This window comes from Lepisma saccharinum, chromosome 14 (genome assembly GCF_977018435.1).
Source record: "Lepisma saccharinum chromosome 14, izLepSacc3.1, whole genome shotgun sequence".
In the NCBI taxonomy this organism is placed as follows: domain Eukaryota; kingdom Metazoa; phylum Arthropoda; class Insecta; order Zygentoma; family Lepismatidae; genus Lepisma; species Lepisma saccharinum.
In genome coordinates, this window is record NC_139242.1 from 67,299,437 (window position 1) to 67,431,691 (window position 132,255).

The 132,255-nt window shown below is 37.0% G+C and overlaps 1 protein-coding gene and 1 long non-coding RNA gene across 2 annotated transcripts in view; one reads left to right on the forward strand and one right to left on the reverse strand.

Annotated features, from left to right (window-relative positions):
* Positions 1-63,688: 63,688 nt before the first annotated feature.
* rdgBbeta (cytoplasmic phosphatidylinositol transfer protein 1) lies at positions 63,689-119,192 on the forward strand. Its single transcript, XM_083135829.1, has 8 exons — positions 63,689-63,925; positions 66,353-66,501; positions 75,001-75,089; positions 89,737-89,744; positions 91,436-91,507; positions 105,681-105,779; positions 109,397-109,552; positions 117,729-119,192. The coding sequence occupies exons 1-8, from the start codon at positions 63,878-63,880 to the stop codon at positions 117,975-117,977; spliced, it is 870 nt and encodes a 289-aa protein (XP_082991955.1). The 5' UTR covers positions 63,689-63,877; the 3' UTR covers positions 117,978-119,192.
* A 10,574-nt stretch (positions 119,193-129,766) lies between these two features.
* Positions 129,767-132,255, reverse strand: part of LOC145998594 (uncharacterized) — a 14,037-nt gene continuing 11,548 nt past the window's right edge. Inside the window, exon 3 of the long non-coding RNA XR_014443331.1 lies at positions 129,767-129,817. This is a non-coding gene — a long non-coding RNA (uncharacterized LOC145998594). The remainder of the gene's footprint in view (positions 129,818-132,255) is intronic.

The following is a 132,255-nucleotide window of genomic DNA, read 5'->3' on the forward strand; positions in this document are numbered from 1 at the left end:
GGTAGACAATCGTGATGTTTCTCGTAATTTAAATGCATGTTCTTCAGCATAATATTTTCATCGTATGAGTTTTTACTGAAAGAGTTCTCTTACTCTTTGGGGGTCACTTTTCTTAGCTTACAAGGTTTGTACAACTGACAATCTATCTGAATGTTTGCAGTAGAGGCGATTGGGTTCCAACATTTGAGGGGCAAGGGCAATATACTTTATTTTGGTAGAAAAGGCTTAGCATAAAGAGGTCATAGTGCGGGGGCAAAATGTGGGAAGGGGATGTACTTCCCCTCCCGCTCTCCCTAATCGCCGCCACTGAATGTTTCGATTAAAATGAACGTGTTATTAGGAATGATTTAAAACACAGACGGAAAACCAATTCTTTGTTCATTGTCCATGAAGTATTCCTAGGGTAATGAAAGGCTATATTGACAAAATATCACTAATAAGTAATAAACAAGTAAGATTGAAAACTCTGTTCAGAATTGAAGAGATTATTAGCTAAGTTGATATTCGTTTTCTGAACTAAGTCAGAATAAAACTTTAATTTAATTTAAAAAGAGAGGTGCATATTATTACATAAGATGAATTATATTAAATTAAATTATAATTAGGAACAATATGACGAAAATTTTCCCCCAATAATCTTTCCTTATATATATATGTGTGTTAAAAAGAATTGTTTATTATATTTTTCTTTTTATGTTTAACTAGAAATACTGGAAATAATACACAGGAAAGTCATGTAGATTTTATAAATATTGATATTGTTAGGCAGGCATTAATAGTTTGTATAATTAGTATATTTCCTATAGATAGAGGATGTTTCATTTGTAACAATGTTACTCATGCGGGAGAAGCAATACATGTATGGTTACATGAATATATTTTTTGAGGTAACAAAATTATTTAGGACACAAGGAATTCATCGAAGTTGATCACCGTACCAGGAATAATTCATCTAACTTATATTTCATAGATGACTTGGGTTGTATGGCATGACCATTTTGAACACACTATAATGTCAACCTCTGTCCTGTGTATAGCATACCCTGCAAACTTTATTCTTGCAGCTCAACGAGTCCCTGGCGCCTGGAACCACAGTCGAAGAAATAATTTATGGGGATTTGTATTTTGAGTGTCCGCGTGTGTTTGTTTTCGCCCCTTCGTTACTTTCATCTTATCACCATTGAACCTTTTCGTCGTCATTATCCAAATTAACAGAAAAATGACTTAAATTAGGACAAATCATCCACAACTTACTCTTCCAAAAATGTAGTTTCATTAGTACATACCACTTCGAAAGTTGAGGTGGTCGTTTCTACTAATGAAACACATTCCACAGTGTTCATTAGTAGATGAAGGCAGCTATTTCCGTGAACAATGACGTTGTTTTCCAAAAGTCTCAAATATTTGTCTCGGGCAATACACTTTCTTAAAATGGACGTATCTTCTGTGGTGGTAAAATGACATGTTGACATAATGACATAAAATGTTGCGAGTTCTATCTGTATATTTTTTTCTCCAATGGCATAGCGCTATCGCATTATAATGAAGAGAATCCCCCCTCCTCTGGTGGAAGCACGTTGCACGCTGGTTCGGACTACACGTTAAACTGTAGATTTAGTCCCGATTAGCCTATCTGAGCATAAAAGTGGGCTTAAAAACAAACTCACAAAAACGTCTTCTGGATACTTCGTGACATAACTTTTTTCTTTACTTCAGCTGCATATACAGATTCTGTCGACATTTTCGGCTGATTCATGTGGCAAAATTTATGTGGAACGAAGATTTCTAAATATGATAAGTCACTCGTTAGCAATTGAATAATTCTGTAGTTTTTTCCATACATAACTGTTTATCAAAATTTATTCAGTTCGGTATTGTTGTGATTATTGTAATTATTTCTCTTTAGTAGAACGAATATAAAGTTGACATTTCACATACCATATTGGTATTTGAAGATGACAGGTATATAAAAATTGTAATGAAATAAAGAAAGGGACACTTCTGAAATTTCAATGCGGAGCTAATTAAAACTATACTACACTGCGTAGAATACTTAAACCCGAAGGTTTATGACTGCAGCAACACAAGCCTTCCATCGGTCCCTATCCGGAGCAAGATCAATCAAATTTTTCATATCCTTACCGATTTCCTTTAGGTCCATCTTAACGTTATCCCTCCATCTTCGTCTTGGCCTTCCCACTGGTCTCTTACCATCAGGTTTCCCAACAAGAATCCTGTAAACTATTCTTTCCTCTGCCATTCGTGTCGCATGGCTTTCCAATCTAAGTCTTCTTGATTAAATTATTCTAATAATAATTAAAATGTCGAAATAATTTTTAGTACTGCTGGAGGAAGTAACGCTAAGATGTTTTAATTTGCTTATTTGGAGATTATTTTAACCATAACCAGGCCGGGATTTATATACCGTATCAATCCATAAGATTGTAGATTTATTTTTATTAAAGTCTCTCTGAACGCTTCACGTTGACCAGGGCATTCACTTGTTTTTCTCAGTTGTCTCAACCTCTGAGGCATGTTTACAATGCACAGTGTTGTGCCATGCAAACCTCCTGAGCATTCAGGAAACAGGTAATTCTTCTGGTTATAGAGTCAGCGGTTTGCATGGTGGCAATTAAATAACACGATTCGGCATAGAGGAAGAGCTCGATGGCCTAGTGATATAGAGGTGAGACAAGCTGAGAGGGGACTGACTTTTGGAATTGAGTTGAGAGAGAGAAGGTGGTCAGCAAGGCAGTAGGTCAGAAGTGGAACGACGCTCTGGTCGACGAATTGCAAAAGCTTACAGAGGACTTCGCTTATTTTGATTCAGCTAAAGACTTCAGATAGACAGGTAATTATCCTACACCCAGCCATGATTCAGGTTCAACGGTTCATAAAACCCAACGAGTGACCATTGTCTTTTCTGTAGTCTAGTTCCTTAGTGTGATTTTGTACCTTTCGCATTGCCAAGCGTTAACTCGTCATGCCAATGACGAATGCTCTCATCAGAGGATGAATGATGAGTTATTTACATCACCCAGCAATTAATTGCACAAGGACTGGTTCAGATCCCCTCATTCTTTAGAATGACACGTGGTGGATTTGCAGGGGCTTGTCATGCATTTTTTTCGGAAATGCGATGAGAAAATAGCTCATTACGTAATGGAATTGCAGTTAATTGTTAAGCAGTTTAAATCAATCCCACCCCTAAGCTTGACACGTGGTCGAGGTGCTGGGATTTTCATTTATTTCTTCATGAACTAAATGAAAATTGAAAGATTAGTTTTTATAACCAGTTTAGAATTCAATCCCACCCCTAAGCTCGTTACGTGGTGGAGATTAGCGGGTCTTTTCATTTTTTCAGAAATGAAAAGAAAATTGTTAACCAGTTTTCAATTTAACCCCACCCCAAATATTGACACGTGGTGGAGTGCTTGAGGCCTTATCATTTTTTTTTAGAACATGAAAGGAGTTGCAGTTAAATTTTAACCAGTTTTCAATTCAACCCCACCCCAAAATTTTGCTCATTTGTTTAGTTTTTTTAGTATGTCCTTGCCATATTTTATTTTGAAAATACATAGGGCTTAAAGGTTTTAAAATTAATGGGGGGAGAAGAATTTACTTGTGCCATGATAGATGTCGAGCTTTCACCTTGCTGATGAACTCGATGAAACATTAGATCAATTATTAGATATAGCACGAGGGACTACAAGTTTTAATTTAGATGTCAGCGGTCCAACTGCAAGTTCCACCCCCAAATTTAAACGTAGCCCAATCTTAAGTAGACGCCTTCAGCGACAATTATTAGAAAAACAGAAATGTGAACAGCAATTAGAGCAACAAGATCAGGATATTAGAGATTTAGGCCCAACACAATTTGCAACTATGGCTCAGTCTCAGTTTGTTCCCCCAACTATTTTAGAGGGTATCCCATTTCAGGGGATAGCCGGGGAAGATGTATCAAAATTCTTAGATAAAGTGGATAGCCTTGCCATACTAAATGGAAGGAACAGTACCCGTAAGCAGGAATTATTCCCAGCCCTTCTGGCCGGGCCAGCGTTACGATGGTACCAGACTTGGAAAGATGGTACAGAAAATCAAGACGTTTCTTACGAGGAGATACGGCAAAAATTTAAGGATGAATTTACAGGGTCCTTGGATCAACTCCAGATCGAGGAACAAATTCGATATAGATTACACAAGGAAACTGAGCCAGTTACGAATTATGTTCGGGACAAACAATTACTTTTACTTAAGGCAGACCCCAAAATGAGCGTTCAACAAGAGATCAAACAGATCATTTTAGGATTACAGGTGGATTACATGAAAGATATCCACCATAAAGAGTATGAGTCCGTGCATGGGTTACTTAAGGATTTAAAATCCTTTGAAAAACTTCAGTTCTTGATGAGGCAGCGCAAGCTAAAAGAACTGAGGTACGAAGATAGCTTATTCTCTCCTTTGCATCATGCACCAACACTTTCGCAACAGCAGCAGATTTTACTGCAGAGTAACAATCTGGCTACTGCTGAGTCTGCGCAATCGCGACCTACTTGGGAGATTGAGACAAGATTCAATGCCTTGCAAAAGGAGGTTGAGCAATTAAAATTATCTAATAATCCTCAAAATATCAAAGCTCAAGTCCAGGCTCAGGAAACTGGTTTGGAAGCGAGATTAGCCAGTCTCACTTTCAGATTGGATAGCATGGAGGATCAAAAACAGAACCCTGGCACCGACTCATCTACTCCAAAACAATTTAGAGAACCTTATTATAGGGATAGCTATCAGTCAGGTAATAATTATAGAGGTGAGACAAGCTGAGGGGGGGGGTGACTTTTGGGGATTGACTGGAGAGAGACGAGGTGGTCAGCAAGGCAGGAGGTCAGTAGTGGAAGCACGCTTTGGTCAGCATAAGAGAGAAGCTTACAGAGGACTTCGATTATTTCCATTCAGCTAAAGACTTCAGATAGACAGGTAACTATCCTACACCCAGCCATGATTCAGGTTCAACGGTTCGCAAAACCCAACGAGTGACCATTGTCTTTTCTGTAGTCTAGTTCCTTAGTGTGATTTTGTACCTTTCGCATTGCCAAGCGTTAACTCGTCATGCCAATGACGAGTGGTCTCATCAAGAGGATGAATGATGAGTTATTTACATCACCCAGCAATTAATTGCATAAACAACTGATTCAGATCACCTCATTCTTTAAAATGACACGATACGTATGTGGAGGCCTGGAACTTACAGCACCAAGACCTCGCTCCAATCCCCTCTACACAGATTCTGTTAACTTCTCGCCAAGTTGCATGGTGTAGTTTGTTATTATATTTTTTACCAAATTCGAAATACCTAATATTTTGATTGTGTGGTACTTTTCAAAGCAGTCTCTCCCAGTGAAGGCCTGGAGCTGCAGTCCTCACGTTCACTCGAAAGTCTGATCTAATCTTGATCATACCCTGCATAATTTTATCCTCCTAAGCGTACTAGCTGCTTTTAATCATAGAAGTATTAATTTGATCACAGTTTTTTTCAATACCTCTATTAATTACTTTCACTTTCTAATGACAAAATTAGCTTTTTATGGGTTGATAATATGTGAACATTTCTAGCATAGATAATATTCACAAGTAAAATATACATGTTATGAACACCAGAATACACTTATTTATTGAGTGATTTACATATCCCCAAGCATATGTACTTATTGAATTTGATTGGGTGGGCAATCGGGTGGGCACAGAAATTTTTGGGTGGGCGCTTGCCCACCCGTGCCCACCCCTGTCGCCGTCCCTAGGTACTATTTCGATCACCCGTTCTAAAAAGTCTAATATTTTGCTTCCTGTTACTGGCAACGCTGATTTGAGGAGTGAGAGTTGTTGCGTGGGGTATCAGGTGTGTTGTGCAGAAGCATCGAGAAATTCTACGTAAAACCCGGAGAAACAGACGTAATTTTGTATGGCAAGGTGAGTACGTTGGAGATAGAATAGGTGCTTTGTATATAATCTGCCTGTCATTTTGCGTGCCCCGTCTTTATGCTTGTTGAACGTAGGACAGCGAAATTCAGGTCAAACGTGGACAAGCATGTGGTGGCTGTAGCATGTGACATCTGTGGCTATCTGGTGAGTGATAAGGGAACTACAGAAATATTTGTTTCCATGAACAAAGTGGTATATATTCGATCGGCGGAAATGGTACAATTTCGATCAGCGAGGTACACAGTTTGAGTTCCATTACCGTAACGCGTGCAACACATTACTTCACAAAGTAAATGCATTGTTCAATTTATTGTTACAGATGCCTCGCAAAAGAACACCGAAGAAGGTATATCAACAGTATTACTCCAGAGTTCTCGAAAATTCCGCGCAGAGTATTCTAGAGGGTCACTTATCTATACGTGGAGCATCGCAACTTTATCATGTTCCATTCGCCACCCTCCAAAACAAAGTAACGATGGCACGTCAAGAAGCAGCGGATGTTCCTCCCCCTTCCAGGATTGATGTTGGCCATCCAACAGTTTTCTCCAAGCAGATGGAAGATGCAATTGTGGAGAGGAGAGGATTGGGATTGACACCGAAGGAAGTGCGGGTAGCTGCGTAACGATGTAGTCAAACAGAACATGCAGTTTGTTTTCATTTTGCTCCTGTAGGCCTACGCCATAGAAGCAGCTGCACTTGTAGTATATATTAAGGATACTGTTTCTTCACTCAATGTTTATCCAAATTGTACAGCACGGTGATCACATTTGTACCTGCCTAGGTACAATACTAATCAAATTTTATCCGACCGAAATTTTGTTCTGTCTACAGTAGCAGAACTAAAAGTGTCATGTTATGCCAGCGTCTAGTAAAAGGTAAGCATTTCATTGGCACAAAACTGTAATTTTGCTGCCTATTTTTTTTTCAAGTTATATTGAATTTAATTTTTTGTGATCGAATATGTACCACTTTACCGTACTCTCCATATGTGTTCTGTATATCGTACATGCTTGATTTCCAAGTTACTGTAGTTGAGCTAATAGCACTTATTTTTTCTTTTATGGTAAGGTGAGTGAGGTTCCCTTTTCTCACCTCTACAAAAATAGCTGTGTTGTATTGTTCTATATGACTGCAATTTTATTGCGTCATTTTTCAAGAGGTATGTAAAGAAATTCAACATGAGAAGTGAGCATAAACTTACCTCAAAACAACATTTTCGCTTCGTTGCAATAAAAATACGTCTATAGTAAGATCTATCAGTATTCATCATTAATAGACGAAATATACGAATACGTAAAGAAAAAACTCTAGAAAGTATTACACATTTTTAATAAATGTAACATGCTGCCATCCAGTGCTAAAAAATGATTTAAAAAGATGTGATAGTGTTAATCCACACACACACACGTGTATGTACAATTTGTACATATGTATGTATGTATGTGTGTGTGTGTGTGTGTGTGTGTGTGTGTGTGTGTGTGTGTGTGTATACAGTGGCGGCGATTAGGGAGCGAGGAAGGGGCAGTTGCCCTCCCACACTTTTTGCCACTTTTACTCCCACACTTTGCTAAACCTTATCTACCAAGGTAAGTCCTTGCTCCCCCCCAATTTTGACACCTTGCCCCACCCCCGTTTTGGAACCCAATCGCAGCCACTGTATGTAATGTATACATACATACATAAACAATTATATGATATATATTTATATAGATATTAAATATAAAATTGCTAAATATTTGAAAATACATTACGTATTATTAAATAATACGCTACTTACGTAAAGTAACAGTTACGTAATAAGTTTAATAACTGTACGGAGCTGTCACAAGACATTTTTTGTTATTTGAAAAGTTTGATTTCAGTTTGTTTTTATATTCTTTTATATATTTTTCATACTTTTATAGTTTATATCCGAGTAAATACTGCTGCATGATGTTTCGTTTATAAAAAATTACTGCGTAAATAATATACATACATATAATAATAATAAATATTGCAGTTTCTAACAGCAGTAAAAAGGAAAGCATTTGTTACTCCAATCCCTATTACGAAGGAGCTCTGATCTGTGACAAGTTAAAATACGGTACGTTTGCCTGCTTCACAAGAAAGGGAAAAAGAGTGTTTTCTTCCAGCAACTGCATTGGCTGAAATCTTTTATTGCCTTTCTATAATTAACATTCCCTAGAGAGGATTAACAACTTCTATTCTAATAGAAAACCTTTTCGAGTTGGCAGCCGCAAAATTGCTTCTCATTCAGGATTATTATTTTATAATTTCCTAGTTTGTTTTTAAGCATTAATAATCTTGAATGAGATATACAAATTCAGATTGCTGTACATAGAAGTAATACAAATTAAATATAAATTTGATGACACCTATGAACACTCCGAACTACGTAACCTAATAATATTTTCTGAATGGAGACAACCATATAATTAGTTATACAGGGTGACTGGTAATTAGATGTATTCCCTGAAAGGGGTTAAAGTAGAGACAATTTGCAATAAATTTGACCATATGATACCCCGTCCGAAAATTAGTAGTTTTCGAGATAATCGAATTTATTTTGTTTCTTTAAAAAATGACAATTTTCCACATAAAAAGATGAATTGAGAAAAAACTGCTCATTGTATGGAACTTATTTCAGCATTTTCTGATAGCTAACAAATAAGTGGTTCGTTGAAAAAAAAAGTTTTCCCAAATAAGAATCACATGTAAGTAATGGGTGGGTCTAAACTTACAAGTGATGATAAAAAAAATGCACTCTTAGTTTACTTGGCAACGTATTAATAACAAAAATGGTATGACACGAAGCGTACAAATTACTTAAATTACTTCCTTGTGACATCTGTCATCCAACAAGCTACAAGTGTTGCTAACATTCACATTTGTGTACAAGAAATAATACTTCATTCATCTTCATGTGAATGGAATCAATGAACAATACAATTAAAGAACATTACACGTCTTGATCAAAGTGGGCACCTTCGTTAGGAATGCAGGCACGCAGGTGTTTACGGACATTTGGTCTCTTAACTCGTGATGTGATGGTGTCCTTGATGTGTTGACCAGCTGTTAAGATCCTCTCCTTGAATTCTCCTTGCAAGTTTACCGGTGTCTTGTCATGTGGCTCCAAATGTTAAAGTCGCAAGGCGTCAAATCGATCGGGGGATCGAGCTGGGCAGTCATCATGCTGATAAATCATGTCACGTCTTGTAACTAGAGGCACATCATCCAACAACATTGCCATCCCGTTCCTCAAAAAATGTTCATAAGTGATGCCATTTAAGATTTGGGGCAGGAAAAATGGTTCGATCAAATGATTGTTGATTACGAACATCCATACTTCTGCCTGGGCGTGCGACAGTGGCTGGATGAAAATTACCCAAAGAAATGGATTGCCGAGGCGGCCCGATTCCCTGGCCGGCTCGATCCCCCGATTTGACGCCTTGCGACTTTTACATTTGGAGCCACATGACAAGACACCGGTAAACTCGCAAGAAGAGCTCAGGGAGAGGATCTTAACAGCTGGTCAACACATCAAGGACACCATCACATCACGAGTTAAGAGACCAAATGTCCGTAAACACCTGCGTGCCCGCATTCGTAAAAGAGGTGCCCACTTTGAGCAAGACGTGTAATGTTCATTAATTGTATTGTTCATTGATTCCATTCACATGAAGATAAATGAAGTATTATTTCTTGTACACAAATGTGAATGTTAGCAACATTTGTAGCTTGTTTGATAGCAGACGTCACAAGGAAGTAATTTAAGTAATTTGTACGCTTCGTGTCATACCATTTTTGTTATTAATACGTTGCCAAGTAAACTAAGAGTGCATTTTTTTATCATCACTTGTAAGTTTAGACCCACCCATTACTTACATGTGATTGTTATTTGGGAAAACTTTTTTTTCAACGAACCACTTATTTGTTAGCTATCAGAAAATGCTGAAATAAGTTCCATACAATGAGCAGTTTTTTTCTCAATTCATCTTTTTATGTGGAAAATTGTCATTTTTTAAAGAAACAAAATAAATTCGATTATCTCGAAAACTACTAATTTTCGGACGGGGTATCATATGGTCAAATTTATTGCAAATTGCCTTTACTTTAACCCCTTTCAGGGAATACATCTAATTACCAGTCACCCTGCATATCCTCAAATCTTTCCTTGTTTCTTAAAGAGAATAATATTTTCTTATTTCTCTGTCAATTTCAATTAACTGTACCCTAGCCACAGAATAAGTCTCATGAGAAGCTTTATTAAGGAAAATTAAAGTTGAAGCAAACTGCAAAATATGTAAATTATGAGAAAAAGTTAAACGTATATTAGAGGCTAGATTATTTTGAAAATAAAAATCATTATAGCCCTATCGTTATTTACTACCATCAATTTCTGAATAAAATTATGAATTTATTGGGATAAATTAGTGTGTATTATTATCTGTTATGAATGTGTGAGAATTTGTACATTTTAAGTGTTCATTTAACTTGTCGCCACCAGGTGGCAGGACTGTACAGACTCTCTTCTTCAGACTGTTCAGGGCGTGGACGTACAGTTTCAACGGCAAAAAACATGGTAGAAAATTTGCAATACGTACAGACCGAATGGACATGGCAATGGCCAATTCGGCTACAGTTTTTTTCTTGCCGTAGGGTGTACATATCGGGGAATACCGGACTAAAAGAGGGAAAACTTGATATATTGATGTAGCTATTCTCCTTAACGTAGCAGTAGCGTATTTAATTACTGGTCATCTCCTTAACGTAGCAGTGGCGTATTTAATTACTGGTCATCTCCTTAACGTAGCAGTAGCGTATTTAATTACTGGTCATCTCCTTAACGTAGCAGTAGCGTATTTAATTACTGGTCATCTCCTTAACGTAGCAGTAGCGTATTTAATTACTGGTCATCTCCTTAACGTAGCAGTAGCGTATTTAATTACTGGTCATCTCCTTAACGTAGCAGTAGCGTATTTAATTACTGGTCATCTCCTTAACGTAGCCGTAGCGTATTTAATTACTGGTCATCTCCTTAACGTAGCAGTAGCGTATTTAATTACTGGTCATCTCCTTAACGTAGCAGTAGCGTATTTAATTACTGGTCATCTCCTTAGCGTAGCAGTAACGTATTTAATTACTGGTCATCTCCTTAACGTAGCAGTAGCGTATTTAATTACTGGTCATCTCCTTAACGTAGCAGTAACGTATTTAATTACTGGTCATCTCCTTAACGTAGCAGTAACGTATTTAATTACTGGTCATCTCCTTAACGTAGCAGTAGCGTGTTTAATTATTGGTCATCTCCTTAACGTAGCAGTAGCGTATTTAATTACTGGTCATCTCCTTAGCGTAGCAGTAACGTATTTAATTACTGGTCATCTCCTTAACGTAGCAGTAGCGTATTTAATTACTGGTCATCTCCTTAACGTAGCAGTAACGTATTTAATTACTGGTCATCTCCTTAACGTAGCAGTAACGTATTTAATTACTGGTCATCTCCTTAACGTAGCAGTAGCGTGTTTAATTACTGGTCATCTCCTTAACGTAGCAGTAGCGTATTTAATTACTGGTCAGGCGATTGATAAAAAAATTTAAATAGTAAAAATAATAGTAATAATATTAATTTTGTGATTGTTATTTTCAATAATAACTATTGTAAACTAATAGAAATAATCCAATTTTACTTCAAATTTATTATCATTATTATTATATTCTTGGTAAGAGTTTTACTCGATTCACCAAATGAGTGAATATCTAGCCCAAGTGTTTTTCATATTTTTAAAAAAATATTTCATGCAGTTAGTGCACATAAATACATAGTTATTCTATTATCTTACTAACTTTCATATACGAAACTAAGGAGGAATTTTTTATCATAAAGTTTATATTGTGTGACCTATCAGGTAAAACTCTAATTATTGGAATTTTGAAAACAGTAGAACCATTTATTCTTTGGATAAAATAGTAGAATACTATGAAAATTTAACCTGGTTCCTGTGCTTTGCGCTAAAGTTTTTCAATCTATTGCAGTTTTTCCATTGGTTATTCTTTTCCAGTACTACCTGAAATTTATTTATCTCATTAGTAATATATATATATATATATATATATATATTCTTTATCTTCTCGATCCCCGGTGGAGGCACAAGTGGTTCGGATTCCACTTTAAACTGTAGGTCCAGTCCTGATTAGCCTTACTGTGCATAAAGTGGACTTAAAACGCCAACCCAAACCAAACTCTTTATCTTCTTTCTAACTTGAATTGAACCATGTCACGGACACATTTGACCCCGCCCCCCTCTCTTCCGACGCCAATGTATTCCATTGAATATTGACCATTGGTGAATTTAAATGAATATGTGAGAAGTTTCTGTACGGGAAAAATTTCCATACAATCAGTGCTCTTTTCTTGTGTTTTGAGTCGATATATGTATGTATGTGTGTGTGTACATATACATCATATATATATGGTAGATATCATAAAGACAAGTAACTTTTCCCTATAAAGTTTACCTCGAAAGCGCTTTGTTTCTGCGCTACAAGCGCTTAAAATCTATCCTGCACGTATGCAACCCAACACAGCAAACGCTTGCTCTGACATAACTACCAGGGGCGCGTGGCAGGGTTGCCACTAGCGTTCCTCGTTAAGAGAGACGAATTGAAAACAAAAACGTGGGAGTCTTGCCTGAGCAAAATCCAAAACAATAATGATACTTGCGATGTTGTAAGAAGCATTGACAGTATTTATAAACTGACCAAGACAAATAATGGGCAGACTGAATTTCAAGATTACTCATTCTAAAATATCTCCATAATTGATTGATTGATATGGTTTATTTTAATTCGCTTTTCTGCCACCTTTGGCTAATCGCGAAAATGCGGATGATATGATGAAATAACAAATTACACCAATGTCTAGACCAGGATTTAAACCCGAGACACCTGGCGCCGTAACGAGCTGTGCTAACCAAATCACCACGGATTGTTTCGTGTATCATGCAATATCAACAATTGCAAGGGACACGTGAGATAGGGGAAATCCACGAACGAACGAATGTAAATAATACGCAAATGTGCAATACGAGTGCCCTTTACAGTTCAGCGTTTGATATAAGTATGCATTTCTTGGTTTTGGTTTTTAATAAGCACTAGTTTTAATGTGTGAATTTATTCATGTCTAAAAGACGTTTTTCATTAAATTGAAAGTCAGCCCCCGTGGCGGAGTGGTTTGAATATCGCGCTACGATGGCAGGGGTCTTGGATTCGAATCCCGGCTTGGGTATGGATGTTTATGAGTGTCAATTCATCAATTTCATCATATCATCACTCATCCCCATCTTCGCAAATTAGGCAAAAGTGGCGCAAAAGGCGAAGTAATATAAAGCAAATCAATGTATCAATGAATCAATCAATCATTAAATTAAAAGAGCCTCGCAATTATTTCCTTATGAGATGAACACGATTAGCAATAACGCTAGCACAGATAGGAATAATTTTCAAATAAATTGTAATAACATTACAGTGTGCGTGTTCGAAACGAGGCATCAAACACATCATGTTTACATTTGTACGTTCGTGGATTTCCTATATCTCACGAGTCCCTTGCAATTGTTGATATTGCATGATGCACGAAACACTCCGTGGTGATGTGGTTAGCACAGCTCGTTACGGCGCCAGGTGTCTCGGGTTTAAATCCTGGTCTAGACATTGGTGTAATTTGTTATTTCATCATATCATCCTCATCTTCGCGATTAGCAAAAAGTTGTCAGGAAAGCGAATTAAAATAAACCAAATCAATCAATCATGGAGATATTTTAGAATGAGTAAACTTGAATTTCAGTCTGCCCATTATTTGTCTTGGTCAGTTTATAAATACTGTCAATGCTTCTTACAACATCGCAAGTATCATTATTGTTTTGGATTTTGCTCAGGCAAGACTCCCACGTTTTTGTTTTCAATTCGTCTCTCTTAACGAGGAACGCTAGTGGCAACCCTGCCACGCGCCCCTGGTAGTCATGTCAGAGCAAGCGTTTGCTGTGTTGGGTTGCATACGTACAGGATAGATTTTAAGCGCTTATAGTGCAGAAACCAAGCGCTTTCGAGGTAAACTTTATAGGGAAAAGCTACTTGTTTTATGATATCTACCAGCACTCAAGTGTTATTGAAAGAGCTTTGCGACACCCTGTATATATATAGACACACACACACACACATCACTAGTCAGTTTTGATTTTGGCATCCTTTCCTGACTTTGACTTTTTTTTTTGTTTAGGAATACTGGGCCAACCCCCCTTGGACACGTCACTGTTATATTTTTATTTGATATTGACACTAGCGTTATTGTTTTTATACAGCTGCGCAGCAGCACTAGTTATTTCCTTACAAAATGTGTTCAACATAAGAATTAAATTTATGGAACATTGATCCTTATTTATATACATGTTCTGCTTTCTAATGCATATTTGCATTCATATTTTACATTTTTTAGTACATATAAAGCCGCCTCCTGTTGAGACGAGTGAAAGATAGATTGCACAGCACTGGTAGTAAGTAGCGACGCACAGCGGTGCCTTTAGCAACTACTTTGAAGTAGATTGATTAGCAATGCCATCTACTGGAGTCAGCATGAGGTGCGTTACCAAATGATCCTGTGGAAATTAAGAGCTGCGCCAGATGGCTTTTCTCCTTGCTTTGTGCAAAGGAACGTTTTCGCAAAACGTTAGATTTAATTCAGCGCATTGAGAAGCAGAGAGCATTGAAAAGCTGCCACACCCTTCTGCCAACTTCAATCAGCAAATGGACAGGCATAGTTCGGCAGGAAGCCGTTTCTTTTCGGAGAGGCGCTGCAATCAATGGCACTGAAACAATTGAAGGACCCTACTGCGATTTTGCGGAAGGCAGCCGCGTGGATAAGTCACACGGTCTTTCCGAAATCGACCGATTGGTGGGGGGGGGAGGTCACTAACACAAACATGTGTGAATTGGGTCCTTCTTTTATTTCTTGCAACGGGGGTGAGGAAGAAGAAAAGAGAAAAATCTTGTTTACAGCGAGTGTTTCACGGTGGCCAATTTTCCCTTCGTTCAAATTTAATTTGTTAAATGACGTCAGGGCTCAGAAGACACATTTGGCACTTTCCTGGCAGGGCCACGGAATAAATAAAGTGTTGACGTTCCCGTACGTGTTAGCAACCTAGAGCAAAGTGACCAGATTTTTAAAACAAGACGAGACATTTTTTATGTTATCATGGAGGAAAAACGAGACGACAAAATGTACACATTTTAAAATAAATCTGCTCCGTCATAAATACTAATTTCTGAAAACTAAATAAATATATAAATACTGTATAAGTAATTTACATAATATGGTGATATGCACTACAGTACCGCCAAGCAGTTCCTCAGAATTAGAAATAATTCATCATCAAAGGGGGAGTCATAGAAAATTTTATTATTATTATTACTACTAATTTACAAAACATCGTTATATACACGTTCAGACTCGAGTTTACTACTATTTAGATAGAAACTGGATTGGCTTTGCTTCCTTTCAATAAACATTATCACTTTTTTGATGAACAGTTCTTTGTCTTCTTGTACTTTTTCACAATGCACAGATATCTATCAAAGTCAGAGACCACTTCATTTAATGTCCTTTATGGTACCTCTGATCCATGTTTTACATGCCGAACTGTAAAATAATAATAATAATAATAATAGTTGTAACCTACGGCCTGTAAGTCACAGAAAATATTATTTGTTATAAAATATCCCTACAATTTCACCATTCGAATTATATAAACTCTTTCCAGAAATCTCAGAGTGGGCAAGTGCCCCCCACCCCCCTGCTGGCAGCCTTGTTCATCATAGTAATAGTAAAGAAGGCGTTTTGTAACAGTAATTCTACGCCAGTAAGTCATTGTCACAACCCGGTGGAAGCACGTTACACAGTGGTTCGGACGCACTTTAAACTGTAGGTCCAGTCCAAATTAGCCCATCTGCAAACTCGTTGTCACAAAAAACAAACATATGGTGACGTGTGACGTGAGGGTTATTTATATCCAGTGCCGTCTCTGGCCAAAATATTGTTAGTTTGAGTTTGTTTTTTAAGTCCACTTTATGCACAGAAACGCTAATAGGGACTGGACCTACAGTTTAAAGTGGAATCCTAACCATTACGATTACATTGATGATGAAGTTTGTTTTAAGTAGGTAGCGTAATAGGGAGTGGACCTACAGTTTATTTTAAAGTGGATTCCGAAACACTATGTGCAGCCAATGGATATCAAATCCGACCCCTTGATTACAAAGCGACGATGTTACCACTACGTCATCGGGAAGGCAATATTAATATTAATATATTCATTACGAGATGATTTGAAAACGAGCAACAAATGTAACCCTCATCTCTTGGTCTTTCATCTACAGGGTGGGAAATAAACTTTTGCTAGGGTTCTGCAGGAAAAAGTAACAACAATTAAGAAATTATGGTAATACCAAATGTTTACTACGACAAACGTGGTTACAAAAACAAAATTAAAAGTTAGTTCACGACAAACCACCTTGCTTCAAGGCAAATGCTAAAACCAAAACCTTCTTCGGCGAAGTGGCATTGACTTCTTCAGCAGGTCTGAATGGCCGGGTGCATCACCGAACCTGAATGCAGCGGAGCACTTTGGGGCTATTCTGAAGGATGCAGTTGAGTCCTTGATGATAGTGGAACGCGGACCGGACCGCTATTCCCGGCCAACACTCCTTGCACATCTGGAACAAGTCCTCCGTGACATGGAATGGAATACGGACTGTTTGCGAATCTTCTGAGCTCCTACCCTGATCGTCTTCGTGCTGTGAGAGAAGCAAACGGTGGACATACTAACTTTTAATTTTGTTTTTGTAATCACAATTGTCGTAGTAAACATTTGGTATTACCATAATTTCTTAATTGTTGTTACTTTTTACTGTGGACCCCTAGCAAAAGGTTATTTCCCACCCTGTAATCATTTTTTTCTCGATGTTGCTCGTAAGGAGATAGAAGAGCGAAATCAAATTGCATGAAACACAAGATAGCATTCAAAATGCTATAGATAACATTTTTCAAGTTCAAGTGATACCGATAAATGTAACACCACAGATAAATATATAAGCAGATCTTCATCTAAGGCAGGAAAACCGGTGCACTGACCTCCTGCTGATAATCCCCATTCGGAAGAAGTTTTGTAATAATCCGCTTAGAGGCGCTGAGAGGCACTACTCGCAATCTTGCTTCCACTTATTCTAACAAACTGAACAAGAGATGGCACTGCTAAATTTCAACAGCTGTCAAGCCTAACTTCACCGGAACCATTGCCCTGAAGCGATGGATTCCGAGAAGACCTTTATCTGTGGTAACACTTGCATGACTAATTGAAATCCAGAATGCATCCACTACTGAGTAATGGACGGTTGACATTTAAATTGGTACCTCACGGTAGCGTTAAATTTTCATGCGCCATCCCAAGACAGAATCAACGGAAACTTCTCTTCTCACGACCAAAAGGCACTGACCAAGAACAAAAGCCTACGCGTAGGAGGGAACCAGCAAGGTCAAGCAGATTCCGAAATCTTAAATCTAATATTCTTACTCGAAGGGAGGGAATTTCTTCTCCCTCCCGCGAAGACAAAAACGAACCATCCGAAAAGTACGTGATGGAATTATCCACTGAAAAGGCAGGGCCAACTGGGGTGCAATAATTTCTTCAAACAATGTGAAAGAAGTTCGCAGCTTATTTCAAAATCCGATAAAAGTCACCCTCCATATTTTTCGTAAGTCATGCGCCACTTTGTCCTGAAGAAGTTGGACCCTTCCGCCCTTCTCTTCCGTTAGCATCTTCTTCTTTTCTTATTTTGGGAACCGGACAGAACTTTCCACGTGTTAGCACCTTTTCCCCAGACTTTCAATGTTTCTTCTGGGTCTACACCTCACTGTCGCATGCACAATGTAATTTGAGGGCAGGGATATGGGGCAGACCACAATCTACGTCAACGTGTCACTGATTCTAACCATATATTATGTTGATTTGTACATGTGGCATTCCATTGTCACAAGACGGACGCACAGAGTACATTTTGACATTAAAGTAACTGTTCTACTGATAGTTAAACAATATTTTTCTTACAATTTCTGATCAATGAATTATTAAACTAAACACTGTTAATAACTACCATTGGCGTCGCCAGAAATTTTTGTAGGGGGGGTCGGGTAATGATAAAAGTTGAATAGTAGAAAAATTATAAGTATTAATACCACGGTTATAAATCTTATTATACAATAATAAATATTATAAACTAACCAAAATAAATTTTATTCGAAATTATAATAATAATAATAATAAATTAATATTATTATAATACAGTGCGTCCATTTCGATCTGCAGCCGAGAGATCGGGAGAAACGTGGCGGGCGGCGCTGACGGAGATGCCGACATTTGAGGCCTGTAATGCCCGCTTATTTTTGTGGACATCTTGCAAAACGAGCACTAACCTGTGTTATAACACGCAAAAGTTCTTCTGTAATTCTTCCAAGTTCCACCCTTATATACACAAATAAATACGCTTTAGAAATTATATTAAGAGCCACAGATAATACTCTGTAAAACATTTTAATCATAGTTTTGACCAGTAACGTCAGTTTTGTGTCGATGGGGATCGTTTGGAGGTTTCGAATGTGCAACACTGTATCAAGATTACGCTGCAGACGAACCGTTAAAAGCTAATGGTGTTCGTGAGCTTCCTTGCAATCCGAAATCTCCTAGCTCAAGTTTCTTGTTCCTTCGCGACTACAGAGCTGTGAATATAGTGGCAGGCAGATGTAAACCAAGAGCGTGTTAATTTCGTACTGTGCGTAAGAGTGTTATTCTTGGTTACTTGCCGTTACTTGTTTGTGTTATTGCAGTGTGTATGTGTGTTGTGTCAGTCAGACGATTGGAATGCCAGCCGCAAGGTTCACGTTAGAACAAAGAATTTTTATGTATGACACTGACGTAAAAACAGACTCGTGTCGAGACGTGTATAGGCAATTTGTACAGAAATTCCCAGGCGTTTCACCTCCACATAGAGATACGGTTAGACGTCTTGTCCTTAAATTACGAGAAACTGGATCGTTAAATTTTAAAACACCTAAGCAAAAACGACGGATTCTAACCGAAGCAAAACTCGATGAAATTGGTGCAGCGTTAGAACGTTCTCCAAACAAACCTCTACGCCGTGTTTCACAGGAGATGGGCGTGTCAAAATCATCAGCACATACAGCCACTAAGCTACTAAAATTAAAACCGTACAGAGTTTCTATAGTGCAAGAATTACGGCCCCCTGACAACGTAAGTAGAGTAAATTTCTGTAATTGGGTTTTGCAGAATATTGTAGATGGTATTGTTGATCCACAGTTAATATTTTTTTCGGATGAGGCATGGTTTCACTTGCGTGGTCATGTTTGTTCACAGAACAATAGATACTGGAGCACTGAAAATCCCCGAATAATACACGAAGTTCCGTTACACGATGCAAAAATTGGTGTGTGGTGTGCTGTAAGTGCCAAAAGAATAATAGAGCCTATATTTTTTGAAGACACAATAAATTCAGAGAGGTACCGCACACAAATACTCGCGCCGTTTTTTCAGTTGTTATCAGATAATGAGAGACAATATGGGTATTTTCAACAAGATTCGGCCACAGCCCATACCGCCGCTGATTCTTTGGACGCTATAAGGGAGGTGTTTGATGACAGAATAATTTCAAGAGGTTTATGGCCTTCACGTTCGCCAGATCTTACCGTATGTGACTATTATTTGTGGGGAACCTTGAAAAATAGAGTCTACCGAAATAACCCTCATAGCATCGACGAACTAAAAGACAATATAAGGGCAGAACTAGGAAGAATTACGGAAGAAGAACTTTTGCGTGTGAATCAAAATTTCATCAAACGATGCCAGGAATGTGTGAATGTAGGTGGACATCACTTTGAACAACTCTTATAACACAGGTTAGTGCTAGTTTTGCAATATTTATATAAATGTCTGCATATGTCCATAAAAATATGCGGGCATTACAGGCCGCAAATGTCGGCACCTCCGTCAGCGCCGCCCGCCACGTTTCTCCCGATCTCTCGGCTGCAGATCGAAATGGACGCACGGTATATATATAAATATAAATGTGGAGATTCGACCCACGAATTAAGTGATTACCAGCACAACTATTTTCAATTTTTTCTTTTGCATTTTATGCAGTTAGTATCTGCAATGCATTTTGATATTAACTTTTGCACGTCTCGTTCAAGAAAAGGCTTTAAATGTTATGGGGATTTTTTTTTCATAAAGTTCCTTGTGTGAACTCTCACCTACAACTGTAATTCTTAGAGTTTTGAAAACTGTAGAACCATTTGTTGTTTGCATGAAATGGTAGAATATAACCTTGATCGTGATTTTTTTACTCAATGTTTTCCATCCAATGCATTTTTACTTTGATTATTCTGTTTGTTCGAATACTAACTAAATGAACTTTATTTTTGTTCTTAGCAATAAGAATAACAAACTTTCGACTTTCTTCTATTTTTAAATGAAGAATGTCAATTTCCAGGGGGTACACCGACCCGTTCGACCCCACCCCCCTCCCGACGCCCATGATAACTACACTTAGAATGCATTTCCAGATTTATAGCTACAAGTGAACAATTTTGTGTCACAGGTTGGACAGATAAAACACTGTCTCTTTACTTAACAAGACATTTATTTTGAGAATTTTCAATATCAAAAATAAATTATTTAAGTAAAAGAAAGAAGGTAAAAATTTACCTTTGAATAATCTAGTGGAGTTGAAGAAGAAATTTGTTTATTAGTGTCACCGGTGGGACACAATACAAAACAAAAGTAAATTAAATAGATAAAATGAAGCAACAAAACGTAATATACTTTCTACTTTCTGAGTTAATGGCTATTACTTGAATTTTTATCCAAATAACAATCTTCGATTGTTCACTCACAAGATAGAATGAAATTACGGCATTGCATTCAATTTTAAAAATTGTAATGAAAGGGTACTTTGACATGGAATGCTCCAGGTTACGTAATAATTTAAATGGACAGTTTTTGAAGGAAGGTTCTATTTTCAGCAATGCCTGTCGTGCGTTTCGATTTTGGGGTGTATGGCTTTTTCTGACCCTTGAGATAGATTCAGGGAAACTCTTGCTCCCTTCCCGAATATTCACTGTCAGTTAACATTTTTTAGCTTCAATGAATGGGGAGAGATAGATGAATTCATTCTGTTCTGGTTTTAAGATTGAGTGATTGATTGATTTGATTTAGTTTGCATCGCTTTTCTCACTTTTGGCTAATCGCGACGATGAGGATGAGTGATGATATGATGAAATTGATGAAGGAACATTCACAAAGAACACCTATGCCCAGGAGTAGTATAAAATACAATATTATAAACTCAACTTATAAGTGTAGAAAAGAAGAGGTTATTTGATTGAACAATCCGATTTGCCTACACTTAAAACAATGCCAAGAGGGGCTTATACCCCAATTCTTCAAGTGTGATATGCTCTTAATTTTAAGAATTTTGAATCCTAGTGTAGAAAAGAAGAAGCCTCAACAGACAGATTTGCCTACACTTAAAACTATGCCAAGTTCCCATATGATCTTATTGTTTACAGTGTGTTTTTCTGTCAAAATCCCAGGAATCTTGAATTTTAGTGTAGAAATGATGAGCCCCCCCTCATATTGATTCCGCTATGTATATATTGATATAAAGCTCATAGCTCCTGGGTTCTGAGACCCAGTAGAGTGTGGTGCATAGCTCCATGGTTTTTATTGCCTTGTAATCAAGAGGCTTCTGGGTTTGAGTCCTGGTAAAATGTGAAGCCTCCCCTGATTGCAAAGTGTTAATATTGTTGCCTTGTAAACAAGAGGCTCGGGTTTGAGTTCTGATAAAATGTGTAAGATTGAAATACATGTGGCAAAATAATATCTCCACATGTGAGATTTTGAGAATAATTACTGCTAGTTGATATACAACTGATAGCTCCCAGATCTGAAACCTGGTAAAGTGTGTTGTACAACAGCATAAAAGAGCAAAACTGTTTTATATTGGGGATTACCAGAGCCTAGTTATTGCTGTTGTTTGGGTATAAAAGCACCAGCTCAGCCACTAGCTGCTGTTATAATTGTTTTGGCATATTGTCCATATATAAACAAACAACAAAAATGCCAAATCAAAAATATTGCAATCAGTGTAATAAAAATATATCTAGTTCTAATTGGTCTAGACACCGGCATATTTGTGACCCTAAGAAATGCAGAAAGGCCACAAAAATGTGTCCAAGATGCCATAAAATATTAAACAAGGCTTATTATTTATTTATTTATTTATTTATTCAAAGTTTCAGATACAGCACTTTTAAGGCCATTTTACACTGAAAACTCTAACAAATAACAAGAACAAGTCAAGGTGGTTTAAGGTAAAAACAAGAAAAGTTAAATATAAACATAAGGCATAAACAAGGAAACAAATGGCATAAGTGTAATTCTTATGTACAGTCATCAATATTGCCCCCTCAACCATCTACATCTGGTCTGAAAAGGAAGCATGAAACACCTGTTAATGCTGGACCGGCAAAGCAGCCGCGCTATGAACCCATCCATAGCAGTTTTAACGGCCAACTTAGAGATCACCGGTTTGTATCAGAGCCAAAATGTGACATTAAGAATTTTTTGAATAGTATAAATCCTGATGTGCAGGCAATTCTAAATGCACAAAATGGCTCTTATAAGCTGTCCCTCAAATTGTTTACACAATATAAGAAGCCAAATGGCACAAAATTTACACAGCCCCACATAACAGAAACTGTACCGGTATATTCAAATGCAAATTCAGGCAAAATAATAAGCAGTTTGATAGATCAATTGAATATTAAACACTCTGAATTTGCACCAAAAGAGTCTGGATGGAGCCTATGCGGATCTCCACACAAGCTCTATGTTAATATTTCTGAATTCAGCCCATTACAAGGATCTACATATCTGCCATTACCTGCCAATATTAAAAACAAAAGAGCCGTGGTTAATATAGAAAATAATGATGAGAAATGCTTTTTGTGGTGTATTTTAGCTGCTTTGTTTCCAGTTTCAAGGAATCCTGAGAGAATAACTTATTATAAACAATATGAACACAATTTTGATGAATCAATGGAGGGTTTAGAATATCCAATGTCTGTTCAGAATATTGATAAATTTGAAAAAAAGGCCCGGGATATTAATGGTAAACAATTATCTATTAATGTATTTACTTGTTCTACTGGCCGTGGCAATTGCTTGATAGAACCTCTCAGAATCAGTACATTTGATGATGATTCTGCTGTTCCGATTGATCTGCTCTTAATTGAAGGAGATGGCACATATCATTACACTCTGATACACAGTCTTGAAGCTTTAGTCAGAAAACAACAAGGCAAATCGAATACAATATTCAAGTTGTGCAGAAGATGTTTGTCTGTATTTGATGGTCAAAAAATAATAAATGGGGTTCGGGAAGTGAATGCAGAAATTGCTAAAAACAAGTTAATTGAGCATCTGAAATACTGTGGCAACCATAAACCTGTTCATATGGTGATGCCTAATCCAAGTGAAAATGCCAAATTCAAAAAATTTGAAGCCCTGTTGGAACACCCAGCATATATAGTCTGTGATTTTGAATCAAATCTAAAACCCCTTGCATTCTGTAGCCCAGATCCTGATGAACCTTCAATTACACCATACCAGTTACATGAACCTTCCAGTTTTTATTATGTGGTTGTACAGGATGGGGTTGTTAGTAAAGAATATTTATACATGGGAGCAGATGCCATCAAAGAATTTGCACTTACAATAGAAAATGAGTGCCGTGACATAGCATCTAATGTATTATTAAAATCAAAACCTATGTTGCCTTTAACAGAGAAACAGATTGAAGATTTCAACAATGCAGAAAAATGCCCGGTATGTGATTCTGAATTTTCAGATACAAATATAAAGGTACATCACCATTCCCATACAGATGGTAAATTCTTAATGGCCCTGTGTAATAGCTGTAATATTAAGATCCAGAGACCAAAATTTGTCCCCATATTTTGCCATGGTGCATCTAATTATGATTTTCATCATCTGATCAGGTACGAGGGGTTTGACAAGCAGAATTTAAATATTTTAGCTGAAAATAATGAGAAATATATTGCCATTAGCAAAATAATTAAAGTTAATGGTGTTCCTATTCACTTAAGATTTCTTGATTCATACAGAATTCTGTCTGCTAGCCTGGCTACACTGGCCACTCAATTATCTGATGATCAATTCAAAATCACATGTGCTTTGTTTCCAAATCAGGACCTGAAATTAATTAGGCGGAAGGGTGTATATCCATATGATTATGTTACAGATTTTTCTAAATTTGATGAGTGTTCTCTGCCACCACAACAAGAGTTTTACAGCAAAATCAGAGGATCTGGAATCACTGATGAAGATTATCACCATGCCCAGTTGATGTGGAACAATTTAAAATGCCAGACATTTGGTGATTATCACAAGGCATATTTAAAACTTGATGTGACCCTCTTAGCTGATATACTGCAGGCATTCAGAAAATCTTCCATGCAAAATTATAAGCTGGATCCAATGTATTTTTACAGTGCTCCGGGCCTAGCATGGTCTGCAATGTTTTTAAACACTAAAATGCAATTGGATCTGATCCAGGATCAAGATATGTATCTGTTTATGGAACAATGTATAAGAGGAGGCATGGTGCAATGTTCTCAGAGATATGCCAGAGCAAATAACAAATATATTCCTGATTATGATCCAGCATTGCCATCAAATTATATACTGTATGTAGATGCCAACAGCTTCTATGGTTATGCCATGATGAAATAACTGCCATATGCAGGGCTTGAGTGGGTTGAAGATTTCAATATTGAAGATCTTCATGATTTTGATGACAGTAACTATGGCCTGTTCTTAGAGGTTGATCTGACAATTCCAGATAATTTACACAACACATTTTCTGATCTGCCCCCAATTCCCGAGGTTAAGTGTTCACCTGGCTCTAAACAGAAGAAATTGATGATGACTCTAGAGCCGAAACAGGATTATGTCATATATTACAAAAACCTCCAGTTCCTGATGAATCATGGTGTTCAAGTGACCAAAGTTGGAAAAGTTTTGAGGTTCAGGCACTCAAGATGGTTGAAGCCATATATTGATACAAACAAAGAGCTTCGAACATCTGCATTGAGCCAATTAGATAAAACTTTGTTTAAATTGATGGTCAATTCAGTGTATGGCAAAACAATTGAAAATGTCAGAAAACATATTGATGTTAAAATAATTACTGACCCCAGCCGGAGCAAAAAATTGATTGCAAAGCCCAACTTCAATTACAGAAGAATTTATGATGAGAATATGGCACTTTTCAACATGAAAAAAACAAAGATTAAGTTTGATAAGCCTATTTATGTAGGGGCTGTGATATTGGAATTGGCCAAATTACACATGTTAAAATTGTTTTATGATGTGTTGAAGCCTTTTTATAAGGATCGTGTAAAACTGATGTACATGGACACAGATAGTTTTGTTCTTGATATTCAAACAGAAGATGTTTATCAAGATATAGCACAGCCTGAATTGTTTAAATATTTTGATACCACTGAACATTCAAAAATTAAACACCACAACAAAAAGGTGCCTGGCAAGTTAAAAGATGAGACACTTGGTGATGTTATTGTGGCATTTGCTGGGTTAAGGGCCAAGATGTACAGTTTTGAAACATGTAGTGGCGCTGTTGCCAAAAACGCCAAGGGCATTGGCAGAGTGACTGTAGACAAAGAGCTTGAATTTGAAGATTACAAAAATTGCCTCAAATCATGTAGCACAATCAGAACATCAGAATCCAGAATTCAGAGTGTGGATCACTTGTTGACTACAAATGTTGTAAGAAAAGTGGCTCTGGACCCACATGATGATAAGAGATGCATTTTATCATGTGGCATACATACTTTACCATGGGGTCATTGTGATTTGAAAAGTGGTAATCAATGCCCAATTACAGAGCATGATTTGAAATAAATAAACATGCCTATGAACTTATTTGGGTTCAAAAAACAGGCTATTATGGACCTGCCAACACCGCAACCCTCTTCTGATATAATATCTAAACTAAGTGCTTTGTTAATTATTCATCTGAACAGCATATTTACAGATGTTGATGATGAAACAGGTAAAACATTGTACATATTTAACAATAATTTAAATCATTACCAATTACCTGTAGGTGGTCAATTGCAATTTATTACAACCCCTGAGGGTAATGTCAAGATTTCAGTAGGGAGAAATATTTATAGAATTAAGCACTCAAACATGATTTCTGGCACTGTATATACTGTTTCTGCTGGTGACTGCTTATATATTGAGGTCCCGGGATCATATGACAAGCTTATACCTTTTTTATAGAATTAAGAATCAGATATTCAATAATAAATAACCACTAAAACAAAAATGCCTAATGATATATTTGGCCATACAAGGCATGAAGATCACAGTGATGAGATTCTGATGCTTGATGTCAGAGTCAAGAAATTAAGAAGTGATTTACAAGCTTTACAAACCACACTCAATGCCAGTCTTCAACTAGAAATTACAAATTTACAATCACAATGCATGGACCCTCTTCTTAAAATTGATTCTGAACTCAAATTGCTGCTTCAGAAATATACTGACTTGGCCACATTAGATAATTTTCAAAGCTTAGAAGAGGCTGTAGCAGCTCTTCAAGCCAAATTTAAGACCCAGGCCACCAACTCTGAGCAATTGAAACAACAATTGGAAGAGCAGATAAATAATGTCCAGACACAGCTCCAAACAATTGTCAAAAGCATAAAATCACAAGAAGATTTTGATCTAGTGATTTCCACTCTAAAAGAACAGATTCAATCATTACAGATACCTAATCTGGACCCCTTGAACAATGCCATAGCCGAGGTTAAAGAAAAAATTGAGACACTTGAAAATTTTATGAACAACTTGCCATCTTCTGATGCTTTGAGTGCAATAACTCGGAGTGTTGCCAACATTAAGCTGCAACTTGAAACATATGAAGATTTTGGAAAAATTCAAAGTACCATAACCCATCTTGAGGGTACAATATCAGCAGTGCAAAGTGATTTGACAAATGTACAAGAATCTCTAGAATCCCGCCTGCGTGGTATTGTAGACACACTTGTCAGTGTCCAGCAACAAATCACAAAGCTTGAAAACCTCAACACTGAATCTGAGCTATCTCATTTTCATCACTTGATCGATGATATCCAAACAAAGCTTGAAATTTTACAACAATCAACACCCACTCAGGCAGATATAGCCCTGCTCCAAAATGCTATGCAAAATGTGGCTGATGCATCTGAATTAAATAATGTAAAATTGGCACTTGAATCTTTGCAAAATACTGTATCAAATCTGCCTACATCACAGGAACTTAAAAATATTAAGAGAGCAGTGAATCGCATATTGAAATCAGAAGATATCAAGAATATCCAGACAGAGATCAAACAACTTACTCAGACAGTGGCCACTCTACCAACCAATCAACATATTAATGAACTGCATGCCCTGTTTGAGGATATCAGAAGACAGGTCCATGATCTTACTGCTCAAAATTCAAAATTGGCAGTTATTGAAAATTTGCAACAAATTGTAGCTAATATCAAGCAACAGCTAGGGACCATGGAATCCAATCAAGCAAATGCTCTGTCTGTTTTTGCCACCCAGCTTCAAGAGATTGTGCAACAATACAAGAAACTTATTGTGGACATAAAAATCAAGCCAGGCCATGATGATGTTGTTAGGACCATCAATGAGCACCTTCAATCTGTAACAAGCAGATTGCTTACAGCAGAAAAAGAAATAACCGGCATAATCGAGAATCCAAAACATACAGTAATTCTTGAATTGTACAGCATCCCCAACAAAGAATATGATTCACCATTTACACCAGGTGGCAAAATATATATGCTGTCCCCTGCACAATTTTATTACCAGTTTTTTGTTGGGGGCACACTGAGACCAATCAAGATCAAATATTGGCTACAACCACAGGCACACCACTACCCTACCTTATCAATAACAAATGCTGACAACAAACCAAAAATCACCAGTGTAGAGTTAGAAGAATTTACAGATCCCAATATATTAGAAACATCTTATGTTGAAGATGATGGATCTCTGGAATTTAATATACAAATAGGAGACAAACTGTATTTAGAAAATCCTGCAGTATCAGCTGCTGAACACCCCATAGTTGCAATATTCTTGTTTTCATATTATGTCTAGACAAATTATTGTTGATAAATTACACAGACAAGCCAGACATAATTATAAGAGACTGCCAGTAGTCACAAAAGGCATAGATGATTTATGGCAGTGCGACTTGATTGAGATGGCAAGTGGACAGCTGAAAAACTTAGACAAAATCAACAAGGGCTACAAGTATCTACTCACTGTCATAGATACATTTTCAAAATTTGCCTGGGCTGTGCCACTCAAATCCAAGACTGGAAAATATGTTACAGAAGCCATCAGGACAATCATCAATCAGAGTGGAAGATCACCGCGCTATTTGCAAACAGATAATGGCAAAGAATTTTATAATTCTGTGTTCCAACAATTTATTAAAAGCCAGTCAATACAACATTATTCGAGTTACAGTGATCTCAAAGCCTCAATTGTAGAGAGATTCAACAAAACTCTAAAAAATCTTATGTATAAACAATTTACACTTCAAGGTAATTATAAATGGCTTAATATTCTTCCAGAACTTCTACATAAATATAACAACTCGGTCCATTCCACAATCAACATGAAACCCTCTGAAGTAACTTCATCTGATGAGCAAAAATTGATCAGGACTGTTTATTATCCTAGATACCAGCCAACAACAAGAAAGGCCAAATACAAGGTGGGTGATCAAGTAAGAATCAGCAAATATAAGCACTTATTCAAAAGAGGCTTTACAAGAAACTGGAGCACTGAATTATTTACAGTGGTTCAAGTTAAACCTGGGACCCTTAACACATATATAATAAAAGATCACCGAGGAGAAATTCTCAAAGGCAGATTCTATGAAGAAGAACTCAACAAAACTAAACAGCCTGACACATATCTCATAGAAAAAATCATCCGCAGAAAAGGCAACAAGTTATTTGTCAAATGGCTAGGACTTCCAGAACACAGCTGGATCGATGCAGACAAAGTGATAATATGAGCACCTGGGATGTTATAAAGAGGCTGCCAGAACCTGAACAGCAGATTAAGAGAAATGGCAAGTTGCTGCCTGAAAATATTAGATGTCTTATTGTTGGGCCATCGGCTTGTGGTAAAACTACACTAATGATTGATAATTTTTTATTGGCACCCAACTGGTTAGACTGGAAAAATAGGCACTTGTATGTCTTCTCTAAGAGCTTGGAACAATTAAAATATCAGCAGCTGATGAAGCTATATGATTGATTGGATATTGCCACTTTTGAATCAGATGTTAAGCCACTTCATGAATGTCTCGATAATTCTGTTGTTGTGTTTGATGACATTATACTGGATAATCAAAACAAGGTTAGAAATTTTTTTACACAGGGCCGACACAAAAACATTGATTGCTTCTACCTGGCACAGACTTTTTCAAAAATTCCGAAGCAGCTGATCCGAGACAACAGCAATTTTATATGTGTGTTTCATCAAGATCATACCAACCTCAAACACATACATGATGAATATGTAGGTGGGGACTTGAGCTACAATGATTTTTCCAAGTTTTGCAGCAGGTGCTGGAACCAGGACAGTTATGGGTTTGTCACAATTGATATGACAAGAAAACCCAATAGTGGCAGATACAGAAATAAAATCAACAATTTTCTAGACATTGAAACATATATAAATAACCATGAAAAGGCCAATCATTGATGATCTTAAATTAAGAGATTATCTTGTAAAAAGATTTAAGGGATGGAAATCACAGAACCGAGGAATTTATGAACAACACAAACAAACAGAACAGCCTATTATTGATGCTATTAGTGAATTAGGTAAAAATATCAAAACTGTTACAGAGCAAAATCAAAATTTGATCACAGAGCTTATACCTGTAGCTGCTAGGAACATATTAGATTATCCAATCACCCCACTTTCTAGTATTCATACACCTAGTCCTGTTGCTCCTCGAAGAATTGAAGCTACTCTGGATCCTATTGAATTGGGTCTTCTTGCTCAAAAATATTTAAGCACACCTAAAGACAACAAAGATGAGGTCTTTGGCTTATATGCTGACACAGAGCGTGATGGTAGCATCATACATAGAATTGGCAATTTCAGAGTAACATTTATGGGAGATGATCTAATTGTATATTCAGAATCTCATCTTGGAGAAAAAGGTGGTTTTGTTAAATATCCCGGCACACCTGGGTTGTGGGAACTGATAACTAGGAAAGGCCTGGCAACTATACAGATCAAGACTATGAACACTACAAAGAAATATTGATAAAATCAGATGCTCTATACCAGAACAATGATCCCACACAAAAAAGAGTCAAGTCTAGCAGTGGAGCAAAATACAACAATTTAATCAAGCCCATATGGTCATAGATCAAGACTGGCAGTGGAATCAAACAATACAACACCCTACCTAAAGAATTTGTCTGGGTTGATGATGTCAGGAAACTTGTAGATAGGTTGCTGGTGATAGCTGGGGAGGAAAATGCTGGCAACCACAATTTTTACAATGAAAAGGTTGGAATTATGGACATGATAAGCACCAAATTGTCTAATTTTATAGTGAATGACACTAAGGGGATTGGATATCTTATAAAAATTATTAATACTCTACCACCTAAATTTTGGAATATTTCTGAGGGTCGGGGGTTGGTTAATGACATTATAAACAAGCTGCCATTTGAACTACATATTCCAGGCTATCAGTATTGTGGTCCAGGCACAAAATTGGACCATAGATTAAACAGATGTGATCCTGGTGTTAATCCCCTAGATGCTGCTTGCAGAGACCATGACATAGCATACAACACACATTCTGATCTTGACAGGAGACATGTTGCAGACAAGAAATTAGAAGAGGCTGCATTTGGTAGATTTGTAAGCAAAGATGCTTCTTTAAGTGAAAAAATAGCAGCATTGGGGACCACCATAGCTATGAACACCAAACAAAAACTGGGGTGGGGGCTGTGAATATGTATATAATAAACCTAGAATGAAGACCAAGGGTGTTATGTATCAAATACCTTATGCAGGTCTTAAATCTCTTAAAACTATTGATAGTCTTTTAACCAAAAAGCAGCGCAAGAAAAAAATTCTTGTCTTGCCAAGGGCCATGGTATGAAATTGTTGCTTAGTACCCCCCAATTAAAAAAATTACAACAATCTAGAAAAAAATCACATGTGGGGTGTTTCATATTTACTATCCCGGCCATCTTAGCTGCTCTCGGGGCTGTTGGAAGCTTGGCTGGGGGATCAGCTGCCATAGCAAAAACAGTAATAGATGCCAAGAAAAATAGGGCAGAATTAGATGAATTGAAGCGCCATAACCTGGCCATGGAGAAACAAGGCAAAGGTGTTAAGAGAGCCATGAATAAGTTTAAAAAAAACAAGAGCCGCTTACAAACCAAGATATTGAAGCTTTAATCAAGCCACTGGGCATCAAAAATTTTAGAGGAGTGTACATGTCTGATTCTTTACCAGAACAACCACTCAACAAAGAGTGTGGCATTGTTAATTTAGATAAGTACAAAAATCAGGGCACTCACTGGGTTTGTTATCTTAAATATTTAAAAGATGAGGCATTTGTGTTTGATTCATTTGGAGGTGTTCCACCTGAAAATTTAATAAAATATTTAAAATCAGTTAATCTTTATTACAATAATGCCCGTGTTCAAAACTTCAAAGATGTTAATTGTGGACATTTGTGTTTATCTGTTCTTAGATATATGTCTCAAATAAATAAACCATCAATTGAAAATTTTCAAAAAGCCTTGTGGTATTTAAAACATCATGGGGGTATTCCATCTCACCAGCCAAAATTCAATATTGAAACTCAAATTACATGATGATATAGTGTATCCCAAAACAATAGCTCTCAGAGCATTTTATGGCATGTACTTGATCCCTAATATTACACACCACAACAACAAAATTGCAGTAGGGGATCAAAAAATTGTCATCACTCCAGGGCAGTATAATCTGTCTACTCTAAATGCTCAATTACCCAGAGGTATAGTATTAACTCAAAATTCTGTCACTCACAGAGTAGAGATTGTATCTGCTACAGAAACAGTGGATCTGGGTACTATAGGAGAGCTGTTAGGATTTGAGAACAACACAAAACTTGAACCAGCCATCAAACACACTGCTATTAATATACCTAAATTCTTAGCCATAGAGACTCTGAATATCCACTGTAATGTGGCCGAGGGTATGATCACCAAATCAAATGGCATAGGCACTCACAAACAAACTGGGATCATTGCAACATTCAAACCTAATTCTGAATTTATGGAGCCAATCATCTACACTCCATCCCCAACATTATATTTTCCTGTGTGCCATAATAGAATAGATAATATTGAATTGATGGTCATTAATGAAAAAGAAGAATTAGTTGATTTTGCTGGAGCCACAACAACTGCAATCATAGAGATTAATATTTAAATAAAAATACATACAAAAAAAATGGAAAATATTGAGAGTTATGAGCTACAATCATTCCCTCCAAACAGGAGGACATTTGCAAATTTAAATCAACCCAACACAGAGATTGAGGTTGATCTTGATGTAGGGGATGGCTTTATACACCCCCACAGAGCAGATCTATACATCAAATTTGATGTTGTAAAGCTCGATGGAACAGATTATCCGGCAAATTCAAATATAAGATTGGTGGACAATTTTGTGCCGCATCTGTTCTCTGAAATTGAGATCAGAAAGCATGGTGTTTTTATAAACAGAGTGGATTATCCCGGCATTACCTCCACAGCTTTGGCCACACTAAAATTATCCAAAACCGAGGCTTCTTACTACAAAATAGGTGGATTTGAGGCTGGTTTTAAGATATTATCTAAAAGCCACACATTGCTGTTCCCTATGCGTCTGTTGCCAGGATTCTTCTCAGATTACAAAGATATTATGTGGAAGGGTGGTTTCAGAATCACATTTAGAAGAGCTGCCAATGATAATAATGCTTTGATGAGGTACAGCACATTAAACTCTACAGGGGAAGCTTTGTCTAATACCCTACCTGATGAAGGCAAATGCATTATTCAGACTATGGAGCTAAGAATCCCAGTTGTTGAATATGAAGCCAGTTATGCTCTTAAATACAAAGCAGATATAATAAAAAATCCACAGATTCCTTTACAATTTTATACATATCAATGTGTACAGAAGCCTGCCGCTGGTACTTATTATGAGTTTGATGCTACAAATTCATTCTCCTTTATACTATATGACATGCCGGATTTTGTGGTGGTATTGTTTCAGACTGGAAGACACAATAATCAGGAAAAAAATTCAAGTAGATTTGATAACTGCAACATCAAGAACATATATCTTAAAAATGGCAGAAATGAGGTATTTCCCAGAGAAAATTATAATTTAGACATGTCCAAGGATGATTTCCTTAAATTATATGAAGCATTTACAGCATACAAAAGGGTCACTACTGGCAATACTGACATGTATTACACACCAGATGAATTCAAAGCACAGAGACCCATGTTTGTCATCAACACTTCAAAAAAGGAAACAAGTTGTGGTTAATGACAGGACAAACATTAAAATTATCTGTGAATTCCACGATACACTCCCTGATGACACCACATGTAGTGTTATTCTAATAGGTGAAAAATCATATGTTTATGATGTAAGAAATGAGAGAGTCACAGAGCAATTCTAGAGGGCCGGCTCAAACACAGAGCTCTTGTTTTACAAGATAGCAATATTAATATTTTGCCATCAGGGAGTCCCATATACTCTACTAGGTTTGAAACCTGGGGGTCTTTTTATTATAAAACACATAAGCCATGGAACTATGTCTACAGCACTTCTGCTCGTGGCAGGGAAGCTCAAATACAGCACTTCTGCTCGTGGCAGGAAAGCTCAAATACAGCACTTCTGCTCGTGGCAGGGAAGCTTTTATATATATTACTTACCTAAATTTAACAGCACTTCTGCTCGTGGCAGGGAAGCTCAAATACAGCACTTCTGCTCGTGGCAGGAAAGCTCAAATACAGCACTTCTGCTCGTGGCAGGGAAGCTTTTATATATATTACTTACCTAAATTTAACAGCACTTCTGCTCGTGGCAGGGAAGCTCAAATACAGCACTTCTGCTCGTGGCAGGAAAGCTCAAATACAGCACTTCTGCTCGTGGCAGGAAAGCTCAAATACAGCACTTCTGCTCGTGGCAGGAAAGCTCAAATACAGCACTTCTGCTCGTGGCAGGGAAGCTCAAATACAGCACTTCTGCTCGTGGCAGGAAAGCTCAAATACAGCACTTCTGCTCGTGGCAGGGAAGCTCAAATACAGCACTTCTGCTCGTGGCAGGGAAGCTCAAATACAGCACTTCTGCTCGTGGCAGGAAAGCTCAAATACAGCACTTCTGCTCGTGGCAGGAAAGCTCAAATACAGCACTTCTGCTCGTGGCAGGGAAGCTCAAATACAGCACTTCTGCTCGTGGCAGGGAAGCTCAAATACAGCACTTCTGCTCGTGGCAGGAAAGCTCAAATACAGCACTTCTGCTCGTGGCAGGGAAGCTCAAATACAGCACTTCTGCTCGTGGCAGGAAAGCTCAAATACAGCACTTCTGCTCGTGGCAGGGAAGCTTTTATATATATTACTTACCTAAATTTAACAGCACTTCTGCTCGTGGCAGGGAAGCTCAAATACAGAAATATGCAATGAATAATCTGTAAGTCCCACTCGTGTTTATATTATCAGAACGAGACAAAACCTGAACCCAATTCAGGCTTATATGACATGACAACATGCAAAAGGCCAATGTTCTCTTTACTAAGAATTTCCCTTGGAGTTAATGACATGATGGATGGCATGCAATTTTCCCTGAAAGGGCACAGTGTAGATTATATTTCTTGCATGCCAGCAGATATAATCTCCCAGGCGTGCATAATTTATTGCTGGCCGGGACATGGAATTGATCAAAGATTAGAAAAAACATGAAACAGCCTGCCCTTGTCCTATTGTATTGATCGGGAAGTTTGTAGAGCAAAAGCTCTTATGAGCATTTTTCGCTTAATTTCAAGTGTAGCCAAAACAATATCAAGGGGGCATATTTTTGACAAGCTTATAGACAACAAACTGAGAGATTCAGCCTTTGTACACATGGCAGAATCAATCTGAGGGGGGGTCTACACTAGAATTCAAGATTCCTGGGATTTTGACAGAAAATCACACTGTAAACAATAAGAACATATGGGAACTTGGCATAGTTTTAAGTATAGGCAAATCTGTCTGTTGAGGCTTCTTCTTTTCTACACTAGGATTCAAAATTCTTAAAATTAAGAGCATATCACACTTGAAGAATTGGGGTATAAGCCCCTCTTGGCATTGTTTTAAGTGTAGGCAAATCGGATTGTTCAATCAAATAACCTCTTCTTTTCTACACTTATAAGTTGAGTTTATAATATTGTATTTTATACTACTACTCCCAGGTCGGCATTTAAACCCGGGACTTCTGATGTCGTAGCGCGCCGTACTAAATAATCCGGTCTGCGCTCAGAGAACTAAATGCATCATATCGATTGATGCACTAGAATGCATCGATTGATGCACTAAAGTATGTTTTATGGCTTCTTCAAGGAATCAGATTCACATTTGATGCATTTGGGTGCATTTTTGTATGTCGTGAAAGAAACACGAAAGTGCATAATTTGATTCAAAGGAGGACTTATTACAGTCGAGATGCACTTCAATGCATCATTTGATGCGTTTTGATGCACCTTGATGCATTTTGATGCACCAGAATACATATTTTTCGATGGTGCACTTAAACGTTTCGTCTGAGCTACAGAGTTTATGTTGCTCAGACCAAACGTTTAAGTGCATCATCCAAAAAGATGCTGGAAGGTGCATCAAGGAACATCAACTGATACATTCAAGTGCATCTCGACTGAAATAAATCCTCATTTGAATCAAATGATGCACTTTGGTGTTTCTTTCACGACATACAAAAATGCACCCAAATGCATCAAATGTGAATCTGATTCTTTGAAGAAGCCATAAAACAAACTTTAGTGCATCAATCGATGCATTCTGGAGCATCAATCGATATGATGCATTTAGTTTTCTGTGTGTAGTTTAAAGAGAGCCGTCTCTTTCAATACAATTCGGGAATGAATTAACATTAGAAGTTATTTCTCGCCTGAATTCCGAACAAAATGATTCTCGATTAATTCATGACTGCCTTTATTGCCGTCTGCTACTCCAGAACAGTTTCGTACTTACTTGTAGCGAGAAAAGTGGCGTATTCTTTACTTAAATTCTGGTTTAGAAGCTCGTTTTAATAGTTTGTATAATATACAGGGTGTTCCAAAAAGAACTTTACAACTTTGTTAAGTGTATAAAATTTTATTCGGAACGGTTACAGAACTGGTTGTGGTGTCATTTTGTAAGCAAATGCACCATTTTTACAATGTTGCTCTACTATAAATACTATTAACGATTCTCTGTATGCCATAATAATTATATTCAATATATAGTAAATTACCAACGGAACCGTGAAATATATAATTCCAAACGCGTGTTTCGAGAATGTCACAGGAAAATGTTATCCAAGTAAGTGAACCTTGCTGCAGTTACAAGTGTTTTGTTCTAGAGGAGGCAAATTCGATATTTTTGTATGGATTCCTTATGATGTTTAGCAGTGATCTTATCGCACGAATAGTAAGAAGTGTAAAGTGACAAGAACATTCCTTCAAGTAGAGAGGCTGCCAAATTCAATATTCGCCCCAGACTCAGATAACTACGGCCACTTGCGCACGCGGAATTCTTTTCCTTTTTTCGGAGAGCTGGAATTGTAAAATTGGATATCACATAGCTGCGATCTACGTAGGGGCGAGATACGACAGCATATTCTGCCCCTGACAAACTTCCAGTTTTTGGAGGGAAATTGTTTTTCGTGTGCTGCATAGTCTATCTTAGTCATGTTTCACATGTGACTGAAGTGTGAGGGGTGTAAGCATTCCAAAGAAGATGGAGAAAACTGTTATTTGTGCAGTCATCAAATATTTGCTGAAAAAAAAACTGTCACCAACGGACATTTATAACGATATAAGGAAGACAGTCCCCTCATATGACATGGTTAAAAACATCTCAAAAAATACCTCCGTGAGAAGAGTTTCAGCAGCGCTTCTGAAGTGATGGATGCTGTAAACGTATGGTTTCAGGAGCTGTCGGAAGATTTTTTCGTGCCGGAATTGAAGCCCTATAGCACCGATTGATAAAGTGCATTGAAGTTGCAGGGGACTATGTTGAAAAATAAGAGTAGTGAAATGGCCCTCTGGCAAAGCCTTCTAGGTCAGTGGCAGAGCATAATGATCAACCCTCGTACATTATAAAATATCTTATCATTTTCAACCTTTGTTTTAAAAGTTGTTCAAAGATAAATATGATAATAAGGTGTATTTTAAGGAGAGTTTGCATTTATAAATAAAATAGGTGTCTTTTGTCTGCTAACCACAAAGTCATAACTTGCACCCTGAAGTTCAGATATGAAGGCCGGTCATCATACGTAGAAGCATGGCATTCTCAAATCTGGGACTTTGGCGAACATGGTCAACTTCTCAGATCACTATTCTGACCTAAAATAGGACCAAACTGTTCGTTTCTTCGATACCTTTATTTTGATATATTTCACAACTATGTTTGGATAACTTTGAGGTTTGACCCTTCGGAGAAACAACGACCTTGAAATGACCTTCAAGGTCAAAATTTTTAGTGGCGTCCACCCTAGTAGCCTATTTCTGTCTGACCTATGACTGATAGAACTACAGTATATGCAGGTAAAAGTCACAATTTTCGTCTTTGGCTGGTCAACTATTACCACTTCGGCTTTTTTCGAGTTCTTAACTGCTTACATTCGAAAATTTCGATTTTCTCAAAATTTCGGGAGGGGTGCTATAGCCGCATCAGCTACCACCTGCGTACGCCAATACGCTCTGTTTGTAGTCGATGGTAGCACATTCTATTGAACTTGTTTCTACTTTAAACTCTATAAGAAAATGCATGATTCATGCATGGATTAAGGTGGGTGCTATTGATGCTGCAGCATTAGGCCCATTCCTGAGATAGGCCCAGATGAAAACACGAGAATTTTCCGAAAGCTGAACAGTTTTCTTTTGCTATATTAACCTGAAGAAAAATCTTAGAATGAAATTTCGAGCCCTAATTTCGGACGCCTAGACACAGCGTTACTTATTATACAGTTGCTATTATTCTTTGAGCGGTGACGTAATTATAACGTCGTTGTGTTTATTGTTCACCGAAAATTTCAAGCATCAGGCCCAATTCGGTCTTAATCCGGCCCTGTGCATGAACACGTCTCCATTAACACATAATATTTTGATTTGATTTGCTTTATTTTACTTCGCTCCTTGTGCCACTTTTGGCTAATTTGCGAAGATGGGGATGAGTGATGATATGATGAACTTGATGAATAGACATCACAAACGTCCATGCCCAGGCCAGGATTCGAACCCGGGACCCCTGGCTTTGTAGCGCGATGTGCTAACCACTCCGCCACGGGGCCGGGTAACACATAATATGTGTAATGAAAGATGTGTATGGTTTATTGGGAAGTAGCATTAATATTTGGCAGGAACATATTTAATGGGATTTCTGTTTGCGATCTTCCATATTAAATTGTCATTGTTCACCACTTGGAGGCTGATTTTACAAGGTTGTATATGACGATCTCGATTTGATCCCCGCTCTTATAACATTAAGAATAAAGACCAAAAAAGGGCGTCTTTTGCAAATGCAAAGTACATGGAAGTAGCAAGAGGTGAATGATTTACCTCGAAAAAACCTCAAAATGTTTTTCTCTGTGCCTTCAAGAAAAAAACCACGTAATGCTCTAAACTGGAGTAAATTATATCTAATTACGTCAAAACAAGAATATTTGAAGTGTACACACATTCTGTATGTTGAAAGCGAGGTCGTGGGAGGCATACATGAAGTAATTTACAATTTCGTAAGAAGCAAGCGAGGATCTCGCTATGTGAGTAAGTTTCCCTTGAAAGAATTTTTGGATTACTTTCTGAGAAATGGCACTCAAAGCTATGAAATAAACTTAAGAAATAAATTTTGATTGATTGATTTAGTTTATTTTACTTCGCGTGTTCTGCCTCTTGGCTAATTTGCGAAGATGGGGATGTAAAAAGTAAAGTAAAGTGTTCCCCTGTGCTTAGCACCACGCCATGAAGGCGTATAGGGGGTGTGGGGGTAACGCCCCACACTTTCTTGATCCGGTCGTGAGTGGGGGTGATGTGATCAGCAACACGCCCCTGACCGCCTTTACCCCCCAGGGTTTCCCCCAGGTACCCATGTTATTCGACGCTGGGTGGGCGCCGGGGCCGCTTCCACCGTTAGAAAAGTTCCCGGATTTGAACCGGCCGGGGATCAAACCCGGGACCTCGAGCATGGTAGTCAGACGCGTTACCGACTGAGCCACCGCGGCCTAAGATGGGGATGAGTGATGAAATTATGAATGGAGATTCACAAACAACCAAGCCCGAGCGGGATTCGAACCCGGAACCCTTGGCGTCGCAGTGCGATGTGCTAACCACTTTTTTTATTATTATTACTATTATTACAAATTACATTTTATATGAACATGGTTACAAATGAGATACCTTCTTTTCATTCATATACAACCTTTAGGAAATTTGCATAATTCTTTCTATTATAAACAATAGTGTTTTGCATTAATTCTTGTTGTAAGAAATCTTTAAAATTACATGCGTACTTAATATTTGTGCAGTTTAAAGTATAGTAAATAGAATTGCTAATAAGCTAATGACGTGTCACTGAATTGAAGTCGATGTGCCACTCGGCCACAGGGTCCGGCGAAATAAATTTTGAATCTTACTTGCTTTCTCATTTCGAACTATTAAAAATTACTTTTCCTTTGTAAAAAATGAATTGAATTGTTGTTTTCAAGTCCACTTTATGCACAGAAAGGCTAATCCGGACTGGACCTACAGCTTGAAGCGGGATCCGAACCACTACGGTGCCTCCACCGCGTATCGAACCCGGAACCCCTTGATTATAAGGCGACGACGTTATCACTGCGCCCTTTCTAAATTGGTTTCTTCGATGTTAGTGATTAGATTCTGAGATATCTGTTTCTATCATGTTCGGGCTTCCAGGTTCGTCTTTGTATAAGTCCTCGAAGTCTCTAGCAATTCACACTTGAGAGAGAACGGGATTGCGTGGAGGGGGAAGCGACTGCAGTTATCAGCCTTTGCAACAGCGTGTACTGCTTCGCTTTGTCCACTCGCTCCCCCTTCTCTGCCGCTATGCGTGGCCTTGCTCCACTGATTCCGGGGATAGAGTATAGAGATACAGTTTTTAGCTATAGTTAGGCAACGTTTCTAGTTCTCGTAGGATAGTTTAGATAGCATATTTTAAAATCCTCTCTACCTCAACATCTTGGTCAAGTTCCACTTCCCCTTTGGAGGTATATTGGACATCAAACAGACTTACTAATTTTACCTTGAATTCTTTGAGATGACGTAATGTCTGCCCTTGTAATGCCTCTTGAATTCTCCCACGGTAAGAATAAAGAAATATATATATTCTGAGGACGCGGCAACCAAATTACGACACAGAACAACATTGCCGAAGACAATTACTGTCATTTTTTTTTGTTGGAATGTTCATCTAGTCACGCAACCCACAAAGCATTGTGAAGTACAGAAGACATGATATGAGTACAAAGAAAGTTTTGCAAGAATGGAAAAAGATTTATAATCTGTCATGGGCGCCTGCGAAAAGAATATAAGGGGGTGTTTGGGGAGGTCACAATCAAAAAGTTGGGTTAATAAGTGGGAAATAATGACGTCATGTTTCTGTCATGGAAAGAGAGAGACGTTTTAAAGGATGGAGATAAAAAAGACGAGAAAACCTAAAGGAAGACAAAAGAGCGAGACAGACAAAGGAAAGAGAAGAAACATAAGCGAGACACAGAGAGAGAGGGGGGAGATATATATAAATAAACAAAACAGAGAGAGAGAGAAGGAAGAAAGAGAAACAATAGATCAATAGAGAAATTAAAGTGGTGAAAAATAAGCAAGAGTTAGATAGATAAAGAGAAAGAGAGAGAGAGAAAGTTTGTGTAAGACAGAGAAAGAGGAAAGAGAAAGGAAAAAAGGAAGTGAAACGACAGAATATTTAAAGATAAAAAGTGATATTAACGAAGAAATTGAGACAGAAAAAGGAAAGTGAAGAGAAATAATTGAGAGAGAGTGAGCGTGACAACGTGTAAGACACAGAAAGTAAAAGAGAGAAAGAAGAGAAATTACAGAAGATGGATAGAGAGAGAGAGAGAGAAATGAAAATGCGACAGGAAAAGTTAGAAACGTGGACAATAAACAATGATTTAACACTAAATATCAATAAATGCCATTTTGTAACATATACTCGAAAGAAAAACCCAGTTGAATTTCAATATCAAATATACAACCATACTCTAGCAAGACATTTTATAGTCATGGATTTAGGGCTTATTTTTTATTCAAATCTTACTTTTAATAAACACGTAGAACAAATAATTAGTGAAGCGTTCAAGAACCTTGGGTTTATTTTTAGAATGGGGAAGGATTTCAAGAGTATAGAAACACTAAAAGTTTTGTATTATTCATATGGAAGACCAAAACTCGAATATGCATCTGTTATATGGAATACAGACACAGCAAAGTACAGTGTAGCAATTGAAAGTGTCCAATTGAGATTTCTTAGATTTTTATAATAATTTTCAGAACGTTTACCCCACATTTGAACACTACGACAACCTAATATATGAAAGTCTGTTCACAAAGCTGTGTCATAGAAGAACGTTAGAGGAAATAGTATTCTTGTTGAAGTTGTTAAATCACGAAGTAGATGCTGAACATCTACTCTGCCAGATAAATTTTCGAATCCCGTCGTCGAAATGAATGAAGTTTTTCTTATAAAAAAGGCTAGATCGGAAATTAAAGAGAAATCTACATTGTGGAGAATGTGCAGCAGTTACAATATCTTGCTAATCAAGAATAATACCATTGACATCTTTTCTATGAACCTAAGGGACCTCAGTAAAGCCACTATTAACACAATGGCCTAAGCTTAAATACATAATTTCCTAATGAAATTATGTGATAAAGTGTGTATATACGTATATATAGAAAATAATTTTAAGTATATTTTATATATGTGTGTGTGTACCTCTTCATAAACTTTTGTCTTCTCGTTTAATATCTAAGAAACTAAAAGTTAAAATATACAAAACAGTAATTTTGCCTGTAGTATTATATGGGTGTGAAACTTGGTCCCTTACATTGAAAGAGGAACATAAATTGAGAGTATTTGAAAATAAGATCCTTAGGAAAATATTTGGACCTAAAAGGGATGAGGAGACAGGTGAGTGGAGAAGGTTACATAATTTAGAAGTACATAATTTGTATTCATGTCCAGATATTATTAGAATAATTAAATCAAAAAGACTTAGGTGGGCAGGCCATGTGGCACGAATGGGAGAGGAAAGAGGAGTTTACAGGATTCTTGTTGGGAAACCTGATGGTAAGAGACTTGTAGGAAGGCCAAGACGAAGATGGAGGGACAACGTTGAGATGGACCTAAGGGAAATCGGCAGGGATGGAAAAGAGTATATAGATCTTGCTCAGGATAGGGACAGATGGAAGACCTGTGTTGCTGCAGCCATGAACCTTCGGGTTTAAGAAGGCTAGAGAGTTAGTTAGTTAGTTAGTTAGTTAGTGTGTTTATATATATATATATATATATATATATATATATTACAGAAATATAAATAATTGTATTCACTATGTATCCTTCATAAGGGCTCTGTAATTAGGTATGTACCTACCTGTTGAGTTCAATAAATAAATAAAAAGAAAAGTGAAGAGATATAAGCGAGAGAGACAAAGTATAAGACAGAGAAAGGAAAGAGAGAGAGAGCAGGAAGATAAATAACAGAAGATCGACAGAGAGATAAAAAGGGAGAAAGAAAATTCGACATAGATGGGAAGGAAAACAAAGAAAAAATGATCAAGAAGGTAGGTAATAAGCACAAAGAAATACTATAACGGTGGCACTTGCCAGCTGAGACGAGACTGTAATCGCATGCGTATTGGAGTGCATTGATACAAATTCTAGTAATCAATTTCGAAAACAAGCTACAAGTAGGAGGATAGTAGTACATAGATACATTATTAGCGAGAAGCAAGTTGAGAATTAAAACACTCCCGAAGAGCACCGAACAATGTTTTGACGTGATTTTTGCACATGTTCCACCAAGCCCTTCTCCGACCGCGGATGACAAATTGTTCATAATAAACCGCCAAGGGTTCTCTTCAACAAAGCAACAAATGGTGGGAAGATACAGTCCCTGTGTTTGGCAGCGTTTAGCATTAATCTCTCCATCATAAATCACGATAACATGAGGTTGGCAAGCCTTGTTCGTCGAGGTTGTTTTGTCACCAAGAATCAGAGTTGGTTACAAAAAAAATGGACAGGCTCTGCTTGATGAATGACGCCATGACAGATTAAGCCTTCCAGTTCTCGACAACTCACGAGCTGTGCTTTTGATCTGCGCTTTATTAGCACGAGAATAAATAAATAGTAGCACTTGATTACACAGACGTGTTAGGATTTTAGTGTACAATATTGTGTTCAATGAGAGAATCAAACTTTTTTGCTTAAGGGGCTTGCCAGGAAATACACCCTGTTCTTGGGCAGGTAAATGCGCATTATTATTACCAGGGGGGATTTGCCACTAGGCTCCTTTAGCTAAAGCCTAGGGGACGCAAGTCCTGGGAGACCGCAGTAAAATGAGATGCTGAAGGGGAACAAGTGACAAAGACCATCGACTATTAAAATTTCTAAATATTGTGATAATTACAAAAAAAAAAAACATGCCAAGACCTTTTACTTGCTCAGAGAAGGTAAAAAGGAGTTCCTAAATAACTTCGTACGTCATATCCCTATTTTCAGCACAGTGTTTAAAACAGAGTTCAAGTCTAAAATCAAGTCAAATTTTTAATCAGATGTGTAGTATATAGCATGCAATTAATGTAAGTGAAGTACCATGATAACAAAACTGTTGATAATAATGATAATGGTAATAATATGGTGAAGTGACAACGTCGTCTCGTCGCATTGAAACTAAGGGGCCTCGGGTTCGATGGAGGTACATTTCATATTTGTTCGAATCAGGCCCATACCCAGGATCTTTTTTAGGGAGGGAGAGGAAGATCCGAATTGCTGTTGGCAGGATTGACAAACTTTTTGTCCTTAAAGAAACAAAAAAGCGTTTTATTATGTTTTTAACATAAAACATGTTTAAAAACATAAACCAATAAAACTTATTTTCTGAGAAGAATGGCTGATAAGGAATCTTTTGATAATCATTGACTAACGTCTTATAATAGTAGATATCAGGTGTGTCGGTTAATAATTCTTAATTTCGTCGCTGGATGGCGCTGGAAGCAAGGGTTGGTGCACAGTCTCAACTGTTACGACAGTGTGTTGCCAGGATAGTACCTGTCAAAACGCCGTGGATGTGCAACCGAGTGCGAGTGATCGTGATATTGGGTTTGTGTGGTAAACATCTCGACCTTCAAACCAAATAAGGAGCAGGTGCGGCACGTCCTGCTTTTCTTGTTCAATCAAAAGAAAACCGCGAGTGAAAGCCATCGTATCCTTGTGGAAACATACGGTGACAATGTGCTAACGCAAGACGCGTGTGTGCGTTGGTTTCGACGATTCAAAAGTGGTGATTTCGGCTTGAAAGACAAAGATCGCCCGGGCCACACGACAAAAATTCCAAGATGCCGAATTGCAAGCACTGTTGGACGAAGACGATACGCAAACGCAACAACAACTGGCAGAGAAGTTAAATGTTTGTCGCCAAACCATATCTGATCGTCTTCATGCCATGGGAAAGATCCATTCATTACCATTTCTGCACTTTGCTGGGAATTCTTGCCCCACCCGCCATACGCACCAGACTTAGCCTCTTCGGACTACCACTTGTTTTCATCGATGTCTCGCTCACTTTCCCAGCAACACTTCAACAATTAAGAAGATGTCGAACAATGGCTTGCTGACTGGATCACCTCAAAATGTGGACGATTTTTCTGGTAGGGCATCCACAATTTGACGGACAGATGGGCAAAATGTATAGCTAGCGATGGCGCATACTTTGAATAAAGCATTTGTTACCTTTCTCCCCAGATACACTTGTTTTCTTTCGGATCAATTAAGAATTATTAACCGGCATACCTGGTACATGTAGATCTCAAATGGCTGTTCGATTATTTCTCGCTTACTAGACCCTACTTTATCCTCGTGGTAGCTAATCTGTCTTCTCAAATATCACATTTTATTGTGAATGCAAAAAAATATATTTATATTAACAACAATGTACATTAAGTACGGAACAAAACTGTTTCTTCCGTTTAGAAGTGTTTTAAACGCTTGCAAAAAATATATGCATGTATTGTAAACATTTAAAATAAACACCTCGTATTTAAAAAAGCCAACGCTGGCTGTTGAAACATTAGTGAGTGAGTGAGTTTGTGTTTAAAGTCCACTTTATGCGCAGTAAGGCTAATCGGGACTGGTACGTATATGTATGTATAGAGAAAGCAAAATAATAAGAATTATCATTCAAACAACGCTGCCTCCCTGTTCCATCATTTAATAGTTATAATAATATAAATAAATGAAGATTTTCTAGAAACATAAATGAAACCCCTGAAAGTCTTCATGTATATATTTTATTACAATTAACAATAATAAGTTGTGTGCGATTTGTTTACACGAAAATGTCCAGCAAAAAGTAACTAAAAGTAACTCATAGTTACTTTTCATTACCAGTAACTGTATCTGAGTTACTTTTTGAACCAAGTAACTGTAACTCACTTACTTTTAACAAGTAACTTTGTGAACACTGCCAGATGTGCATTTGAATATAATGCAATGGTAGTGATGATTATGTTGAAAACGTACGACCCATTCGTTGATTACGGCAACAATTCCAGCGCTAAACCCTTCACCGCATGTGGCGGCAATTTCTGCTGAGAAGTCACGGTTTGAGCACGGACTGTGACCCATTTGCACAATACGAAGGAAACTCAAAATAATCAAGATATTACGTAAAGGAAGAGTGCCATAAAACCATCAAAACACATGTATTCAATCGGAGCCCCCACGTGACCATATTTCGACATTCCCAACAGCCAGCCACTGCATCTTATTCTTCCTACCAGGTCATGCAAATCGCGACCTTTACCAAGAAGTGTGATAATTTGGGCGAAGGCTTCTAATATCAATATGTATGCGTCAGAGGCCTTCTTGCTAATTCCGGCTTTACATAATCACGCTGTGAGAAAGAAAGAACAAAAAAGAGAATAGCAATAAAAAAGTGACCTTGGGAAATGAATCTCCCACAGTTCAAATTGCAAACGAATAAGCTTTAGGGAGAGGGCGGTGTTTGACTGAATGCAGTGAAAAGTACAAAGTTAATAAAAATCAGCCTTGCACAAAATTGCAAACTTCTTTTATTAGACGTTAATTAGACACAATTACTCAGCAGAAAACGTCACACAATTACAACTACCTTTACTTCAGACTTACTCTACGTCATGTTAAAGAACTTCTACCACCCTAACGAGAAAGTTAAAATCAGAAGCGTCTTACTTCAAATCAGAGATGGCGTTAAGAGGGGGCCAGGAGGAGCAGGTCCACGGAACTTGACTGTGGCAGCCTCAAAATTCTCCGTGGCTTAGAAGAAAAAAAATCAATTGTTTTTAGGAAGCTTTGCATGTAGCTTACAATCGCTTTCAGTTATCAGCTGGCCAGTGGTGGAGTGGTTAGCACATCGCGCTACAGCAGCAGGGGTCCTGGGTTCGAATCCCGGTCTGGGCATGAAGTGTCCATTCATCAATTTCATCTTGTCATCACACATCCCCATCTTAGCAAATTAGCTAAACGTGGCACAAAAGCGAAGTAACGTAAAGCAAATCAATCATTCATATTTTCAGTTATAGTACTTTTCGAGATATAGGCTAAATTAAATATAAAACTACTACTATATATGAATGAAAACGTATTATGTGACAGAAATTGTATGTGCATGCGGCGAATATATTATGTAATGAAAATTATTTATATGTAATTTATAAGCCATTATATATGCAAATGAAGTATACAATTTCGGACATAAAACAAGGGTGTGCTCAGAAACAGGGATCACTGATCAGTTTTACTTCTACTGGCTGAGATTTTCTGGAAGAACCAATGGCGCTTACTGACCATAATTTTTACTCCTGTCCTTGTCTTGACCTACAAGTGGCATTCCAAATGAACGCTAAACAACAACAATTGGATTCAATTAAATATATAGCCGAAAGCAGGAAAACGTTGCAAAATATAGGATTAACTGCTAAAAGAAAGAAAGGTACACAGTTACGACAGCAAAAAAATCGAGTAGGGAGGAGGGAGTTATTGGGCATCGCGTGAGGCGCGACCCACTGCTGGGTCCCGAGAGGGCGTTTGGTGGGTCACGAAGTCGGGCTCGAAAATATATTTACCTTGTCTTAAAAAACCTATTACATTTGAATTAAAATTAAGAGAAGAACTGTGTGATATCAGCTGTGATTCTGGCATTAAAACTAAATTGTGAGATTCAGACTTAAAAAAAGTTTTGGATATCTTTAAGAAGTGAGTACCCTGAACTTTCGGATGGCGGTCTCCACCTCATATTTGTGTAAAAAGGGATTTTCATCTCTGGTTCAAGTGAAAAGCAAGTACAGAAATAGACTTGACCGCATTTAGATTTACGGTTTAAGGTAACCACCATTGAACTCAACATACCCTAGCTTATGCGTTGAGTGAAAAATAGAAGTGTTTTCAATTTCAGCATGTGTGTTTAGTTAGATGTTGGACTAGAATAAATTAATATTTTAAATTACGTATCTACTTTTCTAAAATGACGTATGCGTAATTTGTTTAAGCAAGTGTAAAAGAGGGCTTCTTAATATACTCGATATTAGCAAAAATATGATTATAAACTGGGTGACACCCCTACAAGCAATTCTGCCGGCGGCCATGCTTATGGGTTCCATAATATCCTTCAAGGTGGGTCCAGGACTAAAAGAGGTTGAGAACCACTGGCTAGTATAGGGGGTTTAGAATATTTCACAAACCTCTAAATACAATAGAAAAATATATATCTGGGCTAAAGCAGCATATATTTCCTATTCTTTCTTCTTTCAGTGATGCCAACTCTAGCATAATGGTGTTAAATCTAGCACGTTTGCACGTAGCACCTTCCGTTTGGCACAATGGTAAAATCTAACAATCTGCAAAACACGCATCCCTGGGAAAGAGAAATTGATTTCAACGGAACATATTTTGAGGAAATAACAACCCGGGCACATATTTATTCCTACGTCAAAAATGGACATTATCTGACCCAGGGACAGATTTTCACAACCACGCCCCTGTCCATTCTCTTCTTTTAAACGTTTCTTCATCCTTCCCAATTTAGCTCCCGAGGAAAATTTAACAGGAAATGGGTAGAGAGTCGGGAACGCAAATAGAACAACAGGCCGCTGGTCGTAGTAGTCGAATTTTCTCAAACTTTTTTCATGTACAATATTGAACCCATTTTGTTTGCTGAACAATTTTAATTTATTATGTGGGAGAAATCCCCAATATTATCAATGAAGCAAGTTTAAAACTCGAAAAGTAGATACATAAATCGACCTTAAAACTACAGTCATCCGAAAGCTGCTATTAAGATCATAGAACAATTTAGCAGAATTCCGGAGCTTAAACGACACTTTTCTTATCGGGCTGTGGACCATATTGTTTCTTTGCTGGAGAAGGGAGGGGTAGGGAGCAGACCGGACAACTGGAGGATATCCCCCCTCCCGTGCTCCCTCTGAAGGAACAACCTCCGGCCTCCATTATGAAATTCCTGTTCACGCCACACACTGTGTGATTATTGATTGATTGATTGATTTAGTTTATTTTACTTCGCGTTTTGTGCCTCTTGGCTAATTTACGAAGATGGGGATGAGTGATGAAATGATGAAATTGATGAATGGACATTCACAAACAACCAAGGCCGAGCGGGATTCGAACCCGGGACTCTTGGCGTCGCAGCGCGATGTGCTAAACCACTCGGCCCCAGGGTCCGGCTCACTGTGTGATAAATCAGGTTATGAATTAAACAAAATATAACATAATCATTGCCTACAATTCTAATGGTAGCGTCTAATTGTAACGTGATACCAAGCCAGGGGTCATAGGTTCGCATCGTGTGTTAGGCATGAATATACCTTTATGTACATGCTTTATTCTCATCTTCGTTTTTCACCAAGAGGTAGAAATCGACGCAAAACACGACACGTCTTCTCTCTCTACCACGTTCAATTGTATGTAGTCTGGCTTTGATTTCGTCAATTTTTATTTATCCGTCGTTGAGTTTGATGTCCTCACAAACTTGGAACAATTACAATTCTAGATTTTTAAGATTAAGGCTGTAAACGGATAATTCAGCGCACGCGTACGTATATTTCAGTAATTAATCGCATAATTAGAATTATGACTATTATTATCCAGTAAATGGATATAATGGCTTCTGATTAATATCGGTGGATCACATCACGGTTATGCGGTCAACGTAGCTCAACTTGTTTTTCTTGGAAGAGAATTAACTTTTAAAACCAGAATTAGATGTAGATATTGCTAGGGGTGATTACTATTGTTTCTGGTGGGGGGAGAGCAAAGCTGGAAACGAATTAGAAATTAAGCATAGTGCATAAATTTAGAATGGTGAAAAGTGATACTTCAAAGAAGAAGTGCATGTTGTAAAGTTAGCATTTGAATGTAAAAAGAAAAGTGTCATTTGATTTCCTACGAATTTGGATTAGTTCACAAAAATTACTTCCCATAGCCTAAAAGGTATCGTATCGTGTACGTGCCAGTTAAGTCTGATGCTTATGTTTTAAAAAATGCACAAGAATGTTGAAAGGACTAAAGGACTCAAATTAAATGGTGTGACTCAGTTGTTAGTATATGCAAATGATGTAGACTTATTAGGGGATGATATAAATACAATTAAGAATAATGCTAAAATATTTTTCAAAGCAGCTAAAGAGATAGGTTTGGAAGTTAACAAAGAAAAAGCTAAATATATGCTTACAGGCCGAAACCAAGTGTTAGGTAATAATCAAAATCTAATTATTGATAACAACTCGTTTGAACCAGTTTTCAAATTCAAATACTTAGGAGTAATATTGACAAATGAAAATTATATTATAGAGGAAATAAAAAGTAGGCTTAATTCAGGAAATGCATGTTACTTATCTCTTCATAAACGTTTGTCTTCTCGTTTAATATCTAAGAAACTAAAAGTTAAAATATACAAAACAGTAATTTTTACCTGTAGTATTATATAGGTGTGAAACTTAGTCCCTTACATTGAAAGAGGAACATAAATTGAGAGTATTTGAAAATAAGATCGTTAGGAAAATCTTTGGAACTAAAAGGGATGAGGAGACAGGTGAGTGGAGAAGGTTACATAATTTAGAAGTACATAATTTGTATTCATGTCCAGATATTATTAGAATAATTAAATCAAGAAGACTTAGGTGGGCAGGCCATGTGGCACGAATGGGAGATGAAAGAGGAGTTTACAGGATTCTTGTTGGGAAACCTGATGGTAAGAGACCTGTAGGAAGGCCAAGACGAAGATGGAGGGACAACGTTGAGATGGACCTAAGGGAAATCGGTAGGGATGGAAAAGAGTATATAGAACTTGCTCAAGATAGGGACAGATGGAAGGCCTGTGTTGCTGCAGCCATGAACCTTCGGGTTTAAGAAGGCTAGAGAGTTAGTTAGTTAGTAACAAGAATGTTGAAAATGTTTCCAGTAGACAGTAAATAGATAATTGAAGACTAAAATTGGTAAACGCTGTTAATGCCAAAATAATTCAAACACCGTTTTCCACATTAAACTGTGAAATGTGCAATGCTTTATAATGTGGTAAACGTAAAAAGTGGCGTGTAAAGTGGTCACTAGTGTGAACGGGCTGATGTGTGGAACGAACACTTTCGCTTTTGGCACTTACAACGTTTACCACTTTTAGTCCTCAATTACTTTATTTTGGTATCTGAGGAGCCTGTTCTGATTGTGTTGTGAACTGATAATTTAAATTCGTATTTTCCGTCTGCATTAAAATATCGCTCGAACATGTCGTCCATCTCCTCTTCTCATATTACAACTGTCATCCGCATTCAAAAAGTACCAACATTAGCGAAATATCAAGGGTCACGGATGTTTCAGAGAATACCGAACTGTCATTACACGCACGTGTCATTTGAGGAGATATTTACAGATGGCCAGACATGATATTAAAATCTTGTTTAGGTCATACGTGTTGTTGATAAATGCATGAACAGCGTCAGCAGGAAAGGGTACATTAACAGCATTCCCGCTCCTCCCCTTCCCACAATGCCCCCGGCTACCTTGTTAGCATTATCAAATCCCAAGAGACATAAAAGTCCATTATCATCAGCATTTTAAAAACTTTAATTTCTGTGTTGCTGCGTTCCGGAAACCAGTATTTGCAAGCAAGGAGTTACTTACGCAAGTAACAATTACTTCTTTTTAAGTAAATGACACTTTAACCCGGGATTTAAATCGTTCACCTTTAGCGTTTTCTGATAACATAAAACAAATTTCTATATTTTGAAATCTAGAGAAAATATTTTAATCATATTTTCAGAGTTATTCACCGACGGTGTCCTCACACATCTTGATCGATGCATTTTTTATTCATGCATTTTGCATCATTCTAGATGCATTGTATTTGTGACTATAATATTTGAAATTAAGTTACATTTTCGCTCTTAACACGGATTTTATCACACTAACATTTAACAAATTACGAAAACTAGTATTTGTCATTACAAATAACTTGAAAAATTATTATACATTTGCAGGGGAGTGTCATTGTCTAAAATTTGTAATTGGGTCCGCCCGACCCTGTGGCCGAGTGGTTAGCACATCGCGCTGCGACGCCAAGGGTTCCGGGTTCGAATCCCGGTCGGACTTGGTTGTTTGTGAATGTCCATTCATCAATTTCATCATTTCATCACTCATTCCCATCTTCGCAAATTAGCCAAGAGGCACAAAACGCGAAGTAAAATAAACTAAATCAATCAAATCAATCAATGTAATTGGGTCCTCCTGTGGTACTCTTATGCAACGCTTACCACTTCTGACAATCCAGCCATTGACGGCGTTTAACTGACAAAACAACGTTGTGCAAATAGTTTTTTTTAATATATTTTCCCTGTATATGGCAGTAAAGACAAGCACCTTTGTGGTCAACTTGTAAAAAGAGTTTTAGTCTATGTCTACCGTCAATAGAGGTAAACCATGCAGCGAGCGTATGTACGTACAAGTCTACGTCGAACAAACATTAACACTTAATTCAGTGAACTTAAACGCGTACGTCTTAGAGGGTTAAATAAGTTTGTGTGGCTACACACTAAATTTGATGTTGTATACGTGTAGCGTATCAATAGTGTACAGAAAGATTCAGTTGCTGAACTACTCGATGCCTTAATGCTACACAATAAACAACTAAACTTGGTAATTCATGAACTTTGTTCACTATTATTAGTTTTACATATTGTGTTTAAAATGTAACCTCCCACTCACTGCGTTGAAGTAAAATAAAATATCTCCAATTTCTTCTTCCAGTTATTTATCAGAGATTCAGACCATCCTGGTGTAATTTCTAGAAACTACTGCACTGATATAGCTATATATAAGTCGATAACAAAAAAATTGGAATGCAGAGTATTTTGGGAAAAGGTTAATATCTTCTACAACTGAGGGGATGGGGTAAGATACCACAAACATAACGTAACAATATGTCAACTTCCTTTCACATCCATTTGCCATTCTTCCGTTGTCACAACTTTCAAAACCAATACCTTTTTATAAAAACACTACGAAAGCAATGCATAACACATAATTCCACAGATTTAGTTCCAGGGTGCGAAATCATTGAAGTCTGGTTGGATGGGGAGATCTTAATCTACACACACACACACACACACACACACACACACACACACACAAATATACAGGTGTGTGTGTGTATATATATATATAAAATATTCATATTTATAATATTATTAAATATAAACGTAAATTACAAAATAGTTAGAATTTTTTATGTATAAGTTTTTGTTTAGTTTTTGGTTTCTGTCAATATAAATCTATTCGATTTCATAGTTATATTTATCTTATGTTCTTGCTTTTCTTTTATTGTGTGTATATTGTTATTGGTGTAGATCTGTTAAGAATCATTTTTGCGAAAAGAGAAAGAGAAAAATCATGCAACACAACCACACTATTATGTGTGTGTGTTTTCGATTTATCATTTGTGAAGTACATGTATTTGAGGTCAAAACAAATTGTTTACCTTTTGTTTATATAACAAATACTCTCCTCCCAGGAAATTTCTGAGGACAAGGCTGTTGGTGAATGGAAATATTCCCTGCCCTCCCCCCACCCTACTCCCCCACACACAGTATTTCGTACCCTGTTTAGTTCGTAACCAGTGGCGTGCCCAGGGGGGGGGGGTTGGTGGGGGTTAAACCCCCCCCATTGGTTTCGTCATTTAAAAAAATTCAAAGCAGAAATACATTTTATTTCATAAATTGCCAATATTGTAAAATGTCTACATTTGGCAATGAGAAATGTATTGCTTCTTCAATTACTTTTGATAATATTGGAGTTGAGTTACAGCAATGCACAGGCATTCATTCATTCCTTAGTCACTGAAAAGGAAAGAGAATTTCCTTCTCAGTATGGTCAAGAAAAGAGCCGTACCCCTTGGAATGCGAACTGAAGGAATCCCTCCTCCCCTTTCTTTCACCCACGATGACCCTCTTAGGAGAATGACCCTCCCTTTCCTGTTACGACAGTGCTGCTAACTTCCCATTTCTTTCTTTCCCCTTCTTATACCATTTATACCAGCAGAGCAAAGTTCTGTGAGATTTGAATCACTACAATTAGTAGGCAAAGTAAGTCAAAATCTTATTTCGCACCTGGATGCATATTTATTTCAAAATATCAATAATTATAATAATAATAATAATTGTTGCAGGCAGTAGCGAGGCATGGTTTTACGAAGTAGGCAATCGATGTTTTGTACAATAGCATGCCGGGAGGAAGGGAGGGATGCGTTATATAGTGCAACTGGCCCAGTCAGTTTCATAAACAAAATAAAAGCAATTAATATGCCAAAATATTATACGTTTTACTCTTGTGCTCTTTACAAATTAGATATTTTTTTCGCAACCAATTTCCAGCCTTCAGTTTATTGAATTTTCTTGTAACATGTGTGAAAGATCTCGCTTGAATTTGTGCGTAAATAATTTAGCAGTTGCCAACACTACTGACACTGACACTACTGGTTGCTGTCAACACTGGTGACGTAATTTGAGCTGGACCAAGCTGGATGCATGGTTCAGACATTCGACCGCCCGGTATCTTTCTCCCAAGTCCTGGTGTTCACTGGGGTTGCAGCGAGTTGCAGTCTGCAAGGTAGCAAGTCGAAGTGGTCGTGTTGTGTGTTACGTTTCTGCATGTGTAATAGATTTTTGACGTGGAACTAAAGATGGATAGAAAAAAGAGGAGAAATACATTATTAGATTATTTCAAAAAGAAACAAAAAATGGAAGTTGAAGCTTCACCTTCCACAAATAGAACGTCAGAAAAGGTCGATTTAAGTTAAGAGGAATTCCATCCGAATTGCGAGAGTGAAACGTGCGAACTTTCAGACTCTTGATATTCAACAAGAAGGCATAACAGAAGATATTGCAAACCTTGTTGCAAAATTATGTCAAGGAACTGTCGAGGTAAGTGCCGTTCATTATTTGATAGCAGATATATCCATAGGCGGATTTAGAATTGTTTTTCTGGGAGGGCACAGCATGTGCTGTAAGCATACAATCGTGTGTGTGCAGGGGAGGGGTGTGCCCGCGTGTGTATGTCTGGAAGACGTGTGTAGGATGTCACCCTATATCACCAATAAACTTTCGCAGGGCGAGAGAACATTATGATGAACAAGTTTCCTCAATGATTTCAGGGGCCTCACCGATGGTGGTGTAATCAAAGAGGTCCTGGGTTTGATCCCCTGTGAAGGTGCATTGCACAGTGGTACGTATCCCGATTTAAACTTTAAGACCAGTCCCGATTAACGTATCTGAATATAAAATGGACTTTAAAATCATTTACTTTTTGTTTTGTTCACAAACCCTCGAAAAACGATATTACCTATCTTATAGATCCACCAAGGTATTTGAAACCCTGGCGTCGGAGCAGTGGCACTAATGTCTCTAGTGTATATGTATGCAACCACATTATAAAATCACGGTTGGCATGGACAGTTTTATTATTTTGTAGGAAAGGGATAAAGTTTGTATTACGACACGGGATAGACTAGATAGGCATCCTATTAACTGTAAATATTCCTTACAAATCTTCTGAATGTTTCTCTTGTACAAACGCAACAAATACAATAAGTAATATACGTGTGCAGTAATAAATTCATTTTCTGAAAGCATCTTTTCTGGCATCAGTGGTCGAAGTAGGGGAAGCTGCCTTCAGTTAAGAAAGTTTCACAAATCATACCCCCAATTAGAATAATTTTCATATTGAGCATCCTCCACCTACTGTATTGTCTCCATGTTGATCCATACAAGGATGTACCCCCTCGTATTTCCAAAATCGATCAAACATCCCCTCCCTTTTCGGCTACGAATTTGCATTTCGAGCACTGTCGGGCTCAGTGACAGATCCTGTGGTGCGGTACTGGGCTTCGGAGCGGAAGGGGGGAGTGGCCCCTTCAACAGTTGGTTTCGCAGTTCCATAACGTTAACATTATACAAAATTCCTCTCCATAGACCTAATATGAAAATGAATATGACACATTAATGACACTGTAGTAGAAAATGTTAATTACTGAAGCGGTTCGTATTTGTTTGTCGACTGTCAAACAAATGTTTTGACCAATAATATAATAATACAATGCCAAAAATGTACACAATATTTAGCAAAACCATCTCCACAACAAGTACAATGTTGATTGAATTGATATTTTAAATCCACTTTATGCACAGTAAGGCTAATCGGGACTGGGCCTAAAGTTTAAAGTGAGATCCGAACCACTATTAGCCTCCACCGGGTATTGAACCCGGGACACCTTGATTACAAGGCGACGACGCTCACACTGAAATGAAACTGTGGTATCGTCATCTTGCAGCAATGCAAAGACGTCTAGTAAATGCTCTTGAAGCAATTGATATGTGCAGTGAAGTAATATTTCCCTGGGTAAACACACGTTTGCTCATATTATGTACAATCCCGGTAACAACAACATCAAATGAGAAATCATTCTCAACTTTGAGGCACTTGAAGACCTATCTTCGAAATACCATTTGCGAAGAAAGATTAAATGGGTTAGCTGCTCTGAACATTCACCGGGATATAAAAGTTACTTGTGACGACATACTGTCAGAACTCGCACAGAAACCTCGATGCCTAAATTTCAGAATTTAAATTGTTGAACTGTGGTACCTTATTTATTACTGTCTTTAAGACATCAAGTAGTCTTAATCTCTTTAACGTTGTTACAATGTTGAGTGCACATACTTTTTGTTTAAAAATTATATTTGAGCAATTAAATATAAAATATTAATAATTTGGAAATATTCAAGCAGGTGCTTTTATATGATGCAATAAAAACATGAAGCATCCATAGCAAATACATTGATTGCGTTAATTGGGGGTAAAATCCAAGTATATTAATTATCTAATTTATTACAAGAAATTTGACCTGTGAACTGGAAAATGTGTTAGATTCATAACCCCCCCCCTTACGAAAATCCTGGGCACGCGCCTGTTCGTAACACAGGCAGTTGGCGACGAAAAAAATGACGTAATAAATAGTACCACCAAAAAACTGTCATTACTACTCTATAATACATCTGCGTGAGCTAAAAACAGCATAAATCGTTCGTCTGGACCATAATCTTCATAAATGACGCAACAATTTTCACTTTTTTGTGGGGATACGTAGGGTTATTGTACATACTAGGAGATGACCTACGTTTATGCTACGGGTAATTATCCAGTGAATCTACTAAATGTACTATTATTTAACTGACTTTTAAATCCTTTACCTACACTTTTCGAATGAATATATTAACTTGGGTAACTAAACAAACGCGGTGAAAACGTTTGTGTAGAAAAATGTTGTAAGATGAAATGCAATCATTGGAAAATGATATGTTAAATTGTGAGATTTCTTGCACAACCTACAAGCATGGGCTGTAATATAGGTTCTGTAAAATTACCAGATTACCTGTTCTATCCGCTATGCGCAGACTTGTTCGTAAAAATGTCTTCAGACTTATTTTGTTCTCATAAATTACAAGCGTATAGAACGGGATACGGATGGGAAAGAAATTAATTCCACACACCAGATGGGACTGCAAAGCAAATGTCTGCAATTTCGTGACAGTTTCGGAATTCCTCTGGAAAATACTCAGAAAATTCCTGACATTTCACAAATTATATAATGCCACATGTAATTTCTGCCCGAAGCAGCTGCTTATGAACTTATAGAGCGAACATTATAATTTCATAAGAAGTTCCCGATATAGTTTTGTTACCATTCAAGATTTAAGTATTCTTCAGGTTCTAATTTTTTGATAATTTGAAATTTGAAAACTGTCGAAAGTCGATAAACCATTTTCCAAACTTTAGATCGGAATGGGAAACTTGTCCCTATTGGAGATTATAACTGCATCTGGGTTAGTTTCAGCTATTAGTACTTCTACTCTCTCTGGGTTGAGTGCGTGTGGATTTAGAAAAAAAAATAGTTGGTGAAGAATATAATAGTGCTGATGTAATGGTTGGTAGAATTAAGGGGGTGAGATAGATTGATAATTTCAGAGAAGTGTCCAAAAGCAATTTTTGTACATTTTAATCCTGGCTATTGCCCATTTCTGTGGAATTTCTGCTATACTGACACTGTCAAATCAGTTATAATTTTTTCCCTCAAGTCTCCCCCCCTTCCCCCGTGGTAAGCACATCGTAGGTCCGGGTTCGAAACCCGAAATGGGCATGGGCATTTGTGGGTGTCCATTCATCAATTTCATCATGTCATCGCTCAATCCGATCTTCGAAAATTAGCCAAAAGTAGCACAAAAAGCGAAGTAAAATAATGCAAATAAATCAATCAATCTTCTCAAAGTAATTTGGTTGTAAAAAATGCAGTGCAAGATAGCTAGGGAAGTACTGTAACTTTCTCAAGTTGTTTGACACAAAATGGACAGAAATGTATCAATACTCGGTAGGGTGACTTGTGAAATCGTATACACTAATAATAGAAACTTTACTGGTGTCCATTTCTGGATCATTTTGTAGCAGAAATGAACCCAAGTTTTTATGAACACAGTCAACACATTGAAAAATTGCAGCTACTTATTCCAATATGAAATGCCTATTCCTCATTCATTGGAACAGTGTGTCAAAATGTTGGATGGCCTGGTTGGTCGGCCTCCTCGCTCGGGAAACCGGCTTGTCATCCGTATTCCACAGAAGCCTTACCGTCTAGAAGTCATCTCATTCATCACGCCGCCAAGAGCATCAACATCTCCAAGAGGATTACATCAAACATATCCGGCAAAGGTAAGTCGAGTGAAAAGTGTAAATGGAGAAGCTTCGTTCGCCCCGTCGTAACTATTAACGCCCAATGAACTCGCATATTTACGTATAAATTACTCATTAACATTGCTTATTACGGTGATCGGATCGTACCAGCGATAATTTTACCATGTAAATCAGAGTGCAACTTTCAGTCATTCAATTAGGCAAAGTACTTAACCTTCAGATTGTACGACACTATAAATTGTCGATGTAATTATATAAAGGTGATCAAATTTGACCTCAAAATAGCATCAATATAAAGGTAAACATAATAACATTCAATTATACCTGCATAAAGGAGTAGTGTTTTCGTCCATGCTTAAGCTCCTACCTGAACATAAGATATCCGGCAACGGAAAGGTGAATGTAAAAATAAGAAAAGATGTAATCAATGCTACTGTCTTTAAACATCACCCGAAACTAAATTTGTATTAGTTAATGATGTCTTTTGGAATGCCGAAGTATGCGTGAGAGAGTGAATGTAGGAATGAAAGGGGCATTAATGTAAGTGTTTTATGCATGTTCTCTTATCTAGCAATTATATTATATAAAGTATACTAACCCTGTGGTGTGTAATTTGCAACTGTAACATCTATTCTACCCTATACAATCTCTTGGGCTCCAGCTGATGGCACTTACCCTGGCACAAAAGGTAAATATGGTATTAATCATTACCTATTGTTTATTGGTTTCTTGTTTGTTTACATTACCCATGTAATGTACCGCCGGAGCGTCGTCAGGTACACTAAGGTAGACGCCGTTATACAGCTTTGAACTTCAAGTCTCAGGTGTGAAGTTTGCATGATAAATTATGCGCTGCTAATAATATTACGTACGTAGTATAAGTAAGGGTCATATTTAATGGGCAAAGGAAATTAATTTCGTAATTCATAATTATGTGCCATCGACGAAACTTGCAGTCTCTCGCGAGATACAAACCTTGGTGCATTTAAAATGTGAAAGGGGACATGCTATACAATATCAACTCATAACGGATAGCAAAGAAAAGTAGCTCTCTGAGCTAACACACACACACACCTGCGCCTACGCACTCAAGTATCGTCGGATGTGTGTTTATCTTGCTGACTCTTGACGATGAAAATGAATGGGAGATGTATGAAATAAATGAAAGAACAAACAAAATTTGTGCGTTATCCAGGGTTCGAGCTTAGGGCTCTTTCGAAGTACGTTCCACTAACCACTCTGCCACAAAAATGTGAATGTTTTGGCAAAGTATATCTTGTTTCTTGAAAGCTTGCGTTCCCATTATCAATACTTTGTACAAGGTCAGTTGATTGATTTAATTAATGGCACATATTGGTTAACCTCGACGGAGAGGTAAGAAATGGTGGAAAGAAAAGCATTCGCCTCGAGCAACTGAGTTTAACCACGAAAAGCCTGTCACGTACCAGAGAGAAATTATTCATTACGTAGTGGGTTAAGTAATATCGTGGTTCTAGTAGGGCTTCCCCGATGGCGCAGTGGTAGCGTCGCCGCCTTGTAATCAAGGGGTCCCGGGTTCGATACCCGGTGGAGGCACAAGTGGTTCGGATCCCACTTTAAACTGTACGTCCAGTCCAGATTAGCCTTACTGTGCATAAAGTGGACTTAAAATACCAACTCAACTCAACTCGTGGTTCTAGTATTTCCCCACTGTAAGAACCTTGGTTCGTATGACCGGATACTGGACCTCTTTTTTATAATTTAAAAAAATGATCAATCCGTAATTGTTAGATTAAGCATGTTAGATTACGTGCTGTTAGCAATTTTATGTCTTTTGTTTCGTTAGTCGTCTTAGATTTCGTTAGTTGATTTACGTTTCCATTAGGTATGTTACATTTGAGCTGCTAGTAATTTTAAGTTTTTCTTGGACAATGAGTTTCATGCCGTTGGCAATTTCCTCATACTCTGTATAGTTGAGTTGAGGTGTAACGAAACGCAAATACTATTAGTAACACGTTACTTCTTCGGTACCTGCAGCAAAATTACAAAAGTAATTGTAAAGGCACTTCGTTACTTTAACGTTACCTCGACAAATTCGAAATTGGAGGAATTATTTGCCACCAAGAGAGATGGTGATTATCAATGTGGATTTAAACGTAACAGATCAACTACAGATCAAATTTTTCACATCAGACAGACACTTGAGAAAAAGTGGAAATATAATCAAAATGTCCATCAGCTATTCATTGATTTCAAAAAAGCATATGATTCGGTCAAAAGAGAGAAATTATATAATATATTAGTCGAGTTTGGAATACCTAAGAAGCTTGTTAATATGATGAAAGTATGCACCAGTGAAACAGAAAGTAAAATTCGAGTGGGTATTAATGTGTCTGACAAATTTACAATTCATGATGGGTTAAGGACTAAAATTAAACGGCGTGACTCAGTTGTCAGCATATACAGATGATGTAGACTTATTAGGGGATGATAAAAATATAATTAAGAATAATGGCAAACTATTTTTCAAAACTGCTAGAGAGATAGGTTTGGAAGTTAGCAAAGAGAAAACTAAATATATGCTTACAGGGCGAAACCAAGTGTTAGGTAATAATCAGTGGCATGTCCAGGGGTGGGGGTTGGTGGAGGTTATAACTCTCCCTTTGGTCCTGCATTCCTAAAAAAAGAACGTCAAAGGCAGGAAAAGATGGCAAAATAAGGGCTGACTACTCAAAAATGTATGCGTAACGCCCTTCTTTCGAAAACCCTGGACACGCCACTGGTAATAATCAAAATCTAATTATTGGTAACAACTCGTTTGAACCAGTTTCCAAATTCAAATACTTAGGAATAATATTAACAAATGAAAATGATATTAAAGAGGAAATAAAAAGTAGGCTTAATTCAGGAAATGCATGTTACTTCTCTCTTCATAAACTTTTGTCTTCTCGTTCAATATCTAAGAAACTAAAACTTAAAATATACAAAACAGTAATTTTGCCTGTAGTATTATATGGGTATGAAACTTGGTCCCTTACATTGAAAGAGGAACATAAATTTAGAGTATTTGAAAAAAAGATCCTTAGAAAAATCTTTGGACCTAAAAGGGATGAGGAGACAGGTGAGTGGAGAAGGTTACATAATTTAGAACGACATAATTTGTATTCATGTCAAGATATTATTAGAATAATTAAATCAAGAAGACTTAGGTGGGCAGGCCATTTGGCACAAATGGGAGATGAAAGAGGAGTTTACAGGATTCTTGTTGGGAAACCTGATGGTAAGAGACCTGTAGGAAGGCCAAGACGAAGGAGGGACAACGTTGAGATGGACCTAAAGGAAATCGGTAGGGATGGAAAAGAGTATTAGATCTTGCTCAGGATAGGGACAGATGGAAGGCCTGTGTTGCTGCAGCCATGAACCTTCGGGTTTAAGAAGGCTAGAGAGTTAGTTAGTTAGTTAGTTAGTTAGAGAACAGAGTATTTGAAATTGTGTTCATTACTTTTGTATTCACGTACTTTTCTAGACTGTTATAGTCATATTATAAATAGGCACTTTTTACGAGCAAACGAGTGTCTTGCGATATTACTAGTTCTGGTTTGGTTTTGGTTTGAGTTGGTGTTTTAAGTCCACTTTATGCACAGTAAGGCTAATCGGGACTGGACCTACAGTTTAAAGTGGGATCCGAACCACTATGTGCCTCCACCGGGTATCGGACCCGGGACCCCTTGATTACAAGGCGACGACTAGTTCTGGGTTCGAATCCCTGCCATGTGAGGTATGGGTATTTGCGTGCTGTAGCAAAGTATGACGAGCTTTATGACACCATACATAAATGATTGCAATCTGAAATTCTTGGTTCAAATATCGAATGAAGTGCATGCTGCACTCATCCAAGAATTGCACTTTGGAGGGGCGATTTTACCGCGGAAGTCCATTCTAACCAATATTTACATAGCTTTTACATAAACAGTATGTAAGAACTACCCCGTGGTCTACAGGAATTAACGCGCACAGCACAAAACAAAGGTACTGGGTCCGAATCTGGGGTAAGTAAAGGATGCTAATTAATTTTCTCAATCATTATTACCTTTATATTTCCATTGCCGTGATCAACCTAATTAGTAATTACATAAGTATATGAATAGAAATGGGGAAATGAAGAAACAAGAACCTCTCCTATACATACATGTCGCCCCTGTTGATGTAAAAATGTATAAATATGCATAAAGCATTAGGTTCGTTATTTACTTATTTTTATAATTTTGATTTAGAATGTATATTCTTAGCACACATACAAGCTTGGGAACAAATAATTAATAATAATAATAACTGAAAATCGGTAATACAATATTTATAAAATATTCATAATAACCATCTATAATGTTTACACCAATTAAATAAAGGAGAGCTTACTGTATAATACTGATATACAAATGAAATATAAATTAAATATAATGTATGGAAAAACCTAGTCTAAGCTCTTGATTTGGGAGGGGCGATCGCCCCCATCGGCCTCACCGTGGATCCGAGCCTGATTTAACAAGGTGCGCAATACGATTTTCAACTCTTCTTTGACTCCAGCGCTATCTGTCGAGATGTAGGCAAACTTGTTATGTTTTCTGCTAAACTCTCGGAGAAGTTTCTGTAGAAAATTGTACACATTTTATTGGCTGCACGTGTCCATGCTGCTAGCCACTTGCACAACCACGATGTGATTATCTACGCTACCAGTTTTCTCACAGTACATTTTATCATCAACCTTCCTGAGATAGCAACGTCATACTGAACAGATGACCTAGGATGCTGACCAAGGAATATCGAACATGCATGCCACTAACAGTGGAAGAGGTAAATGTAAACATCAGAAAATGTAGTGTTAAAAAGACACCTAACATAAGATTTTCTATTTCTCTGTTTATGTTAGTAGATATAGTTAACTTCGATTTCGTCGTAGTTTAAGTCATGAAATATAAAGAACACGAGAAGTGAACTTGACCTCTTAACCTTTAACGAAAAAACAATGTGTAACTTGTTTTATCTTACAAGTGAAGATTCTTGAGGAAGTGAGTCAGTGAAATTTCATAATGACCATTGTAATTTCAGATAAAATGTTATATAACTTCATGTAGGAAATAAATAGCATATAACATGTTAAATCCTCAAATATTTTATTGATATTTTTTAATCTGAATTGTTCGTTGCAGAATGTTTATTGTGACGCTTATGTGGTTGTGACATGTTTACAAATTTCCAAATAATCTAATTTGGATAATTTTTGGGGAATTATGCGATATCGCCCGAACACCTCTCAGTCGTTTCTTTCGTTAATTTTAGCATTGATACTTACATATTCTGCATTGCGGAAGATTCCTTAAGGTGAAGTGGCTAGAGTCTAGTTTACGTCCTTCTTGCCTTTTGGTGGTAACCGATGGGAGTTGACAACATTGCAAAAAAATACCTTCGGATTCTTTTGCGGACCATTTAGTGGAGTTTCAATGGAAAAGGAGTGCGGCAAAGAACAGGTTCCAAAAACTTCTAGATAGTGTAAAATACGTTTAACCCCAGTGATAATTCAGTGCATTGTTCAAAACCATGCTAGCAGACAGCCGGCGCTCCAGCATCTCTTAGGGTACGTAAGTTTTTCTTTTTACACTTTCTGTTCACGATAGCCCCACTAACCATTCACGGGAACGAGGTTAGGTTAGGCCTGTTAGGTTAGGTTCCATTAGCCCTCATTTCACCGCTAAATATGTGCTTCATCATCGAAAAATGTCCTCAGTACGTTCAATCACGCATATCCGGACAACATCGGTTTTTCTCGATTTTCTCCTCCAGGAAATTTTTCCTCACCTTGGGATTTACTTTTTTGAATTCCTTATACAATAACCTTTCCAATGATATATGACACGTATTCCTTAGGAAAAGGACGTAAACTAAACTCTTACCAGTTAAGTTATGCCTTTTTCGATGAAATAGTGTCAACTTTTCATATTACGAGTCATTATTTGTCTTCTTTGTTCCGCTTGTGTAACAGACAATATGGCGTGCACAGCTGTGGATCATTGCGCGTCGTGCTTGTGTTTTGTCGATTTGGAGTGGGTATGCAGTGTTTCAACCTTCTTAACCGAAAAATATCTACTTTCGTGTTCATTATGTCATCACAAACCATTGAGGGATAGCCCCATGAACCAGTGATGGATAGACCCAAAAACCATTCACGATAGCCCCACGGACCATTTCCGGCAAGGTTAGGTAAGCATAGTTAAAAAAAAAAAGAAATTCTCGTAAAAAAAAAGACACGTTTGGAAACACTGGCGAGACCGTGTGACTTTCAACATTTGCGCCATCTGCAGGTACATAATGGAAACAACGGCATAATGTTGTCACTTTACAGAAAATGCAAGTTCCTTACATAAAAAAGTGATTATTTCTTGTTCTGCAGCATTCTATGGTGAAGTTTTCAGTTTCCGCGAAAGAAAATACCTCGAAGAACTTCGACAATGCTACAGAAACTATTTCAGTAAGTAGTTTCTCCTGTAAAAATTAAGAAATCTGTACGGGCGATATTGCATATTTACCAATTTTTGCAACATACATACAGGTTGATTTGGCTATTACACAATTTCAGTTTTGTAAGAGTGCTTGTTTCAGTGGTTTCGGTTCTTTAACATTTATGCAAATATGTTAGCAATAAGTGGTTGTATGTAGTACTTATTTTCAGATTGTTATCCCAACCATTCTAAATATGTAATTAATAACAGTCCAGTACAGGCACTAGTCAAATCCATTATTATAATGTCATAATGTGCCAACTTCTCATCTTATGGCCTAGTATGACTCACTTAGGTACTCCTGTACAGGACAACATAAATTTGCTGTGAACGTATATGAGCATAAATAATTTTCAGAGCAAACTTAGAAATAATATGTTTCTTTTATATCTAAATATTTAATCCATGTTGTATTAATGTTAAGACCAGTGTTCAACATGAGGGGCATGGTATATCTGCCTGACTAGCACAATTTTCTAGCTAACCCTACGACTCGTTCACCAAACATTCCCCCCAGCTAACACTTCTCACTTCGTGCTGGTGAAGACATACAAAAAATTAAAAAAGCTGGTATGATTTTGTTGTTTTGCCCTGTGTTTGCAGATTTCTACCATTCCTGAGAAAAAGGTTGGGAGTGTGTGTGTGTATTTCTTCAGATATGATTAAGTATAGTTATTTTAAATTCAATGTATATTTACTTGTATTTTTGTTATTTTCCATGAAGTACCACATAGGACAACTGTATATGATTGCACGGCACAGTCATGAACAAACCGATGCAGGAGAAGGTGTTCAGGTTGTTGTCAATGAGCCATGTGAAGATCCTGAACATGGATGTGGCCAGTTCACAGAGAAACGAATATTTCTTTCAAGGTATGACTTTGTTTTTGGCACAAGTTCTTATTGTTTAATTCCGATTTCTTCATGGTACACACTCTTTGAACGGTATGACTTGAAATGACCGGACCCCTCTCCGATTTTCTTCATATTTGACATACTCACTAATTGAGGCCTCCTAATCACGAATCTGAAGTTAAAATTTGTCAGAAACGTCTAGAAATTGCAAACCATTGACACTAGCCTCATGAACCATTGATGCTAGCCCCTCGAACCATTGGCACGTGGTTAGGTTAGTTTTAGTTAGGTTAGGCAAACATAGTTAAAATTTCGTGTCGTGGTAGTATCAGGACCTAGAAATTGCGAACCATTGACGCTAGCCCCACGAACCATTGGCACATGGTTAGGTTAGGCAAACATACTGAAAATTTGGTGTCGTGGTAGTATCACGAATATATATATTTGCTTGTGAAACAAAAAATTTTGCGAAAATAGACGCTTTCCATTCCGAAAACTAACGCCTTATTTTAGCTTATTTTGCAATTTCTAGAAGTTTCCGACAAATTTTAACTTCAGATTCGTGATTAGGAGGCCTCAATTAGTGAGTATGCCAAATATGAAGAAAATCGGAGAGGGGTCCGTCCGGTCATCTCAAGTCATTCCCTTTGAACCAAATAAAATCACAAGGAAATGAAAACTGGAGAACCGATATTCCTTGGAAAAAAATGTTTTGGTCTTTTTAGGTATCAGAACGTAGGCGCACACCCTCGAATGTATGCAGGTCAAGGCATGCATGGTTTTTCATTTCCGTATAATCTTCGAACCAGCCATTTGTTTACTCTTGTCTTGGTAATGGTTTGCTGCTGCAATATAGGTTACGTATGTGTGGCAGGCAGACCAGGTTTAGGGTTCTTGGCATTAGAATACTGCATCATCATGTTGATGCTGGTCTCAAACACAACATCCCTTTGAGCATAGTTTTGACAGTAGTCTGGAATACCTTGTTGATGGGACGTGGTAATATTTGCATAGAGGTCTTTCAATATACAGGGTGGTGCAAAATTCCGTTTACAACGCTTGGGAGGTGAATCGCCAAGTAAAAACAAGGAAAAAATGCCATGTGAAAAAATGTCGAAATCGGCACCGTACAATAACTCAAGAAGGAAGAAAGATGGTAATGTCGGATTAAAATAATACAAAGAAAGTCGTGCCTGACGAATACAATGGTGCAGCAATTGAGGCCCAGTGTAAATTGCGCGAGGGGACTCTCAAAGAAAGTGGGGAATCCCCTGATGGAAAATATAGAAAATTTACTACTATTTTCTACATAACGTTAATGTTGAGATCGGAATGTAGGCAGTAAAAATGACGACGTATGTTCACATGTTCCACTACTGCTGGGACACCGTCCCACACTCGGGAAATAGAAAATTGACCCGATAATGACGCTATGCCGTCAGATTACGCTGAGATTGATTTCAGCTAATTGATACAGAAAGCCCCACTAGAGACGCTGGAACTGTAGGTCACCTGTTACGTATTAGCGTTGGTGGATACTACATACAGAGTGTAGTCGACCGTTGTTCTTCATGTCTGTTCTGCGTGTCGCAGCGTGGAGTTTAGTCTGGTTGAATTGCGCCAAGGAATATTGTACGTAGAGTACGTATTCCCGTGTTCTTTCTCGGTTTGCAACAACTGCGTGGACCTGTGTGACATTACGTGGGTGCTAATAACGGTAGTTGTGATCCGTCACTCGGAGTGAAAGTGCCCCTGTTGCTGGGCAGTTCTCGAACAGGACAATGGCGGAGTACTCTACCCACGAGCTTGCTGATATGCATCTCGTTTGTGGAGAGGCAAACCGAAACAGCCGTGAAGCACGGCGTTCGTATCACGAACGTTTTCCCAATAGCCAGTTACCAGCACATGCACTCTTTCAAAGACTTGATGCTCGACTGCGTGAAACTGGATCTCTACTACCCCGTAGGTGGGATTGTGGAAGACCCCGCACTGTGCAATTTGAAGAGGACGTGTTGCGGGCGCGATACGAGACCGTCCTGGCACCAGCACACGTGTCATTGCTCGTACGCCACAAACTCACCATAGCAATGTGTTCCGCGTTCTTCAGGAGGAGGGATTGCACACATACAAATTGCATAAGGTGCACCACATACTGCCCACGGACTTTCCCCTATGCATGGATTTCTGCCAATGGTACGTGCAAGAAACTCTTGCCATTCCAGATTTCCCAACAATAGTTTTGTGGACCGATGAGGCAATGTTCACCAGGGACGGCATGTTCAATAGCCACAACAGCCACGTCTGGGATATGGACAATCCGCATGCAATCATTGTGCGCCATCATCAACATAGGTTCGCAGTGAATGTGTGGCGTGCCGTAGTAGGTGACCACTTGATAGGCCCGTACATTTTGCACTCTACTTTGTGTGGTGGGAATTATCGGGTATTTCTACATGACGTATTACCCGAACTTTTGGAAAACGTGCCACTGGCAGGTAGACAACGTATCTGGTTTCAACACGACGGCGCCCCCGCACATTTCGACCGGGGAGCCAGGGCCTTACTCGGCGATCGTTGACTTCGCAGGGGTGGACCTTTACCGTGGCCACCTCGTTCCTCCGACCTCACACCACTGGATTTGTTTGTATGGGGAGAAATGAAAAGGCTCGTGTATGAAACCCCTGTGGAAAGTGCTCAGGACCTCGTTGCTCGTGTTAGTGTCGCTGCTGGGACAATTGGTGACATGCCAGAGGTATTTGACCGTACCAGACAATCAGTGCTTCGCTGATGCCATCTTTGTCTTGAAGTCAATAGCGGACATTTTCAACAACGTCTCTGAGTATACCGGTGATTGTGAGTCCCTATCAGCACCTCATAGTGCTGGAGATCGCTGTACTTCATACCATCGATCTGCATGTGCGGAGGTTGTTCGCTTCTCAATGGAATCCCTTCAAGATGAGCTGTGCCTGGAAATGTTACATGCCATTGTGTGCGTTTTCTAGCCATTCTACGTCTTCATTCCTTCGAGAATTACCCACTTTCTTTGGGGAGCTCTCTTGTAGTATGTACAGCCTGACGTCATGTAGCCATTGTTTAACTTTTGTTTTTCGTACTGCAAAGTAGTGTGTCAACATTAAGGGATTGAAAACATTTTTTTTATGATTTTCCGGTATTTTTTTCCATTTGGGACGGTGTCCCAGCAGTAGTGGGACATGTGGACATACGTCGTCATTTTTTACTGCCTACATTCCGATCTCAACATTATGTTGAAAATAGTAGTAAATTTCCTATATTTTCCATCAGGGGATTCCCCACTTTCTTTGAGAATCCCCTTGCGCAATTTACACTGGGCCTCAATTGCTGCACCATTGTATTCGTCAGACACGACTTTCTTTGTATTATTTTAATCCGACATTGATACCTTTCTTCCTTCTTGAGTTATTGTACTTTACACTTGGTGTGAGGCGATTTTCGCACGCCTGTCACTCGCAAACGGTGCCGATTTCGACATTTTTCCACATGGCATTTTTTCCTTGTTTCTACTTGGCGATTCACCTCCCAAGCGTTGTAAACGGAATTTTGCACCACCCTGTATATTCAATCAAAAAAAGGAGGTTTTGAAACTCATGCTCTCAGATTTTGATGAAACATGGCACATTTAATTCTTCGATGGTGATGAGAAACCACATAAATTTTTCTGTCTAACTTGTCTGGTTTCATTTTTATAGCCCCTCAAACTTTCAGTAATACATCCTTTCTTCCATTCCCAGAGCCTCCAAGTGTGAGCTGCACTGTCTTAGAAAAATAATTCTATCTCCCTTATGATTATTCAATTTTTTGAAACTTCAAGGATTTCAGAAAAAAATGTCTCAACACGTCACATTTATATTTTATTACGCTAATAAATTAATAAAATATTATTTTCTGAATTTTTTACTGAAAAAAAATGGTTTGCTAAAATTTGAATTATCATTGAAAGGGAAAGGTGCAACACCAACACAAGTATTTTTAAAATGAACTTAGATATGGGTCATTCCATGTCAAATCAACCATGGTCTGAATCTCGACATCTCAGTAATTCATAATTTTGGTGCAGTGGTAGTACCAGTAAAGTTGACGAAAACTCAACAAATTTAGCAAATTTCTCACACATTACAAAACAAAAACATTTTTTCCAAAAAAATTAAAAATGGTTTTTTAAGTTTTAAAAAAAAATCAATATTCAAATACCACACTCATGTTGCATTTCAAATTAAAGTGCATTAAAAGCAGAAGAGAATTACACCAATTTGAGCTCTCTAGGTTAAATAGTTTTTGACACAAAATGTCATCAAATTTTGGGATTTTGCTTTTTTGAAAGTCAATAACTCAAAAACTAAGAGCCGAAAATATCTTAAATTTGCAAGTTTTTGTCCTCTTGATAGGTACAATTTGTAAACAAAGAATCTGAATAATCCCAAGGGTTCAAAAATTTTTTTGTCTGTTGATTTGACATATATGATCTAGCTTACCCAGAAAGTGGCGACTTTTTCATTCCTTCTGAAAAGATGACAACTTGTTTCTAATTTTTTTTTAAAAAAATAGCTACCAGACTTTATATTTTTCAAATTATAATTTTATTTCAGTCACAGTCATTCGCTTTATTACTTAAGGATATTGCATGAACATTATAACTTCAGATTGACAGTGTTTATTTTAGGGGTAGGGTGTTTCATTTTGTAAGGCAAAAAATAAAATGTAAAATTTTTGCAGACTTTGCTTACGCCCCGAGTCTCAGTGATGTAAAAGATATATATGCCAAATTTCAAGAAGATTGGATAATATTTAGAGGTTGCACACTTTGATCAGTTTTGTAAAAGTAGGCAAAAAATACGATTTTTCAATGTTAATTATTTTTATTGGGAAAACTAGAAATCACAAACTTAAAATAATATTAAAACTAGACACTAAGATTAATAGGTAATATGATAGGCAAAACATGTGTTATATTAATCAACTTTGAACGATGCAATCCCTTCTTTTGTTCGCTTGGTGACGACTTTTCTGTGATGCTCGATTACCCTCAACAAGAATTGTTTTTCTTGTTCGTCCATGACCGATTCGTTAAACTTTTTTATCAGAGCAATTCCTCTTTCTGCGATATCATTGACCACCTTAAGAGCGTTCACATGGCTTGTTAGAGAATCACTGCAGTATTCTGTCACGTCGTGGATCCCAAACAATTCAAAGAACGTCTTTGTTTTATTAGTAACGAAATGGTTCAGGTCTTTTCCTTCAAAAACTAGGTTTTTACCCTCTAATCGTTTCATTTCCTTTTTCTTTGCAGGTTTGGTTTCTAAATTTTTAGTCATATTTTCCTTATCAGCCTGAGTAGTACGTTCGTCCAAAAAAGCCAATCCTATGTTTGTTTCTGACAGATACCAAAGGTGTCTCTTAGCAACTGTGAGAGCACTTTTTTTGACGTATGCATCTGGGTAAGTGCTCAGAAGCTGTATCATATCCAAATCATTCTTTGGAGCCCATCGACTTACAATTGCCTCGTGCCAAAAGCGAACATATATGAGGCTGACAAAATGTGCAACCTGTTTCATTCCTTTCAATTCTCGTAGAGGAATATTCAACTGTTTAGTGAAGAGGACAATTTTAAGTGCATATATTGCCTTTGCCATCCACCTTGCTTGATGCAGAGCCCCTGGGATCCTGAAACTGAAGTCGTTTTGAGACCAACCTCCTAGGTACAGGAATGAGAGTTGTAATAACTCTTTGTAGTCTTCTCTTGGATGACTTCCGTCTTTTAGGACATTTTGGATGTAGTTAACCATTTTCACTCGTTGTTCTTCTAGAAAGCCTTGAACGGGACTTTCTTTATCCAGCATTGTCTTATATGACTTCTTATCAAGTGAAGCCCACAGACTTTGGAACTTCCGAAAAATCTGGATGTCAGGACCACTTGATGGTACGCCACAACACTCCTCAAACACTCCTTTCAATATTAGTTCATGGGTATGATGACGGCAAGCCAGCCACAGCAATGTTCGTCCGAATCCCCTTTCAATTCTGGTACATGCCCCTTGGATCAGTCCTGTATTAGATGCTGTAGTATCAAAACACATACCGGGTGATATTGTCAGGTATCCCAAATCGGTCCACTTCCCGAATAACTACTTCAGCCATCTGCTCACCAGTGCTTTTCAGGGCAACAGGTATGCCAAGAAAATGCAAAAAATCTTTGCCAGTCACTAGAACTGCAACTCTATCTTCCAAAGTTTTGACACTCCCATGGGCAACTGAGGGCAACAGTTTACTATCCCAATGCAAGACCAAATGAGGAGGATTTTCAAAGAGTGACACTTCGATTTTCTTTGCCATTTTACTTCTATTGATCGCCCGAGCTCGGTAAACGGTAGCTGGAGATAACGAAAATTTTTGAAACATCCTGGCCAAGGCTCTTTGCAGTTGCTATAAATAAAGTACTTGCTTTGTCGAATAGAGAGCTGTTCTCGATCCCAAGTAGACGTGAGTGTCTGATCAAGAGGTTTTAATCTAGGACTTGAACGTAATTTTTTCGTTGCTGGAGGCGAAAACTCGGCCTCTTCGTCACTAGGTGCTGATGATGATGGAGATGAGTCTTCCAGTATAACTGTCTTATTGATTTCAGCGATAGTTTTGTAATGTTTATTCTTATATCAATCATTTTTGTCTTCTTTTGTACACTTAGTTCTTATTTTCGAGGCGAAAATCTTGTCTACTCCATTCATTGACGAACTCATACGATCTTCTCTTTGTGACCTAAGAAATTCTTTATCTTCTTGTGATACGCTAGTCATGTCCATCACATTTTGCCGGGAAATGTCAAATAACTCGACGATGTCACCTTTCCAAATCTGCAGTTTCACATTTGCTTTATCCGTGTTTCTCGATTTCTCTTTACCCAGATTTTGGTATTCTTTGTACTGCTTCTGTATACCAGCACGGATATTCTCCTCCGTCTTAACAGGGATATTTGCTTTCCTCCACACTTTCTGTAGTTTAGTACTGGTAGATTTAGCAGCATCCGAAAGTGTTTCTTTCATTTCCTTGTGATGGTAAATAAAAACTAAAAGTACTTGTTCCTTTGAAGGGAGCTGAGCTCCTAAAAACTCACCACGAGGCACCTTTTCTAGCAGCCAAATTCCTCTTTTGGTTCCCATTTTAAAGTTCAATTACCTGCAAAAGATGAAAGAAATACATGATTAGCCCATTAGTACAAAGCACTTCAATATTAGAAATTTCACTAGTTTGAGATAAAAGTGATCAATGTGTGCAACCTCTAAATATTATCCAATCTTCTTGAAATTTGGCATATATATCTTTTACATCACTGAGACTCGGGGCGTAAGCAAAGTCATATGAAAATCACATCTTTGGAAAAATGAAACACCCTAGGGGGGGGGGGATCAGAATATAATAATTTATTAGTGTACTAAAATATAAATGTGATGTGTTGACATATTTTTTTTCTTATTGTTTGGTTAACATTGTTGTAAAGTTTCAAAAGGATTGAATAATTTATAAGTGAGTTAAAATTATTTCCCTGGGAATGGAAGAAATGATAAATCACTGAAAATTTTAGGTGCTATAAAAATTAAACCAGACAAGCTAGAGGCGGAAAAATTTACATGATTTCTCACCACCATCGAAGGATTATATGTGCAATGTTTCATCAAAATCTGAGGGCTTGGGTTCCAAAACATCTTTTTTTTTTAGTTGAAGTGGTATGGAATGACCCATAAGGTACTTTTTACATCTTCTATTTGCTGACAAGTAGGACTTTTTGGAACTCCAAACAGTGGTAATTACTTTCACCAAGGTTCAAATTTACTGTAACAGTCATTTCTACAATTCTGCAAAACTTTGAAAAGAAAACAATTAAACATTCGGGACAGTTACCTTGTTTTCTTTTTCCTACATTTCAATTTTAGCCGTTCAGACTGAATATTTCATCCTTACTGTTCGGGATAGCAAATATTTATACATGTAAATATTCGTTTAATGGGGGACATCTAATTGGAAGTAGTAGTATACTCTGTTGTGCTCATATGCAGAAGGAAAGTCAAATCAATTTGTAAAAACACCACACATTACTGGGCCTATGGTTTCTCAAATCACTTGCACTATTGCAAATAATAAAAATAGCTCAAAATTATTGTAAGTGTTTTTTGTTCTTTAAGTTTGACATTTTGTCAGTTTTTAACTTGCCTTGTCATAAGTGATGACATGATGAAATTGATGAAGGGACATTCACAAAGAACATTCATGCTCAGGCAGGTTTTGAACCCAGAACCCCTGGCATTGTGGCTTGCTGTGCTAACCACTCCACTATGGAGATTGGAAGCTCCATACTTGTGTCTCTTCCTCATGGTTGTGGCTGTTCCATTTCTAATTATAGGTAGTTAATATGTTATTGTATGTTTTAAGTGTATCTTATTAAAATTTGGGAACAGTTGAGTGTTATAAGAAATTTTCGTTATCTTCTAGTCGCCTACCTGGTTGGGTGCAATCGTTGATTCCTAACATATTCTATGTAACTGAAAAGGCTTGGAACTATTATCCATACACACTTACAGGTAGGTTCATTAACAACTAATTGATTTAATTTTATGATAATATACCATTAAGAAACATTCAAACCATATGAAACGATGGCAGAAGAGGTTCATAGAACAGGGTGTCTACCGGTCTGGAAAACATTGAAACCCTGAAAAAGTCGGAAAATTTACTTTTTCTGGAAAATTCATAGAAATTTACTGTTCCTGGAAAAATCAACATTTTTGTGGTAGTGCAATAACAATAGGTTTTTGAAATAGAATTAAATTAAAATAAAATTTCTTGCTTGTCTTTTCTTTCTTTATTTATTTTATATACTGAATATTACCACTAGTTGTAGTTGAAAGGGAAAGGGTTATTGTTTGAATTATTTTCATGTAGAAATCTTCTACAGTAGTGGCTATTGGAATTTACCACTTTCTTGTTGCAATATTTGGGATCAATACATATATTACTAAATTTTACTATAATTATGTAGGATTCATGCTATAATTATGATTTTTTATTAAAAAATTATTTTTTTTAACCATTAGTCAATACATGGCAAGTATTATGTAAAAGCCAGCGGCGTGCATTCAGGATACGCAAGGTACGCACTGCGTACCCACAACACAGTAAGAAAAAATAAACATTTTTTTGTCTTCCCCGAACATGAAAATTCAACAATTATCGCTCCGAAAGCAGTTCCACTGCAAGAAATTCCGATTTCCGCACGAACACGCTGCTGCCTTCCTGAAGGCAGTCCCGAATGATCCCGATTGTGACTTCGGCACCCACCCGATCCGCGTTCCTGCCAATTTCCGCAGAAATACTCTGTTTGTTCTGCTTGGTACCCTAGAAATTTGGAAGGTAACCCCATTGGCTCATGTCAGCCCCGACCACGTGTTTGGGTCTGCCCGCACCTACCCTCTCTCCCACTTCTTTCCCGGTTCTAAGCATCGAGGGTACCCAAGATTTTGACAGCATATGCAGTGTTGACAGTAGTCAACATATTTTTTTCTGGAATGCTTAGCTTACTATCATTTAGCAGCCACGTGTAGATAGATCACTGTTGGGTTGCAATAAAAATACATTATAAAAAGTGATACAGGAATCAGACAGGAGGGCAAGAATATGTAGTGGTGGAAGATCATATTTAATATACACGTAAACTATCACATATAAAAAATGTATGTGAGGTTAAAGTTACACTAGCAAGTTGTTTTTTTTTCGTATAGGGAGGTGAGGACCAGAATGGACTGTCACTGTGTCGAGGGGAAAATATGTGAACAATTTGCAAGTTTCGCACAATTCTCACAGTATGAGAGTATCTGTTTATCTCCTTTCGGGATCAACATTTCCTTTGAGTTCCATAGCATGGGTGTTGATTGTTGACCCAACGATATGAATGAATGATAAAAGAAAAACATAATAATAATAAAACACAATGCTTACAATGGGATTAGAATGAGCCCCCCCCCCCCTCCCGCCAGACATTGCAAAGTGATGTACGGTAGTTTAGCTTTTGAAGTGTTCTGGGATGTATGCTGACGTATTTTCTACTTGTCCTTAATTATCTCCCTTCTACAAAATACTTTGTCGACTGGCAACTCCGATTCATTCGTCCACAAGAACGCGTGGTTTTCGGGCATAGCGGGACCGGACACAACGTACCGTGGGAGGTTGACTTTTGCTTTCTTCTGTCGTGTGAAATTTGCAGCGAGTGTTTCGTTCATATTATTTACATTACAGGATCTCTATTGTTTGTCGGTGCTGTGAAGTGATAAAATAGGGGGACCGGGAGTTATTGATGACATACTGGAGAAGGGATTTTCGGAATTTACGAAAAAAAAGTGTAAACAATCCGAAATGGAAGGTCTGTTCCTGATTTGGAAAAATTGTTTCAGGCAGGAGTTGTGAAGGATGGTAAGCAGTATAGTAGGCATTTTGATTTTTGAGAAGAAGAAAAAATATCTCTACAGAGTGATTGACTGAGTAGAAAAACAGTGAAACATTATTGTTGGCCTTATTCGTTGGTTTCCTCTGCGAAAGATGTTGTGAAATTGTAGAGGATACTGAGATTTATCAAATTTATTACATGAAATTTGAAAGGACGGAAAATGATTGAGCCATTTCCTTCCCGTTCAATGTTCATCGCACTGCATGAAGGAAATAATCAAAGTTGAATTGTTGGACTCTACGTAGCTACTATCAGAATATATTTGCGAATATAAAATATCATACATCTACGTAGCTACTATCAGAATATATTTGCGAGTTGTGAAGGATGGTAAGCAGTATATTAGGCATTTTGATTTTTGAGAAGAAGAAAAAATATATCTACAGAGTGATTGACTGAGTAGAAAATCAGTGAAACTTTATTGTTGGCCTTATTCGTTGGTTTCCTCTGCGAAAGATGTTGTGAAATAGTAGAGGATACTGAGATTTATCAAATTTATTACATGAAATTTGAAAGGACGGAAAATGATTGAGCCATTTCCTTCCCGTTCAATGTTCATCGCACTGCATGAAGGAAATAATCAAAGTTGAATTGTTGGACTCTACGTAGCTACTATCAGAATATATTTGCAAATATAAAATATCATACATCTACGTAGCTACTATCAGAATATATTTGCGAATATAAAATATCATACATATATTTTACCTCGTTACATTTGGATATTAATACAAGGATGAGAAATTTCCCATTATAAAATTGTAGAATAAAGTTATTTTCTGAATAACATGATGGCCAGGGAGGGGGGGGGGGGCGTTGGCCCCCATAATTCATTTCGGTTGGCCCATGTTGCATACCCTAGTTTTAATGTCACCGCACGCCACTGGTAAAAGCTCACTCCTGATGCCCCATCCCACAGTCAGTTTCTGTTCAATATTCTAAAAACTTGGTTAAGTGATATTCTAAGTGTGGTGTTTAGGTAATATATAAGATATATCGACCTTCTTACACACGTGATCAAATATATGCATTGTCCTGATGACTTGGGCTGGAAGAATCAGAGAATTTTGTTTTCAAGAAATTTTATAGACATCTTAAAAGAACGTCTGACAGTTTTCTGTGTTTTGAATGTACATTTAGCATTACGTACAATGTATCGTAAGCAGCATTGGCGAAGTAATTTACTCGTTACTTGTTTTACATAAATTACACATAATTTACTTTGCGTAGAAAACCAGTTTTTTACGCATATGTAAAAAACTAATTTTTTCGTAAAATTAGTAATATAAAAACTACTTTAATTATATTACATTTTAAACTTTAGTTTTTACATATTTCAGCACAATCATTATTTTCTAAAGATTGTTTATACAGTCACCTCATGGCATTAAGAAACATTCAAACCATGTGAAATGATGGCAGAAGAGATTCATATAATATATTCATATAATGTCTTCCGGTCTGGAAAACATGGAAATTCTGAAAAAGTCTGGAAATATACTTTTTCTGGAAAATTCATGGAACTTTACTGTTCATGGAAAAATCAACATCACCTCACGCCCTCACCCATACTACCACATTTTTGAAAATAGAACTGTTCTTTCACATATTTTTAAAAATTGAGAAACCTATTGATATATATAGGTCTTGCACTAGTACTTGTATTGATAACATAACATAACGATTAACAACAATTTATTTGGATTGGATTTCAAAGTTTTAGTAACAGCTTCAAATTCCTTTTCATGCGTATTTTCACTTGCATATGCTAATTATGATGCGAATGTGAATATGCCAGTTTGTAAAATTTGAAAGAATTTTTTCAAAACCTCTTTTTGTTTTCTACCACTGCCAACTGCTATACCTAACGGTAACCATCACAAAATGTTTTCCTTTAATTGCTATGATTGATTCTAATTTTTTAGGTTTTATACGTATTTTACGTGTAATTTACATGCCATGTAGAAAACATTTTCTTGCACCTAATTGCACAACCCTGATCATAAGTGATAGCAAGGGTGCCGACTTTCCAAAATTTCTGTGGGTGCATATCAATGGCGGTTAGATCTGTAATTATCAAGTATTGTATACTTTAAACAACTTACATGCACAATGATTACAAGAGGCAAGGATATTATTAACACGTGACGAAATAAAATACCACATTCATACAAATTAAAATGAAAAAATCTTCATAAATGCAAATAATTTTAATTGTATTGCAGAAAGAACTATGCAAGGATTTTGTTGTGAACAGAAACTACAAAATGACTAACTTTATGTACCAAATAATAATAATAATAATCATGACATGTTAACTTTCAATATAAAACACATTCCTTCTTACGTCATTTGCACTTATGAATTTGTTTGCAAATTTGGTAATGTCAATATTTTTAGTCATTTCTTTATGAACATGCAAAATTGCCAAATCACTCAATCTTTTTTGGGTCATTGTTGACCGCAAAAACGTTTTCAATCGTCTAAGTGCTGAAAATGACCGCTCAGAGGTACAAGAAGTAACAGGTATGGTTAAATTCAGCCGTACAAACTTCACAAATTCTGTGAGCATTTCACGCATGGGACCACTGTTTTCTCTACTTCAAATATTTGTAATGTCTGACAAGTTGGCCACTTTTTCTTTGTTCGTTCTGCACACATCTAGAAACATGTCCCTGTGCATTGTTGGCTTGTCTTTATAAAAGTCTGTCCCATAGAACTGCAGAAATCGATCAGCACCAATTTGACCGATAGCAAAAGCTTCAAGTTGTGAAATAACACTGTACAACAAATTTGAGGTCATGTTCTGTCCTTTAGTTGAAAACAGGTGATTTTGACTAAATTGGAGTTGCTGAATCGATATGTAAAATCAGTTTTCTCCTAACACGTACCATTTTTATTGTACAGTCACATGACATTTTGTTACACAGACATTAGACAGGTAAATCAACGTATACAAACAAAATACTAAGAAAATTTATACGAAAATGTCCTTTGGTTGAAAACAAGTGAGTTTAAATAAGTTAAAGGTACTAAATCGATATGTGAAGTCAGCTTTCTCCCAAGACATACCATTTGAATTGTACAGTCACATGACATTTTGTTACACAGACATTAGACAGGTAAATCAACGTATACAAACAAAAGAATAAATAAATATCTACGAAAATGTCCTTTGGTTGAAAACATGCGAGTTTAAATAAGTTAAAGGTACTAAATCGATATGTGAAGTCAGTTTTCTCCCAAGACATACCATTTGTATTGTACAGCCACATGACATTTTGTTGCACAGACATTAGACAGGCATTTTACGTATACAAACCAAAGACAGTACAAACTTGTACGGAAATGATAATTGTGATATTCTTCTCTTGTATCTATCTGAAGGAGTGTATCTGATGATAGACCAGCAATATTCAGCAAGCATACTGCTGTTCCATCGTCCACTGAACCACTTTTCAAATGTTGCAATGTCTTGGTGGAACCGTTCCCCATGTTGATCACTAACAGCCCCTAAATTTTGTGGAAAGAAGTCAAAATGAGAATCCAATAAATGTAATTTCAGGGACATGTGGCATCCCATGATTTGGAAGCAGTGCACCTAGTTTGATGTGTAATGGGGGAAGAAAAACATCTTTAGGGTTCACGAGTTGTAGATGTGATACGTTCTTGATTCCTGGTATATATTCCTGTCGTGGTGGCCATATTTTCCACATGTAATGGTTAACTCGGTCCCGGCTGTCCCATTCACACAGAAAGCAACAAAATTTGGTATACCCTTGTTGCATGCCAGTAAGAATTCCAATTACTTTCAGGTCTCCACAGATTCGCCCCTTGAATGTATTATATTCAATGTACTGCGATATGTCACGCATTACCTCATATGTTTCCTTTTTGTGAACAGTATACGCCACTGGCACTAATGGATAAGCATTACAAATATGGAGCAATACTGCCTTCAGACTTATCTTACACGAATCAATGAACAATGGCCATTCTGCTGGATTGTGTTCATGGCCCAACTCCTGAAATAAAGCATTAATATTGTTACAAAATGCAATTCCTCCAGTCTCCGAAAAGCAAGATGAAAAGTTACTCTGTCGCGTTCGGAACGTGCTGATTTTGACATTTTTAGCCAATAGATTCCATTCTTGAAGTCGAGAGCCCAAGATTTCTGCTTTTGTTTTCGATAGATTTAAGTCCCGTACCAGATCGTTTAACTCTTGTGTGATGAGATGTGGTGCACTTGAGAGGGTTGGTGGCGCGAAGTCGACGTCCTCGTTGCCTGAACTTCCTTCTTCAATTGATGTATCAAATGTACATTTTTCGGGAGCTTTCGGCACAGGTAGCTAGCTAGCTCTTCACTATGAGCCACTGGTCGTCTTGCTGATTCCAAATTAGGATATCGGATGTGATGTTTTGATTTTGAAGAGAAGACCATTACATCTGTCAAACAAAAGTAACAGTCACTTACGTAGTCTTTGGGCTCTCTCCAAACCATTGGTACGGCAAATTTTAGCCAACTTCGCTTTCCTTGCAGTTTCGCAAGTTCCTGGAACAAGAATTGCAGCAGATATGTGGTGTCCATCGCTCATCTTGATCGCCTACTCGGCATCCAAAATACAGTTCATATGCTTTTTTGACAACAGAGATAAGGCTACTTCTTTGACTATTCAACGTCAGTTCACCACATATATAACAAAATGAATCAAGGTTATTCTTACCCTGACGGGACATTATGATCCACTGAACGAAGCCTCCTTTTCATACACACCTCACTAACAGAAACCCGCCAGAAACGTTAAAACTTTACACAAACACCTGCAATTGCAAAGCACAACCTTCACGTTTGATAGGACAAAACAGATGGCAGCCCTTGTTCGTCAGTGGTGCCAGCACTGTTATTGTTATGTAACAAATTTATCACTAGAGGATCCAGCAAAACGTTTCTTTATGTAACAATGCGAACTGATAGCGATATCATTTTTATCAAGCGCTGGAAAAAACCCAGTTAAAAGCAGTTAAAGGAATTTATAATTGTTTAAACGTAATTAATACACATAATGTATAAAGATGGCGTTTTTAAAAAAAACTGTACATGATACGAAGAAATTAATTGCAGATTCGTGTTTTGCATGCAAAAATACATTAGAAAAACATATTTTTAAGCAAAGGACAAATTTCGTGTTGTACAGTGTAATTTCCAAAACCTTTGTTTGAAATCTACGATTTAGCGAATCCACAGCCACATCAATTATTTCAAAAAATATTTGTCTGTACATTTCCTCCGGCGTTTGATACGTATGAGGATCACTACCTTCGTCGTAGCGTTTTGACATCTTCCTTCTTCTAGGCAAAACTGGTTCATCAATGTTCAATTCCTCCGCTTTCCTCATGGTTTCATTCCACAACTCAAAAAATATATCCCTTTGTGAAGCTAAACTTGCAGACAAAGTTTCCACCAAAGTTTTGATTTCTCGGTATGACAATGATTTCTTCTGAAAAGAAGAATGAAGTTGTTCAATCTTTCCGAAAACTGAAATTAACATTTTCAGGAAAATATGAAATCTGAATTGATGTAGGTTTGAAAAATATCCACTAGCCTTCCCACCGACTTCACTTTTTTCTTCTGACAGATCTTCCATAAATTTCAAGAGAACGTCATAATTACTTTCCAACGATTGTAGTGATTTTACCCTCACACACCACCTTGTGGGACAGAATGGTCGAAAAGTCAGTCTGGGAATGTTTTTTACAACACCATCTTCGTTTTCTTGTGGCGATTGAAACACTGCTAGCCTCTTTGGCGAATGTCTTACAAATTATATTAATTCACGAAGAATCACCAGAAAGTCTCACACATAACTGATACCTTGCATCGCATCTTGCAGTACCAAATTCAAATTATGCGCCGAACAATGAACAAATATAGCTAGCTCTCGGCTCCAACTGAGTAATCCTGTTAAATGTCCACTGACATTACTCGCGCCATCATAACATTCACCACGACAGTATTTTATGTCGAGAGATAAACGTCTTATGACATCCTGGACGACTTCAAACAATGTCCTAGAACTTGTTGAAGCTACTTCATAGAAGCCCATAAACACTTCTTCAACTTGCAGATTTTCATCGACAAATCTGAAGCATATGGATATTTGTTCCTTCACTGATAGAAACCCACTTATATGTAGTTCGCTGCAGTCAAGATTTCAACTCAGGAGCATCTTCTGCTCTAAGCAGCAGCAACTGATGAATATTTGATGCTTCATCGGTGTGACCCCGAATTGCTATTCCTTGCTGACTTAAAAATTGGAGGGACGTTATTATCTTTAAAATCGCCTTGCGTGCATTTTTCATATCTCCTAATTTATGTGTTGAAATAAGAGATGACACATTGGTTCCTTGTTTCGTAGTTGCCAGAGCAGTCACGGACGAACGATGAAGTGTACATTTCTCGTGAAACCTGAAACGTTCAATTGCCTTTTGCCACTGGGAAAATCCATTTCGAACAAATGCATTACACGAATCCCTGTCTGCAGAAGTAGCAGTTGCCGACGGAAACACTATACTGGAATCAAAAGCGTTTTTACACACACTACGGAACACTTTGTCCAATTCTTTGTCGTAATAAATCCAAGGAAATGTCTTTTTCCGTCCTTCATGGTATGACCTGCCTGACGATTTCTTGACACTTGTTGCTAATGTACTACAGGAACTGGCAGAAGACACATTCTCGGGTTCCTTATTTTTTGACTGAACATGCTTTTCACTATGTTCAGTGTCAGTAATATCCACCTGTGATGATAACGACAAACGTATGACGAATTTATCCATAGCGACTAGCAAACCTACTGTTCGAATTCGAAAGTATGTAAAGAAGCAATACTCAATATTGTGTTTCAGCTTTCCACACGCATCCCGTGCCACGTTTGAAAATTGCAAAAATTTTTGCCTGGCGAAGAGCTTTTGCTCCACGCATCCGGTCAGTAGACCCTCTTCTTTGCACTAACTATTAACACGGTAACATCCCTTTTGTTAAAAAAAATGAGAACTTTCCAGTCTACAATCTAAGCTCCCACGTCCTTCCAAGCCATTGTCTCTTGGAGAACAAACGAAACGAAAACAATCCAGATTACATGAAAACAACTTCACTGAAATCGTAAACCACGCCCCTCTTATCTGATTGTAAACAAACAAAAGAAGAAAAATTCAACTATTGAGGTAGTCTGTCACAATCGGCTTCCTTGTGTTTCGGTTTATTCTTTATTAGTGCTCAATATCAGCAAGTAGTTATTTTAAAACAATTGTTGACGAATGGAGTGCGCGTATTGTAATGTGTCGCTTGTAAGGAAACATCAAAGCAAGCTGAAAAGATGGGATTCTATTCACAATACAATATACTTCCATTGTTATTGTGGGGACTGTCTTTGACTTGGCCAGAGACAGGCAAGGAAGGGGGGAATGTGTTGCTTGGTTGCCTTTGCACAAACACATTTGAAACAATTATGTTTTAGAGGTTAGAAATTTTAACTTCCATCTCAATGTTTTATTTGCTTATTATTTTTTTGATAATGGGAAGTGAGAAATATTTATTTTATTTTGTTTTTATCAAACTAAAAATCTTGTGGGTGCCGCGGACCCACAAGATTATTTATGTGGGTGCTCGAGCCCCGGAGCACCCACGTAGTCGGCACGCATGAGTGATAGCGCAAACTGAAACTATGAAAAGTACTCGATGGTAGAAGCAAATTATGCAAGATAATTGCGAAGGTAATTAATTGGATTCATTGTTTGTACACATCGTATGCTTTTCACATGTCAGGTGCCATATTCCTGCTTAGTAAAAATAACAGATTTAAAAGGTCCACTTCGCTTGACATTACTTGCTTTTATTACCAAGAACTAGAGGCACATATTTTTGGTAAATAAAAAAGCAAAATTTCTGTACATAAACAGTCAATTTTGGGTTCAAAAGCTTTAAATAAAATAAAATTTAGCTGTTATAGCGATGAAAAAGCGATATATATATATATAATGGCATTTTGGTTTTAAAAATGTTAATATAATCCAAATTTGATTTAAAAACTGCACTATTACACAAAATAAACATATCCCTTCTAATAGCACATTAAATCATTACCAGAATATTAAGTTTGTTCTTGTATAAGGGGGTTCATTTTTGCTTTTTGCTTCTCAAATATTTACAGGAGAATTAATCAATTTTCCATGAATTGCATAACTCACAGGATACTGCACACTTCAGAAAGTGTCGCGTCTGTATATAAACGGTAAATTTCGTGTTTAAGAGTCTATTTTGCATTTTGCATTTATTTCGCATCATTTCATGACGACACAGGGTATGAAAATGCACCTCACACCTTTCAGAAACATGAAAAATTAACATTACAATGTGTCACAAATATTTACGTGGAAAAATGCAAAGTAAGCTTATCAGACTTAATTACAATGTGTTATTTCACATTTCGTGTTTTTGTCAAAAACGAAATATGCATGCCTCTACCAAGGACTATTGTACTGTACAGTATGTTACATGTTCTGCAGTGTTCAGTTTCAAACAAAGAATCCTCGAAGTGCACAAGTAGACAAGCGAATGATGGGCACAATCAAATCAGTGGCGGATCATAACCATACATTTGCAGTTATCTTGCAAATACTGACACTTTTTTTGCTTCTAGTATTGTGTACTTTTCACCATTTCAGTTTGTGCTATCATTAGAGGCATGCAAATTTCGTTTTTGACGAAAACACGAAATATGGAGTAACATGCTGTAATGTTCATGTTTCTGAAAGGTGTGAGGTGCATTTTTCTAACCTGTTTTTTTCATGAAATAATGCAAAATGCGAAATATACTCTTAAACACAAAATTTAGAGTTTATTTACCGACACTTTCTAAAGTCTGAATTATCCTGTGAGTTATGCAATTCACGAAAAATTTATTAATTCTGTTGTAAATATTTGAGAAGCAAAAATGGACCGCTTTACACAGGAATAAACTTAATACTCTGGTAACTACATAAATGTGCTATTAGAAGGGGTAAGTTTATTTTGTGTAATAAGTGCAGTTTTTAAATCAAATGTAGGATTATATTCACAATTTTAAAACCAAAATGTTATTATATATAGCACTTTTGATGTGATTATTCACTGCTATAACACCGAAATTTTATTTTATTTACCACTTTTGAACCCAAAATCGACTCCTCTTGTACCAAAATTTTGCTTTTTTATTTACCAAAAATATGTGCCTATATTATCACTTATGATACACCCTGTATGTATATTTCTTAGATATGCATGACACTGTTTCAAAATATATATGCTACAAATAAAAAGGAAACAGAATATCATAAAGTATTTATGATTGTATGTCATTAAATAACAAGAATTTTATTCTAAACTTCATGGAGATTTATGCACAATGAAAATTTGTATTTTAGGACTCAATATGCCTCAGTTGCCACGCAAACTGGCCTTCCGCTCCAGTGTTCATCTCTGACCTTTCATCTTTAAATCTTTCCACCCATTCATACATGCAACGGCATATTGTAAAATATCTACTAAGATCGCTTTAACGGTCTTCGTAAATAATAAAAAAAGATGGTATGATTACTTAAAACAAAGGTGCAATCCGAAATATAGTAAAATAAGTTCTAGTCATATAACATGGAAAAAGCTTATTACAACGTATATACGAGGTTTATTTTTTAATTAGGGGCAGTTTTGAAATAAAACTAAAACATGCAAAAAAAGGTAAAAAAGTGCTCCCCTGTGCATAGCACCACGCCATGAAGGCGTATAGGGGGTGTGGGGGTAACGCCCCACACTTTCTTGATCCGGTCGTGAGTGGGGGTGATGTGATCAGCATCACGCCCCTGACCGCCTTTACCCCCCAGGGTTTCCCCCAGGTACCCATGTTATTCGACGCTGGGTGGGCGCCGGGGCCGCTTTCACCGTTAGAAAAGTTCTGTGGCTGTTCATACGTACATTCAGCTACTTCTCAATGTAGTTCCCATAGCTGTTGAGACACTTGTCGTAGCGGTAGATGAGCTTTTGTAGACTCTCATGAAAGAAATCTGCCACCAGGTCAGACAGCCAATCCGTCACGGTCTGTTTTATCATTGACGCTGTTGAAACGCTTCCCAGCGAGGAAAGTCTTCAAGTGGAGGAATTGGTGATAATCGCTGGGGGCAAGATCCAGACTGTACGGAGAGTGGTCCATCTGCTCCCAGCCAAATGAGTCAATGAGCGACTGTGTGGCAGCTGCAGTGTGTGGCCATGCAGCAACATGATACCGGAAGACAGCATTCCTCGTCGTTTATTCTGCATTGCTCAGCAAAGTTTCTTGAGAGTGTTGCAATACACGGCTGCATTAACTGTTTGTCCATTCGACAGAAAGTCAATCAGAAGCACCCCAAACCTGTCCCAGAACATGGTGAGCATGAGTTTCTTGGTCGCTTGCTTGAACTTCACCTTTGTGGGGGATGATGTGTGGTGCAATTCCTTGGATTGTTTTGTTGCGAGGGTGTAGAGGGACACAAATGACTCGTCCCTAGTGACAATATGGTTCAACAGTTCGTCACCTCTTTGACATTTTTCGCAGTCAAGAACCTGATCACTGATCGTATCTCACAGTCGGCGGGATTTTCAATCACCTGCACCACTTTCATTGTCCACCACAACCACACCAAGCATTTCACAACGTGCAAGGCATGTCTGTAACTAATGCACATGCCCAAAATGCAAAGCACGCAGTGTTGCCAACGTGAGCGCAAAATTACCTCTAATTAAAAAATAAACCTTGTACATATCGTATTTGGAGTTCTTCCAGCCATGGCATGCTAATACAATGTAAATAATTTTTTTGAAAACAAATTCACAGATATTTGATATTCCTGAAAGTCCTCTACTTTTTTAGGGTTTTTACAAATTGGTTGCTTGGAAGGTTGTGGTTGATGAAAGGATGAGAAAATTGTGGTAATGTTACAGCCCAGGGGTGCCCATCCCCCCTTCCCAAGGCAGTGGATGCATCCCCTCCCGCCCGACCCTGTGGCCGAGTGGTTAGCATATCGCGCCGCGACGCCAAGGGTCCCGGGTTCGAATCCTGGTCGGGCTTGGTTGTTTGTGAATGTCCATTCATCAATTTCATCATTTCATCACTCATCTCCATCTTCGCAAATTAGCCAAGAGGCACAAAACGCGAAGTAAAATAAACTAAATCAATCAAATCAAGCATCCCCTCCCCTCCCCAAATAATTGTCCATCACACACACACACACACAAATATAGTTGGATAAAAACACAGTAACTGATTTTTGTTTGTCGATAATTTGATTTTTAAAAAAATAATTTTTCAAAATTTGTAAGTTTTATACCAAAGGCAGAACTTGAAATAATTTTTTTGGGGGGAAAGGTTGGCATAAACAATATTTTATGTATGTAACAATCGAAAGGCACATGACATTCGAAACCTTTCATTGCAGTTGAAATTAAGAGACTAAAAAAAGGAAAAAGCACGGCTCACTTTCATGTTTCCTACAGGAAATAGTGTTCTTAAATCATGAAGTACATAGATGCTGAACATCTATCTAATAACCGTAAGTAAAAATTAAAAAAAAATAAGTCAATCAAATAAATCGATCCCCCCATTTTTGTGTGAAGATATGGTAGTTAAACTATAAAATGTTGTCCCCCTCCAAAAAGAATTCCCATGACGCAAGCGCATCATGAATCCCCCTGTGGAAACTCCTGTTATGGCCAATATGTTTGAATAATTGTGCCAGACAAGCTAGATTATTTGCATTTTATTTAATGAAACTTTAAGCACATTTTGCTCGTGATCAAGAAATATTGGCCGCTAAATCTGTTCGCCAAATTAATATTATTTATTATCAAACACAGAACTGTAATGACATTATACTTTCTGTATGAGATAAAAGTTATTATGATTATTTTTTTAGTTACTTTGAATAAATCTACATTTTAAAAAATGTACTGAAGCGTTACAATTGCACCTGAAATAAAGGTGTCATAGTGTAATATGTGTACTAATGTAAAGTTCTTTTCCAGAAGAGGGGGACTCCATATTTTAAACGGTCATATATAATTAATTGATACTAGGATAGTGCACATTGTTCTATGTGATTTTTAAGGAGAAAAATAGGGGGATAGGCTTTGAGAAATGACATTACTTGGTGATGTCATGAAATATAAAAAAGGGGGAAAATAAAAGGGGACATTCTCAAAATTTAGTACTCTCTTCGGTCTTGTTCTAGTGTTCGTCTTCAATAGCTCATATTAATGCTTTGTACATCGGCCTGCTGTTGTATGTTGAGGGGTGGTCAAAAAGTTTGCTTCCTGTCTGAAATTACTTGATTGGATATATGGATATTTTGTTTCAATATCTAAGGACCAATCACTTATGTTATATTCCTAAGGGAAAAATAAAGGTGAATTGATAATTTCACCTCAATTTTTATTCAAGGGACATTCAATAATTACCGAAATTTTAACATTGGAATACATCTGGTTTGTAGGATGACCTCACCACTGTCTCAGTATGTGCATGTGACTTTTTTTTGCACATGACAATGATTTTTTTTTACATGTTAGCTTAAAAAAATAATTTTAAATTATGTTAAGTTGCATCTAAGAATTAATGCCTGATTTCTTCCTCTCTTTTCATGTCCGGTTACTGCGAGAACAGAATATACAGTAAGTGTTGAAATTTTTGTTTTTGTTAAAGTAATATGAAACTATCTCTCAGTTACATTTTTGTCAGTAATTTAAGAGAAAATATGTTGGACTTCAACTGGTGTCTTGATATTTCATCATACTTTGTGGTTTATTAAATAAGGTTGCAATTGAGTTTTGGTTTTACAGTCCACTTTAAGGCTAATTAGGACTGGGCCTACAGTTAAAGTGGGATCTGAACCAGACTCTGCCTTCATTGTGTATTAAATCCAGAGCCCCTTGATTACAAGATGACAACTTTATCACTACGTCATCGGGGAGGCCATATTTCATTTTTTTAAATTTTTTAAATGTTTCTATATATACGAGGGTCATTTTAAAAAAAGTGGTTACATGCTCAAAACTGTGTACTTATATATCTGTGGGAGACAAGGTTACTGCATTCATAATACTTTCGAGTCGAGTATAGCATAGGTTGCCAAATTGTTGGCAATTTTATCATGCCATCAGCTGAATTGTTTTTCCATATATCACTGATGGTCTTCAAGTAACATCCTGGTGGAGGATCTTGTAGCTTCCAGAACAAGTGATAGACACAAGAACTCATGTCCAGACTATAGGGGGTAGCTTTAGCACACTCCAACCTCACTGTTCAAGCAATTGTTCCACAGAATTTGTAACAAGGAACCTTGAGTTATGTTGCAACACAATTGAATGCTTCACCAGAAGCGTTAGTTGTTTCCAACAAATAACTGGACAAAGGTGATTCTCCAGAAAGTTACTCTAATACTGTTCATGGTAACTCCCTTTGGTACTGTGTGACAAAGGAAAACAATGTCGTAGTCATAGGCAACAAGAAACATCCCTTTAATTTGAGCATGTAACCACTTTTTAAAAAATGATCCTCGTATATATAGAAAATTAAAAAAATATAATTTAAGATTGAAATATGGCCTCCCCAATTATGTAGTGATAAAGTTGTCATCTTGTAATCAAGGGGCTCTGGATTTGATACACAGTGAAGGCAAAGTTGCTGAGTGCTTGTTGGAACTTTAAAGGTCTTGGCGAATCAGCATGTCGAACCACTTAACCACTGATGGATATTGAAGTGCCTCATCAGCACAAGCTTGCACAAGTTCTCTGTGACACTTAATAGCATTTCTCTCATGTGCCGCCACATGTCAATCTGTGGAACTATGACATCTCATGTGTAGAGGCGGTTATAAAGCCATTATTTCAATCCACATATTATTATGGTTGTAATTGTTGAGTAATCGCTTTTTAAAAAATGATCCTTGGAACTTATTTTGTATCTGAGTGGGAGCATGGGTAGCCAGAGCACCTACAGTTTAGCAGAGATGATGAATGCATGAAGATCTACCTCACACCACCTATAGATCTTGATGTATATATGTAATTGAGTGTGACCTTAATTATACATTTTACAAGTGACCCATTCTTTGGACCATGAAGGAGTGGACCTCAATTTTATGTTTTCCAGGGGACCAAGCTGAAAAAAAATTAAATGTGATAAAATGTAAACTTTGAGAAAATTTTATAACATTTTGATTGAATGTATAATGTGGGAAATGTAAAATCTGGGATCCAATGTATATTCAGGAAAATGTAAAGTCTGGGAATATAAAGTTTTCGTTACATTATATTAATTTTGTATGTTGCTATGGATTAAATAATTATACTTTCATTTCTAGTGTTCCTTTCTACCAAAGTTCAGCGTTGTGATTAAAACTAAATTCGAAGATAATAATGGGTCATCTGAAAATGTAAGTATTAGCAGTGTACACTTATACTAACTTAATTGGCAGTTGAAATGTTCATATTTATATATCTTATCTATGGAACATGAAGCCCAACTGTTGTGGTGCCATGCAATTGTTTTTAGATTTTAATTTTTCAGCAGAGCCTGGAAATTAATTTTAAAAAAATATAATTTTTTTCTCCATCTTGGTGAAACATAATATTGATCTGTTTCTCTTCATTTAGAACCAGGAAACATTAGTTTTATTTTGCAACTTTTTTTTAAAATTTAATTTATTTCTTTATTTATTATAGGGATGGGACCGATTAATCGGTACTCTATCGGTGTCGGCCGATATAGGCGTATCGGTAAAATTACCGATTATTTTACCGATCCCGATATATCGATAAGTGTCTGATAATTTAGTGCAAAATTCTGCCATTTTGTTGTAATTTTTATGGATAATATCCATGCCCTACTTTCTAAAAAGGTAAATGTCAAAATATGCCATTTCTTTTGCACTGCAGTCACCTTGAAACACTAACTAACTAACTAACTCCCTAGCCTTCTTAAACCCGAAGGTTCATGGCTGCAGCAACACAGGCCTTCCATCTTTCCCTATCTTGAGCAAGTTCTATATACTCTTGTCCATCCCTACCGATTTCCCTTAGGTCCATCTCAACGTTGTCCCTCCATCTTTGTCTTGGCATTCCTACAGGTCTCTTACCATCAGGTTTCCCAACAAGAATCCTGTGAACTCCTCTTTCCTCTCCCATTCGTGCCACATGACCTGCCCACCTAAGTCTTCTTGATTTAATTATTCTAATAATATCTGGACATGAATACAAATTATGTAGTTCTAAATTATGTAACCTTCTCCACTCACCTGTCTCCTCATCCCTTTTAGGTCCAAAGATTTTCCTAAGGATCTTATTTTCAAATACTCTCAATTTATGTTCCTCTTTCAATGTAAGGGACCAAGTTTCACATCCATATAATACTACAGGCAAAGTTACTGTTTTGTATATTTTAACTTTTAGTTTCTTAGATATTAAACGAGAAGACAAAAGTTTATGAAGAGAGAAGTAACATGCATTTCCTGAATTAAGCCTACCTTTTTTCCTCTTTAATATAATTTTCATTTGTTAATATTACTCCTAAGTATTTGAATTTGGAAACTCGTTCAAACGAGTTGTTATCAATAATTAGATTTTGATTATTACCTAACACTTGGTTTCGGCCTGTAATCATATATTTAGTTTTCTCTTTGTTAACTTCCAAACCTATCTCTTTAGCAGTTTTGAAAAATATTTTAGCATTATTCTTAATTGTATTCACATCATCCCCCAGTAAGTCTACATCATCTGCATATGCTAACAACTGAGTCACACCATTTAATTTTAGTCCTTCTTTAGTTTCTTTTACCTTCCTTACAGCATATTCTAAGGCAAAATTAAAGAGCAATGGAGATAATGCATCTCCTTGTTTTAACCCATCTTGAATTGCAAATTTGTCAGACATATTAATACCCACACGAATTTTACTTTCTGTTTCACTGGTACATATTTTTATCATATTAACAAGCTTCTTAGGTATTCCAAACCCGACTAATATATTATATAATTTATCTCTTTTGACTGAATCATATGCTTTTTTGAAATCAATGAATAGCTGATGGACATTTTGATTATATTCCCACTTTTTTTCAAGTGTCTGTCTGATGTGAAAAATTTGATCTGTAGTTGATCTGTTACGTTTAAATCCACATTGATAATCACCTATAATTTCATTAGCATATGGGGTTAGTCTTGTTAAAAGAATGTTAGATAATATTTTATATGTTGTTGAGAGTAGAGAAATTCCACGGTAATTATTGCAGTTCATTTTATCACCTTTTTTAAACACAGGAACAATTATGGATTCTTTCCACTGTTGAGGGATTTCTTCTTTATTCCATATTAAACAAATTAATTTATGAATTTGACCTATTAATGAATTTCCACCATATTTAATTAACTCAGCTGGTATTAAATCAATGCCAGGTGCTTTGTTATTCTTTAGCCTTTTAATAGCATCTTTAACTTCAGTCAAGTTAGATTCTGGAACTAAAGGTTCTGCTGTGTGGACTTCATTTACTTCTGATTTATCTCCTACATGAACATTTAAAAGGTCATTAAAGTAGTTCTTCCATCTATTTAGAATATCGCTTGGGTCAGCTAGAAAATCACCGTCTTTATCTTTTATCAAGTTTACTTTAGGTTGCCACCCCTTTCTAAACTCATTTACACCTTTATATAAATCTCTGATATTTTTATTTTTGCTGTTTGTTTCAATTTCGTTAATTTTGCTTTTCAAGTAATCTCTTTTTTTACTTTTAAACGTGCGGTTAACTTCTCGCTTTATTCTATTATAATTGTTTAGATTTGTATCATCAGAGTTATTTAACCACCTAAGTCTAACTTGATTTCTTATTTCTATTAGATTATGACATTCATTATCAAACCATGGCTTACTTTTTCTCGGTTTATGGTATCCTATACTTTCTTTAGCTGCTGATTCTATTGCATTACGTATGTGCTCCCAATTCTTATTTACGTCTGTTTCATTTATATTTTCATCATCATTTAAATCCTACAAAACATCAAATCTATTTGACAGTTTAATTTGGTAATCTTTCTTAATTCTTTCATCAGTAAACTTTCCTGTATCAAATTTTATAACTTTTAGATTTTGTTGCTTATGATTTATCACTGAGAGTCTTTCTCTTAATTTAGCAATTACTAAATAATGGTCACTGGCACAGTCAGCACCTCTATGTGTACGAACGTCAATTATACTAGTATGCCTTCTCTTATCAATGAGAATATGATCTATCTGATTATGAGTTTTACCATCTGGAGAAGACCAGGTATATTTATGGATATCTTTATGTTTAAAAGTGGTACTTTTCACAATTAAATTCTTTGAGGTTGCAAAAGTAATCAATCTTATACCATTATCATTACTTAATTCATGAAGACTTTCTTTACCAATCGTGGGTTTAAATGTCTCTTCTTTGCCAATATGTGCATTACAGTCACCTAACAGAATTTTCATATCATACTGAGAAAATTTATCAAAGACCTGTTCTAACTCTGTACAAAAATCACGTGCGGTTAACTTCTCGCTTTATTCTATTATAATTGTTTAGATTTGTATCATCAGAGTTATTTAACCACCTAAGTCTAACTTGATTTTTTATTTCTATTAGATTATGACATTCATTATCAAACCATGGCTTACTTTTTCTCGGTTTATGGTATCCTATACTTTCTTTAGCTGCTGATTCTATTGCATTACGTATGTGCTCCCAATTCTTATTTACGTCTGTTTCATTTATATTTTCATCATCATTTAAATCCTGCAAAACATCAAATCTATTTGACAGTTTAATTTGGTAATCTTTCTTAATTCTTTCATCAGTAAACTTTCCTGTATCAAATTTTAGAACTTTTAGATTTTGTTGCTTATGATTTATCACTGAGAGTCTTTCTCTTAATTTAGCAATTACTAAATAATGGTCACTGGCACAGTCCGCACCTCTATGTGTACGAACGTCAATTATACTAGTATGCCTTCTCTTATCAATGAGAATATGATCTATCTGATTATGAGTTTTACCATCTGGAGAAGACCAGGTATATTTATGGATATCTTTATGTTTAAAAGTGGTACTTTTCACAATTAAATTCTTTGAGGTTGCAAAAGTAATCAATCTTATACCATTATCATTACTTAATTCATGAAGACTTTCTTTACCAATTGTGGGTTTAAATGTCTCTTCTTTGCCAATCTGTGCATTACAGTCACCTAACAGAATTTTCATATCATACTGAGAAAATTTATCAAAGACCTGTTCTAACTCTGTATAAAAAATCATCTTTAGTATTATCATCTTTATTTTCCGTTGGTGCATGTATGTTTATTAAAATAATTTTACACCACCTACCCTGTAAAACTGCATATGATATCCTATCATTAATAAATTCTACTGTTTTAAGAGCCGAGATAATTCTATTATTTATGAAAAAGCCTGTTCCAAAATTATGATTTTCAGTACCACCATAGAAAAAAGTATAATTTTTAGTTTTACAATTCCCTTCTCCTGGCCACCTAACTTCCTGGACAGCTACTACATCTAATTTATACTTAACTATCTCATTAACTGTACACTGAAATGCCCCAGGCCGGTAAAGGCTCAGAACATTCCAGGTGCCTAATTTAATATCCTTATTCCTAACGTAGATCTTATCCTTAGTCCAGGGACCTCCCAAAGTAGTCCCCACCCGGAGATCCGAACGGGGGACTATTTTACCTCCGGAATATTTTACCTTGGGAACATCCATGGCCTTATATTGCTGTTTCTTGACATTGTTTTTTTACAGTGCAGAGTTGTCAGCTCTACGCCTAACCCCCAATATGAATGGAGGAACTACTACACAAGACAAACACAAACACATTAGACAGCACAATTACTACACAAGACGAACACAAACACATTAGACAGCACAACTACTACACAAGACACACACAAACACATCACAACTATAACACAATATAAACACAAACACACCACAACTACTACACAATATAAACATAAACAAACTACACACCATAACTACTACGCAAGACAAAACAAACATACTAGGCAGCACAAATACTACGCAAGACAAAACAAACATACTAGACAGCACAACTACAACACAAGACACATACATACACATCACCGATACTACATAAAATTCTGAATAACAAAAATACTAAACAAACAACATGCATTCCTCCTATCTCTTTCCTTTGTGCTTGGAAGACCAATATGGCGAAGTATACATATCTAGGCCTACTATGCTCTCTCAAAATCGAGAGATTCTGCCTTTCATACTTGAACCATATGCATAGTGACAATACTATGTGCTAATCATGTTGACAGATGAGGAGGACTTCCACACCAGGAAAATGAGTACAGATGAGTACATGGAGTTATGGTCTTGGGCAAGCATTACAGTATCCCAGTTCCTATTCTGTGTTGTATTCTCTGTGTGGGACACAAGATGCAGAAGTAAAATGGAAAGTGATTGTAATCTACCACTTCTAGTAAATATTGTCTGGAGCTCCCAGGTGTGCGAGTGAACCTGGGTTCCATACCCAGTACGAGCTCCAAAGTTTCAATGACAAAACCTTGAAACACACATTTATTAAGTAGGTCAATGAACCTTTCAGGTTCTTCAAGGACCATTTCTACTTTAATATCAGATCGGTAGAATATCGGATATCGCTATCAGTAAATTTTATATCTGTATTGGCCAAAATTTCATATCGGTCCATCCCTATTTGGTATTTTTATTTTACTAGTTGTTTTTTTAAGTATTTCTTCAGCTCTTTATTGCACTTTATCATATTGTGATTCTCCATGCTCTCACTTTTTGTGTGAACAATCCTGGGGTGGATTGCCAGTGGGAGTTCTCCAAATTCTGGACAATTTGGGAAATACACTGGTCAAAACAATTAGGGGAGCAAGCAAGAAATCCCAAAACCAAAGTTGGAAAGTCAAAAGTAGCAATGTATGTTGATGAAGTGAGTGTGTCCTCAACCAGTACAATTCATCTGTGATGAATCATCAGCATGAAGAGCTCTCTAGTGACACCATAAGGCACGTGGCAGAATTTGTGATATGAGGAGCAATCACGAGGTCACTTGAGAACACCGGTTGTGTGGTGCTGGCAGACCGTAAGTGCAGGTGGGATTCAGTTGAGTAGTGTTGAATAGGAACGATGGCAGAACAACACGATTTAGGGGAATCTAGCGCATGGAGAGCCATTGGGAGGATGGAAGCAGGGCAAACACAACGTGAGGTGGCTGCAGCCCTTGGTGTGTTACGCAGTGTCATTTCCAGGTTGTGGACACGATTTCAACAGACAGGTACAGTACGAAGGAGGCCTGGGCAAGGTCGCCCATGGTCAACAACAGTTAGGGAAGACCGGTACTTAGCATTGGCGGCTCGCAGGAATAGGCAGCAAACTGAACTGACTTGCAACGCGGCCTTGTTTTGGCAACAGGACGAAGAGTCTCGGCCCAAACTGTACGAAATCGCCTGTGGGAAAGGGGTCTTTATGCAAGAAGACCAATGGTGTGTCTCCCTCTGAATGCCCAACACCGTCGGGCCCGCAGACAGTGGGCTGTGGAACATCGTGAGTGGGGACATGGAGAGTGGAGTTCAGTTCTCTTTTCGGATGAGTCGCGTTTCAGTCTCCAGTCAGATAATCGACGCATTCTCATCTGGAGGGAACGTGGGACTCGCAATTATCCCGCACATGTGCGCGAAATGTCTCAGTATGGTGGCGGTGGCTTCATGGTATGGGCAGGGATCAGTGTTGGTCGACGTACCCCCCTGCACATTATCCAGAACGGTACTTTGACAACCTTACGGTACCGGGATGAGATCCTCAGGCCTCATGTTGTCCCAATGGCTGCAGATATCGGTGATCGTTTCATTTTTGTGGACGATAATGCCCGACATCACCGAGCACGTCTGGTTGACGCCATGCTACGGGATGAGGGTATCGAACGAATGGTATGGCCAGCGTCCTCCCCAGACTTGAATCCCATTGAACATGTGTGGGACACACTTGGAAGATGCATTACTGCTCGGCCAGCGCCGCCTACAACTCTGCAACAGTTGGAAATGGCCCTTCTGGAGGAATGGGTGAATATCCTGCAGGCTGTCTTTGATAACCTTATTGGCTCCATGCAAAACAGATGTGCAGCTGTCATAGCAGTTCATGGCGACCACACGCCTTATTAGAGGTATGGATCTGTTGCGTATCTGTCCATTTCTGTTGTCTTATCACCGTGCTGTTCTCCTGATTTTGTGCAGTACCTTGCAGAAATCACCCCTAGAATTCTGTTGTGCTAGTGACTCAATAGACATGTATTGTACTGGTTGAGGACACACTCACCTAATCAAAATACATTGCTACTTTTGACTTACCAACTTTGGTTTTGGGATTTCTTGCTTGCTCCCCTAATTTTTTTGACCAGTATACTTGAAATGAAGAAGTAGGGGCTCCGGTCTCGAAACCCAGGCAAAAGTGGAGATGGGATTTGATTCACAAACCACATGTCATCCAACTCCTGTTGTGCCATGGAGTTAGTTTAGTTTAACCACATTTTGCTCCCTCGTGGATGTGTTTCATGCATTTTATGCATGCATCACCCAAAAGTACACAATAGAAAGTTTATCGTTTTCTTTGGCTAAATTTCAGAGAGAGAAAGGACAGATGTCTCCTTGGTGTCTGGCTGCAAATAATGGCAGCATTGAAGATTTAACATTGTGGAAGGGTGCCTCTCACCGGGAATTTCTTGAATTCTGGGAATTATGCGTGAATTATTGTGTCCAAGAATTATGCGTGCATTCTACGTGAATTTTTATCTGTAGACTTGAAAAATTTCAACTTTTATTATTCCAAATCCCATTGATTTTATACATATTTCTAAATGCCCTGAAGCAAGTTTTTCACATTTCAACTTTTATTTGTATCGTGGAAGGAAAAAAAAGCTGCGTGGAAAATAAAACAGAATTCAATCCCTTTACTTTCTAAGTGTTGTTTGCGGAACAGTTTATTAGACAGGCTGAAGATTATTGCAATATAAGATATCTTGAAGTTGATTAGGTGAATTAGAGTTTGTAATCCTTATACAATTCACAATTTTTCATAGATTAGCAACATTCCTGTAACATTTGTAACTTGTGTTTGTTGATGTACAGGGTTAGTCAAAATTATGTTAACACTCAATAGTCAAAATTATGTGAACACTCAAATGGCAGAAACAATCTATGAACAATGAACTTGACAGACATCTATAAACATGGAATGTAGGCAATGATATGCTGCAAGTGCTACAGACTTGCGCACTCAACCTGTGTGCCATCACATTCAACACATAACAACCACCGATTAACAGCAGCACGTAAAGCCCGTACACACAGTTTACGGGGTAAGGATAATATCACATCCCGTATACGGTCTTTAAGGTCATTGATGTCGCGAACCTTCCTACTGTAAACGCGCTCCTTAATCATGCCCCATAACCAGAAGTCACAAGGTGTTAAGTCTGGAAAGTATGGAGGCCAGCACAATGGTCCATCACGACCAATCAATTGTCCTGGAAACTTCTCATCGAGATAGTTTCTAACAACACGGGCCCAGTGCAGTGAAGCGCCATCTTGTTGGAAATACCCTGCACGGCGGATTTCTAGTGGTAGTTCATCAATGGCATACTCCTGCAACATCTGTAAGTAAACGTCATAAGTTACTGTTGGTGTATCAAAGAAGTAGGGTCCAATAACTCCAGCGGCAGTCACAGCGCACCAAACATTCACTTTGGGGGAGTCTCGTTCATGCTCCCGAATGACTTGTGGGTTTTCGGTGGCCCAGAAAATCGTGTTGTGCCGGTTTACAAATCCACTTGTGTGAAAAGTGGCTTCATTGCTGAATGCCATGACATTCCCAATATCCCGACGGATATTCGTCATTTCAGCTAAAATCTGACAGCATTCCACCCGCTTACATTTCTTCACCACTGTTAACACTTGGCTGACTTGGATGTGGTATGGTCTCATCCCAAGGTCATGTTTCAAGATGCGCCACATGGTTTTTTTGAGGAATTCCTGTTTCCAAACTGCATCGTACACTTGATTTAGAAGGACTGTGCAACATGGCTCCCTGTACAACAGCGATGTTCTCTTCACATCTTCCTGATCTTGGACGTCCTGCATTGCCTCGATAGTTGTTAGCTACTGATCCCGTAGCCACAAACTTCTTGTAGAAGTTCTTCTGTTAAACGGCTTGGTGGTTCACGTGCAAATCGCTGTCGAAACTTTTCACGGACAAGCGTCGGCGAACCGTACACTTCCATCGCGCTAGCTACATATCTTCTTTGCTCCAGTGTCAATCGGTCTGCCATTATGTCACCTAAAAAGAGAAAGAGAAGAGATTGAAGACATTTCCAATGATCAGCTGTGCACCACCTACAAATCTAACAATACATGTTCCAATACATTTCGTTCATAACTGTATTTCTGACCTCTACGTGTTTTGTCCATTGCGTGTTAACATAATTTTGACTAACCCTGTACTTCCTAAATATGTGAAATTGCAAATGTAATCTCCACACCTTAAATTAGAATTGGAATCTCACAGATTCTTTATATTATTAATATACAGTGCGTCATTTTGACTCCTGGCTAGAGATCGCGTGACTGCAGAACAGCAAGGCACCTCCCAGATGCCGGCAGTTTCGACCCGTGACATCCCATTTATTTTTACTCATGTAGATAATTGTATGTATATTGCATAGTGAGTACTAACCTGTGTTATTCAAAGTGATAGCCAACTGCATTCACCCATTCCCAACATATTTTGATCAAATTTTGATTGACAAGCAAGAGTTCCTCTTCCGTAATTTTTGTAAGTTCTGTTCTTGTATTGTCTTTCAGTTCATCTATAGGGTGGGGATTATTTCTATAGTCTATTTTTAGGGGTCCCACAAATAATAAATTGCCTACAAACGTCTTGACATGATACGGGTTTCACTTAAGTGTCGCACGTAAAAATTCTTTGTTTTAACGTGAATTTTTGGCCCACTCATTTCAATGGTCGCAATGTTATTAAACACACACTGGAATTACACAGGGAAGACTAACATTGATGTGATCTATGAGACAACAATGTGCAGACACGCAGTTAAACAGAAAAATTACACCTCAATGCTAAAACAAACAGAACTATACTGATAAGCGAGCAACAATTTTGCTTGCAACGTGAACTTTAGACAGCTAGTGCACTCGCCCGGTGCCTAAACATTTTTTGCATGTGAATGGCACAGAATGGTCAAGAATAGCAACACTGTAACTGTGCTGACAACTTGCATATAGTGTTTAATCCATAAAGATGCCTGTATAGGTAAAACTTTCCTTCTCATTTTTTCTTAACTTTATCTTTGCGTAATGAAATAAAAATGTTCAAACTTAATAAAATTAGATTAATCGTTGAAGATGTTATTTATATCCTTTGAAACAATTAAAATTCAAACTTAAGCAGCAATTTTCTTGTGGGTATTTTTTACCCAGTGCATGTCCTGCCGAGTTAACAATGGCAAGAAGACAACTTGCAAACAGAACAAATATGTCAATCAAAATTTGATCAAAGTATGCTGTTCGGAAGGCATATACCGTATTTACGTATGTATAATGTGCACCCTGGTTTTTGATGGGGAAAAGTGACTAACAGTTGTATCTCATATATAATGCGCAGTATAATTCAGGTTCAAGAAATGGCTTTCTTGGTTGTAGGTCTTAAAGCTGCTGCTATGCTGATCAAGAGGCCAGCAAATGTGTCTAACATAACAGTGTTGTAGGGCCTTAATGTTGGCCACATTGATGTGATTATATTAGTCTTGGCTTTTATTTGTGCTTTGGAGCGATATTTCCAAATGTACTTTATGAGGTCATTTATTTGTTATATTTAGGCTCTAACTTTGGTGTAAGGCTTTTGCTCATTCCTTCTTTACTTTTTCTAATCAAAACTTGAAAATACGCTTTTTCCGTGACTAACATAACTATATGAGCCACATTCAGGACCTTCAAACTAACAGTTAGCAGCACACGATTTCTTGCATTAAGGCATTTACACACTCCATACATGTCATATTGTTGCCCAGTAATACATTTTAATTATTATTTTATTTTTCCTTCTTTATTCTTTCATTCAAAGTACCATAAAAATCGTTTTATGATAAACTTATTTCAATAGCATTGAACATTAGTGTTGCCATCTTGAATGGAATACTGTTGCCATATTCGGACACTACAGAATTTAAGCTTTTCAACAATATATAACATGATAGGGTTCTGTAATCATGAAAAATTAATGCAAGTGTCACAAAATCAATGGAATGACTCCGTACAGTTTCACATTGTCTGTCTGAATTATTCCGTGCATAATACCCACCACAGTTTTTGAGGGCAAAAAATTTGGAAAAAAGTGCACATTATACATGAGTAAATATGGTATACCGGGTGAGTCACCTAAAATTACCACCGGAAATATTTAGTCAACAACAATAAATATTGAAAAACTGTTTTTGCATATATATAGGTATGAGAGGGGCTCATGAAATTAGTGGACACAATACGTTCAACTACGTAAGGAAGTACGATTTTCAACACAAACTTTAGTTTTTTTTAATGGAAATCCCATTTTATTTTCAGCTCATTTCAAAGTACAGAAAAATTCATTAAGGATGGCGTTTGTTACATTGTAATACGTCAAATAGTTCTCAAGTAATTGTAACCTGAAGTTGAGCGTGAAGGCACTATGCCTGTAGACAGAGCCGAGCGCAAATGCCATCGCGCCTACAACTTGCATGCATGTGCTGCATTTTTCCTACAATCGCCATAGATAGATAAGTGTCATCTCGGCCTTTTCAGAGTTTGAAAATACTATTTTCTCAGCAACAGTTCTTACGTATGTATACTATCACTAGGGACATTGAATTTTCGTGATGCGCGAAATCGCGAAATGTGAAAAAAAGAAGCAATTTTGAACATTATGCATGTAACTACACCCCCAATGATGAAATATGGATGAGTTTTATTCGCGAAGTAATGCGAAAAATGTGCTTTTCCACGAAATGAACGCTTTTTTTGCAAAATAACTGTGAAATATCATCAAATTAAGTAGAAAACACGCAAAAACCAGCAATCGAGGTTGTGCGCGGAAACTGTCGATTTGTAACGAAACGTTTGCCTAAAGTTTCCTACCACTTGCGGCTGAAGACGTTTTATCTTCGATCACATCAGGAAGATGCTGCAAATTGGGATTTCCCATGCACATAATCTCAGTTCGAAAACTTTGCTCCCTGTCAAGTTGCATTCCTTTCTTCCCCCGAATATGCAATTTAGAAATGAAGTGATTTTGTGTTGATGTTTTCTTTGTGGTTGAACATCTAAGTACTTGTGTGTGTGTATAGTATATAAAAGTGAAGTAGTTTATCAATTTATAGCTCTTTTGTATGTTATTTCCTCTCATGATGAAAAAGTGTGTGCCATTTTTATTTTTCCACCGCTGATCTAACATTTTATTTACCGCTCTCCTCAGTTTTTATTTACCATAAATTTGTCTCCCTAACTATCACAAATGCCTTCTTAATTAGTGTACTTTGTTACGCCCTTGCTTTATTTGATAAAGTTGATACATCAATTTGAAAAAGAAAATATGTATAAGGTGCAATTAGGAATTTCCAATATTAAGGAAAACAATACTGGGGTAAACATTTGTGGGCAAAAGATTTGTCATGACCAAACAAGAGGAGTTGATTGTTCCGATGTACTAAAAATTATGACAAAAATGAATTAACGCCAATTAAAAATTAGAAAGATGTTAATGTAGTAACATTTATGTATGTAATTGATGGCAGAATGTTAATGTTAATTAACAAATATTTGTTAACTCAGAAAGATGGATAATTTGTCAAAGCTTACTTTTGTACAAACTACACATTTTTTATTATAACCCGCAGTTGTTTGAACGTAACAACTTTCCTAAGCGCAACGCATAGTATGTGGAAGAGTACCATGTTTGTTACAATACACAAATGGTGTCAAAAGAGGGATATGTATGTTACGACACACGAATCAACTTGTGAGAATGTTTGTTTCAAGCGTCAACTTCACGTTACAATTACTTGATTAATTTTTCCGTACTTTCAAATGAGCTGAAAATAAAATGGAGTTTCCATTAAAAAAAACTAAGTTTGTGTTGAAAATCGTACTTCCTTACGTAGTTGAATGTATTGTGTCCACTAATTTCATGAGCCCCTCTCATACCTATATATCTGCAAAAGCAGTTTTTCAATATTTATTGTTGTTCACGAAATATTTATGGTGGTAATTTTAGGTGACTCACCCTGTATATGCTTTGGGTTTGCTTGGACTAGATTCAACTTATTTGCCCAGACGTTGAGAACATAACTAAAATGTTAGGTGAGATTCTACAATCTGTAGTAAATACAAAAACAGTAGCAGAAGAAGACAAAGATGGAGCAGAAGAAAGAGAATATGAATATATGTTTGGCGTAAGAAAAGTTGTCTGCTCCCGTGTGATTAATTTGTGCGTAATAGAAAACTGAAATGTGGCTTTAAAACAAAGTTTGTGAGACATGGACATTGAGATGCACTTGTTTCAAAGACTTCCACACCAGTGATTTATTTGCATGAACCTGAAGTACATACATGCCAGCATGCTCTGTAGTATTGTATAATTGTATTTGGGTATTATTTACATTTGTCATGGAATATGAAAGCAACTCTATAAAACTCTTTTACCCTAGTCAATTTTGTTCAGCAGAAATCTGCTAAAATATTCTACATTTTTAAGTAGCGAGTTGTTTAGGAAATTCCACACCCTATCAATTAGAATTAGTTCTGTTACTACTGTTATTCATATATGTAAGTATGAATATATTTTAAAATTTTTACCCTGACATTGAGTGATTGGTAGAGGCATTAATATTTTGTTTTTGACTAAAACACGAAATGTGAAATAACACATTGTAATGTTAATTTTTAATGTTTCTGAAAGGTGTGAGGTGCATTTTCCTACCCTGTTTTGTCACGAAATAATGTGAAATAGACTCATAAACACGAAATTTAGAGTTTATTTACCGACGTGACACTTTCTGAAGTCAGAATTATCCTGTGAGTTATGCAATTCACGGAAAATTATTAATTCTGCTCTAAATATTTTAGAAGCAAAAAGGGACCTCTTTGTACAAGAATAAACTTAATATTCTGGTAATGGCAAAAACATATGCTACTAGAAGGGATGTGTTTATTTTGTGTAGTAAGTGCAGTTTTTTAATCATTTTATGTACCGGTTTTGAACCTGAAATCTCTTCCAAAGGTTCTGGTTATGAATCCCAGTTTGGGAGTGTCAATTCATCAATTTCATTCAATCATCATCCATCCTTGTAATGTGGTTTTACCTAAATAGGCAGGACAACAATGCAAGGTAAGGAAAATATAGATATTTTAAGACTCACATTAGATATGTTTGCTTTTGGCAGTCATTATGATTGTTTTTATTTATTTATTGTTTCAGTGTCTCAATCTGGAGCCTGATGTACTCAGTAGTCGAACAGTGGACCTTATAGATATAGTATTTGATGAACTCAGTCCAAGGCATTATAAAGAAGCAGAGGTAAGTAAAATTGTTCCATTTTCATTAACCGTAACTCTCAGTTCATCTATTTGTATGTTGCTTTTGTCTAATCAAAACATAGCTTCCATGATGCCACAACTTTGCCTTGTAATCAAGGGGCCCCTAGGTTCGATACCCGGTGGAGGTACATAGTTGTTCAGATCCCACTTTAAACTGTAGGTCCAGTCCCAATTAGCCTTACTGTGCATAAATTGGACTTAAAACACAAACTCAATCTAATCAAAACGTGCAAAAAACGTAACTTCACATCCCATGAATAAAGTTACGTTGTCACAAAACCCTTGTAAAAATTATGACTCACCCTCTCATACAGATGCACACAAACAGTGAAGGCGATTGTCCGACTGTTACAGACTTAATTTTAGGAAGGTACTAGGGCAGGGAATGCAAGAGTAATCACGATTCACTCTGGACAAATACATTGTTTGTTTTAATTTTATAAAATTTACGAAGATTTTGTGATCTAGGGTTAAGTGCATGCTTTACTAGACTTTTACACCCATTGGTGAGTTTGATTACTGATTATTGGGTTGGCCATCTTTCGGAGTTCAGTACGATTTTCCTTTGCAAAATATAAAAGCTTCTTAGCTTTCTGCCTCAAACGTAGAGAATCTACTGTAACACCAATGTCACTAATGCACAGACACCTTGCACCAAAGTAGCTTCAACATGTTAATTGCGACTGCCCTAAAACACAGTAGCAGAAGATGCCCTTGAGTGCTTGTAACTTAACACCATAGTACAGTCGAACCTAGATTTTTAGTTTTTCAGAGGACCAAGCTGAAAAAAAATTAATTAAAATGCAGGAAAATGTAAAATCGAGGGAAATTGTAACATTTTACTATGTTGGGACCGTCAAGATTGAATGTATAATGCAGAAAAATTAAAATCCAGGAATGATAAAATCGGGGTTCCACTTTACTTCCATTTCTGATTGTAAGTCTGAGAATACTCGTATTTTTTGTACAATATTTGTTATATTGTGGGGAAACGTTTATGATTGAATATTGAATATTCACAGTTTAATATATACGTGGTCTGTTAGGAAAGTAATGAGACTGGCAACACTGTGCACGAACCGGCAACGCTTCTGCCCCCACCTTCACATGGCAGGTAGGTGAACGCTTGCCGTTGACTCAGTACAAGTTTCAACTTGCTACAGTTGCTACATGATTGTTGAGAGCGTCTTGACGTGAAGTTGTGTTTGTGAGGTGCGTTACGGAAATGGACTGGCAAAAGTTTGAACAACGTTGTGCCATCAAATTTTGTTAAGCTTGCCGAATCCGCCACTGTGACTTATGAAAAGTTACAAAGGGCTTATGGAGAACATGCACTATCTAGGGCACAAGTCCTTTTTAGAAGGCCAAGAACAAGTGGAAGACGAACCTCGTGTGGGAAGACCTTCAACCTCAAAAATGGATGACAATGTGGAAAGAGTGAGGTCTCTTGTGAGGTCAGATCATCGATTGACGGTGAGAATGATCAGTAGTGAGTTGAATTTGAACGTGTGTACCAAATGAAGTCCTTGCAAGACTCAGGAAAAGGGTTGCACGTGTGCGACCAGACATTTGCACGCAGTTGGATGCTGCACCACGACAATGCAGCATGTTACACTGCAGTCTCCATCAATGAATTTTTGGCAAAAAAAAAAAAGCATTCCTGTGGTTCCTCAGCTCCCTTATTCGCCAGATCTCAGTCCCTGTGACTTTTTTTATTCCCCTTGCTCAAAAACCACTTGAAAGGATGTCATTTTGATACTTTGGATAAGATCCAGAAGAGCGTAACCAACGAGCTAAAAGGTATTCCAGCAGAAGCCTTCCAGCACAATGGAAACAACGCCTCCATCGCTGTGTAGCTGCCCAAGGGAACTATTTTGAAGGGGATAACCTTGATTTGTAAAAATAATAAAATTCATCGTTTACAGAAAATCAGTCTCATTACTTTCCTAACAGACCACGTATTATAGGTAGATTATTCAGGCTACCCATTCAGTGGTGCCATTTTGTTGGCCAAGCACATTAAGTGGTCAAATCTCGATCTTACCACCGAAGATCCCCATTTTAAGTCCTGGGCTGCACATGGGTTTCTTTGTGAGTATCCCGTCATCACGATTAGCCAAAAGTGGAAGAAAAGCTACACTAAATGACAAAAATACAGATATAATAAACGTACTGTGGAAGTTTGATCATTTTAATTTTTGCATCCTATTTTCTTGTGTGCTTTTCAAGCATTGATTCACCCAGAAATTAATAGTAAATGTAGACTTTTTACTATTACATTAGCATGAACTTCCATAGATATTTAATATTTATGGCATAGAATTGCATAAGGCTATATTTCAAGTGGGCTGTTGTGTGAATAATAATTGTAGTAAAAAAAATTTCTTCAAAATACAGGGTACGGATAAATTTGATACCACCAGAAACATGAAACAAATATAAGATGAAAGCACAATGCTTACAATTTGTGACGAATGCTTAGAAACATGGCACAGAATGTCCAATTACTTGAAAATGACATCATGCAGGTGTTCCTCATTTTGCATTACACACATTCGAAGTCTTTTAGTGAAGTTAGACATCTTGCAGGATTGGCACTGGAATTCAACTGACTCCTTCCGTATTCGATTCTTGGGATCCTGGATATTGTGTGGTTGTTCAGATGTGAAGATCTCGGATTTCAATTAACCCCAAAGGAAATTTTGTATGGATGGTATTGAAGTTCTTTGTGGAATATTGTCCGTACACTTCGATCAGATATGCCAAGTTCAGAGGCCTCCCCGATGGTGCAGTGGTAGCATCGTTGCCTTGTAATCAAGGGGTCCCGGGTTCGATTCCCGGTGGAGGCACATAGTGGTTCGGATTCCACTTTAAACTGTAGGTCCAGACCCGATAAACCTTACTGTGCATAAAGTGGACTTAAAGCAACAAATCAATCCAATCCCAAGATATGCCAAGTTCCAGTGTGTGCTTTTGTGCAGAATGCTTGGGAACTTCTGCTGAAGGCTTCTTCCACTCTTGCAATCTCTGATGTGCACACGCATTTTTCACTTCTACCTCTCCTCCTTACGTGTAAGATTAAAATGAGCACAAAATGCATGCTGTGTGGCCACTTAACTGCCGCTGTTTCTGTAAAACGCCTTTGCAGCGAATGCACGTTTTTTACCGGTCCATGACTATCTGGACTGAACACCATTACCAGAGTGGTAGAGTTTTGCCTCCAGATGGCAGCTCTCCCATTTTATTCTTCCTCGCATAACTTACGATTTCCAGGGTTGCCAAATTGCATGTTTCACTGCTGCACCCTGGATTTTCCAAATGTCTGACAGTCGTTACTAAACTTGAATGTAACCTAATTTTGCACTATTTATGTGATGTGTGATATTTTTCTGAAATATATATCTCTAATGTGTAGCATTTTTGGTCAGAAACATGTTACATTCTGTAATGTGAAAGTGTGAGGTAAAACGAAATTTCAACAGTATTATGTTTCCAGATGACCATCATATAAAATATATAGAAGTGTTGATAATGACATCCCAGAAGAATACTGTACATAAGTAATAGATGTTAAAATACTTATTTGCCAATTTGTAGGATCTCAAGTATTTTAAATCTGCAAAAACTGGGCGAGGACCATTCACTAAGAGTTGGCAAGATGAGGTGAACCCCATCATGTGTTCCTACAAGGTCGTGCAAGTTTCTTTTGAAGTATGGGGGTTCCAAACAAAAGTAGAGGATCTCGTGCATAGGGTAAGTAAGAATTTTCTGTCCATTAGCATAAGAAATCTAAGTTATTTTTTAAATGCATGCATGTGTTTTTTTTTATAGCAAGGTCTAATGAGGATTATCCCAGAAGTAAGTTGCCCTATTTTTATTTCTCTCTCAAGAAAGCTTGAAGGAAGGAATTTTTTCTGCATGTGTGTTGGCAGTAAGCAAAGCAGTATGCTTATTCAGCTTTGAGATGTTGTACTTACCTTTTAAAATAAAATAAAATAAAACTAAACTCCATGATGTCAGTGTTTTCAAAGTGCTTTTCGTGGTTGCGTCGTTAAGACATTGAGCCCCAACACCAACATTTTCTGGGTTTCAAGACTGGAGTCCATTGTAATTGCTTTCATGTTGCTGCCAATTGCCTCACAATGCACTGGAATTTTGGAGCTCCAACAAGAAATCTTCAACACCAAAGGCGAGAATGGTCAGCTATTCAGGTGCTCTGATACTATTTTTGTGTTATCCACTAAGAAGCAGTCCTGCCGATTGTGTTGGACATGGTGTTAATGTTTCATTGAAATCAATTATGAGATGCAAGGTGTGATACATTTTCAGTGCACAAATTCTGCTGCTATTTATCAGTACGGCTAAGTCTCTCTCTACAACGACCCCCAGGAATAGCGTCCCTCTAAGAAACCACCCATATTTCCCGGGAACTGAAAAATTTGGAGCAAAGATTGAAAAGTTGAAGGAAAACGACCAAAAAAAGTTTGCTTGTTTGGTCACTGTTTTGCAATTCTCTTCGCGATGTCTACGCATGTTCTTGATGGTGCAATATTTAAGACTGCTATCTCTGACATTTACCCTACTCATGCTATGATGCCAGGGGTCCCTGGTTCGAAACCCTGCCTGAGCATGGGTGTTTGGGAGTGTCCATCAATTTCATCATATGATCACTCATCTTCATATTTGAGATTAGCCAAAAGTGGCAGAAAAGCAAAGTAAAATAACAAAATCAATCAATAAATTTACCCAGCTGCATGAAGTACTGGCCATGTATTACTTGCTGTGGTGTAGTATTAGGCTGATGATTCATCCCATTTTCCTGAAGAATTACAATCTATGGTTGTAACAGCATTTGTGGGGTATCATTGTAATTGAGAAGATCTCCACTGTTACAGTAATAAAGTTGATTCATGAAGAACTTGTAATTTTCCAGGGTGCAGCTGTTATACAGGGTGATTCTTATAGAACCGGCCTGACAAAATGAGCTAGATATTAACGTAATTTATACATGCCATAACTTGGATAGTGTCTCTTTGATTGTTGATTGTGATCAGAGCATGTATTGAAAGTGTCTGCCATTTTCAAGAAGGCATGTCTCCACCTGAGTTTGCATATTCGCCGTGACAAGCCGCAGTGTTTCTCCGGTGATGTTCCTGATTTCAGCCGAAATGTTGTCCTTTAAAGCTTGTAACGTTCGCAGTTTGTTTGCATACACCTTGTCCTTCAGTAAACCACGCAGGAAAAAATCCAGGCTGGTAAGTTCGGGGGATCTTGGGGGGCCTGTCGCCTGGGCACTGCAAACATGTTCGTAAGTGCACCACTACATGTCCTTGAACCTTGCAGCATAAGTGCTGCGACCTGTCGGACCATCCGCACAACATTAGACTCAGCAAGGCCCACGGATTATTATGTCGTAATTGTGAGCAGTTGTATTCATCACCTGCAGCATTATTAGCAAATTCATCAGGCCGGTTCTATAAGAATCACCCTGTATTTGGCTGCTTAATCACGATTTCATGTTCCTGCGCTCCACTTTTTCCATATAGTTTGCTATTGGTATGTCTTGTTCATAAGGGGATACATGACACTATTCTAATAACAAAAAAATTTGCTGGAGCCTTTCAAGTGAAAACTCCATGTAGTTTTTATAAACCGGCATTCGGAAACTCAGTGTGATAAATATAAATTATGTGGTATAGATGCCTGGCTGTTTCTTTAGTATTATTTTTGAATGCACAAATGTAATTTAGATGCCATTCAGAATTTCTTAACTGAAACCTGCCGCTGAGGTTGGCCAGAGAATGTTCGACAGCCACATGTGACCTTGCATTATTTGCTAAGTAGAGGACACTTTTGTGCTTCAGGAGTGTTGGCACTGCATTTTTATTTTCTCGTAAACACGTTCCAGCTGCTGAGAGTACACAGTTGCACTGATTGCCTGGCGTGCTTGGCCAGGTGGCAGCAGTTTGCGATGCACAATACCCTGAGCAGTCCTCCAAACACAGAGCATAACCTTTGTTTGATGCAGTGGTAGTTTCGCTTGTTTTGGAATGGGTTCATGTGATACTAATCAATGATGATGTCACCATGGAGTATCGTAAAGAACCCACTGCTCATAATGTCGGCACTCTCTCCAGAAAAGGATCTTTACCTAGAAGTAACAGTAAGAAAGCACGCATCTGTTTGTACTGCTTCCTAAGCTGCATCAAGGCATGTGGCACTGCAAACATGTTTACTGTTTTCAAAGCTGATGTAGGTATTGTAGAATGGTTTCTACACTGACATGGGATTCTTCTCCTACTTTGTTACATGTTTGACCAGAGTTCACCTCAGTAGCCTATACAGAGAGTTGTTTTCTACGTCCGTTGGTCTTCTGCTCATCCACCAAAAGCCTGGTATAATTTCCTTTCCTCTGCTGTTGTGTTTCATTGATTGATTTGGTAAATTTTACTTTGCTTTTATGCCTTTTCTGCTAATTGCGAAGATGAGAATGAGTGAAATTGATGAAGGGACAGTTACAAAGAACATCCAGGCCAGGATTCGAACCTGGAACTTTTAGTGTTGTAGTGCATTGTGCTAACCACTCTGCCACAGAGGCCGGCTCTTCCAAGTTTTAAACTTATACATGCTGTTTGGAATACCAATGCTTCACCTGTCCTCGCTGACATTCATGTTGACCTGCACCAGTCATAATCTGTTGGTTGAAGGTGTATACACGTGGAGGTAGATTTTCCTACTATATACTATACTACCACGAAATGATGCAAAATGCACAATAAACTCTTAAACATGAAATTCAGAGTTTAATTACCAACACAACACTAACCATGGTCGGAATAATCCTGTGACACTAACCATGGTCAGAATAATCCTGTGAATTATACAAAAGCTGGAAATTTTGATCAATTTTGCTGCAAATTTTTAATATAGATTTTCTGCATACACTATCAAACTGCCAGACACCTTGAGGACATACTGTCCTACCTGTGTAACCTTGGAAGTGTACTGAGTAAGTGACATCTGTCGTCAGAAGCCAACAGAACTTTCTTGATCACCTTCATAATTTCATGCATTTGATTGGCCCTGCTGCTCCACAACAGCTCAGTAATTAGTTTCTTCAAAGCATATATGCGAAAAACACTATCGTTGAATTTCAGAAGCGGGTAGTACTTGAAATAAGCTTATCACTCCCTTACAACACACAAAAAAAATCTCTGTTCAGTTACTTCACTTTTCATGAATTTTTCAGGAGCAATCGATAATATTGTCAAGCACTTGTGACATTTTTGTGAGGTTGTACGTATAGTCTGATGACATGTATGCTGTTGAACACTCGCAAGCTGTAGGCTACAGTCAGCTATCAATAGTCTCAAACATCACTTACATATTTATTTTTCCAAAGAAATGTGTTGAGGATAATATATGTTCGAATCTACAAAATCACCTTAAACCAGCTTGTACACTGATCATTCATTCAACCGTCAGTAGGTTGACCAACTCTCTCTTATTTCCTGGGATATCCTGTATTAGAGATATATTTTTTGGGGTCCTCCCAGCTACCATACTATCATTCTATTTCTCCCGTATATTTCATTAACAACCAAGGTCGTGAAATTTCAACTCATTCAGAGTTCGGTGAGCTACACAAAACTCCCAACTCGGATGCCAGATCTTGCACGTTTAACATTTAGCCAGAGGAAGTGATGTCACATCTTGCAGTAGGTGATTGATGCTTAGTTCTCCAGCAGCACTGGGCAAGTGTGTATGAGTTGGGAATAAGAAACATGCAAATTCGAAAATTTTTATTTACTATTGTGATCTTCGTATTATATAAAATGTAAATTAATTATTTTGTTTAATTCCATAAGCATTTGCTGGGAGTGATGCCGTGCTGCTAAAAATGTGCAAAATTGATCGCTACTAAATCTCCCATAAATTCATGGTCGAAAATTGGTCACCCTAACCATTAGTAACAGTATCTTAAAAACTGCTAGAACTACTTGGTGGACCTATAGACCTATAAGGTAAAGTATCTTTCTACATGATTGATTTGCCACTTTTTTAAACTTATTAATAATAATTAAACTTGCTCATTTTTGAAGATAGAAAGCAGAATTGAATTTGATAGGTTGTCTCACACCTTTGTCCACCAGATGGAAACTGAAGAATTAGAAAGCTGTCAAGACCTACCGATATTTTCATTCAAGGCTGTAAACCACAAACTTACTGATATGGACCAGGATTTTCTTAGCACTGACAAAAAATTCATGTTTGAAATCACTCAAGTCGTCAACACAGGGCAATGTACACACAGGAGAGCTATGGGAAAGATAAGTCATACCAGATGGCTCACTACTGTAGACCTCATAATGCGTTTGGATGTTCATAGAAGCAAAGAAAACATCTTCGTAGCTGCTGACTTCATTAACTTTTGTTTTAAAATTATACTTTTCCTCATGTTTTTCCATCTGATTAAAGCCACATTGTGCTGAAGGTGAAAGACTTTTATGAATTGTATATATCCAAGTCAACATGTGGAATATATTTCCCGGGTTCGATACCTGGTGGAGGCACATAGTGGTTTGGGTCCCACTTTAAACTGTAAGTCAAGTCCCAATTAGCCTTACTGTGCATAAAGTGGACATAAAAACACCAAATCAAATGTGGAATATATTTGTGTTAACATTAATAACAATCACACAAAATGCCAGCTTTTTCTGTCTTCCAAAATAAACAGGTCCAGTTATTATTTTAAAATCAACATTTTTTTTTCAAAGTGGCAAATTGACCTTAAAGAAATATACTGTTACTGATTGTTTGTGGAGCGGACATTTTAAAGTAATGTCGCAGATTTCAACGTATGTTATTCTCAACAAAGTTCTTTGGAAAATTAAAGATATGCAGGGGATGGACAAAAATATGGAAACACCTGGTATAAAACAGGTAGCCACTTCAAACATGATTTGCATCTGAATGGTAGGTGGTGCTGTGGTCACTGGCACTTCCTGCGAGGTGTACACCCTGGCCAACCTGACAGATGGGCCAGTTACAGTTCAGCGACGGGTCCGTGCAGGTTATCGTGAATCATGTCTGAGCTGACAGAGTTTCAAAGAGGGCAAATTGTGGGTGCGCGTATGGTAGGAGCTTCCGTGACGAAAGTAGCGGAAATGTTTGGTGTATTAAGGGGCACAGTCTCGAAGATCATGACTGCCTACGAGACTTCTGGAAAAGTCTCAGCAAAGCACCAGCGTGGATGGAAGTGTGTGTTGCGTGACAGAGACAGACACACATTGGGTAGGATTGTGACCAAGCAGAAGATCACCATGGCTCCAAAAGTCACTGCTGAGTTGAATACAGTGCTTACAAACCCTGTTAGCGTCAAAACAGTCAGGAGAGAACTCCACAAGCAGGTTATTCATGGCAGATCTGCAATTCCCAAACCGCTCGTGACTGTTGACCATGCTGCTAGGCAGAGACAGTGGTGCAATGCCCATAAAAACTGGACAATGGAGCAGTGGAAGACTGTAAATCTGGTCGGATGAGTCATCCTTTACATGGTTTCCAACTGCTGGCCGAGTGTACGTGTGGAGAATGCCAGCACAAGCATACGATACAGACTGTCTGTTACCGAGAGTGAAGCGTGGCGGTGGTTCAGTGATGATTTGGGCAGCCATCTCCTGGTATTCTGCCGGACCCATCATCACCCTGCATGGACATGTCACTGCCAGGGACTAAGTAACAATTTTGAGTGACCAGCTGCATCCCATGGTGCAAACTTTGTTCCCAAATGGTGATGCCGTGTTTCAAGATGACAGAGTCCCTGTTCATACAGCTCACATCGTGGTTTGATGAGCACGAAGATGAAGTGTCACATCTGCCATGGCCTCCACAATCACCAGACCTCAATATTATTGAGCCCCTGTGGTCTGTTTTGGAGACCAAGGTGCGAGCCCGCTACCCACCACCATCGTCTCTACAACAACTTGCAGCTGCTTTATAGGAAGAATGGTACAACATCCCTTGGACAACCATACACAACCTGTATTTGTCCATTCCACGTTGACTGCAGGCCGTTCTGCGTGCCAAAGGTGGTCCTACTCGATATTAATAAAGGTAATGTGCATTTCTGCAGGTGTTTCCATATGTTTGTCCATCCCCTGTAAGTGGTGTTTGAATATTGATAATTCACTACACTACATGCCATCAGATTATGTGTACAACTGCAGACAAACATCACATGTGCTCTGTTGGGCGATGTAGCATAATCAATTGCCCCTGAATGAGTGAAGTTATTGAACAGAGATTTTTTTTTTGAGAGTTGTAAGGTAGTGAAACGGAACTGCCTGTTTCTGAAATTTAACAGTGTCTTTTTTTCTAATGTTCAGTACTGAAGACTCAGTGTTGCTTGAACCTATGAGAAATATGCTTGCTGGAATGAGTCCTTCAGTATCTTGTCCGACAAGAAATACAAATAATACAGTATCATTTAAATTCAACATGAAAATTCATGCAGCAAAAGTCTACACTTTCTTGAAATGAATTCAGAAACCTCTGTGGAATGGAAAGCAGTTTGGGTATGCTTCCTTTTAATGTTTTTTTTTTTTTTTTTTTTTTAATTTGATTGCAAACTATCCTCTATTTGTTATGTGTAAGTTCCACAAAGAGAGGCTTGTTTCTGCTAAGTGTACCACAGAAGCATTCCACGTGTTTATGCTAGTTCCATCAACAATAAAAAGCTGTACATACACTATAATTAGAGGCACATATTTTTGGTAAATAAAAGAAACAAAATTTTGGTACAAAAACAGTCAATTTTGTGTTCAAAAGCGGTAAATAAAATAAAATTTCTCTGTTATAGCACTGAAAAAGTGGTATATAAAATGACACTTTGGTTTTAAAATTGTAAATATAATCCTAAATTTGATTTAAAAACTGCACTTACTACACAAAATAAGCATATCCCTTCTAATAACACATTTATGTAGTTACCAGAGTATTAAGTTTACTCCTGTATAAAGGGGTTCATTTTTGCTTCTCAAATATTTACAGCAGAATTAATCAATTTTGCGTGAATTGCATAACTCTCAGGATAATTCTGACTTCAGAAAGTGTCGCGTCGGTAAATAAACTCTACATTTTGTGTTTAAAGAGTCTTATTTTGCATTATTTCGTTACAAACCAGGGTAGGAAAATGCACCTCACACCTTTCAGAAACTTGAAAAATTAAGATTACAATGTGTTATTTCACATTTCATGTTTTCGTCAAAAACTAAAAATGATGTCTCTAACTATGTGATAATCATCCATTCTGCATAGTCCTAAAGAGTGAATATAATATTCATAACGACATGCATATTTAGTTTTTGTTGGAAATCCGAAATGTGAGATTCCACACTGTAATGTTCATTTTTGGCATTTTCGGAATGTGTGAGGTAGATTTTCCCACCTGTAATGCCATGAAACGATGTAAAATCAGATAGAAAATTTAAAATAAACTCCCAACCATGAAGTTTAGAGTTTATTTACCAACACAACACTTTCCATGGTCAGAAATATCACGTGAGTTTTGCAAAAGACAGAATTTTGTTTAATTCTGCTGCAAATTTTTAAATATAGATTTTCTGCGTACACTACCAAGCTGTAGGACACCACGAAGCCAAATAATCTTTGGTTTTTTACTTCCTTGCACTACATGTAAGCAAAGTAATACAAGTGGGATTTTTCACAATTTTTAATTACAATTTTCATCCTGAAATATACTTAGTTTTTGTACTGAAATTTGTTTCATTCACAATAAATAAGTCCTTAACTATTCAGAATAAAAATCCACTAATTATCATGAAAGATTCTTTGCAAATTTTCACATTCCATGTGTGGTGACCGTGATCTACATTTGTGGGCAAGTGTTAACACATCAAAATATTTGCAGCTTGTGAGAGAAGTTTTGCTGCTTGGCCACAGACAGGCTGTTGCGTGGGTGGACGAATGGCACGGAATGACTTTAGATGACGTAAGAAACTACGAGAAAGAAATGCAGCTCATAACCAACACCAAAATGCAGAAGCCACAACCAACAAACCACACGGAGGACACAGCGACATCTTCGGAACCTTTCGAGAAGAGCCTCGTGGAATCTCCCAAATCTCCAAAAGCAAAATCATGGTTCTCCTGGTCTTAGCACTGCCCAAAATGCATTTTTTAATTAATCAATAAACAAATAACAGAGGATGTGTTCTTGAGAGTTATTTGGATATTGTAAGATTGTAGTAAAATTTAGCGTTGTTAAGAGTAGTTTATTTTTTTAAGGTGTAAAGTTAATGTTTGTATTATTCCGAAAAGAATATATGTGAATATTGTTCCCCATGACTGTTCATGTATTTGTTGTTTTGTATAATGGTCTACTTCTCAAGTTGTTTGTTTTATTTATTTAAATAATGCACTTCATAGTTGGTACAGTACATTTTTGAAGTTGTTCCCACCAGCTTAAGTATGCTTGCTGTGTCAGCAGTTATCGGAAGACATTACTTAGCAGGCTCTGAATTTATGCTGCATTAGTGTAACAATAATGGCGACTTAATAATTTTGCTCATAAGATTTGTGATACTTTTTTTAAAAACCCTGTTATGTGTAACTTGGTTCTCAATTGTACCTTGCAAGGAATTTAAAACTTAGAAGGATTTGATGTGTATTTGACATATCTTTGAGTTGGCTAAAGCAAGTTGCCTTGTCTATATTGATTATTCATTCTCCTGTAGGCACACACACATTCTTATTTCATAATGTTTTGTGCACCATATTTCTCTTTATCTAAATAAGATTTAACAAAGTGGAGCTAGTATATTCTTTAAGGATGAATTATATGGTGGTTATGAAAAATCTTGTACATATACAGTCCGAAAGATATCACTACTGACTGAATTATAGTCATGATAAAATACTTCACATTGGGGAAACCAAAGTATGCAAAATAACAAAACAATTTGATAATAACAATAAGAAATAAGGTTCACATAGATTTTGGGTTGTGAGAACAACACGTATTTAGCAGTTAAGATATCTATTGTAAGTAAATGTAGATTTCAAAATTTTAAAAATAACATTCAAGGTTCTTGATTAATATCACCTTTGCATCAAGTTTGGGTATAATTCAATGAATTTGATTCAATTATTTAAATTGCAGTCTTGATTAACCTCTCTGTAAATTAACGTAAAATAAATTTTGACATGGATTTGTTTTGTTCTTGCCAGTTTCTTCCTATGCAACTTGTTACTATTCAGTACTTTCTTTTCAATATTTTTCATTTTGTCTGTGTGTGTATCAACAGTATTTTATCACTAATAATAACCAGTAAAAATGAGTTTCCTCCCCTTGAAAATACTTTTGTCTTCAACTGTATGTAGTATGTATGTATGCTCAAAATAAATGTTTGACATGCTATATTTTTTAATTTTTTTTTGTTTGCAAAATAAAAAAAATGTAATATTTTCTACTAATATATAAAAACTAGAATTCTGAACTGTAAAATTCATTAGTAGGGATGGAAAAAGAGTATATAGATCTTGCTCAGGATAGGGACAGATAGAAGGCCTGTTTTGCTGCAGCCATGAACCTTCAGGTTTAAGAAGGCTAGAGAGTTAGTTAGTTAAAATTCATTAGTAACCAGTGATGGCTTTTAACACGGTTACACTTGTTTTATTGCCTTTGTTAGTTACACATTTTGTCTAAATGTATTCCTCTATTTCACATTCATCTCATGTATCCATTGATATAGTATATTCTAAAGTGTGATGAATTTTCATGTGTTATTTTGTAAGATAATAATCAGAACTTGTTACTTAGTATGCAAAGCTAAATGAATGCAATTTTCACTGTATTTTTATACTAAAGCCTCTTAAAACTGATTTAATATTTTGAAGTACTTAATATTGACAAGAATTTTTGAACTTCATGCAACCTGTCAAAACCAGTATCGTACTAAGTACGTAAATACTTGTTGTTTCCAACATAGATGTCACATAAAATATGTAATTTCAAATGTGTACTTACTTACTTATACATTTTTGTTGTGTGTGATAGTCTTCACACATCAGTTGTAATTAAGAATTTTATGAACAAGATATGTATTAGTTGTTGTAAATAATTTGGCAAATTGCAGTTTTTAAGCTGGAGTAAAAATGAAATTTAGCCAAATTGGTTTTAAAAAGGGAAGCTATAGTAACAGCAAAAATTTGATATGATGTGGGTAAAATACCAGCATAGGAATTGTTTTGTCTTGCACACACGTACATTTTATGTGAAGGAGTAAATTGACAATACAGGCATACCATAAAATTTAACTGTTTTGCAATATTCATACGTTATAGAGCATTTTACAAAATATATTTTCATTCCATTTGGAATTTGAAATATAAAGAAATTTTGAGCACTATGTTTTTGTATGTAATCGAAGTTATTTTGTCACCATGACTGGATATTAATGTTCATTTTCTTGGAGGTCTGTATTATCGTATACTACGACAAATAGTCATAGGAACAAAATATTTATGAACTGTTACCAGAATTTTTCAGTGTGTTTTTAATGCTGAGTGTGATTTAATAACAATTCAAATTTATGTCCAGGTCATGGTGTAAAGCAGAACCTTGTTTTCAACTGTTGAATATGCAGTATATTAGTGCTCTCTAACATTGAATTTATTACATTTATGCATGTGGGGCTTCCATATCCAACTCGTTGGAATCATAGTGGCATATCTATCATACATTTAACATGTCAGCGTACTTTGGATGTCAGTTTTACATAATTGTTTAAAGTAAACTGAAGAGAAAATGTTAAAATAGGGCACTGACACTTTTCTTGTAACAGATATCTTTTCAATCTTTGTATCTGATTTGTCCATGTATGAGATATGTCTCAGATACTATATCAGTGGCGTATTCTGAAAATTTGACCTGGCTTACCACAATAATTCTTATTTATTGTATGATTTATTATGCATGGTTAGCCTAAAAGAAATAGACACTTTCAAAGTTTTACAGAAAGAAGAGTTTGAAAAATAGTGCTGAAATACTTGCATGGTTTGAAGATTACGTCATGAAGTTTACATTGGTAAGTTACAAGTGTTCTATGTGTGACTCTTTTGTACCATGACAGATATCAATGCGATAGTCGTTCTCCCCAAACGTGACTTTTCCCCTTCCACAGACAACCAGTTTCCTCAAATTTCTTGCTCCAATCGTAGATGGACTGCCTTGTGGGTGGTTGTTTACCGTACCGTGTTCTAAAACGACGCTGCACAATAGTAACAGAATTTGTTTTTGCAAATTCAATCATGTAGAAAGTCTTCTCCACCTGGCTACCAGCCATACTGCACAACTTACGTCAAGGGTGCTCACGTGATGCTGACGTCACGAAGACGGAGGTTGTAAACTTGAAGGCTTTCTCTATACAACAGTACTAATTGCTCTCTGATGTAACAAGTAAATTTGAACTGTCTATTTCTTTTAGGCTAACCCTGAATATTAATTAGATATAATAGAAATAAATCATCAATGCAGGCATGCAAATAAAACTGAAACAGAAGTCTGACAACTTAAAATTTTCTAGGAATTTATATGTATATATAAAGTTGGTTTACCGGCTTTATATAAGGTAACATGGGAGAATACACCACTGCACTATATATAAGCAGAAACAGTACTTATAATATTGGAGGTTTGCCAAGAACTTATGATGAATGGTTTGAAAATAAAATACAATTTTTCTTGTTCAATGTGAGGTTCTTGTTTGCTGTTATTCACACGATGTAGTGAATAAAATTTGCATGTAAAGTCTACATTATACAATACACTAGAACCTTGACCTTGAAAAAGAGTAATGTATTTTTTGAAAGATCTTAATCAGCTACAATATTGTAAGTAATCTTGTTTTTATATAGTGTAGTACATACAGGGTATGAGGAAAATTCTGTAGTGGGAGATACTGAATTTGTTTGTTTGTTACCAAAGGTATCAGTCTGACTGCGACATTTGTAATTTTGTTTGAAACAAGTGTTTGCACAAAATGTTTACTTGTCTCTGGGAGTGGTCCATGATTTAGTTCATTTTAGTCAAAACTATTTGTGTGAAATATTATATTTAAGGATTGCTCAAGATTATCAAAACAACTGTCCAAACTGAAAAGAAAGAGGAAAAATGTTAAAATAGGGACCAAAATCTAGTTTGAGTTCTAAAAATTAGGTCTTTTGTAATTTTTTTAAAAGTAAATTTTCAAATTTTGTCTAAGAAAGGATTGATATCAAAATGTAAATTCTTCTTCATGTACACACAAACTGCGCATTTAAACCAGTCTTCATTTCTTGCCCACACACCATTTGACCATATAAACTAATGTTTTGGATTTTAGAAAAGGTTACTATTTGTGACCATGATCATGAGCAAAGCTTCAGAAACACAAATATAACATTTTAAAATTCCACTTAATTTAAAATCTGTTTGAGACTTGCTGCAATCTATACATTTCCTGTATCTTCATTATGATGTAGTTCTAATCCTACATGAAATAACTGTGCATCTTTTCCCACTACTGTCTCAAGTGCTATTACCCAAGGGTGCCTGCAGAGGTGCTTGCCCCTAGAGATACCTGAAAAGACCTCATATCATACCAATTTTGAAATTGTAGCATGAAAACATGCAGTGAAATACATCAGATTAAATACCTGTGCAAATTATCCTTTTGCTGGGATGTTTTATGAGAATTTTCTTAACTGGAGGAAAGGAACGCTCTACTGCCCCCACCCCCCTGAGAAAAATCCTGTGACTGGCATTGGTTTTACCCTCTAGTTCAATTGTTACACTTTCCTGAGGCAAAAGTTTCACAATGATTTACATAACTCCAATCACTGCATTTACCTCGGACCACCAGTTCTTTTGACTACATAACATTTTCACCTGGATTATACCACTGTGGTCATATGCCATTTTAAGTACAATATTTAGTGCTATCCTTAGTATCACTAATTTACATATTCAAAATAATAATAATACTTCTACAATGTATTCAGTGTTATTAATTCTTTAGTTATCCCCATTGTGTTCAAATTTCATAGGTAAATGCTCAAAAAGTACAGTTGAACCTGAGTTATACGTATGTCAAGGTGAAGAAAAAATAATACATATAATTGAGAATTACTTAAAGAGTGAGATTTAGATACCTATCATTATTAAAATACTGTAATTGTATATATTTTGAGGAAGAATATGTATGTTATACAGGTTATTTCTGTTATAAAGAGGTAAATTAACAAATCTAAAAGTTTGATTCTTAAATACAGGTAAGAGGTTTTTCCAGATCTGCATATCTTCCCTCTTGTTGACTGTTGTTTTCTGTTGATTTATTACCCAATTTTAAAGTTTGTCTAAAATATCATTCTTTTCCTAATGACTGTGCAAAGTGTGGTATATGTGATGCCTAAATCTCCAGCTATTTCAGTTTATTTTATGTGGATTAGTGTCGATTTTCTGGTCAAGCATGTAACTTTTCCTCTTTTCTCTTCTTCATGGTCGACCAGTAGCAACTCAAAACGTTCACCGAAGGAACCACTGTTCTGTTTTATTATGGAACACCGTATACGTCAGCTATCAGCATCTTTTTAACATTTGTACTTTCATATCGCGATTATGCACACAAGAAAGTGCATCTTGTGTTCTGAACAACTTCTGCAAATCTTTCTCCTCTGATTTGATACTGCCTCGCCTTGCCTTCACACTGCCACACACGTCTTCACCATGCTTGCCTATCCTGTTTCGTATTTGAAACTTGCCTTATGTTTTTGTAACAGCAAGAAATATATACTTCTGTGACATTGTTGTAGCTTGGTTACGTACAAATAAGGTGTAATTAACATGTTTTTAAATTATATTTTGCTGGGACCTACAGAAATTTACATATAAACAGAATTACGCAGAACAGAGTTATAATAAAGTAGTCTCAACTGTTTCCTCTCTTGTACATTTTCACATAACTTCTTAAAACTTTAGATGCGAGCTTTACTTGATACACAAATTCTACCTGGAATATGTCTTCACAATACTTTTATGTTACTGGTAATCTTGACAACATGTCACTAATTCCACCACCTTTGAGTACATTAAGTTGTATGAAGAAGATGCAAGGAACAAACACCATCTCTGTTATGCATGCCAACGGTATGAATATGTATAGACTGAGGTGCTGCATGGAGGCTTTTTTTTGCTTCATCGTCTAATAGTTCGCACGGATGACGCTAGATAGCTTACGGAATTTACTGTTTCTTTGCTCGAGCGAATAACACTCGAACAGACAAACTATCAGTATACGGTAGAAGTCCAGTAGTTCACGTACAACATTAATTTGTCTGTGGTAGTGGGCCTTCAAATATGCTCCCTCCGTGAAGTGAAAGACTTGGTGAAATTGAAACTAAAGTAAACATAGTCATGATCTCCATGTTTAAATGTAATTTAGTCTATCTTACCAATACATAGCAATATATGATCGTGGGCTGAAACTACCAGCACTAATTTTACATATATTTGTACGATTATTATCACATTGAAATGATATTTGATACTCTATATATTCAAGCGAATCACGCTTGAGCGTGGGAGATTCGATTGAGTTTGAGCGAGCGAAAGTGGATCGATGCAGTACTTTAGTATAGACCTACACATTAATAAGAAATTGTTTCTCTAGTTTGGAATGAGTGCAGGTTTCAAAGAATCAAATGCACATACGTTCTTGTTAAAATTCACCCTTGTCACTCCATGATTTTTATTCATACGTTATCCTGCAACAATAATAATGGTGCTGAAAATCAAATGGTGATATTCAATGTACTACAATCATTCACAAATCCAAACTTGAAATGCTTTGACAATTGATATATCGGCTCCGGGGTATCATTCTACACCCTCGATTTTCCGCACATCAGTTCCTCATAACAAACAGTGTCTGTAAATAGCGCGGAAGGTAATTTTTTTAGATCTACGTGCTATGAAACTTATGTTTTTCTTAAAATTAAAATTCCTTGCGTAACTTTAATGAGGTTTTTCAGGGCTTCTATGATGGTGGATGATGGATTCATGTCACAGGCGCACATCTGATTTTTTCTTTTTCTTATGATTGACTTGTGCAATGGGAACATTTGCGATTGCAATATGTTATTGTGTGATATATTGGCGGGTTGGACATTTCAGACATTGGATTTCATTTATGCGACTTCAGAAATTGGAATTAATTATTTCTTTTTGGCAACTGCATGCTGAAAAGGGGATGGTTGTATTTTCTAAATGACTTGTGGGAAGGGATAATTTGCAACTTCTTATTTTTATGATGGGATGGGATGGGAGTGGGTGGTATTCTGTGGAAAGGACAACAAAAACTTTCAACATAGGAGTTACTTCATATTTGGACTTTGAAAATTAACTTCGACCCGCAATTCAGTGCCTGGCCTTGGTAAAAAGAGGTAAGTTACCTTCTTAGATTTAATTTTAGCCTTCATTTTTGGTATCTTCATGTGCCAATGCGGAAAACAGTGAGAAATAGTGGCAGGTGACTCCGGCCAATTTCTAATATGCCTTTAAAAGGGATTCTATAGATAAAGGTGGGTAGCTGGAGCGTAGCTTAGCAGAGGTGAGGCTGCAGTAGCGGTAGGTCAATTACCCCAGGGGCGGAGCCTGGAATCTGTGGGAAATTTGGACTCTACAATATCTCAACTTCAAATGGCTGTACATTCGTAAATACTTGTTTCCACGCTCCAAATTTTTGTTCCTCATAATTAGCATCACATAATCTTCATATAATAATAATAATAATAATAATAAAAACCCACCTTCCAAAATTGCGGGTGTAGAATGGGACACTGGAGCCGATATATCTTTCATCCCATATATTCCACCCAAGTTATTATTTTTTAGATTATGCACCTGATGTGTTCTGGCTGTGTACTATAAGTTTCATGCTCATTATAGGTTATTGGAGCACTACTTAAGAATTGTGTTAGCTTATCGTGCTGGTGTTTAGGTCTAAGGCTTATTTTCTTCAGTTTGTTTTGTGCTTAACCGAAGCTAATGTGCAATGCTAGATGTAAATGTGTGTGTGTGATTAAGAAGTTCCTGCTCAGTGGAAAGTAACAAGTCTGGGTGTTGTTGTTAAGACATAAATAATGTTCACTTTTTCAAGAGGTGAATTCTACACATGGACACAATGAAATGTAGTCGCACCAATGCCAAACCACGAATGTGCTAAATCTTACTTTGAGATAAAATCATTTTAATATTTAATTCTCTGTGAAAAACCTGGTTTTACACTTGGAGCAGTAGTGTTGTCACCAGTATTGTCCAATGATTTACACTGATGAAGATGTATATTTCTAGCCTTGTATGCACAGTGTACAATATCATGTGTAGAATGTGTCCTTATAATTTAAGCTCATTTACGTTTAACCTTGTTTGTTGAAGTAGTTATTCAGAGTTACATGATGTGTTGAAGTAGTTATTGAGAGTATTTCTTATCGAAATGGAAAGTACATCACTATGTTTATTAATAAGAATTAACTTCAGATAGTATTCATTCCTTTCCAGATAGTTTTGTTTGTATAGTAATTATTTGAAATAGTTCTTTTTATCCAGTAACAACCTAACCATTACAAACCACTTGCTTTGTTAGTGGTTTGAGTTGATGTTTTAAGTCCACTTCGTGCACATTAAGGCTAATCGGGACTGAACCTACAGTTGAAAGTGGAATCCGAAGTAGCATATATATGTTGATTTTGTGATATTTCCTGTGGAGCTACTCCACTTGCCATCTTTAAATTATATCCATAAAATCATACTTTCTATCTGCATAACTTTTCAGCAATTTTGAAGTAAAGGCTTTTATTTTTATGTATTTTTATTTTTTGCAAATTACACGGTCACTAGTATCTCTTTCTTTTCCTTGTATGTCATATTTGTGCTCATTACTTTTTTTTAAAAAAAATAATAACTTGAGGAAAACATTCTAAAATTAGTAGGTGGAAATTTGTGTGCAGAAATAGTGTTCATATTTCTTGTAACAAATGAGAAGAAATCCAAGAGTCTATTCTTGTAACTAACTTGCCTCTTTTACAATGTAATTATCTTGCCAGAAGACTAACACACTATTTTGGGAGACACTGTACTGTAGTCATACTTAATTGTATTTGACTGTTGTTATCCTGTTGAAGTGTAATATTTGTAGATTATTTGTTACAAATTTAAATGTTATTGTAATATTTGTAGATTATTTGTTACAAATTTAAATGTTATTGTAATATTATGTGATCATTGTTGTTAAAATGGCTTGATGTAGAAGAAATTTGTTCTCTTAGTGCTTTTAGGGCTATGTTATTTGGTATATTTTAATTTCAAAATTACAAATAAAATTGTAGTTTTTGTACTATTATTTTATAAATATATGTTATTGTTTTCATTAATGTGTTTCAATTTTGTAAGATAATGTATAAAATTGGTTTGATTAGCCAAGCCACCAAGTGAAAATATTAACTATGTCTTAGCCCTTTGTTAAATGCCTATCGCACTATACTATAAAACACTATATAGTAGTACATGAAAAGCAGAATTCTATGTGTTACAAATTTAGTCACATTTGGTAATATTGGGGAGGGATTTACCTGCCTGTGGGTCCATCTAAAAAAGGACTGCTTTGAAAAGAACCAAAAAAAAAAAAATGAGACGTTTGAAATGTGGTAACAATGCTTTTTCTGGAGGGGCCACTGCACACAATTCTACAGCAAAGGCTCAGTAAACCCGGAGGAAGTCCAAGACATTGGATCGAGCCCGGGTACTTGGTTGGAAAGTTGGGCAGTGAAAGAGGATTTCTGTTTGGGAGCATATTTGCTTTTCTTTCTTATCGTTTTCTGGAAAGTGTCTAAAAAAACAACTTAAAAACTTAAATTTGTGTATGTAATAGGATACAGGAGCATGGTAGTAGACGAATTAATAAAATAGCTTTTGCGTTAACATGTTCTGTTCTTTAAGTGGGAGACTTTCATCATTCATCGTTACGATTAGTCAAAAGTGGCAGAAATCCAACGTAAAATAACAAAAACTGCGATTGCAAAGACCCTCCCCATGTGCAGTGCTGGTTGTCACAACTAATGCTATTACTGGATGGGACCTGCTATAATCAGGATGGAAAAAGTGTGTCTGGATAATAGCAGGTTCTGTTCAGGATGTCGGGGGTGGGAGCTTTATTTTCTTGTATCAAAAACAAAAGTCATTATTGACTTGAGGAATTTTTCAGGGCTGCAAGGGACATACACAGGCCATCAACTCATACTTGGCTACTACAGTTTTATTTCAAATATTCCATCAATAATATGAAAAAGACATGCTATATTTAACATTAGTTTTTATTCATTATTTTTACAGCAAAAAAAATATTTTAATTCAATTGTACAAACAGCATAACATAAATGAATGGCTTATTGCAGAAAGGGACCTGAGTCACTTTTGCACAATTCCGAGAAAAACAAGAAAAATCGTATAATATTGATAGTGTAAGAAAGAAATGTACCATTGTTGGCTCAAATATTCAGCATAATGAATAGTTAATTTTGCAACTCTCAATGCACCCACCTGCAGTATGCTGCTAGAGACAGTGGAGATGAAAAAGTTGTGACTCCGGTACCTTTCTGCAATAAAAGTGGAAACTGTGAGAAATAAGACTAGAAATATCCTCTTCATTTTGTTAGTCTGTTCTTCAGACACCACACGTGTCTACCTGTGGCCTCACGAAACGAAACGCAAAATTTTCCTTAAAATACTTGTAGTCGAAACGGTATTTTATTCTGGACGTAGGGTATTTTTGTTTATGTTCATACGTCTTTTGAATTGACAGGTTTTCATGTAGGTATTTGATGTCTGCATAATCTCCACGTTTAGTTGGAAAAGACGCGATATGTCCATGCACTGCCTGTATATCCTCAGCCTTAATCATATTCCCACTTTTGCTCTGTCCGCGCATATGAGGTATTTTGCCCTCTAACAGTAACTTCCGCAAACGCCTTATTCTTTTCTCTTGACACATCATAAAGTCTGCAAAACGCCTCACAACAAACTTGTTTTTTGCTACTTGCCAGTAGTACGTGGTACTTTAACGACTTTTCGTGTAACGCAGCATCTTCTTTGCGTGGACGATGTGTCTTAACATTTTCAACATGGATCATTCTCTGCAAATGTATATCCTGATCATCTTTACTTTGCATTCTATACAATATGTCAAAAATTGCACGTTGTTCGTCTTCGTTGAATTGCTCATAACATTTTTTTGGGCACTTTTTTCTTCCAGATGTCGAATTCCTTTCCTACGTTTTCTTGGACTGTCAACGCTCACGTCGCTAACACTACTCTCGTCCTGCATATCTGTAATACAAGCAACATAACATCTCACAACAGTTGCAACCGCTCTGCTCTAACACACATCACCCTCTACAGACCACGGCTACAGACGCACCATTCTTACGGAAATCGCTCGTAACTTGTTTCAGAGTTGCCAATTTTATTTTCCACACAGTTATTTCTCTTTCTCTGTGGAAAGGGACCAGTGTCCGTCGCTACAGAGTAGCTAAGTTTATTGCAGAAAAGGACCCGAGTCAGTGACTCGGGTACCTTTCTGCATTAAAGTACACTTTTCACTGTGCATTTTCTTGGCTATAGCCTCGTGTGACTGACGTCCTTTCTGCACTAAAAGATGCGTCTGTAACTAGGAAAATAAAAAATACCATTAACTCAGATTCCTCAAAAATGTGACTCGGGTCCCTTTCTGCAATAAGCCATTCAAATGTAGTTTCCAGCAAGTTTTTTCAATTACATGCCAATTATTTTTATCACTTCCATTTCATCTCGATTCATTGAATTCTATGTACATTTTATTGTGTTGTTTTTTCATTAGATACCAATGCTTCAAAATATTAATCAATGAATATTCATTCCACTCCCAACTACATATAAAGATACGTGTTATGTAAACTTCAGATTCTGCATAAACAATCACAATGCCAAAAAAGTATCTGTAAATAAAATCCTTCCAGTGCATCAATATCAGCTTAACCCTAGTTTTCGCCATATTGGATTCATTGTTACAGCTACATAGTAGAACCCTGACATTATAAGCCTTCAATCTATTAGTCACTGTGCTAAAGAATCATTATCTTCAAATTCAGACTTTTCTTTTTTACAGCATTCCCCACATGAACTCTTGAAATCACATTTAGAGTGTAATAAATAATTTCATAGTGCAGTATCTTTGGAAAGTAACAAAATCTAAACTACTTGTTTTCATGAGGCATTCTTCTGTCAATTGGAATTATCACACTTCTTCCCAACAAAAATAATTAAGTTGCCATGAAAGAGTTACTTTTTCTGAAAAATGGGTGTCGACCAGTTAAGAATTTTTGCTATTTTTTTTTTTTATTTTTTTTTTATTTTTTTTGTACAGTATAGTGGATTTAAATTGAATATTTCGAAATTGAGTTGTAGTTTCAGTTTTCATCTAACCATGCTTGCAATAGGAGGTTCAGTGAACAAAAAATGTATATTATCTTAATTTCCAACTATACATAATTACAGGGGCAAGAATTTTGTTAGACACCTGTGTACAATATTATTCATTTCTCATGACTTACTTCAACATAAAAATACAACTTTCTTGTGTGTCTGAATTTAAAAACAATCGCTCTTAATCTAAAACAATTTATTTCTGTTTAACCCTTTTCAAGGTGCTGTCAATCTCAATATATTTCAGTCCAAAGCTTCTGCACAGGAAATTTTGGCTGCCTGGACATTGCGATAATTCCTACAAAAACATTAGTTTGGACACAGTAGAGGAAATAAAATTCCATCTTGCAAGAAGAGGCCTACAGCTTGCAGTGGCCCTATAGTCCCAAAATTTGGATCATGTATTACTCAAAACTATCATACAATGCAAATTATGGGTGATAAAATGTTAACCTAGTACATTCATACCCTTTCCCAGTAGGGGATACCTCTGTAAATTGCTCTAGCTAGGGGGAAGTTTTTCATCTTAAGATCATGTGGAAAAATAAGTTCACTGAGTAAAGTCAAAAATGCATTGCAGAAGACACATGCTAATGAGTAAGGTTAACCACCGAGTATGACCTGAAATAGCTGTTTCAGTTAATAGAGAACAAAACTTTTGGCACTGTAAAGTTCCATCACAAGCCGTAGTCTCTCCTTATAAGCAGGTTTATGCATATTTAAGCTAATCAGGACTGGTCCTACAGTTTAAAGTGGAATCTGAACCACTGTGCAATATACCTCCTAAGTAAATAAGGTCTAGATTTGAACCTGGGACCTCTAGCATTGTAGCAAACTGTGCCAACCGCTCCACCATGGAGCTTGGAATGTATACACGTTTTATATAACATCATTTATTATCACAGTTACCTGAGAAGGGGCAGAAATGACATTTGTCTAGTCACAAACTGGCAGTCATTTGTGTTAATTCACACATATTCCGTTGTAGGATCCTAAAAATTGCTCATACACCATTTTTTTATTTGCTTATAGCAAAGATGCAATGTTCCTATACGTGGCTCTGTGCAACATATATGTATTGAGATTGGCGCAATAATGAATCCTGAAAATCATTCCTCGCACAAAAAAATATTGTTTCATCGTATAATCGTCATACCCTTTTTCCTTGCAAAAATTAGTACATAACCTTTCATCACAATAATAAGGGCACAGATTAATGAGTCCATACTTTGCAATACTGGAGTAATATTTTAACTGTAATGTACAAATCAATAACTAATGTGTTAACTTTATTTTTCAGACAGGAAAACATTCACTGTCATGAAGAAATGATGCAAGTCGAAATCGACTCACAATTTTAACATGCATCCAAAACTTACACCAGACACTTCAATTCAATGCAAATGTTCAAAATTAATGCAATTAGATTAATCAATGAAGCTATTACTGAATTGGTGTTTTAAGTCCACTTTATGCACAGTAAGGCTAATCGGGACTGGACCTACAGCCGAACCACTATATGCCTCCACCTGGTATCGAACCTGGGACCCCTTGATCACAAGGTGACGACGCTAACCACTGCACCATCAGGGAGGCCCATATAATGAAATGAAATGTTCAAACTTAATAAAATTAGATCAATCAATGAAGGTACTATTATTTAATGCTTCAAAACAATTAAAATTTGAACTTAACTTTCTTTGTGGGTATTTTTTATCCAGTGCATGTCCTCATAATGGTCGCACCTCATTTATATTTGCAAAAATCTGCAACGATTGTGCGGTGGAATAAGGTACAATGATAATGCATAGTGATAGCTGTAATTAATCTAAATACAGTGGACTCTGTAATTCACACACCCTTGGAATTCCTATTGAAACCA

Coding starts and splice junctions, on each gene's coding strand:
- rdgBbeta (XM_083135829.1), top strand. CDS start 63,878: ATGCTGACCAAGGAATATCGAACATGCATGCCACTAACAGTGGAAGAG. Junction 91,508..105,680: donor ATAATGGGTCATCTGAAAAT/GTAAGTATTAGC, acceptor TTATTGTTTCAG/TGTCTCAATCTGGAGCCTGA. Junction 105,780..109,396: donor GGCATTATAAAGAAGCAGAG/GTAAGTAAAATT, acceptor GCCAATTTGTAG/GATCTCAAGTATTTTAAATC.